The 144,179-nt window shown below is 38.5% G+C and overlaps 3 protein-coding genes and 1 pseudogene across 3 annotated transcripts; 1 reads left to right on the top strand and 3 right to left on the bottom strand.

The window, feature by feature from the left end:
* Nucleotides 1–5,485: 5,485 nt before the first annotated feature.
* On the bottom strand, nucleotides 5,486–56,599 carry mgat4d.S (alpha-1,3-mannosyl-glycoprotein 4-beta-N-acetylglucosaminyltransferase D S homeolog; the record flags this gene model as incomplete). Its single annotated transcript, NM_001095836.1, is given in 15 exon segments — nucleotides 5,486–5,803; nucleotides 11,989–12,101; nucleotides 14,284–14,341; nucleotides 15,369–15,447; nucleotides 17,540–17,733; nucleotides 18,898–19,005; nucleotides 19,224–19,354; nucleotides 25,014–25,128; nucleotides 28,604–28,679; nucleotides 30,593–30,706; nucleotides 31,766–31,812; nucleotides 34,309–34,442; nucleotides 38,208–38,351; nucleotides 44,651–44,812; nucleotides 56,350–56,599. Coding segments are annotated over 15 exon segments (1,587 nt in total). The 3' UTR covers nucleotides 5,486–5,782.
* A 6,882-nt stretch (nucleotides 56,600–63,481) lies between these two features.
* LOC108704374 lies at nucleotides 63,482–68,588 on the top strand (annotated as a pseudogene).
* A 3,076-nt stretch (nucleotides 68,589–71,664) lies between these two features.
* ucp1.S (uncoupling protein 1 S homeolog) lies at nucleotides 71,665–80,663 on the bottom strand. Its single transcript, NM_001095178.1, is given in 7 exon segments — nucleotides 71,665–72,497; nucleotides 72,779–72,959; nucleotides 74,512–74,613; nucleotides 74,928–75,125; nucleotides 75,968–76,175; nucleotides 78,499–78,640; nucleotides 80,615–80,663. Coding segments are annotated over 6 exon segments (930 nt in total). The 5' UTR covers nucleotides 78,625–78,640; nucleotides 80,615–80,663; the 3' UTR covers nucleotides 71,665–72,382.
* Nucleotides 80,664–94,998: 14,335 nt separating this feature from the next.
* Nucleotides 94,999–125,137, bottom strand: LOC108706674 (TBC1 domain family member 9). Its single transcript, XM_018243287.2, has 20 exons — nucleotides 124,509–125,137; nucleotides 116,998–117,108; nucleotides 116,659–116,777; nucleotides 115,084–115,312; nucleotides 114,209–114,470; nucleotides 112,760–112,967; nucleotides 111,129–111,335; nucleotides 108,813–108,983; nucleotides 106,943–107,093; nucleotides 106,594–106,808; nucleotides 105,211–105,328; nucleotides 104,167–104,452; nucleotides 103,468–103,597; nucleotides 103,243–103,341; nucleotides 101,696–101,764; nucleotides 100,889–101,129; nucleotides 100,183–100,248; nucleotides 99,159–99,245; nucleotides 97,509–97,612; nucleotides 94,999–95,988 (listed from the first exon to the last, which is right to left on the bottom strand). Exons 1-20 carry the CDS (start codon nucleotides 124,630–124,632, stop codon nucleotides 95,287–95,289), a joined length of 3,699 nt encoding a protein of 1,232 aa, XP_018098776.1. The 5' UTR covers nucleotides 124,633–125,137; the 3' UTR covers nucleotides 94,999–95,286.
* Nucleotides 125,138–144,179: the final 19,042 nt, after the last annotated feature.

The raw sequence follows: 144,179 nt of genomic DNA, 5'->3' as shown, positions 1-144,179 counted from the left end.
TCACAATATATTTAAATATATTAAAAAATAAAAAATGTATATAGTGAAAAAGGTAAGGGATGTGGTTTCTGAGGGCAAAATGTGCTTAATGATCATTTTTATCCTCACTAAATAAAGGGACTAGTGTCTAAAGATGCAGAAGATACTGAAGGCTTAGATTGTAAGTAAAGGCTTAGCTCAATCAGATTGTCACAGGCACCTAACACAGGTGGATGTCCCCTTTAAGCAGCAAAAATGTATTCCTTTGTGTAACAAGCAATACCACAGTCAGACTCAGGGTGGCAGCAGTAAACAACATTAATTCCAGAGACTGCAAAATATGTCTCGAAAGGCAAAGCACAGTCAAGCTGTGAATCCCAATCTACAGTTGTGCTTCCTTTTCTGAAGTTGCCTGAAGTTTCTTTGCTAGGCAACTTCGGAAAACAAAGCACCGTGAGTGCCATCCCGCTAGCGATTATTCATTAGAGCCGGCGGGAAGGCAGTTCAGGGAGATCGTAGCCACAGGTAACTTTAGACCTTCTTTGATCTTCCTGGAGCTGATCATTGGCTGAATCTTTGCAATTTTGGCTATTCCTCTATACATTCGAATGGTAGTTTTTATTCCAATCTAGAGATCATTTTATCTGAGCAGCCTATCATTTTCTGCACTTCTTTATATATTTCCCTGCCAACTAAACTTTTTAATCAAAGTACGCTGTTCTTCTGAACAATGTCTGGAACAACCCCTTTTACTTCAGAGAGAAATGCACTATAACCAGCATACACATTTGCTGCCTTATTTTCTTAAATAAGGGCCGTAATTGACACCTGTTTTTTCACAGAATGAATGACCTCACTAATGGAACTCCACACTGCTATTATTTGGAACAAGCCTCAAGGACTGTCGGGTCCGTTGGTTTTCTATTACTCTACTACACCTACTAGTAAATGATTTGCCATGTAGAAATTTATACCAAAAACAGTGATTGATCAGGTTAGTGATGTCAGACTGCAATTATTCTGAACACAACTGTATATGCACAGTCACAAAAAACCAACATGCCTTCCTAAATCAAATCTTAATTCCAAAACTACTCCAGCCCAAAGCATCAGGTGAAATGTTCACCATTTAGTATACATGGAAAATGCTTTGCCCCTAAAGAAAAACATTACATAAACAGGTTTATAGTGACCAGTCACAGATGTAGCAGCACCCAAAAAGACAGGATGGCATCTCCTACCAACATGAAAGCAAACAGGTTATTATTTCAATGTTCAACGTCACATCAACCAGTACGTAATGAAGATGTATACATGTATTTTTTCTTGTTCCAGTGATTTCTAGAGTTCACAGAAAGATCAGAAATGACCAGGCAGATGTAATAGTATTCCTTCCAAGGTTGCCCAGAAGGTCATGGTTTCATCAGCTGTGGTCAAAGTGGACCCTTAAATGAATAACTCAGTGTAATGGTTGAGAAGTCATCCTATTGCTATAAAATTTGGACTTTGTGCTGACTGGACTGGTGTTCTGAGTAAGGTTGTCAGTGTCAAAAGAGATCTTGGTTTAGCCTTAAGTGAAACATATCTGAAACAATGTAAAATCTTTCTACTAATTGTTCATAGGAGCAAAATCAAAGCAAATCAGCAGTCCACTGAAAAGCCTTCTATATAATGAGCTTCTTCTTATCTTAAAGCTGAACAGGCTGCAGCTGGGGAAGGAGTTTCTATAGAGGGTTTTTTTCAGTGGACTGATGATTTGTTGTGATTGTGTTCATACAGAAAGTAGAAACTTTTCTCTTAATTTTGCTTGTTTTATTGTAAAACCCATCCTAACTAAAACAAGCAAAAAGCATGCACTAAACCCTGCATCAATGAACCAACTGCACCAGAATGACCAGTGTTATGAAAGACCTAAAATTACAAATTACTGTGCTGACAAAATCTTACCTCTTTTGTTTTAATTAGGTGATTACAAAGACGAGGCAACACCTTATAGTTGCAAGTGTTTTATTTAAATATCTTCAAAAGAACTTAGAAATGTCTAAAAGAAACGCACAGATTTCTGAATAAAACATAATGTTGTTCAATCCAACTGCAGATGGACAGTTAAAAGGAGGAACAGAGTGTCGTTTTTATTTAATCATTCCCAGAATGCAAATGGCTGCCTTGGTAATCAGCAAACTTATAACAACATGAAGCACTGTAGCTTTTAGAACATTTAAGGCATTATTGTAGAAATTGGATGCAGCAATGAGCAAACAATTATAAAGTGCAATCAGTAGGTTTGGAAGAGACCATCATCTTAATCACTTCACACAACTGGAATAGTGTGGAATGTGTTTTTTTTTTCTCTGAGACAGAAGGAAATAAAAAGTGATGTCATAAATAGCATATTTTTTTTTATATTGGCAGTCTGATTTTGTTCAATCATTATATATTACAGTAAAAATGCCTAGCAACCCCAATAACAGTGTTACTTATATATATATCCAGTCATCCGCCTGGAGCAAGTGGAGGAGAAAGACCCACGGGGGATGAGTTTGGAGCGGCTAACTATTTGACTGTCTTGGGGTTTCTAGGGATGCACTGAATCCAGGATTCGCCCATTTTTAGCAGGCTTCAGCCGAATTCTTCTGCCATACCGAACTGAATCTGCATATGCAAATTAGGGGTGGGGAGGGAAAATGCGTGACGTGTCACAAAACAAGTAAAAAATGTTTCCCTTTCCCACCCCTAATTTGCATATGCGAATTAGGATTCAGATTCGGTATTTCGGCCGTATCTTTTGCAAAGTGTTCGAGGGTTTGGCCGAATCCAAAATAGTGGATTCAGTGCATCCTTAGGGGGTTCATTTATCAACAATGGGCATGACAACCAGTCAAATTGCTGCATTCACTGATCTTCTTGCAGCTGGCTTTAAAAAGTTAATCACTGATTGGTTACTACAGGTAACTGCCCATGGGCAAATTTGCCCAATGTTGATAAATGAGCCCCAATATACTGTGTCCTACTCCCCACTATTAGTACATTTGGCAGCACTGTGCAGGGCAACACAATTTCACTGCCTAAACTACAACATGGAAAGGTGTATATTTACAACCCACTTAAAAATCCTGTCCTTTCATCAATTTATATGCTAACTCAGTTCAGTGTCGGACTGGCCCACCAGGATACCAGGAAAAGTCCCGGTGGGCCCAGGTGTCAGTGGGCCCTCCTGCTTCAGATCATGTAACAATTTCTTGTTCATTCCTTAATCCTTCATGGAAACAAAGGGGCCAAATAGATGGAAAATAGAGTATATCATCTAAAGAAAAGTACTGAGAAAATAAAAATGTTGAGTGAGAAGTAGAAGAAAATTAGCTTGAAGAATGGGCCCATGGGCTAAGGTTTTCTGGTGGGCCCCTGGCATCCCAGTCCGACACGGAGTCGCAGTTGCAGAAGTGGTTTTGTGCTGGCAGATGGTTATTGGATACCCGGTGTTGACAAGCAGTATTTAAACTATAATCCTTGCTTATCTTGTGGATGTTGAGCCTCAAGTTGTTCCACTTTATCTCCTAGCCCTTCCCTGGAAGCTTTTGTTTGGGGATAATGTGAGATCAGATAGCATATAAGAGGGCAGAGTGAACCCCCAGATTTAGACTATATTGATAACATAAGGCACAATTCAAGTTATTCTAGACTAAATAAATAAAGCATTGGAACAGGGACATATAATCTATCTCAAAACATTGCCATAAAAGCAAAGATGCACTTTTTTGGCACGGTCAGCATACAAGCAGATCTCCACCTTAAGGTGGGCAATATTGGGCTGATCCGATTTTGGGCCCCAAGAGCCCAACAATTAGATCTCGGTGACAAGAAAATAGGAGTTTTTATACCTGTCTGATTGACAGCCGTCCAGATATCGATCAGGGAAGTCCATTAGGGGGCCCCATACACGGGCCAATAAGCTTTTATCAACCCAACTATGGCCACTTTAAAAAATTAAATGTCTCAATGCCAATACTGCTAATTTAATTAGTATAGAGCTCAAAAATGTCTCTTTTCCTCCAAAGAAAACTGCTTTAGGGCTCTTACACATGAGCGTTTTTACCTGCGCTCCCCTGCGTTCCGTTTTTCGGCGTTCAGCCGCAGGGGAGCGCAGGAATAGACGCATTTAATTATTTCAAATGGGGCTGTACTCACACAGGCGCATGTAGGCGCCGAATGCAGCATGTTGCGTCTCAACCTGCGTTCGGCGCCTACATGCGCCTGTGTGAGTACAGCCCCATTTGAAATAATTAAATGCGTCTATTCCTGCGCTCCCCTGCGGCTGAACGCCGAAAAATGGAACGCAGGGGAGCGCAGGTAAAAACGCTCATGTGTAAGAGCCCTTAGGAGGATACACTTGCTATCGCACAGGGGTAGCAATCAGGGGGTTAAAAAATAAACTGGTAAAAGGTCATCTGAAAAAAGAAAAATATGGTAACCTGAATATACAAGTATTACAAAATGTGTTGTGCCAGATACACAAGCCTTTAGCTTTAGAACGGACAGTTATACATGGCAGAAATATAATCTCTATGTGACAAACTAACTTAATATCGAATATACAAGATTCAGCACAGCTGAGAAAGACATTGGCGATATATATCCAGGGGCAGCATTCATGGGAACTAGCCTTGCAAGTGTTTCTAAGATATACAGCATTGTTTTCATAGTGCAGAGGACTGTGGACAGGAGACACTGAGCAATACTTCATCAAATAATATTGGGTTTAAATGGTATAATATAACAATGGCATTGTCATCTCACAAGACCAATGGGAGGAAACTCTACAAAACAGTTCTCAGCATTAACAAAAGGAAGGAATTTCTCACATTCCACTTATCAATCAGATCTGCATTCCCTCTAATGCTTCCTTGTCACAAGCTGAGCACTTACAAGAGACTGCAATGGTTACTCTCCTCCAATGGTTTGTCACTGTTTTTCCAAGTAACTGCACAAGCATAAATAAAAGTGCCCATATCCAACGTTGGTGCAAAATATACCTTGCAGGGCTCTGATCGCAGTTGAAGGGACTGCCCTTATCTACCCCTCATTTATATCCAGAGATTTCAGTGTGTGCTAAAAACTCAATTTTAGAAGAAAAGAAGTTGCATGAATGTTTATGTAGGATCCCCATTACCCTCAAGTTCCTACATTATGGTCATAACTGGCCACCTCCTGGTATAGGCAATTTTTATAAGGTATGTTATGGGCAGAGACTGAGAAACTGCCAAAAAGTGCCTCCACTCAAGATAAAACAAATCTGATTGGTGAAAGTTAATAATGTGAAGATCCCAGCCGTTTCACACATAAACACATCAGTAGAACAGAAATATTACTCCCGTGGCTTGTCAGCTGCTGTTGAAGCACAATTCCCAGTGAGCCACAAGATGGCAATCTTATTATATCCAGAAGTCTTAAAAAGAACCACTCCAAACAAGAATTAAAAAATAAAATACCCCACACAAAGCTGTGCTTCTCAATTAAAAAAAAAGTAAATTTTAAAATTCTGTCAGACTTGTCTGATCTTTGGTCCCATTGTACAGTCGGTTTTGAAAAATATTCCAACAAAAACTGTAAAAATGCCACCTTAAAGAAAAATTATCTTAATTTAATCATTTATAAATAAAGTATTTTAAGCATAAAAATAGAAACGTTGTATCCTTTCCTTCATTATTTTGGTGGTGAAAGAGTATATGGTCCATGAATTAGCTTTCACAGCCCCAGTGTGTAAAAACTTTTTTTCAAATCTTTTATGCAGTAGTAATAGCTTCCTTTAATCCATCTTGATGAAGATCTGCAAAAAGAAAAAACACATTTTTGTAATATGACCATACGGAGGTTCATCAAAACATGCAACATGTCACAGTAATACATTCAAAAGTTTATACACTACATGGCCGAAAGTAAGTGGCCACTATCCAACATCTAAATTCAAAACAAAGGGCATTAATATGAACTTGGTCCTCTTTATTGCTAAAACAGCCTTTGCTCGGCTACTCTTCTAGGAGGCCTTTCCACTAGATGTTGGGATTTGTTCCATCAATAAGCAACAGTCTCCTTCACTGCTCCCACTAAAAAAGGCACTGCTTCTGACAATACCCTGCAATAGAGTCGTGCAGCGGGCCGCAAAAACCTGTGGTACCCTGCGGGTTGAAGGTATAAGTTTCGGGAGCGGGTATAGACGCGGGTCGGCGGTTCTCCAAGTTTGCGGGTCGCAGGTCTTCTCAATAGCGAGTTTTACTCCTTTTTTTCTGATCACACCTACTTCTAATGATGTCACTTCTGGTATACGACAGCACTTCCTGTTTTACTCCTTTTTTTATGATCACGTCTACTTCTAATGATGCCACTTCTCGTTTACAATGACAGCACTTCCTGTTTTTTTGATGGTCAGCAGGTCGCGGATCGGATTGTGGATAAGGTACTTGCGGGTCGGGTAGCGGGTCCAATCGGGTAAGTATGCGGGTTAGGGTTTAAAAAATTGGTTCTGCGCAGGACTCTACCCTGCAACATTCAAAGTCCTCTATATTCCCTATTGCTTTGTCTAGTGGTTCAAGACTGCCTTTTATTATTCAGCTGCAAAGCTGCACTTTTTGTGTTCACTTTTGAATGACTTTGTGACCATTGTCAGATTGGGACATCAAGTGGTACCCCAATGTTTAAGAGATTGTTCAAATGTACTGGATTAATATAGCCTGAAAGGTACTTTGTTTTGCTCACTAGATACCCGTTAACATATGTTGGAAATATTTGGGCAATATTTCTTGGGATGGGAAACATTTTATTCAAACAGATATCACCGCAAATAGTATGGCTGTTAACGGATAGACAAATTTGGGACTATTTCTGTGTGGGAAACTGAGATCTCCAGAGTGTTCTGTTTGTTGCATTATTGCTAGTACAAGTTGTGTAAAGGTGGCCATATATGGTAAGATCCGCTCATTTGATGAGGTTGCAAAATGAACGGATGTTTCCCTGAAATGCCCAATATCGAGTTAATCTAAAATTCCGGCCCTAGGGCCGAACGATCAGATTACAAAAAAGGGAATGGATGCCGACGGGTCGTAGGACCATATCAACTAGTCGATGAGGTCCTTGATTGCATGATATCGATCAAAGGACCGATATCAGAAGATTTAATCTGCCCGTGTATGGCCACTTTAAGAGTACAGAGCAATGCAGTGGATACAGACCGATTTAAGAGGATACCACAGTCAGAGAGAGCGTGTACAAGAGGAACATCTCTATCCCCATGCTGTTAAAGCTCAGACTATGTGATTATTTGAAGAATTTACACAGTGTAAATGGGAGCACACAAGCTGAATACTCCCCCTTCACATAATTAAAGCTTTCTTGGATTCTCCTGCTTATCTGTGGCAATAAATTTGGCCTCAGTTATTTCCTTGACCCCCTTACAGGGTCCTAAACTAATGGTTTCCTACATTTCTCACTACTGGGAATAAATGAAACACAAGCAGAACCTGGAAAAGATAGAAAGGGGTTAATGTTCTGTCCTCTTGAATTGGCTAAGGGGCCAACTGAAAAAACCCTACCCTGGTTGGCCAGTCTGGCACTGTTTGCAACCCTAAGATGTATGAAATCTAACATAGTTAATAGTTCCCATATTATAAATTTAAACTGAACAACCGAAAAGCCTACTGACTAGATTAACCCTTTAACCCTCTACAAAAGTGGTGCTGTATGAAAGCACATAAAAAAATGCTGCCCTACAAAGGACATTTATTACAGACAACTCTGTTTATAGATCTTATCTGGTTTATTTTTTCTGGTCAGCTTTTATAAAATCCAAAAGTTCAGATGAATCATTGGCTGCACTTCAACCATGGGGCATATAATTATTAATACAATACAAATACTTGGCTTGGAAGGCAGGATTTGGCAACCTTACAGAATAATAGTTAAACACCAAAAAGACCCAAAGGCTTAGATGTTGATTAGAAGTTATCTTAGATACACAGTGCAGTAAGCAGACTGACTAAAGTGAGGCAGGATAATATTAATACTCCATGTTGCAGGGCTTACTTAAGTAAGCCCTGCAACATGGAATATTAATACAATGACACATGTACCACTTTTTTGCCCATGGTAATTGCCTCCCCTGCGGCCAACAATACACATAAGAATACTGAAGGTGGTCCCCCTTCCAGATTAAAAAGAGTTGAACATATGTTGATATGGCATAACTGCCGGAAAATCCCTTCTTCCATGTTTATGTCTAAATTTATGGTGTACAAGAGGGGATTCTTCTGTTTAACAGCAGAAAAATGAAAGTAAAGGAATGACAATATAATGTAGTATTGTGCTGCACTGGTAAAACTAGTGTATTCGATTTAGGGATGCACCGAATCCACTATTTTGGACCAAACCCACCGAATCCTTCTCAAAAGATTTTGCCCGAATACTGAACCTAATCCTAATTTGCATATGCAAATTAGGGGTGGGAAGAGGAAACATTTTCTACTTCCTTGTTTTGTGACAAAAAGTCATGCGATTTCCCTCCCTGCCCCTATTTGGATTCATTTTGGCCGGGCAGAAGGATTCGTCCGAATCCTGGATTCGGTGCATCCCTAATTTGATTCAGAAACACAACTATAATTTATACAAATAAGCTGCTGTGTAGCCATGGGATCATCAATTCAAAGCTGACAAAGGAGAAAAGGCACAGGAAACACAGCAGATAACAGATAAACTATTTAGAATACAATGGGATTATTCAGACATTATCTGTTATCTACTGTGTATCCTGTGTTTCAATGGCTGCCCCCATGGCTAATAGAACACATTGGCACTCAAGGCAAAGGAATGCTGGGTTACCCCTTGCTGTTTATTTAATATGAACATGCAACGTTTTGGGGCAAGCCCCTTTATCAAGAATCCTCCCACATTGTACACCAGGCTATCCTTCAGAGGGTGTGTTAAGTGTGTGTGCAGCTTCACCTGTCACAGTAGTGCCCCCATGGCTACTTATAGTTTATTTATATAGACCATAGTTGTGTTTCTGAAACAAACACACCCGATTTACCAGTGCAGGGCAACACTACATTATATTGTCATTTCTTTTTTGGTGTTACTGTTCCTTTAATCTAACATACAATCAACATTAGTAATCTGTATTTCTGATAAGCAAATGTGCATATGAGGCTCCTTATTAGAAAAAGATTAATGGGGGGGGTGGGCATTCTGGACATCTTAAGAGACACGGCTCTTTATTCCTACAGTATATGGCTGTCTACACATCTGGCCCATTCATCTGTTGGGTTTTAGTTTCATTTAAGGTTAGAAGCAATGCTTCCTCTAAGATGTGTACTTGTGCGCGCACACACACCAAATTTTCATGTGCACAAAGAATTTTGCGTGAAAACATAACATTTTGTATTAATTCTGAGCATACTGTTTTTAAAACACGTGTACACAACATATTTTATTTTTGCCCCCATAGCCAAAAGGAATTAAAAGGAACAGTGGGGAGATGCAGTATGAACATTTTTAATTCAGAAAGCATATATTTAATTCAAAAAGCATTTGTGAAAGAGAAAGAAAGAAACCACTTCTTTCACTATCCGTACCACTTTAGTTTTTTTCTGAAATGAAAACTAAGCGGAAACCTCCAAAGACGAGCATGTTGTTATTTATAAAAATGATGCAAGGCTCATGCAGGGTGCTTTTTAGCGAACCGATTTTCCATTAACATGAATGGGGAACAACTGAAATGATATTCAGAATTTTCTTCTGAGCTTCTTTTCACTTGTTATGGATGCTTTCAGTTCCCTGGATATCTAGCTGAACATCACCAAAAAACAGTGAATCATATCAGTGAATGATAAGGACGCGTGCAAGTACCATTACTGGTGCTTTTCAGCCTGAAAAACAGACTATTGAATGTTTTATAAATCTATAACTTTGTAATGAGCTAATGGGTGTCTAAAGAAATAAAGAGCTGCAATGGCTGCTTTTGCCAAGAGAAGATCTGTGCTGTAATAAGATATTAAACTACACTTTCACCTGTTCCATCTGAAATCTATAGCAAAAGATAAACATAAACTTATACAAGGAATGGTTATTTCTCTGTCACAATAGGGACAATAAAATGAGTTAGGAGTCATGACTTTCAGCATTGTTTGCTTCTGTTCTTAAATTACAGGAAAACTGTGAATTGCTAACATCACAGAATAAATCCTTGATTGTTCCACCGTATGACAACATTGTTAGCTCAGATTTCCTTTTGAATATGTTAAGCTAATGGCAAACACACAAAAACAGCACCACTCTCTTGCCAATAAGGGTAAGGGCACACACTAAGATTCGGGGAGATTTAGTGACAAATCGCCTTTTCTTCGAGCGATTCATTTCCCCGAAAAGCCTTCCTAAGGTGACTTTGGAAAACGAAGAGATCTGAGTGCCATCCCTCTGGCAATTTAGATTCTAGAGGTCCCTCTGGCAATTTAGATTCTAGAGGTGACTGAATCTTAGTGTGTGCCCTTACCCTAAATTTGCAAAATGTATAAAAAAAAAATTGACACTAAATACTGTATTGGTGCCACTAGGAATGTAAGAAACATGAGTTGTGGTATTCCATATATAGTGTTAAAATTCCTTCCTTGTATTTATTTTTATGCTCCCCCAGAACATGTTTAAGAACATTGTTTGTTGGAAGGAAGGTGATGCCCTACTGTGTAATGTGGATTTTTTTTTGGGCAAGGGCAGGTTACATTCATAATCTGTAAACTTCTATCTGTTCTTTTCAGGCCTGGATTTGTGGAGAGCCACAGAGGCCCCGGCCTAGGGCGGCAGGATTTTATATGGCAGCATGCTGCCCAACCATACCCACATTGGTTCAGAAACACTGGGGAGATACAACAGTTTTTAAAAGTACCTGTACGCCAATCCCCATTGCTCTAGTTCCGATTCTGAAAATTTGAGGGAGGGGACGGGCGATGAATGACAGCGGGCCTAGGGGCGCCTGCTATGTAAATCCGGCCCTGTTTCTTTCTCATACTTTCAGAGTAAATCTGGGCAGGGGCCAATTATGTTATTACTTTATACTATATCTATGAATGCAATGAATACTATGTTTTCATACCATACCATAGCATAGCTTATCCATAAAAGCATCCTCACTGCAATCATATTACAGAAATGGGATCCGTTATCTGGAAACCCATTATTCAGAAAGCTTTGAATTATGGAAAGTCTGTCTCCCATAGACTCCATTTTATCCAAATAATTAAAAATGATTTCCTTTTTCTCTGTAATAATAAAACAGTGCCTTGTACTTGATCAAAACTAAGATATAATAAATCCTTACTGGAAGCAAAGCCAGCCCATTGGGTTTATTTACTGTTAACATGATATCATAGTAGACTTAAGGTATGTAGATCTAAATTGCAAAAAGATGCATTATCCAGAAAACCCGAGGTCCCGGATATTCTGGATAACAGGTCAGTCAGTATATTCTGGTAGTTGAGGCAAATCAGCAGACACAAGCTATTGGTCTATGGCAAGATATGGTGTGAATTTCATGTTGTTTTAAAAAAATAATTTATCTTCAAAATAATTACTGCCCAGTCTTCTGATCCCAGGAATCATCATAAACCCATTTAGAATGTCTTGAGCAAAACATATAACTTTTAGTCATACAAGGTTCGATAATGAAAGTAGACCTGGTTCGGTTCTAGACCAAAGGATGCCTATATATCTGTGCTGAAGCAAAGTTGCGCTGTTTCTCCAGTTCTCAGATACAGTCTCATTGGTGAAGCGGTCTGCATATCCACTGAACTCCTTGGCAGCTGGCATAGCAATACTTCCTACTACTAGTGACATGCATGGTTAAATATTTTAGTAAAGGGTGCCAAAAAAAGGTCTCAGATATTTACTTTATTTTGGATTGGATTCTTTTAAATAAATTAAATCCAAGTTCTAACATCAGAACTGTGTATGAAATTACAAACAATGGCATACCTCACTGAGCAACGCCCACACTGGAGATTCTGAGAGAATCTTTAAACGAACGGCTTTGATTTTTCCTATTGATGGGCTTATAACTCCCTCAGCTACTCCACTGACAAACTTGCCTGAGAAGAATAAATTCAAATTATTACTTATTCATAGCATCAAGAAAATATATGGTGACAATTTACAATTATACAGTTAGGTCCATACATGTTTGGACAGACAACTTTTCTTTCTAATTTTGGTTCTGTACATTACCACAATGAATTTTAAATGAAACAACTCAGATGCAGTTGAACTGCAGACTTTCAGCTTTAATTCAGTGGGTTGAACAAAAAGAATTGCATAAAAATGTGATGTGTTTTTTTAAAACAATCACTTCATTTCAGGGGCTCTCAAGTAATTGGACAATTGACTCAAATTTCATGGGCAATTTTTTTGTTATGTCATTATCAATGAAGCAGATAAAAGTCCTGGAGTTGATTTGAGGGGGTGCTTGTATGTGGAAGATTTTACAGTGAACAACATGCGGTCAAAGGGGCTCTCCATGCAGGTGAAACAAGCCATCCTTAAGCTGCAATAACAGAAAAAAACATCCGAGAAATTGCTACAACATTATGAGTGGCAAAATCTACAGTGTGGTTCATCCCGAGAAAGAAAGAAAGCACTGGTGAACTCAGCAACGCAAAAAGACCTGGACGTCCACGGAAGACAACAGTGGTGGATAATCTCAGAATCATTTTCATGGTGAAGAGAACCCGCTTCACAAGAGCCAAACAAGTGAACAACACTCTCCAGCAGGTAGGTGTATCGCTATCCAAGTCTACCATAAAGAGAAGACTGCATGAAAGGAAACACAGAGGGTGCACTGCAAGGTGCAAGCCACTCATAAGCATCAACAATAGAAAGGCTAGATTGGACTACTAAAAAACATCTAAAAAAGCCAGCACAGTTCGGGAAAAAAGTTCTCTCTCTACCAGAATGATGGCAAGAAAAAAGTATGGAGAAGGCATGGAACAGCTCATGATCCAAAGCATACCACATCATCTGGCAGAGGCAGTGTGATGGCTTGGGCGTGCATGGCTGCCAGTGGCACTGGGACACTAGTGTTTATCCATGATGTGACACAGGACAGAAGCAGCCGAATGAATTCTGAGGTGTTCAGAGACACGGTCAGCTTAATGCAGTCAAATTAATTGGGAGGCGTTTCAAAATACATATGGACAATGACCCAAAACATATGGCCAAAGAAGTGGACTATTCTTGAATGGCCAAGTCAGTCACCTGATCTGAACCCAATGAGCATGTATTTCACTTGTTGAAGACTACACTTCCGAAAGAAAGGCCCACAAACAAACAGCAACTGAAAACCGCTGCAGTAAAGGCCTGGCAGAGCATTAAAAAGGAGGAAACCCAGAATCTGATGTCCATGAGTTCAAGACTTCAGGCTGTCATTTGCCAGAAAAGGAGTTTCAACCAAGTATTAGAAATTAATATTATATTTTCAGTTTTTAAATTTGTCCACTTTTGAGCCCCTGAAATGAAGTGATTGTGTTAAAAAAGGCTTTAGTTCCTCGCATTTTTATGCAATCTTTTTGTTCAACCCACTGAATTAAAGCTGAAAGTCTGCAGTTCAACTGCATCTGTGTTGTTTCATTTAAAATTCATTGTGGTAATGTACAGAACCAAAGTTAGAAAAAAAAGTTGTCTGTCCAAATATTTATGGACCTAATTGTATTTCATATATTATTATATTATCAATGTTTCATTAAATATGAGGTTTCTAAATATTAAAAGTATGTGTGTGTGTGTGTGTGTGTCATGAACATAATAGACATTTATCAAGATTCTTGATAAAGGTCTCTGGTGAGGACTGAAACATTGATCCAATAAATGTTCCCATTAAATTACATTCACTCTAAAAATGGTGTTCCATTTACATTAATTAATATTAATAATATTAACACATACCATATTAATAACATTAATTAAAATGGAATGTGTAAAACAGGTTAATATTAATAATATTAACACATACCATATTAATAACATTAATTAAAATGGAATGTGTAAAACAGGTCCTGTGTTAGAACACATGGGAAAGAGGGAGTGAATGTTAAAACATCAAGCAGTCTGACAATGAGTATAAACAGGAGAAAGTGGAGAAGTTATTTTCAGATATTAATTGTATCTGAACTGGTTGGTGCCATTTAAATTTACCAAAAAAACAAGCATAATGCCTGTATGAATTCATTCATGAGGCAGTTATTTTGATTTAAGAGAGTCTTGAAAAATAGATGTTACCTATCTGTAAATAGCCATCTTCACTTCTTGGAAACTCAGCTGTGTCTTTGCTAATGTTCTGTTAAACAAAACAGAATAATTGGTCAATATTTGAAACAAATTAGTTTGTACATCTATTAATATATAAAGTATTTCTTTAAAAAAAGGAGAGAGATTGAGATACATGCCTGAAAAACAAATGCCAAACGTAATTATACGGCAAATGCGCCAAGTAAATGCATTATGAATTTTGAAGTTCTGCCAAGTGGAAGCATCTTTAAAGGAAAACTATACCCCCAAAATGAATACTTAAGCAACAGATAGTTTATATCAAATTGAATGACATATTAAAGAATCTTACCAAACTGGAATATATATTTACATAAATATTGCCCTTTTACATCTCTTGCCTTGAACCACCATTTCGTGACTCTATCTGTGCTGCCTCAGAGATCACCTGACCAGAAATACTACAACACTAACTGTAACAGGAAGAAGTGAGGAAGCAAAAGGCAGAACTCTGTCTGTTAATTGGCTCATGTGACCTTACATGTGGTTTGTATGTGTACACAGTGAATCTTACGATCTCTGGGGGTGGCCCTTATTTTTTAAAATGGCAATTTTCTATTTATGATTACCCAATGGCACATACTACTAAAAAATTATATTATTAGGATAATGGTTCATTTACATGAAGCAGGGTTTTACACATGAGCTGTTTTACTCAGTATCTTTTAATAGAGACCTACATTGTTTGGGGGGTATAGTTTTCCTTTAACAAGTTTCTCCACAAGTCACAATGACAATATCCCATCACAAGTATATTTTATTATCAGATTTGTATGGACCCGGGTGATAGTCTTTGATGGCATCTGGTCAAGATTATCCTACTTGCTTCAGCACCTACACACATTGCTCAGAGGCAAATGCCATTAACTAGGTACTATTTCCACCAGAACATGTCCTGACTATCTTAGAACAAATACAATCGTTTGACATATTCACAGATCAAACAGTGCAAGTTTATTTTCTATAAGCACCCATAGCTGATGATAGTGTGCTCCTTTATGAGAATGACTAAGGTACAAAGACAAGGATTTACAAACCTTCGCCTGTAAAACTTCAACTGTGGTGTTGAAAAGTTTATCGCCAGGGTGTTCTATATTCCCACTTTTAAACAGGTACCTGACAAAAATATAAAATTTGAAAGTCTCAGCACTAAAGCACAGAGCATTATACAGTACAGGGTTATTCAACAGCATTACACAGCATAGCTTTCTGGGATCTCCAGTGCCCCAAGAAAAACAGGAAGAGGCTCTATTAAGACCGGGAAGCTTGTCGTAATCAAATGAACACAAGCAGAGCCAGTGGTTAGCACAGAGCAGCACTGTGCCCAGAACAACTGGTATGTGTCCCTGAAACTTTTCAGAAAGTGGTCTTAGCAGGGGCGAATAAGCTGCATTATGACTGGCCGTCCTGAGAAACTACCTTGGCCCCTGCCTCAATTCATTTGGTAAATGAAATGCATTTGTGCTCGTAATGATTTATTACAGCTACAGTGGGCACAGGCTTTGGATGCTAATTCTAGCAAGCAAAGCTTTCAAATTTGTATTTGGATAACAAACCTAAGAACTTTGCATCCCATTATATCTAATATAAGTAATTCTAAAACAACAGGACCAGTTTAAGTGACTGGTGTGGGAAGTCCTCGGCTCTAATCCAATTACAATGGCACATTGAGGTGATATCTGAAACTCACAGAGGTCAAATCTGTGGATTTACTGTGATAGGATTACCAAATTATCATGCAACTCCTAGAAACAGGCGTTACTTGTGAGAGTTGCATCCCATTATTGTGCTCCTTGTAGCAGATGTTTTGGACTCAACATAAAAAGATCGACATATGTATAATGTTACATTTCTAAAGAGCATTCAGGCAGGTCAACTGGCTCCTGATAAAACTTAACATATGAATATTATAGGGAATTTAATTTATGACTGTAAGCTCCACTAAATTTAGGGAGTGATGCAAATGATACCTACTCTCTGTATAATGCTGCAGAATCATAATCAAGAATTTTAATTGTATGGACCCATAAGGTTAATAGCCTCTTTGGCTTTCTATTCCTACTAGTTTATATCCCTAATTACTGTGTGGAATCCCATGTATCTTATTTCACTAATTTACACATCCAAATTATTGGCTCTTCATGCTATACTTCACTATAGTGACTAAAAAAAGGGTGTCTGGGGAGTCTGAGATCAACAAGGCCCAGCAAAGCTGTCCTGGCCTACAGGGAAAATCATTCTAGTAAAAGGCAGAAATAGGGACCTCTCAAATGAGGGTTATTTTGTCGGTTATAGGACTAGCTACTGTTATAGCATGTTCGAGGAAGGTAAATTAGTAAGGAAAAGCTAGAAACAACAGCCTGTGCTCCAACAATGATTGATAGTTTGATGTAGCTCTTCCTTATGATGGCCATAGATGTTGCAATTAAAATCGTTCCTGCAAGTTTGTTTTCAATACAGACATATTACAGCAGAATCTTCAGATATATATATAGGTAGAAACAACAGAATTATAGCTGTAAATGACAATTTAGCAGGAACAGTGGCCAATATTCGGGCACCCGATCAAAGAGTTGACCAATATCAGAGTCTGCTCGTCTCCACCATACACGCACTGACTATAGTACGAAATGACGTTTTGTATGATATTATCTGTGCATCTATGGCCACCTTAAGGCTCTGCTAGCCTAAAGTGAAGGTAAAGTAATGAAGAGGCATTCTTCTCCCTGATCCATTTCTGCTGTAGGGGATCCAGACCACATTGGCTAGAAACCCTAAAGGTGAAACTTACACCATCTCCATAAGGATTTCACAGAGCCCTTCTCTACCAATGACTATATTTGGATGGGTTCTGTTTTGCTTGCACAAACCTCTGATGTCCTCTATCTTTATTTTTACCAAACAGCAAGAGAGGTGTAGTTCTACCTTCACCTTCCTCTTCCACGTAATGTAGGCCCATCCTGGGTAAGATTCTAATGTGACGTGTTCAATCTCAACTAGCTGGAAAAGCCAGTTTTAGCCATAATTGTGTTACATAATATTGTTTTAAAATAATCTTCTCTGTATATAGGACATTACATCAGTACAAAGTATTTTGAAATCCCCACAGCATGCTGAAACACATATTGTGCATTAAAAAAATCCATTACTGAATGACATGGCTATTGAATTCCCATAGTACCCGGATTTTATGAAGAAATATACTCACCCTTTTACTGGTAAAGGTTCGGCAAATTCAAACAAAATAAAATCGCCAGCCACAGGAGAGAAGGCCCAGAAGCATTCCTGGCCCACATAGGCTTTCTCAAGGTCGTACTGCTGATAAATCTTAAGGCTTGTGCTCACTTTTGCTGGTGGGTTTGGATGAGCTTTGTAAAGCAATTTTTTTTCAAAATCTTTATCCTGTGAAGCAAGATGTATTTCCTTATGAACGCACAGGCCAATCCCACACAAATATTAACTTTCCTAATATTCTAGTACATCGTTTTGACTGCACCACTTAAAAGATCAGTTCAGCGTAAAAATTAAACTGGGTAAATAGATAGGCTGGGGAAAACAAAAATGTTTTCAATATAGTTAGTGAATGGACGTCTAACGAGGTTGTCAAACAAGTGGATTTTTCCCCAATATGTCCACCTAGAGGTGGGGTATATCGGGCTGACTCGATGGGCGTTAGGGGGATTTAGCGCCCAACAATCGGATCACAATGGGAATACAGGAGATCGGACTGAGGACCACATCAATGAACCAATTCGGTCCTTGATCCAAAAGGATTTTGAACCTGCCTGATCGGCATCTGGCCGTTTTTCAGTTAGATATCAATCAGGGAAGCATGTTGGAGGGCCCCATGCACTGCTGATTTAGTCTGTCCCTAGCTTATATCGGCCCATGTATTGCCATTTTAAGAAAATTAGTTTGCTCTTGTTTCGTAGCCCAAGGTCAACTTCAAAAGCTAACTAACTAAACAGATATGTGCCATGTGTCCACCCCTCACCAGTTGGTTTCTAATGCTGTTTAGAGTCCATAATTCTTTTTTAAAATTTTGGGAAATGTCTCCTGACAACAGAAGACCGTAATAAAACAAGGCACAGGTTCTAAACAATGTTTGGGTCATAGAGGTGACTCCACAACTCATAGAGGTAACTCCACTACTCATTTGGGTCCCTGGACAAAAAAAATTAAGAAACACTGGACTGCTATGGCCCACATAACCCAACATACCTGTGCTAACACCACTTTAGTGCTAAGATTCAGAGAGTGTAAAAATTAGTATGTACTTATGTTGCTTATCTTTGACCAGTCATAAGTCAGGCAGGCCTAAAGTTTGTCTTTTAGGTTAATAAGCTGCTGATGTGGTCTGACCAAGTTAGCAGCCAATGATGACTGTATTGCCAGCTTATGTCTCTCAAGAATGCTATAGTGAGCTGTGGCTCCACTTCACATCATTATCTGTTGCACTTGCTATGTTTTTGTAGGAATATATAAGTGTCTGTACAGCCATCTTCATTCCTAAAAATACCTCAATGATCCCATCACATTGTAATGTTACCTAGAACAGCATCTCACCTTTAGGTTCTGGATTTTTCCTGAGAGAGAGGAGTGAGTACCTATGTGCTGAAATAGGGATGGACGATATCGAATTCGTAGGTTTGACTTTTGGCGATCACAGTGTTTCTGCAGTATAATAATGATAAAAAATATTATGAATTGGAATGCAGGTGATACGACTAACTACTAAAATCAGAAAGTTGCTTTGGAAATTACACGATTAATAACACATCGGCTTTAGTACATTGCAGTAGATCAGACATGGATACCAATCTGCCACTACCCCATGTGCTTGTTAGTGTCTTCTTTTGTGCCATATAGTGGAAATAGTAGCATATACTTACAGCATCTTTTTCGGGATTGCATACTTTGACCCACAGATAATGATCAAGAAGCCAGTCTATAGGTTTATCTTTGTAAAACATTAGAAAGAACTCGGCTAGTAAGGGCAGATCTTTGGATCGGAACATCTTACCTAAAAGACAAACACACACAAAAACCCTTTGAAATGTAATCGTTTTTAAATGGATAAACAAACGCAATCTATTTTCTTGTCACAGTGTGAGAACACTGCCTAACTTACCTAAGAAATGATCTAAGAAATTTGCCAGTCTTTTGTGATATTACCAAAGACCAGAACAGATGTCAAACATATAAGCAATGACTGGAATGGCACTTGGCAGCTAACACTACAATCCTTACTGGCTGCAACTTCATTACTGACATAGCAGCTGCTTGTTCCTCATCTTCCTATGAGTAGCTACAAACTATAATATTTAGTATTCCCTGCATCACAGTGGGATAGTTGTAAAGAAAATGTAAAGTCAGTTGAATGGGAAGATGTAGGAAAAGAATAACACAATTCAGCTTTTTTAACAACTGATCTAAGATGTCATAAAACAGGCCAGAATCACATGTATATGTAACTTATAGAGTAACACATATCACCAATAAACTATTGGCAAATGCACAGTATAAGAAAGAATAAAAAACACTGTGTAAAAAAAAAATAATAAAAAAAATGTTTCTCACCTAATGTGATTCAAGGAGCTGCCAGTCAATAATAACTTCAACCACGGTTGGTATGAAATATTAACAAAATAATGTCAGCATGAACAAAAAGTAAAGCTGCCTAACTTTTACTAAGTCAATTGCCCAATATAGAACATGTTCAATAAAAACTTATACCATACAAAGCTGTGGATTTCTTAAGGAGTCTGGGAACCACAAAATCACCTAGCAGATCTCCATCTGTGTAATCCCACTAAAAACACCTGATGGATTACAAGTCTGACCACTCACCAATTATAAAATAGATATAAAGGGGTATATTTATGAAAAATTGAAGTTAGAGTTTACACAGTCCATTAGAGTGAAATACCACCTCTCTCCCATAGAAATGAATGGAGAGAAGCGGAATTTCACTCTAGCGGACTATTTAATCTCTAACTTAACTCTTTGATAAATATACCCCAAAGTCTAAACCATTTTGATCTATTGGAATTAATAATTGGCAAAGGCCTGCACATAAGCTTCAAATGTCACTTGCATTTGAAGCTTATGTGCAGCAAGCTGTAAATTAATTTACTGTTTTACATGTGCTGGGCTCATGGGTCGATACCCAGACTAAAAATTTAAAAAACAAACACACACACACGGGTAAAAATGGCAGCACTATACATGAAAGCATCATAGGTCAGTGTTTTTGTTAAAGAAGAGGCATGCCATTTTTCATTATGTAGCTGCGGTAATTTTGTTGATTTTATATTTTTGGTGAACTTCTCATAAAGCCCCCCAATAGTATAATAAACCAATCATGCGCATATGGCAAACACATCTGACACTAATTCTCTGCTTTCAATGCTGTCCACTTTTATAATCTATGTTCTTCTATCTATACTCTACCCTTTTGTCTCATTTATCCTATATCCCCCTTTCCATCTGCTCTCCCCACACCCCTTGCTGAAACTGTGAGTGGATAAAGCAGCTTCTACTATTTGAAGCTTAAAGAAACAGTAAAACCAAAAAAGTTTTTTAAATAAATTACAATATAATGTACTATTGCTCTGCACTGGTAAAAAACAGGTGTGTTTGCTTTAGACACACAACTATAGTTTATATAAACAAGCTGCTGTGTAGCCATGGGGCAGCCATTCAAGCACAGGATACACAGTAGTTAAAGATACGTTCTGAATAATCCCATTGTTTACTACAAAGCTTTTCTGTTATCTGCTGTGTATTCTGTGCCTTTTTTGAATGGCTGCCCCATGGCTACACAGCAGCTTGTTTATATAAACTATATTTGTGCTTCTGAAGCAAACACACAATTTTTACCAATGCAGCACAACTGTACATTATATTTTCACTTTACATTTTTGGGGTTACTGTCCTTTAAAGCACTATCTCCACACAAGCACAATGCAGCCCACCACTTCCTGGCTTATTCTCTAAAATTAGCTGGGGTTGGGTTGTATGTAGTTTTGCCACCTTTTCTGAAAAAAAAATACCGGCCTTCCTATATATTTATCTTTTTTCCCTATTAATAACATTGGGATCAACCATCATTTTTACTGGCCAGGTGGCAACCCTAGTTGTATGGCTGTGTGTAACTAAGAAAACATTGTCCCTTTACCACATAAAATGCAATTAAAATAAAAATTTAGGAATAATAAAAAAAAAAAAGGAAAAAAATAAATAACTGGGGCAAAAAATAAATGGAAGGTAGAGCGGCAGACATGGCAAACTGACTGAAAAATTAAGAGTCTTCTGCCCAATCTGAGAGTATTAGAATTAACGCTACTACTGTAATTGGGTTTTCTAATAAGCAAATGTACTTATACAGGCACACTGTTTACATTAAAGAAATTCTGTCATGATTTTATGGTGTCATTTTTATTTCTAAATTACACTGTTTACACTGCAAATAATTCAATCTGCCATGTAAAATGTAATTCTTAACCTAAACAGTGTATTTTTTTAGTTGTAATATTGGTGTGTAGGTAGCTATCTCAGGTCATCTTGCCTGGGCATGTGCTTTCAGAAAGAGCAAGCCAGGAAGGAACTGCTTTCAAGCAGGCTGTGGTTTTCCTACTCAATGTAACTGAAGGGGTCTCAGTGGGACATGGATTTTTACTATTGAGTGCTGTTCTTAAATCTAACCGAGAGCAGTTATCTGGTTACCTTCCCATTGTTCTGCTGCTGGGCTTCTGAGAGGAGAAGGGAGGAGGGTGATTTCACACCAACTTGCAGTACAGCAGTAAAGAGTGACTCAGAGCACAAGTCACATGACTGGGGGCACCTGGGAAACTGACAATATGTCTAGCCCCATGTCAGGTTTCAAAATTAAATATAAAATAATCTGTTTGCTGTTTTTAAAAAATGGATTTCAGCGAAGAAGTCTGCTGAAGCAGCACTATTTACTGATGCATTTTGAAAAAAAAACATGTTTTCCCGTGACAGTATCCCTTTAAGGTACAATGGCACAAAATGTGCAGAAACCATTTTACCTCTCCCTCCGATAAGAGTATTTATTCTCACACACTTGCCTGGTAAGAGTAATGTGGTTGTGGTAATGAAATCATTACATTGCTTTATGTACAATAGAACAAAGCGGATACAGCCAGGGGTGGCCTCACCTTGAAAGCTGCTGAATTACTTTCCTCATAAAACATAATGCAGGGCATGGTCCAACCCTGCTTGCATAGTTCTATGCCTTCTTACAGCTGGCTGACTTGGAGACAGAATGTCTGGAAAGCTCTGCAGGGGACCAGGATTAGAGCTGTGCATTTTATGCATCATCTCCCTATTTTATACACCTGTTTCTTAGAATGGTTTAACCCTTCCCTTTCCTTATTAATCTACTCTTGTTCGCCAACCAACTTCCACCTCTTTCTTTCTACCCACAATATTATGCTTTCCTCCAACCTCCATTCGTAACTTTTTGATCTGTCGACTCCTTGTGCGGGTATTCTTCTCCCGTATACTTGTATCTATTCACAATGCCTTCCCTTTCTTTGTCTGAGCACATTTCATTCTTTATTTTTATCTGTGTAATACATCTTCTACACTGCATTCTCTTGGCAAAGATCCTGAAATCTTTCTCTATATGTTTATGTACACTATAAAAATTACCACATATGTTTCAACTGTTCTCATAAAACAAGCTTCTGGATTAAAAGTACTATTAAACATTAAAAGGAAACTGATGTTTGGGTAATATACAGTCTAGAGCAGTGATCCACAACCAGTAGCTTGTGAGCAACATGTTGCTCCACAACCCCTTGAGTGTTGCTCCCAGTGGTTTTTAAAGCAGATGCTTATTTTTGAATTCCAGGCTTAAAAATAAAAACATAAAAACCAGGTGTACTGCCAAACAGAGCCTCCTGCAGGCCGCCAGTTCACATAGGGGCTACCAATAGCCAATCACAACCCTTATTTGGCACCACCCAGGAAAAATTTTCATGCTTGTGTTGCTCCCCAAGTTTTTTTACATCTGAATGTTGCTCATGGGTGAAAAAATATATTTGTAAAGTATTCTTGAACTAATGCCTCTGTAATGTATGCCTGAAATAATGCCTCCTCCATTATATTGTAAAACAATAAAACGAACATTGAAATTAAGCATAAATGCGAGCCAAAATCCTTTTTCTCTTTTTTGCTCTTATCGAAATATTGGTTAAAGAACAAGTAACACCAGTTTGTGAAAGTGCCCTCAATACTTTTACATAGTCTGCATATTTGAAATGCAGCACCATTTCTAAAAAGTGTTTCGAAATACCTATTGATATTCTGTAAGGGCACTTGAGGTCTTACACTTTATAGTACATTCCCAAAAATGTAACTGAAAATATAGGGCAAGTTCAGCTTTGTTTAACCATCAGATAAAGGTAAGACCAGGCTTCACCGTAAAAAAGATGCCCATAAACTCCAATGCGTGAAAAAAAAAATTGTTCCACGTCAAAAAAAATCACCCTGAAGAGTTCAACGCATTTGGCGTATTTTTTGCCATTTGGTGAATTTTCGGCAAAGCTGTCTGATACTGTTGATAAAAAAATAGCTGAACACAGGGAGCAGACAGCAGACACTCAACTCTTTAAAAAAAACAAAAAAAAAAAAACACATTGCTTCTACTATTTTTGCATATATGGAATAATAATTAATTAATAATTAATAATAATTAATAATTTCAGTGGTGTTACTGAATGAGAATTCTAGTGGCCAACCATTTTGGGAGGGAAATGCTACTAGATACAGTATTTCTACTTCACAATCACTTTACTTACATGGGGCAGCTATAGAAGGACAGACAGTTCAACCCTATGACAGTGTCATGTAAGACCCGTTCACTTTTTGCTGGGGTTTATATGGCTGTGAACTTTTTTTTAATGAACCTATGTCAACAATGAGTGTGGTTTACATAGAAAATTCCAATAATTACAAGGGGTATCTAGATACTTGCCAATGTAGTTTCTATGCTGACTTGGGATGATGAGAAATCTAAACAGAATTGCGATTAAGTGGCATTGAAAACATACTGTAGTTATACATATAAACCCTATTTCTGTATGCAGATTTTTTTTTAGTACACTAGGTGAGTTCCCAAGATAACATGCACCCCAATAAAAGTGGATAGGGATAAAGCTAACATAGTTTTACCTGCATCAAGGACAAATAATTACCGAATTATATAAAATTTACTCTCTCAACAATAATGTAGCCTTTTACGTGAAGAATAAGAAAATTGAAGCTTATATGCATAATCATAGCTTTGAAAACAGAATGTGAACTATAAGCGTGCACCACTGGAAACTGCACATTACATTTAAGGAGATGGCAAGGAAACAACTGCACAAGACAAAAAAAGTCAATACAAAAGCAAATATTTCTCTGGCCAGTATGAGGCTTGTGAAATTCGCAGTCTCTCTTTCCACAAACATTTGTGACGCTGATTCATCAGCATGCACACTGAAATTGCCATGTCATATATCTATGTAGGTGTAGGGCATGCATTTAGGGCAATAGTACAAAGGGGAAATGACAAAAAACGAGCAGCTATATAATAAAAATACATTGAAACAGCCTTGTAAATGTATGCCACATTATTTTTTTTTTAAACTGCATGTGTCAGCACCTACCAATAAAACCAAGCTGAGAGAATTCAAGTATCATCCAATCATTAGAAGTCTGCTGAGTGGCAAAGTTTTTGAGATACTGAAAAAACTGAGGTTTTGCGACGATATCATCTTCTAACTAAAAGAGAAAGACACACTTTAGCAAAATATATTAATGATAGATTACATGTTTTTTCTTTAAATATACAGTATTTAAACACCAGAACTCACGTTAGACTGTAAAGTACACCACGCCCTACAGAGAATATTGTCATGTAAAATCAGTCTGATTGATAGAGAGGGAGAACAGTGCTGAAATCAAGGCTTTCTTAACAGGGATAAAGAAGAGGAGACAATTCTGGCCCCAATGTTTTAGGTGCCCCTCAGCTTATGACAAGAAAACAAACTTAAGTTACACCCATGAGAATCTTTTATTTCTTGCTAAAGGGTAATATATAAATTATAAGGCAGAGAAAAAAAAATGAAAGGAACACATGATGTCAAGGTTATGTCAAAATACGCAGTGCTTTAAAGCATTCAGGAAAATTATTTCCAGAATTTTTTCTAAACATGCAACAAAGTCAGGATTTAATATTAAAAATATGAGTAATTTAAGAATTTTAATGAAAAAATTAATTATTGCGTACAGACTGATCACTAGTTTTAAAGCTAACCGGAAACTGAGCATTGGCCATCACAAACACAAGTTAAATGGCCAACCTGCAGCTCTTCAGTTGAAGCCCTATATTAGCAACTCTTGAAGGAAACAAATTGAACTAGTAGGTATACAGTTTACAAACTACTCTGGAAGAAGTTACTTTCAGGGTTCAGAAACTGTTGTTGTTGTCAGAACAATGTTCAGAGCAAACAAGATGGAAAATTTGTGTATGTTTGTATATTGTGTATTGCCCTGCTGGTTCCGGATACAGAATCATCTCACGGCATTTTAAAACCCCATAATGCATCTTTTCCTTATTGTTGAATTTATATTGTGTTTTTATATAAAGCAAGACACAGGAAACAAACCAGGTTTATGCTTATTATTTAGATTGGAAACTCATAACATTGGTTGAATACAGAGTAAGTGATACTTTTTAGTTTGGGTTCTCCTTGGAGGTCTAATTTTTGCTCAGGGCCCCCATAATGCATAACATGGCTACAGATAGAGAAAAATATGTACAGCTGTTTTAGAAATATAGAGTTATGAGACTACCAAGTCCATCAGATATACTTTCGTCCCAAATCTAATCATTATTTACCTTTAAGCTAGGTTTCAAGCTCATTCTGGTTCATACACAAGATTTTGGGGTGATACACAGTTTCCCTTAATAACCGTGTCCACAAAATGGAAGCTGCCTGCTTGCTGTGATTGTATAATTCCAAAACAGAAGGAAACAAAATTTAAATAATAAATACAGTCTAAGTAAAGTTTATTTTGCTTAACTAACATGATAGAAAAGAATTTGAAATTATTTCTTAGGGTGGCAGGTCCCCCTTTAAATCTGGCATTTGCATTCCTTAAGTAAAACACATCTTGATTAATTCACCATTTATTTACACCGCTTTTTCAGTGAATTTCATTTTACACATCATAAATAGGCCCCCTAAGTGGTGCTCATATTTGTCTAAATCAAAATTGTTAAGGTCACATATATCTTGCAAACTGCCTACTGTGTTTATCAAGGAACATAAAGTTGAATTCTAACACAACTATTCTATTTTAGGGCTTCGTGTTACCCAGACCTTTCTTATGCGTTAAAATGTCAATGGGTCCCATTTACCAACACTGGCAAATTTACCTCAATACAGTAACCCAGACCAGTTAATGATTTTTTTTACCTGCAGTAGAATCAGTGATGTCAGCATTTGGAGAGTGATTTGGTCACACCCGAACATTATTCAGATACCTGACTGATTCATCTTTTTTGTCACTCTTACTGTAGCTTTATCAACAGGGTTAGCTAAATGTCACTACCAGTGATTGTCAGTGTGCTGTCATAGAGTCATGGGTGGAAACAGACCATAAAGACCAATAAAGCCACCATCAGGAAGACACTTTGAAACATCAGAATTGCTAAGGCATCTTTAAATTACAAAAGGCTATAGCACTAAATCCTTAAAAATTAGGGCCAAATATATTAATGTACTGTGTACTCTCATGCAGATACAACTAAATGTTTTATGTGAATACTGAATTAAACAGACCACTAACACAACAAAAATGAATGGATATGTATTACATGCATTTACATTTAGTATATTGTTACTCTGAATTGGTAAAACTGGTGTGTTTGTTTAAAAAGAACTACTATATTTCATATACATAAGCTGCTGTGAAGGCTTGGCAGCAGCCATTAAAGTTAAATGTGGCAAAAAATGCACATTTACTCACATTACTCTTTCTCTAGCTCTATGGACGTATTGGCAAATAAAATCAACATATACATTGGATACATTTGCAGACTTTAGGGGGTCATGGTTTAAGATTTAATTAAAAATAGGTTGTACAGAAAAAAAAAAAAATAGGTGAGCGTGTTAAATTTATAACATAAAATATTTAACACATAACAATGCTTTATTACCACTGTGAATATTTTTCCCACTGATAATCAAGAATAAAGTGCTTCTCTTTCTACAATGCTTTAAAAGTATCTTTGGTTGTAGCCAGAACAGATAATGTCTAAATGTCTCTTGGGTAGAGGTTGCTAGATAGAGTTTCTAGCTTTTATGCTCATCTTTCAGCCTTAGTATTCTCCAAATGCTTGGCTATAGTCCTGAGAGACAACCTCAGTCCCCTGAGGACCTGGCTGATTGTGTGAGCAGAGAGTATGGAAAGCTGAGCAACTAGCTTTAATCTATTCAAAGGCTGTGTTGATTAAGCAAAAAGCATCCAAAGAAAATACAATTAAACAACAGACTAACTTACATTAACATTCCATTGTTAAGGGCAATTATGTCAAAAAAAGAAAGTGTGGAACTTGATGCCAAGGTATATGGTGCTGCATGATAATGTAGTATTCAGTGAGAGGCTGCATCTCATTCTAAAGAATTACTACAAGGTTAGTTAGGGAAGGATAGACAAATGTATTTATTCAGAAAATATTATGCAATTATATATTATATAACAATGGCAATTGAATAAGGTTTTCTGAACAGGGATAATCCTTGGCAACCATGTAGTAACTACTACACGTCACTAAGGGAGAGGCTGAAAAAATCCTGGATTTCATTCAACTTTACATCCTTAAATGATCATTGTGATCTACCAGACCAACAAATTAACACATATTATAGAACTTAAAGATACAGGTCACCTTAGAACTAACTTGATTATTATGATGCAGACAATAGAATTCTGAGATAGGCTTCAGTTTGTAAAGTTTTTTGTGGTTTTTTAAATATTTACATTTTTTGGTCTACGAGTCTCAGGCTTAGAACTTCAACTGTTATCTGGATGTAAGGCCTTAATTACCAGCTAGCAGTTTGCAAGTCAGAACAAAAGATCAACACAAAAGGGGCTAAAAAAAGAGAGCATTTAAGCATTTAAAACTAATAATAGTCATCAACCCTACAAATATCAGGTTAGCAACGTTTACCAAACAAACTCACAATACCTGTAAATAATAAGTTCCCTTTGGCTGAGCATATAGCATGAGGAAACTGTAGTCCAAGTTCTGCTTTGTTCTCCACCTGCACAAAAATAATAATTCTTATATTATGAAGAGTTAACCTTACACCCCGAGAAAGATAGCAAATATGCTAATATGTTTATCACTAGTTCTAGATTCTGCCCTGTCATTCACTCCTCATATCCAGTCACTTATTAAATCATGTCACTTCCGCCTAAGGAACATATCCAAAATACAATCATTTATCATCCAAGACGCTGCCAAAATTCTTATTCACTCTCTCATCATATCGCGTCTAGACTACTGTAACTCTCTGTTAATTGGCCTCCCCCTCCAGAGACTGTCACCTCTCCAGTCCATAATGAACACTGCTGCGAGGCTCATACACTTCAGCAACCGCTCCTCCTCTGCCTCGCCATTCTGTCAATCCCTGCACTGGCTTCTGCTACCTTTCAGAATCAATTAATCAAATTAATGACACTGACTTTCAAAGCACTTCATAACTCTGCCCCACCCTACATCTCTGAACTCATCTCTATATACTCACCCACTCGCTTGCTACGCTCCTCTACTGACCTGCTACTCAACTCTTCTCTCATTACATCCTCACATGCTCGCATTCAAGACTTTGCAAGGGCTGCACCCCTCCTCTGGAACGCTCTCCCACGGTCTGTCCGACTTTCTCCCAACCTTTCTGCTTTCAAAAAATCTCTGAAAACGCACTTCTTTCGAGAAGCCTACCCTCACTCTGCTTAACTACCAAACGCAACACCACATACAATACCACATTTCTCACCCACTTAATTCGATCTTGCCCACTCCCACACCTTGTGTATTACTCCCTTCCCTTTAGACTGTATGCCTATGCATAGGGTCTTCCTCACCTTTTTGTACCTGTATTGATTGTGATGTTTGTTACTCCATATGTTCTATGTATGTAATTCATGTGATTTAGTTGTATAATCACATTTACTTTACAGTGCTACGCAATATGTTGGCGCTATATAAATACATGTTAATAATAATAATAATAATAATAATAACTAGTCTTAAAGATTTTAGAATAAAATAATCTATTATTTCTCTATAGCACTACAGCCTATACTTAGACGTACACACATAACATATGTATAATGCCATTTTAGCCAGCTTTTTTTTTTTACTGGATACAAAAAAGTTAAATTACCACTTCTACCACTGCCTAGATCTGTGTATTAGACTTCAGACTGCAACTGATATTAAAGGAACAGTAACACCAAAGATTAAAAGCGTTTTAAAGTAAAGAAAATTAGTGATCAATTTGACCCATTTCACTTCGCCAAAATGCATTGAAGTGTATGGGCGTCAAATGTTTTTTTATTGTCGCACGATGCAGCGTGTCATATTTTTTGCACTCATTGGAGTCTATGGGCAAGACATCACTAATGGAAGTATAATGTACTGTTGTGCTGCACTTGGTAAAAACTGTGTATTTGTTTCAGAAACACTACTATATTTTATATAAACAAGCTGCTGCACTTCCATTTTACTTGGAGTTGTCCCACAACCCCCTCCCCTCCTTTTTGTGAATGCCCCAAAACTATGAATGATTTCAGTAATTCTTTAAGTCTGAACCCACAAAAACATTTAAATGCAACATATAAAGAACTATAATAAACCATGAGAACTTGTGGTGAAAAAAAAACACAATAATACTACAATAATAATGCCATACTACATAAAGCTGTGTGTCATTTATGAAATGTCACTGTCTTAAATGTCAGTAAAATTGATGCTTTTTGGTTTAGAGATGTTTTTGGCTGGTATAGTCGGTCGGTTTGATCAATATCACTAGAGCAGCATTCCACTTCAAGAATGAAATGGATGTTTTGCAAACTCTGGCACAATCGGTTCATTTCCTTCTACTGTATTAGTATTTCTAACAGAAAAAAACTTAGCTGAAGGTTACTTGCCCAGTTGGAAACAGTACAGTACCTTACTCTTTCTTTGGAGTCACCAAAGGTTTCCTTGATATTGGATAAATCAGGGTAATAGTTCACAGGAGGAGAGACAATCTCAAGGACGCCAGATTCTATCTCTTGAGGAAAACTATAAGCAGAAAATGAGTTATAAATGCTTCCCAATATGTAATGAAAGACGCAAAGTTTATCATGGTGCGGTTGATTGAATACTATAGGTTATTTGAACAGTAGCAAATTTTGCCTCTTATATTAAATAATCTCATTATTTTCTAAACATTTCTCTGCTTTGAATGTGTCTATTGCAGAGACTCTAAACTTATAGGTTGGATCCCAATGGCCCCCTCATACTGGTGAACATTTGAGTTTTTAAAAACACCACTATTAATTATTTACCTTACTACAAAGATGTTACAACACACACTCTAATTGGGCTTTGTAATGAAATTAATTTCATTTCTGCCTTCTTCCCTGAATGATTACCCTCTGCCGAACATGGCAGTGTTTTTCCACATACAACTTTCATTTGCACAATCAATTATAAATGGACTGGGTTTTGTGAATCACTGCTGATGTCTGATCTGGTTGCATCAGGTCACTAAATGTCACATGCTCACAGGATAATGGGTTAAAGACATGTCCAGGTTTCCTTTGCTATGCACTATTGACATTCGGACCATGGGGATATGCTTTATACCACAATTAACAAATGGCTGTATCAAGAGGGTCAGTGAAAACTGGGCTTCACAAACATGATGTACCATAAATTTGCATGTGTTCTGTGCTGACAGTTAGAATTCTAGGCTACAAGTTAATGAACATATAGCCATAGTTTAATATGTACACAGCAACACAACTCAATGCCCTATATCATTCTTACAGTTTTAAGTAGACTTTAAGCTGTTAGATAAATCTATTCGTACATATTTCAAAAACAGGTGTCCTTTCATAAACATAAAAACAGAATACTATAAACAGTGGTACATATACACCTGGACATATATATATATATATATATATATATATATATATATATATATATATATATATATATATATATATATATCTCAATATAACTCCCGATGAATATACAATTGTTTTTCTCGTTAAAAGACAACAACCTGGGCTATTTATTAAAGGGAATTATCCAAAGCAAAAGAAGAGAAGTTTAAAGGTAAAGAACACTTACTTATTTTTTATATCATTAGCCAAGACATTGACATAGTCGTGGTTCACCTGAAACAGAACACAAAACATTTTCATGTTATGGTTTAACACAAAATAGTTTGTCACCAGGAGTGAAACAAACGGGTAAATAAAGCAAAGAATCCTTTTATTGTGCGGTTTATGTAAACAAAGTAAATACTAAAGGATAAATTCTGCTTCGTAGAAGACACACCCTGCGTTCCAATACTGGACCAGTTTCCCTTTGATGAGTTCAAAGGAGAACTACAGTTTAACTAAAGAAGTAGGTTAGAAATGTTGTACATTATGTTTTGGGTTTTTGTACAAGCCCAAGGAAACCACATCCCTTTAGCAGGAAATATCTGTGTCTATAAATATGCCCCAGTATCTCCCCATCTTCTTTTCTGCTGATTCACTGCACATGCTCTGTGATGCGGTCACTTACTGAGCTTAGGGCCCCATTTACAATATACAGTACACATAGAAAATAAATGTCACAATAGGCTGATTAGTAATTAATACAGATAATTACTACATGGCAGAAACCAGTGCAACTAGCATCAGGATTTAATAATCAGCCTTATATCATCAATTTATATTACAGATCAACCTCATTTTCTGCTTGATAATTTGCTACAACCCCTAAGCTTAGCTTCTCAACAGCTGCTCAGAGCCCACTGAGCATGTGAGTGTCACAGTTACTATCCAAGATGGTGACCCCCTCTTAAAAGTTTGAAGTCCTGGATCATTGCTGCTATGGAGAAGCTGAAACTCGAGGTTGGTGCAATAAGTTCAGTATATAAAATATGCCATTTGGAGCCATATTCATTTTTAGGGTTTAGTTCTCGTTTAAAGGGGTTGTTCACTTTCCAACACTTTCTTTCTTTGTTGTTATAGATTTTTTGATTAGCTAAAAACTAGGAATAGTCAATGAAAAGTAAAAAGAGCCCAAAGACAAGACTTTCTTATGCATAACAGTGAACAAACTTTCTTGTCTGACTAGTAAACCTGCTTTGAATTAGAGATGCTGATTTCTCAAATACATGATACATGCAGAATGCATTATTTTATGGTGAGTGGATCAGGGCTGCACAGATACTTGTGCACTTCTGTAACCTGCTAATTCCAGCTGATTGCAATGTGAAATGCAGATGCCACTGCACTAAAATATGTTAGCCACATTTCACATTTTATAGAAGAGTAATCTGCACTCTCTTGTTAAACTCCCAGTAAATGTAATTGCAGATATAGGCAGTGACCTCCAAGCAAACCCAGCCATGCAGCCAGTGTACTAAATACAATAAGGGCATATTGTAAATATAATTTTTTTTGCCACAATGCACAGAAAGGGTCAGTAAGATGTTCTCTTTAAAACTCAAAGATATGTTAGGCACACAGATGGCAGGTGGGCTACATAGATACATTTCATGCTCCTTTACTGGGTGAAAAATGCAGGTACACAATACACTAAGGGAGTTATGTACAAAACTCTGAATACGTCATTTTTTTAATAAAATTCTGAATTTATTAAGCCCAGAGGATGGAAAAGTCAGAATCAGAAAATGCGGCATCTCAGACCTGTCGAGGTTACATATAAGTCAATGGGAGAAGTCCCAATGATTTTTTGATGTGTGCTGGGTTTTCAGACAAAAATGCATAAGAAATCTGGTTTTCAGGTGAAAAATCCGAAAAAAATCATGAAAACACAGATTTTTTCCCGCAAAGCAAATTTTCGGGAAAATGTAATAATAAATAAGTTAAAAAAACTGAGCAGATTTGATCGGAGTTTGTAGCAGTAAATGTTGAGATAAAATCGGACTTTGATAAATAACCCCCTACAAGTGCCATAGCCCTTAGCCCCATGCTACTCATATCTTTTAACAATCCATGCTTCTAAAGGGTAAGGTTGCATCCTTGTACTTTTCAATCTTCTTTCAATGAGACTGGACACATCCTTAGGCTAAATGGCTTATTTACAATAGAAATGTATCCAGTTTGGTGCACTAGTTCTCTGTGCAAGGTGTTTTTGTATTTAGTATTTGCTTGTAAAGCAGTTTCATGTCCAGAACGCAATTGCACTGAAATTCTGAAGGAATTCACACTTGCATAAAACATATGATAAACTGCAGTTTGGTGCAGCTGGTAACTCATAAGTTTAACAGTCAAAATACACAGCTTTCAAGGGTTCTGTGCCCAGGAGATTTGCATCTGATGTTATATGCAAACAGTGGGAACAAGTCGTATTGCATTTAAAACACAAGCTTACAAAAGGCATGTAACATATCTAATTTATGATGAGTCGTACAATCTCTTTTTGCGAATAATTCAGGCTCTTTAATGCTTGCGTATTATGTATAAGAAAATATGTTTAAATACCATATTTTGTTTTTCACACAATTTGCATTTGCATGGTTGCACCCACTTTTCCCAAAACACATACTTCACCTGATGTTTCAAGTAACATTCTTTCAGTGCATATAAACACATGAAACAAGCCTGCCTAGCAAGCATTTCAGCAATTGGGTCCCTTTGCCTACATTTTCTTACCTCCGCTATAAAAACAATCACAACGCAATCTCTCTTTTCATTTGCAGTCAGCTCTGAGAAAACTGAATTCAAAGTATCCATCAAGTAGCTCTGTTTGTCTCGCTTCACTGTGGGTATGCCAAACACAATGGAAACTGCCAGATAAAAGAAAAAATATTTATTTGTGATGTAACCCTAAATCGCTTCATGCTGCAACTGAATAGTATTAGTTAGTGGCTGAATCTTTCATTTTAAACAAATATCTAATGACAACGCCTATACAATAATAGTTAAATCCACTAGAGGTTTTATTCAGATTACAGGCTTGGGTCTGGTTTGGTCTGATGAGAACAGCTTGCCTCGATTAGGGCCATGTCACACATGAAGTTTTCTCCACCAATGTATTTACTGACATACTGTTTGCATGTAGATAAGGCCCATTTTACTAGGGTACCAATAAGGAAAAATCAGAAGAGGCTGACACAAGTCTGGACCCACAAAGTAGTAGAGCCGGAGTCAAATTGTAAAAAGTTTACATTTTATTCTCCATAATTAAGAACCTAGGCCTGACGCGTTTCGTGTCTACCAGGGAAGCTTAGTCAGAGGCTTATATTTGTATAGTTAGAGTACCAATAAGTTAGGCCACCCCCCAGTGAATGGAATCATCAATTTTTAAACTGGTACGGTGCTTCTTTTAGGAGATAAAATGAGTGGTCCACGCCAAAAAATAGTAATGTAGCATCACCATCAGAGATGTATTTCAGCCTGGTGCTGCCCTGGGCAACAGACCTCCATCTGAACCCCCTCCCTTTAATATTGGTGCATGGGCGCTTTAGCCTGCTCAATGCCAACTGAAGAAGAGACAGCATCACTGTAAGTGTTCTGCAGTGGGCTACGGTGGATTTTTTTTTGTTTGGTATAGACACCCAAGAGACCACCCAAAAGCTCTGCCCCCTGCAGGCATGGGCCCTGTAGTGCCCATATACAGTATACACATAGCCCTAGTCACCATGTTTATTACCTTTTCCAGGGGTCACCCGGCAAACTTTACTGTACTCTGCATGTAAGCGTCTAAGTCTGCACTACAGGCACATGGGAAAGGAAAGAAACATGGAGGTGCAGGGGATAATATAATATATTGCCACACAAAGTGAATATGGCTTTGACTTATGTCCACTTAAATTCTAACCCGCCTGCTGCTGCTCCTCTTTAATAGGTGCACGAAGAGATGACATTTTCAATCTGCGAAGATCAAATGTAACAGCATCACAGGATGATTTGTTAAATGTTTGTCAATGTAAAGCTGACTGGACCTTGTAGACCTCGGACCGATTTGGCCGCCTACGAGCTGGTCCTCATTCCAAGACCCTTTGGGTAAGAACCTCACCTTACAGGATATTCAAACCTGCCATGGGCTGTGTCACATTCCCAATACACAAAACACACAATAAGAACAGTGAGCTGATAATACATGAAAGATGTTTTCTTAACACATTCTTTCTTTATGCAATGGGGTGATGCATGGTGCCTATCAATGGGGGGGTTGTCTATGTCCTACTAGAGCCCTAAAATACACTTGCTGACCTGACCCATCATTCAACAAATGCAGAGCAAAACAGCAAAATACATGCTGCTCAAAAGTTGTTGTGTAAAAGAGTAGGCTATTGAAAATAATGTCCCCCTATATTAAGATAACAATTTATGTTTATTTGAATGGCCAATAATGGCACTGTTATCAACAGTATTAAAATATTCACAGAGTCATGAAGTTCAACGAGGGTCTGGATTTACTTGCTAGTCCAGTTTGCTCTGTGTGACACAATTTCAACTGCTTTAAATTTCCACATTCTTCAAACATGCATTGCACTGCAAGTAACTACATGTTATACCACACTATGCCCTGCACAAGGAGACGTCTTTGTTATTCTTTCAAGGGAAACAGAATAGCTCTTCTTGTAGGATAAATCTCTGAAGTTTAGATTTGCCACACCTAGAAAGTAAGAACAGTACACTTGCTTGTTTAGCCAGTTTCCCAGGACCATGCTAACTACAAGGACATTCACTCATGAATAAATATGAATACATCAAAGGAAGCAAAGGAGACATAGCTAATGTGTTTCACCATTTAACAAAACCCTTAATACATGCACGCATAACCCAATTAGCAAAATAATAATTTCAACCCCATCCCTCAAAATGCATACACACTTTTAACCCCTTCACTACCTTTTAGTTGTGAATTATGTTTGGTGTATTAAAAGTAGAAAAGTTGAATTAAAATTAAAGTGAATTAGTATTATATATGTGAAACATCGGCATACAGTTTTGATCTGACAAAATTCTGTCAATACATTTGCCTAAGAAATATATAAAGAAAAGTTAAAAACGGAAAGGTATAATCATTGGGAGGTGCCAAATATTAGGCAGCCCCAGTGATTATAATTGCTTATCTGAGACCCAAGGCCACTGCAGAAAGCTGTAGGATGGTCATGTGATCTTTTTACACTTCTTCGATCTTCTCTATGGACCTGGGCTGTGTGCACATGTGCAGTTGAGTGAAGAGCCAGCTTTTTGCTTCAGAGCAATGTGCACATGTGCACCAGCCAGAACATAGAGAAGATCCAGAAAGAGGAGGAATATTTAGCTTCCCTTCTCTTTGAATCTTTTTTATGTACAATCAATGGGAATAACCAATAAATATGTCATATAGGTACAGTTATCATCTTAAAATGCTTCTACCCTTTTCTTCCAGTAAAAACATTCATGCACACTACAGTCTTGGGCATAATCAACCATATTTGTGAATATAATTTTTTTTTTCTTTATACCATAAAGCTGGATAATATTTTCCATAGAAAACAGACTTGTGGGCTAACAGAGCACTTTTTTCAGAACTAGGGCCCCACTTAGTGCTGTGAACTCCACACCATGAGCACACTCTCAATGCAGGGGGCCAGTAAGAAGCACATGATTTTTTTTTTTATTTAAATAATGCTACTTATGCATGCAGGGGAGAGAGCCAGAATGCAGCCTGATTATGGATACCCAGCAAATACAAAATTTGCATCAAGAGGGAGTGGTGAAATGCAGATAAGTCAAGGCAGATTAGGATAGAAAAGTGACTTTTGGCAACCTGAAGATCATTTGTAACTCTGCACTAGGCAGCTTCAGAAGAGTGGGCAGGCCGGAAACCAGATTGCAGAAGTTCCAATAGATTATGGGTGTTAATTGTGTAATTCTGTAAATTGCTGATCCTGTCAGGCCTGGATTTGGGGACTCCAGGACTCAAAATTTTAGGGGGGTGGCATGCCACTCAACCACACCCGCATTGATTCGGTAGCACTAGGGATTTCCTGGAGATACAATAGTTCCTGTGCACCAATCCCCAGTACTCTGAACCCAATGCTGAAAATTAGTGCACGTTCACAAAGGTAGGGGAAGGAACAGGGGTGATGACAGCAGAGAGCCTAAGGATGTCTGCTATGTAAATCTGGCCCTGAATCCTGGCTACAATAAAAATGTAAGATTTGTGAAAGATTGTATAGTCCACTTTTTGCAGTGACAAGTGCTCGTAAAGTTAGCCTAGCCTGCCTGGGGCCAAAATTGAATGATGATATAAAAAGGTGAAAAATTAGCTCTTCATTAGCAACAAAAACATGCAACAAGGTAGCAGTAAAAAGTTCCATTCCAACCAAAACTCCATTTCGCTCAATGTCAGTGATCCGTCTTTACTGTTGGAAATGGTAGTCTTTGTTTGAGGTAAACTGATTATTGCAACTGTACATGTAGTCATGTAGTTCCCTGTAGTGCAGGGAACAAGACATAATAAGTTTGAACTTTCCTGCTGAACAGTCACAAATGTTGAAAAACAACAAATATGCTAATATATGTACATAATTAGTAAATGTTATGTTGCTTACCATTATTTCTATCTTTTCCATAGAGCACATTAGGGCGAATCTGGTCTTTATGCCCTTGTAGATGAGGCAGGAACATATAAATGTTTGAAAATTGCACAGAAAGTCTGCTGGACATGTTCAAAACCTTCCATCGTATCTCATCAACTAGAAATAAAATAAAAACATTTTACAATACTGTGCAGAAGAATTTAATATGGCTTAGTGAGAGGAAAGATAAACTACTGCTCAGTTTGGAATCCCTGGCTTAAATGACAACAAAAAAAAAAAATCAGTTTAAAAAAAAAGTCTTTATTTTGCACATACAGTAGAGGGCTTTCTGCTTGGACTTTTTTCTTTCTAAACCAAAAAGCTGAATTGTCAACCACTAGAAACATCTAAAGTCACCTAGCATAGAAAGCTGGTTATCTGTCCATGTAGTTTATCTGTTTAATTATAAACACAATAATTAACTGGCCTCACTCACAAAAAACATAACTTACTACATGTTACCTGGACCAATAATCATATCCTCCCACCATGTATATAGTCATCCCTCTGTCAGCCCCTTCAGACTGAGTAGGCAGCTTATCTGTCCATGCTTCGGGCCCCCTAATGGGTTGTCCATTGATAGGTAGGTGAAAACTGGGAGTTTGGAAGTCCTATAGACATTTTTAGCCTAGCAAACTCAAGTACTTCTACTGCTGAGGGCATATTATCACAAGTTAGGGATCTCCACAAAACTATACACAATGGATATTGTTAGCACTGTAGACATAGGGTTTCCAATTTAAAAATATTTTTTTATTAAATGTGCAAAAATATAACGTAGGTTTTTCAATGTTAGGAAAAAATGAATGAAATTTTTTTGGGTATTTCAAGTTTGTTAAAGAAGTGCTGTTTCATAAACTTTCAGTTTAGGATATACTGACCAAAAAAAATCCCCCAATATATATAGATTTCCTAGGCAAAGTAAAAAATTGGGTAGCAAAATATTACAATGTAAAAATTCCCACAAGGAAATGCTATTAAATAAATACTATTAGCTACAATGTAATCAAGATAAGTCCACCTGTCTAACATTTACTTCTGTATTGATATCCGGGGTAAGACTAATGATTTTGTGTGCTGAAAAATTAACAAACAATAGAAGCTGGCAGGTTGTATCTTTCTTGTAGAGCTCAAGTAGTGAATGTGGTAGGACTTGACTTTCTGGAAAGAGACAGTTTGCTAAAAATTAAGGATGCACCAAATTCACTTTTTTGGGATGTCTGAACATCGAACCAAATCCGAACACTAATTTACATATGCATGCACAGCGCTCGTTTAAAAAATTTGATTCTAAGCATTTAAATTCATCTGAATGTAAATCCTGCTAAAAAAAAAAAAAAGGCCAAAACCCGAACCAAATCCTGGATTTTGTGTATCCCTAAAAAAAAAAAAAAAAAAAAAAAGTACTGAATTTAGGAATAGGAAAAGATAAGAAGAGTGGAAAAGAGATTATTGTACCAACGCTCATGATTAATCGCCCGTGCCACAGCCTCTCTCCCAATTAGAGGCTGGTGCAAATGCAAAATCTTTAGAGTTGTGGACAAACAGGCTCAACAACTGCAGGTGCTGTGCTGCAAGTTGTATTTTAACACAACAAGGTTCGAGCTTAGTGGCTCACTTGAAAAAGAGCCACTAAGCTTGAAACATGTTGTGTTAAAATAAAACTTGCTGCACAGCACCTGCAGTTGTTGAACCTGTTTGTCCACAACTCCAAAGATAAGAAGAGTGTTTTGATAGTAGGCAGTTTGGATGACTAGGGTGAATACTCATCATTAATGGTAAAACAAGTTGCGACATAAGATAATAGGGGTAAGACAATAAAAGGGTCCATAGCAGATGTGTCAGCTGAAAGTTCTCTATCTCAGGGGGATAATAAGGAAAGAGAAAACAAAGAAGACACCCAGACTACATGCCGACCATCTGCACATAAAAAAACGAATATTGGCACTTTCAAAAGAGATTTAAAAGAGAATCAGTTCATGAATAATTATTAGCAGAAGCCAAGGGATCATCAGAGTTCAAACAACCATATGGAGATGCTGTAACTACAGAAATGTAGAAGGGCAGCAACGCCAGTTTTAGGTAGGGATGCACTGAATCCAGGATTCGGTTCGGGATTCTGCCTTTTTCAACAGGATTCAGACGAATCCTTCTGCCTGGCCGAACCGAATACTAATTTGCATATGCAAATTAGGACGGGGAGTGAAATCGCACGCCTTCTTGTCACAAAACAAGGAAGTAAAAACGGTTTTCCCCTTTCCACTCCTAATCTGCATATGCAAATTAGGATTTGGATTCAGTTCGTTATTCGGGTGAATTTTTTGCTAAGGATTCAGGGTTCGGCCGAATCCATAATAGTGGATTCAGTCCATCCCTAGTTTTAGGGGCATCATAACCTGCTGTTAGGCTGAACAACCCTGAAAAAGCAATACTCAAGCTCAGCCACAGGGTTCTGCAGCTAGTCTAAAACAGAAAAAAGAAGAAAATAGAGCCAGCAGCAGTCACAGCGCATTCAATTAGTGGGACTAGATAGAGCAGTTAAAATTTCATTTAATACATAAAAATAAAGAATGATCTGAAAAAGATGGTACAGAGTCGGTGAAACAAATGTAGCATTTTAAAGGAACAGTAACATCAAATAATGAAAATGTATTTAAGTAATACAAAAAATATTGCAGTGTTACCCTGCACTGGTAAAACTGCTGTGTTTGCAACACTACTATTGTTTATATAAATAAGCTGCTGTGTAGTCATGGGGGCAGATATTAAAAGGAGAAAAGGCTCAAGTTACACAACAGATAGCAGATAAGCTCTGTAGAACATAATGTTATCTGTTATCCACTATTTAACCTGTGCCATATACGATAGCCTTTTTTCAATTTCCACCATTGCTACACAGCAGCTTGTTTATATGAACTATAATAGTGTTTCTGAAGCAAACAGATACGTTTTATCAGTGCAGGGTAACACTACATTATATTTTCATTACTTTAAGACACTTTTTTGGTGTATTTGTAGCATTGCATTTTAAATACACATTACATGGTGTTTACATGAGTACACAGCAGCACAGAAATATGTATTTGTGCACTTTTTCAGTCCCCTCACCCCTGGCTCATCCCTGGTCATTGTCCCCTGGCACTTAGTTTGCAGCTGTTTGCTTCCCCTGCCACATCGGGACTGTGTGTGCTTGTTCTATTACATGAGCAGGGTGTGTGTAAGTGGAATGGGTGTGGTGTCCGGCCGTCTTGGCAGGGCGTCCGGCCAGCTAGGCCCGGCACTAGCAGTGAGGTTGTGGAAAGCCCTGCAGGGTTTTGTTGTGATGGCAGATACTATTAGGGCAGAGACACACGCGAAATTCGGGGAGATTAGTCGCCCGGTGACCAGGGTCGGACTGGCCTGCCGGGGTACCGGGAAAAGTCCCGGTGGGCCCTAGCCTCGGTGGGCCCCTGACTGTGCGGTCCTAGTGACACATATGTGGGCGGCGTGGGCTCCACTTAAATTAAATCACAAATGTTACCGGTAAGTACTTGCCATAGGGCCCACCGCCGCCCGCTTCAATCACTTCCGCCCTCAGCTGCCTGCATGCTGAGGACCCTGCTCTGCTAGGGACTGTCTGCGGTGTGCCTGGCTGCAGCCTGCACGTAAATTCTACGTTTCAGGCAGGAGGCAGCCAATCCAAGAGTCGGAGTCCCTCCCGCATAATTCTAGGTGCGGCTTTAGATTAACCGAGTGTAAGGGCTGCCCTGACAATCATTGGCCCGTCCTGTTCCCTCGCACAAGTCTCCAGCAAAAGCAGCTCCACAATCAGCACATACCCTCTATTGGAAGGAGTCACTCCGATCGCCATCTGCAGCACAGTCAAGTATTTCTGGTATTTCATTTTACCTCCCCCCTTGTTTCTCCCCTCCGATGCCCCCCTTAAAACACTGCATTTGACCATGAAATTGCAAGTACTGTGTTGCCCTGTGACCCCCTGTCGCCTCCCTCCTTCTTCCCGTCTGTCCTCCTCTCTCCCGTTGGCAGCGTGTCTGATCAGCACAGCACCATTTGTTAGCAGCAACTAGAGATAACATTGACAGCTAGAGATGGCAACTAAATCCTTCTTCCCTCTCTCTCTGTCTCTGCCTTCCTTCCTGTGTCACAGGAGCTCATGGTAGCTGAAGTTTTCATACAGATGTAGCGATTTTACAAAGAGAAAGTTATTGGATTTTTAGATTTGACAAGCTACTGTATCTGAAATTAGGTTTTAATGATTCATTAGAGTGGCATTTCTTCCTGCAGTATGGGTAAATAAACAGGGTTGAATGCAGGATAATCTATTCTATATTGGCAGGAATATTTGTCTATAAATAAATTAAAAGAAACTGCTGTCTCTTGATCACAGTACTTATGTTCATTTCACATTTACAATTCCCTACTCTCTATTTTCCCTTAAATATTTAGGATAAGACAAGTTTCACCATACATACTAGATTATGCATGTACTGGCAGCTACCTGACCTGCAAAATGACTAAACTTCCTTAAAGGGGCAAAACCTAAAATACAAGTTTCCACTCTGCGGGTTCACTCCATCTGTGGGTTTTCGCTTTGCTCAATGGAATCTTCTTTTGTTGTTGCTGGGAATGTGGTTGTGTTGTGTGACCAACCATGATGCGGATTGGGAAGGGAAAATGTAGAAAATCGGCGGTCAGCTGATGGTTACCATCTGGTCATGTGCTTTCAGAAAGAGCGAGTGCTGCACTATGAAACTGCTATTTTAATTTAATATTGTTATGGCCATTCCAGTTTTTTTAAAATAAAAATATTAATTTTGATATTAGTGGACACTATTTTGTACCAGGGGTGGGCCCTTGAGATGAGGTTTCCTGGTGGGCCTCAGGGACCCCAGTCCGACACTGCCGGTGACAAATCTCCTCTTCTACAGGGTGACTAATCTCCCCGAACTGTCCCCGCCTTCCCGCAGGCTAGAATGAAAATCCCTGGCAGGATGGCACTTGGATCGTTTTGTTTTCCATTGTCGCCCGAAATTGCCTCATGAGGAAACTTTGGGCGACCGGAAAATTAAGCGATGCGAATGCCATCCCTCCGATTTTCATTCTAGCCGGTGGGAAGGCTGGAAGGAATTTTTCCCCCTATGAGGCAAATTTGAGAAGCTTCAAATGGGTTTTTTTGCCTTCCTCTGGATCAACTAGCAGTTAAGCAGCTTATATATAGACCTAAAAAGTTGAACTTGATGGGCGTGTCTTTTTACAACCCTACTTACTTATGTAACTATTAAAAACCATTACCCCAGCCAGATTAGGTTCAGTGGAAAAACTGTGTTGCCTTGCCAAAAACTGTGGTTTCCAGGCCTTTTTAGATTATATTAAATTCATAATCAACATCAGATGCCTCTTACTCATATAATTACAGGCTTATTATTAAAAAAAACTCAAAATAGTTTACACTTCTATTGGAATAAAGCACTGAATCTCATGTGATCTATTTCATGCTTTCATGATTTAGTAATATCCTATATCCAATTTTCATAGTAAAGGCTTTAACCACAGTGCTGTTAAAAACCTCTTCCTGAAGCTAAACATACAGACAGACAACAACCACACTTAAATGTATTGTTGTTCCTATGATATCGTATATCAAGCTTGTGTGAGCTCTGGGATGGGTGCTCATTTAAGCCTACTACACATATATTCCTTGGGCGTATTTTATGTTACAGGTGAATTTTAATATATCAGAAAATATCTTTCCATGCTCATCAGTGTGAATTGCCTTAGTAAAACATTTTTATTGATCAACCACCTGAAACTGCAATTTTCATAGTTTATACAACTTATATTGTATCACAAGCAAATCATTCTTACACCAGTGCAAAGGTATTTTCTGACATTACCATTGCCCTTAAAGGGACTGATCAGTGTAAAAATTAAACCGGACAGTTAGATAGGCTGTGTAAAATAAAAAAAATATTTTCAGTATCATTCATAGTAGTAATATGGGCTATGTTATTGCTATAAAGGAACAGTTAAGTGTAAAAATCAAACTGGGTAAATATATACGGTATACTGTAAAGAATAATAATAAAAAAAAGTTTCTAATATAGCTAGTTAGCCAAAAATATAATCTACAAAGGCTGGAGTGACTGGGTGTCTAATATAATAGCCAGGATACAACTTTACATCTGTCTAACCTGTTACTAGTCAGTCACCAATCAGTGACTTTGGTAGTCACTTGGGGGGGGGGGGCTGCACTTTCAGGGAGATATGTTGCCCACAGTAGTAATTTTTTGAAAGTCTACAAATCTCTGTGTTATTTTCCTTTACCCAGAAAAGCAGAATGAAGATGTGTACACATATCTTAGCACAAGCATTGCATTTTGCTTAGAAGTGCTTCTCAGATAACAAGATAACCATACCTGTGTGATTCTCAAAAGCATTCCTCTTTTCTTCTACAGCTCGTTTAATTTCATCAAGGACCTTACCCAAGTCCCGAGACCTCTTCTGGTTCTCTTGCTCTGCCAGATACAGCCTTTGCTGGAGATCAAAAAATTGTTTTTCGTGCAATTCTCCTCCATTTTCTGCAAAACAAGGGGTCATATTAGTTTAAAAAAATCTTACACATATGGATTCTTTTCAGACTAGCCCACCAGGATACAAGAAAAGCTCCCATTGGTCCCTACTGCTCACCTAATTATTTCCCTTGTTTGCCTATACACAGGGCCATATTTATATAGGAGCACATGTGCCTGTGCCTAGCAGCTTTAAAGGGGGTGCCCTTGGGTACCTATACCAAAAAATATTTTTTTTTTAAATTAAAAAAAAAAAAATCTCTTGAGGAAGTGGCACTACATGTGATCTATGATGTAATTCCTGTTGCCAATGCACTCCTAGCCCCTCATCCCCCCAGTTTAGCAGCCAGATTTCCTCAGGAGTCTCTGGCAGCTAAGCTGAGGAGATGAGGGGCTAGTGCATTTTTTGTGCATTGGTAGTAGAAATTACATCATAGGTCACATGCAGTAATGCTACTTCCGCAACTGTGGTCCACCCTAGGCACCGGACCTAGATACAACACTGCCTATATACTAATCATTCCCTATCTCTATATGAGAAAAAAGAGAAGAACTAGAGGGAAGGATAGATGATAGTATGTAAGGAGAACCTAGTAAGAAAACAGAGTGAAGAGAGAAGGAAAAATAGCATGGAAAGCTGACTTGTGGTCTACACTTTTTTGGTGGGCCCCTGGCATTCTGACATAGAGTGCTACGGTTTGTATATGCAGTGCTGTACATTTAAAACAATACAGTATAGGGGACATAACAGATGAGGGACAATACAGTTCCAATTTGCCATGTCAGCAAGTCTTTAATATAAGTATTCTATAATAGTAGTCTGGAAAATGTCGGGAAAATGTATATGTTCCCTTCTCCAGAAAACTATAGATGCACTGAACACAGACCTCTGTTAGGTACTGAGCTGAAGTCAAGCACTTTTTTACTTAATTTGCACTTGAGTCATAGGCGTGCAATTGTGCAAAGTCATAGGTGTGCAATTTAACAGTGCTGGAAATGTGATTAAATTACCTAACACAAGTGCACCAGAGATTGAAATCACATAAACCTTCTGCCCACTTCCATAAGTTCAGTTATAGAAAACAAATTACATGTGAATCTAGTAAGCTGTTTGCCATCCAACAGGGGCAGATTCGGGGACAAACTTCCACTTCTTCAGGACGACTGATCTTCCCGAACTGCCTCCCCTGCCTTCCCACTGACTAAAATGCAAATTGCCGGCGGGATGGCACTCTGATCGATTTGTTTTCCGAAGCCCTTAAGTTGCCTCACGAGGAAACTTCGGGCGACATTTGGAAAACGAAATCGCTCTGAGTGGAACAAGGTGCGTTGAACTGATGAGACAAACATTTAGTTATTTGGTCATAACAAAAAGTGCTTTGCATGGCAGAAAAAGAACACCTCATTCCTGCTACCTACTGTCAAATTTGGTGGAGGTTCCATTATGCGGTGGGGCTATGGGGCCAGTTCAGGGACTGGGTCCCTTGTTAAAGTCGAGGGTCGGATGAATTCAACCCAAGGCATTTAGGCAGAGGGAGAAGTACAATATTCTGGGATGGCCTTCACAGTCCCCCAACTTGAATATCATTAAGAGGTGTTCCCAAACTTTTTCATATGACTGTATATTGTCTACTATAAAAATTCAAGGTTAATGGCACACTGGGCATGTTTTCTAAGCAGCTGAAAAGCTACCTTAATTGCTCCATCACCCTATTGACATAAAAGGGAAACACTTGTCAACACCAACCAGTACTTGTTTGTTTGTGAGGCTTTGGGTGCTTTTCAGCCACCTTATGGAGCCATTAGACGTTTCCACATTTGATGAAACAGGGTCTCGCTGCATAAAAAAGGTCTTTGTTTGCTGTACTGCTTTGATGCAGGCTACTTACACCCTAAAATATCTAAATACATCTAAAAAAAAAAAAAACATCTTATGTTAATGAATGTGCAACATTTCTCTATTTAAACCAGTATTTATATGTTCCAAAGGCTTAAAAAAAAATATTCTGCTTTCCTGAAATTTACTTGCTATATAGCCTAGTCAAGAGAAAATAAAAACATTTGTTATAACTGTATTTTGATCTGGGCCCTTATTTAAAAGGTTAAAAACACATCACCCATAGAATGGGAGGAGATGTCACAAATTTCTTTGTTGCCGACAAATAATATGTAATAGTTTGTGGTTTCAGTCGAAGACTTATCCTACTGCCCTTTTGTAACCCAATCCTTATGAATAAGAAGCCACAAGGTAAATATATGTTCAGGTATGTGTCTCATGTGTACATTTATTCAACATCTAAACCTCTTTAATCCATTTGATGACAATAAGCCCGGAAGAACGCAATTTCCCTGTGTGTGCCATATCAAATGTCTTCCAAAAAAGTTATACAGATACTAATACATTATAAATATTGTTACACCCAGTAATGTAATTTAAAACAATTTGCAGTTATTTTTTCTATAGTCCTCTAGTCTGGAATTTAAACCATTAAAATGATTTTAGGGCGCCGCTTACACTAGAAAACAGACCATAGTTAGAAAATGAATGAGAGAGGGTCTAAAGAAAAAGTTAAGTAGCAAAAATCTAGTCTCAGAATAAAATATTCTTGTTGCAAGGCATGGATGACCCTGGCAACCAAACAGCATTTCCAACTGAGGTTTTAAAGTGGAAAGACATCCCAAAAAAAAAAAAAAAAAAAAAAAAAAAAAGGACATAGTTCCAGATTCACTCCAAATATAAGTGTATACATCAAACCACAAAAGTTACTTCTAACACGAACTCTTTTGAAAATTTGAAAATACAGGATACAAAATTCTTATCCATACATTAAGGCTTCCTCCTATCTATTTTAATTTTTAAAAAATTATTCATTTTTCTCTGTAATAATAAAGCAGTAGCTTGTACTTGATGGTACCAAAGCTGCATGAATTTATATTGGTGGGATTTATTAAAGCCAGATGCTGCAAAAAGTTTGAATCCGAAAATTCACCATCTTAGACCTGCCAAGGTTGTATATAAGTCAATGGGAGAGAGGTCTCTATCCTATTTGGAATTTTCTGTGGTCTGCGCTGGAATTAACCATTACCTACTATTTTGGGTAGAAATCTGAAAATTGTAAAAAAAAAAAAAAAAAAAAAAAAAAAAATCCAGTGATTCAGGAAAAAAAGGTTTTTGGTTTATCGAGTTTTTCCCCGATCCAATTAAATCGAGAATTTTAATAATAGATAAGGTTAAATCATTGATTGTAGTTCGGTCTGACTTTTTTAAAATACCTGGACGAAAAAAAGCCTGGAGCATGGACTAGTTATCTACAGTGTTTTGCACCAACAACGTGTTAGTGTTTTTCATTAAGATAGACATCTTCTGATACATGACTCAACTCAAAAGAACTCTGCAATGGCCTCACTAAATGAGTCGTGCTTCTTATGTGAAAGCCGGACACAACAGTGACCAAGGCAATTACAAAGAATCAAATCAGCAAAGAGTCAAGAGCGCAATTTGAGTTGCTAAAGCAACAGTGGACAATAATTACACCACACCTTGTCGTGTTTTATGTTATATGTGACATTTGTGACATTACCCCAAGGGTGAAGACACAAAGAGCTACTTGTCAAGGCTAAACAATAGACAATAGTGATAATTGGCTTTGCTAAGATGCTACCTTTGTCACCCTTCCTTCCCATCTGTACTTGCTACCCCAGCCCCCCCACTCATTCACCAACATACAAACTCCTGTTTCCCCTTTCAAGAACTTAGAGTAAGTCAGGGTGGCTGGAGGAGAAATTTGTTCTTTATTTTGGGAGGCAATAGCCCCCATAGGCAGCAGTCTCTCCTGTCTACCCCTGGTTCACCAAAATATGGCTGGAGAAATGGCTCTATCACTGGGCTGGAGGCAGCATTATCCTTCAACAGGCTGGTGTACGGTTTATATTTCTAGTCTGATCTATAGAAAGATTGTACTGCTCCCAGCCCAGTGTCTCTATCTCGTGACAACTGTGACTGTACTCAGCTTGGGGGAAAATTTGTAGAAAAACTGAACGTTGAGGCCCCACATTCCAAGTAATACAAACAAACTCCTATTGGTTTTCATAGGAAAGTGCCAGTGTCACTTTGACGACATCACTGTAGGAAAAAGTCAATCTTGAAATGACAATCCTGTAGCTAATGCATAATTTATTAACTGAAGAATCTGTAGCTGACAAAGGGTTCCAGTTGGTGTACGATCTCTTACAAAGGATTGTCCTATTGTATAAAGTTACTTCGTTTTACACAAGATGTCATTTAAACCAAAAAGGCAGAATTCTATAGGGAAAAAAACTCTAATGTACAATGCTTTGTGAAAGCTTTATACTGGATCCTTTAACTTATCGCTTGTAAAGAAGAACGTCCCAGGAGTACATTTCCATTTTTTGTACTTTCCACCTAGGACACACCCCATTCACAGAGCTGGTGTACACTGCTTATTTTTTGAATTCCTGGATTGGAGGCAAATTTTGGTTGCAAAAAAAAACAGGTGTGCAACAAACAGAGCCTCCTGTAGGCTGCCAGTCCACATAGGGGCTACCAACAGCCAATCACAGCCCTTATTTTGCACCCCCTAATGCTTGTGTTGCTCCCCAACTCCTTTTGCATTTGAGTGTGGCTCACAGGTAAAATAGGTTGGAGTTCCTTGAACTATATAATACAGGAGTGTCCATACTTTACTAATGCAGGGTCTACCTCTAGTGATGCTGTCCCATTATCATCTACATCCATAAAGCATTGTTAGTATTCGGTTTCATGGAAAATATTACTTCAATATTGTATTGATTTCTGAGACAATGTATATTGCTATATTTGACAAACAACTATTTCTTATGTAACCTTAACATAATAAATATCTGAATGAAACAGCAGGGAAACTTAGTCAAACTGTTTGTTGGTAGATCCCAATCTACTTTTTGGGCACTCCTGATATAATACTTGGGGTTATGTAATAAAAGGCACTAAGTTTGCCCTGGTGCAGTAACCCATAGCAACCAATCAGCAGGTAGCATTTACTGGTCACCTGTTTAAAAGCAGACATCTTATTGGTGGCTATGGGTTATTGCTCCTGGGCAAACATTATGCCATTTATTACATTTGGGGGTTAGTATGGTTTCTCAAAAATAAGACCAACAGGTTGCTGTAATCTCATTTTGCAGTGACACAAAAGCAAAATATTGTTTTTTTTAATTCTCACTGTAGTATACTGGTAAGCCAAACTAGCCAGATGCGTTTGCGTACATAAATATTCAAAAGTATAGTGCTATTTATAAAATTTGAGGAATACTACTGGATTTGCATAGAGCTTGTAAAAGAACTGAAATATAATGTTTGCAGTTAACTTGTCACAGATCATAGAATCTGGTAGACTGACACTTTTGTTTTTGATCTACAGTGGAATCCTGTTTTTCAGGGGACCAGGGAAAAACATGTAAAATCCGGGAAAATTTAAAATAAGAGAAATGTATTAAAGCCACTTATATGTAAAGTATTCCAAATTCTAAAACAAAAATCTGTACCCTTTAAGCAGAATCCGCACCTTATACATAGGTTTTAATGGAGTAGTTACAAATTCCCCTGTGCTTGCGCAACTCTCGCAATATTTTGTAAGCTCCAGGACAGGCGTACATGCGCAGTGTGAAATATGAGGTGATAATGGTGCAAAAGATCTAATATGGCATCTGCAATCGCAAGATACATTGTAACTTTTAACTCCTAATGTTAGCCATTTTTTGAGCTTAAAATTAAGCAATAAAAACTACACAAAATGTGGGAAATGGAAACGTAAAACACAGGAATAGAGCCCATAGCAAAGCATTAAAATTGGCGGGACTGCAAAACAACAGCTTAAAAGGCGGGAAAACGTAAAAACCGGGGACAAAAATTCAGGGTTATACTGTAATTTCTTAAAAAGAGGATCTATACCAAACAGACAAATACTGCCTTGAAAAAAAAATATATATAAGGCTTAACATATTTCTTAATGTTAAACCTTTATTGTGCCACTGAATGTAGAATCTATAATGCCTGCTTAAGAAGGCCATAGCACCAGAGCCACATTTTCTACATTTCATTCAGTGATTTTATCTATCCTATAAATTTGTTTGCATGGCAGCATCTTGTATAAATCAACTGTATGTTTATCTTGCAAAAGGTTAATCCTACATTTTATATGATTTTCAAATGACAGGCGCAGGATTACTGCTGATACAAAGTAACAGTAGTCAGCCAGTTCAGCAAAGTAGTCAGACAGATCAGAAGGAGAGCAGATCATGAAAATATGCATATTTGTATTTGATGTATATTGCAAAGTTGCTTGAAATTATGTTTACTTTTCAAAAAGCTTAAGTTATGTTTGTGTGGCGTTCCCCTTTAATTATTTCATTGAAAGTCAAACAACACTGCTATATCTGTTGAAAGAGTAACAAACATATTCAGCTGTTAGATAAAGCCTTAGGCTAGTAGCCCACAGGCTTTCCTAAGCCTGAGTTTTCTATGCAGCCAGTGAAAAAGCCAATGCGCTCCCATCTGCTCCTTACAAGCAGATGAACATACACAACCTCAGCCGGTGTGCAGACACACAGAATGGACCTTCCTGCAAAAATATGCATTTTCGCACCAAAATCTGCTGTATGTGTCTGTAAATTTACTTAAAAAATAAAAAAAGGAGTGGATGAGAGTACTTCACTTCAAAAAATACATGATATGCATAACAATTGTTTTTGGCTGGGGTGGTACAAGAGAGACTAAAACTGTTATGTAATTAAAGGCACTAAGTTTGCCCAGGAGCAGTAACCTATAGCAACCAATCGCAGGTAGAATTTCCTGGTTACATGTTTAAAAGCAAAGACCTTATTAGTTGCTATGGCTTACTGCTCCTGGGCAAACTTTGTGCCTTTAATTACATATGAGGGTAAGTGCCTTGGACTCTACCCAAGTGCCTTCCTGTTACATCAGCAAAAAAAGTTGCAGGGACTTCCCTCTCCTTCCGTACATCACTGGGGAAGATTCACACACCTTGCATCTCTCTAATGAAAAAAAATATAGCAAGAACAACCTGGGGAATGTAGTACTCTTAGGGGCTTATTATCTTACTGTGTAAAACACTTAACACCAGAAAAAAGGTGTAAAAAGCGGTGTAAAATAAAATGCACACCTTGAAAGATTTGCCATTTATTTTACGCCGCCCCAAACTCCGAATTTGATGTTATATTACACCACTTTAGACCTTGTATAATTCATTGGCGAAAAATTCAGCAGTAAGTAAGTACAGCTGGTAAAAAAAAACCATGATGGATGAACACCATATCTTCACATAGCAATTTTAAATGGCTGATGGTTTACACTAGATTTTTACACAGAGGTATGCTATTGCTGATTCAAATCACAACTAAGTTTAGATCTAATTTATATCAAGAGTGAGATCTAACATAACATCCTAAACTGTTGCTTGCATTTCAAAAAGAAATAGAAAGAATTTGGTTTTGTTCTTTAAGGGCAGAGACACACGAGGAGATACGGGAGAATAGTCGCCCGATGACAAATCACCTCTTCCTTGGGCGACTAATCTCCCAGAACTGTCTTCCCGTCGGCTAGAATATAAATCCCTGGCGGCATGGCACTCAGAGCGCTTTTCCGAAGTCGCCTCACGAGGAGAGTTAAAGTTGCCTCAGTTCAGGGAGATTAGTCGCCCAAAGAAGAGGCGATTTGTCAAAATCTCCCCGTGTGTCTCTGCCCTAAACATTATAAATATTTCACCTTTGACTGTACAAGTTCTAAAATCGTTTAAATTGAGCAACAGCAGCACAGTGTCCTCTTTGATAAATTACAGGCATTAACAGGACAACCATATTTTAATAAAGGGGGGCTCAAATTCAGAGACAGCAGTTTATTCTACTGCCACTCCATTCGGCCATCCTGCTCAGAAAACAGGGAGGAGAAACACCTAATGACTTGACAGTCTGCTGCTGAACTACAATGCACTGCAAAACCTGTACAATAGAAAGAATTGCAATTTCAGCCTAAAGATAGAATGTAGCCAGTCCTTCAGACAATGAGGCTCTGCTCTTTGTATCCACTGTAAACAGTTTTTAATATTTGCTACTTGACCCTTGACCATAATAGTATAAATCACAACCTTCACCTAAGCACTAAAATGTTCCATTTGTGTGCTTGCCGTTTCTTCCATTGGTTTTATGGCTACAAATGCCATTGTGAAATCCAATAATCCAAAAATTGCTAGTGCTAAACAAATAGAATTTCGACTTAAAACCCAAAATACACAGGTCACATAGGTCTTTCAATAAAACTGTTCTTTGTCTGTCTGGCACATGCAACATGTTAGCTTTGACCTACTCAAATTAAACCAGAAAAAGAAGCACTGAAACAAACTTTGCCTTTATTATCATAGTCACAATGTATCTTCAGATCAATAGACACCTCTACTAATTTGACATAGTCTGGCTGTACACACTAAAGAGTTCCCACAACTATAAAGTTTCCTCTGTATAATCAGGATGCTCTTGCGGTATAAGAGCGCAGCTATTGATTAACAAAAACACATTTCCTGTTCCTATTAACCACAGGATGATGCAGATTTGTATGAATATGAACTAAAACCCTAGAGTTTAAAGGTCTGGAATAGATATAGGTATATGTGCCCATAAAAAAAGGCAAACATGTCACACAGTAAAGGAACAGGCCATGCACAGAAGCCCTACCCAAAATGATAAGAGGAAACAGAGTAGAATACACAAGACTACATCCAAAATTAGCATTCATTATGAGAGCAGCAATTTGTATGTTAGTGGTGCCATACTCCTCTCCTTGCTTCCTAATTTTAATTCACAGACTAATAAGCCCTTGGCCATGTTATCATTACAACTTCTATTACCAAGCAAATTGCACTACTGGTTAATAAACAAGTACAAAAAAAACAAAAAAAAACAATACACATACAAGGCAATGTACTAACATAAGAGTTAAACGGCTGATCTTTGCTTTCATATTTTAGGTTGTACAATACAGCCGTGTAATCTTCAGCAATAACATTGGCAGTAGAGTAGTTTGTACTGAAGAGGTGAAAGGCTTTCAAAGGAGCATCATCACCGAGCTTAAAGGGGTGTTCACCTTTAAAGTAACTTTTATTATGTCATAGAACAACCAATTCGAATCAACTTTTCAATTGCTTTTCATTATTTTTTTTTTATATAGTTTTATAGTTATTTGTCTTTTTCTTCTGATTCTTTGCAGCTTTCAAATGGGCATCACTGTCCCCTTCTAAAAAAAAAACAAATGCTCTGTAAGGCTACAAATGTATTGTTATTGTTACTTTTTTTTTTTATTACTGATCCGTCTATTCAGACTCTCTCCTATTCATATTCCAGTCTCTTATTCAAATCAATGCATGGTTGCTAGGGTCATTCGGGCCATAGTTACCAGATTGCTTAAAATACAAATTGAAGAGCTGCTGAATAAAACGTTAAATAGCTCAAAAAACACATAAAAAATGAAAACCAATTGCAAATTGTCTCAGAATATCACTCTCTACATCAGTGATCCCCAACCAGTAGCTCGCGAGCAACATGTTGCTCACCAACCCCTTGGATGTTGCTCCCAGTGGCCTCAAAGGAGGTGATTATCTTTTAATTCCAGGCTTGGAGGCAAGTTTTGGTTGCATAAAAATCATGTGTACTGCCAAAAAGAGTCTCCTGTAGGCTGACAATCCTCATAGGGGCTATCAAGACACTTCTTTGGCTATCCCAAGAAGTGTTTGCATACCTGTGTTGCTCCCCAACTCTTTTTATTTTTGAATGTGGCTCATGGGTAAAAAAGGTTGGGGAACCCTGCTCTACATCATACTAAAAGTTATCTCAAAGGTGAACAACCCCTTTAAATACAAAAGCGATTGCAAAACTGCATAGGCAGGGAGCTTACCCATTGTTCTAGTGTGTAACCACATGATCAGAAATTAGGGGGAGACAAGCCATGCCTATGTCAGGATCATTCTCTATTTTGTATTTAACTTATTGTTGATGGGATGCTGCCATATGTCCCAAACACCACTATTTAATTTTGGGAAATAAAATTGTGAGAATGCATATGACCTGGGATTACACATCTGCATATTGAGCAAGCCATGACATTTGATAAATATACACATACGTATTATATATATATATATATATATATATATATATATATATATATATATATATATATATATATATATATATATATATATATATATATATATATACACACACACACACACACATATATACATACATAATATATATGTGTGTATGTATGTATGTGTGTGTGTGTGTGTGTGTGTGTGTGTGTGTGTGTGTGTGTGTGTACACACACACACACACACACACACACTGGTTGCTGTACACAAGGAGTTAACATTAATATAAAAGACTAAATTGCTAGTTATTTGAGACCCTAAAGCATCAGTGGACCTTGCAGTTTTACCGACAGTGTCCATTTAAAGCCTCAATTGCTATCAGTTAATTGAGAACTAAATGCTGCCTAACAGGAAGATAAATTCCAGATATTGATCAGCCTGGGCTTTTCCTGTTTTACGGGAGCCCTGAGACCTCACATTACATTTAGCTGTTTAACAGTACTGAAAATGCCTGATTTGAAATGCAAGTGGTCAAATAGCTTCCATATCATGTAAAACACATTTTTATCGGCTAATCAGTTGCCATTAAATTTGGGCTCTTATAAAAGACATAGCTGACAAAAGAATATCCATTAAAGGTCAGTCCTTTAAATAATTGATATGAATACCCATTAAAGTTCCCCCTAGATTGTAAACTCTCACAGACAGGGCTTTGTATATTGTCACACAGGAAAAGAGGTGAAAAAAATACCAAGTCTCGCCCCTTATTAATTTCAATTACAATTTCCTCGACTCAGAGTCAAGTGAGTGGACACTAATGACATAATTGATGCTTAGATTAAGCTATTTGAACACAGATGGGGAAGAAATATGCTGCATCAGAAGGAAATGACACTAGAACGAGCCCTTGTGTTTACATGGCTTTATACTCCCTTCTATTCCAGCAGGCCAGCTGTGCCCAGCCAAGAGGTGACTGTGGTGTATTACTGAGCTTTCTTACAAACTTGCAGCCTACATATGTTATTCTGCACCCCCCCACTTACAATGCACTCTTCCTTGCTTTGAACCCCCCCTTGATAGCTCTGTTTATAAACAACCCCTTAGTCATGGCCTGACCCACGTTTCACACGGTGGGTACCCTGCGTATCTAGCCTCCTACTGGCTCCCCAACACTGGAACAGCCCACTCCGGGGGAGGATGGGGGAGTAATGACAGCTGCTAACACTTGCACTGGAGACCCTCTGGGCTCCTGTAACTTCCAACAAGGACAGGCTTCCTGGGACCCAATAACTGTAGCAGAGCTGTAACTCCCATTATCCCCTCCACAGAGTTAAATGTACAGTATGAGGTGGGAGTCAAAAGCTCGTCACTATAGTCCCAGCCACTTACCTCTATCTCCGTACCACGCCGCGTACCAGGACAGAGAGAGGAAAGCAGCTAAGCAGAAGAAAGTCAGCAGACTGCCATTCCTGAGCCTCATCGCACATAGCTCCCGGCCAGCTCCCATACACCGAGCCCGGCACTTGTCTGCGCTGAGCAGCCGAACTCTCTCCCCTTGTTGCTGGGGCGTCACTTGAGACAGTCGTCCCTGTCAGACTTTGCACTTTTGTCTCTTGTTTCCCCTTGAGCCCGTTTCAAGTGAATAGAGTAGTAAGGGGCGGGCTCAGCAGTCGTCCTCTTTTCACTCGCCTGCATTGCTTGCCTCAGGTGGCTAATGACTGTACCTTGGGCAGGTCTCGCTGTAGTCAGTAGCACTCCCCCTGCCGCCTCCTGTCTGCACTCCTGTCTGCCGCTGGATTCCCGCCCCTCCCTCACTCACTTCCTCTGCTCCTTGTTCAGCTCTCGGCATTTGGGCGACTGAGAAAAGAACAACAAGGACAAATAGCGGAACTCTCCAACGTTTATCAGGGTGGGGGGGAATTGAGAGGATGTTGTCAAGCGTCCTTATGTCCCACACAGGCAGCCCTTGGGTTTAACTCTGCACAAGAGCTTGCCTTCTTTTTTATTGATAACATTTACCAAAATCATTGTTGTCAAGTAACACACGTCCTTAAAGAAGGGATACTGTCATGGGAAAAATGTTTTGTTCAAAACACATCAGTTAATAGTGCTGCTCCAGCAGAATCCTGCACTGAAATCCATTTCCCAAAAGAGCCAACAGATTTTTTTATATTTCATTTTGACATGGGGCAGGGCCGTTCCTGCCATGAGGAAAGATGAGCACCTTGCCTCAGGCACCAGTGAACGGCCAGTTACAAGGGGCGGCAAAAAGCCGCCTCCTGTAACTTTAAGAGCTGAATTTCCAGTTTTTAAACTGGAAATTCGGCTCTGCTAGTGCTGAAAGCACAGTACGTGCTCGTTGCGCCAGCGATGCCACCCCTTTTGACCCTCTCAGACGCTAAACTTTTAAGCGCGGAGCGGGAGAGGACAGATCGCCCCTGGGGCTAGACGTATTGTCAGTTTCCCAGCTGCCCCAGTCATGTGACTTGTGCTCTGATAAACTTCAGTCACTCTTTACTGCTGTACTGCAAGTTGGAGTGATATCACCCCTCCCCCCCAGCAGCCTAACAACAGAACAATGGGACGCTCCCTAAAGCTGGCCATAGATGTACAGATCCTATCGTACAAATTGAGGATTCATACGATTTTCAGATCGTGTGCGGAGAGTGCCGACATCTTTCGTCCAGCAGAGATCGGTCGTTTGGTTGATCAGACAGGTTTGATTTTGACCCAACCGATCCCGCCGGAGCCCATTGCGCATTGTAATCGGATCGTTCGGCCATACGGCCGAACGTTGAGATTACCCCTGATATAGCCATGCTCGTTAATGGCATATCGGGGAAAGATCTGCTCATTTGGCGATATCGCCAAACGAGCGGATCTTTGCATCTATTTGCAAGATAACAGCTCCCTGGTAGATCTAAGAACAGCACTCAATAGTGACACTTTCATTTACATTGAGTAGGAGAAACAACAGCCTGGCGGAAGGCAGTTCCATCCTAAAGTGCTGGCTCTTTCTGAAAGCACATGACCAGGCAAAATGACCTGAGATGGCTGCCTACACACCAATATTACAACTAAAAAAAAATACACTTGCTGGTTCAGGAATGAAATTTTGTATTGTAGAGTGAATTATTTGCAGTGTAAACAGTGTCATTTAGAAATAAAAACATCATAAAAATCATGACAGAATCCCTTTAAGGTAAATAAAATAGCATATGGAAATTAAGATTTAGTTAGGTATTCGGCCGAATCTTTCGCGAAGGATTCGGGGGTTTGGCCGAATCCAAAATAGTGAATTTGGTGCATCACTAATGGTAACAAGGTGTTATTTTATTTACCTTAAAGGGATTCTAATTTGCATATGCAAATTAGGGGTCGAAAGGGGGACATATTTTTAACTTCCAAAAAAAGTCACGCGATTTCCCTCCCCACCCCTAATTTGCATGCGGATTCTGTTCGGCCAGGCAGAAGGATTTGGCTGAATCCTGGCCGAATCCCGAATCCTGAATTTAAGTGCATCCCTAGTTACCATTGAGGGCGATGGCACATAAGGCTAGTTTTGGATTGGGATTCAAAATAGGCACTGGCATTTCAAGCTCACAAAAACCCAAACTGCCATTTTACAGCAGCCCTTCTGCCATTTGTAGGTGAGAATTTTTTATTTTTAGGTTTGCTATAAATGAGGTTGTGCAGCTTGAGCTAGATATTTTTGTCTTAGCAGCTGAATGGGAATATGTGTGAGTGTGCTAGGGGTGCAGGTAGGGTTGCCACCAGGCCGGTATTTTATCAGCCTGGCCAGAAAAAATGATGGTTGATCCCAATGTTATATATATACATATATATATATATATATATATATATATATATATATATATATATATATATATATATATATATATATATATATATATATATATATATATATATATATATATATATATATATATATAGAAAAAAAGATAAATATATAAATATATATTTTTTTAGAGAAAAGGTGGCAACCCTTGGTTCAGGTGGGGAGATGGGGGTTTGTTTGTGCTGCATAAATTTGGATATGACTGTTTTAAAGGTTGGGACCTGTTTGGAAAAGTTTTCTCCACAGAACAAATCTTAAGTGGATAAACCTGACTTATCTTTTTCACCATGCTATGATGTATCAAGCTGGATTTGATATTTATATCAGGATTGCAAATTGTTTGTTAGAATTGAAAGCTAAATAAAATGCATTTAATGAAATGTGAATTTAGTTTTTCATAGAAAATGTGGCTAAAACATCCGTATAAATGCCTTAAATGAAGTACAATAAAATAACCCTTAAAAGTGATGTATTCCTGAATGTTATTGTGGAGCTAGGCAGGCCTGGACTGGCAATCTGTCCATTCTGGCAAATATTGGAGGTGCTTCTCTGTTTTCAATAGGCTGTTTCCATCATAGGAAGCTGCTGGCTCTAAGATGTAGCTAAAGGACAGCTACCAAGGCCATATTCACTTCAGTCACTGCACTGTCTCTCCTCCAGCTTTCCCAATTACAAGATGTTGGGATGTAATGGAACACTAAGTATGAATTTGGGCTTTGGATATCCTAAAGCACCTACATAAATCTGCTTGGATGTGCAGTGGCAATGCAGAACTGCATGTGAAGGCCAGAGCCTGCTATGTTTTTTACTTGAGGAACAAACAGATACTATCTCAAGGATTAAATGCCTTTTCATATAGGGCGGGTTCTTTTTTTTGGGGGGGGGGGGGCTTGTTCAGGATGTTTGTTGGGCAGGTAAAGTACCATGTATCCTGATATCTGTAAGTTGTACATTTACTTTAGTTACAGATGTCATATGATTTAGATGTAAGGGGACAAAAATATGCTCTTACCTCTGCCATTGACTTGTTACGGTCTCGATTTCACAGTTGGTTGCAGTAGCAGTTTAATGATATGTGAAGCCCCTAGGCTACAATTCCACAGGGCCTCCTTTATAGGCTACTCCCAATCCCATGCACACAGATATGTGCAGATCCAGGAACGCATGCTTTCTGTGCTGTACTGACTTATGCAACTAGGTGCACGCATCCAGGCACACACAAGTGTCTTGCTTGCCTGGGCCTAACACAAATATAAATAAATATTAAAGATTTTGGAAGAAAAAAAATCTAGATGGGCCCAAGATGACACTGGACCACTTCAGCAGAAACATGTGTGGGTACTTCCTCTTTGGCCTATGAAGATCTGGAGGCAGGACTGTGAGAAAGTCCAGACAAGGCAGTAGTGATTGTGATTAGTACTCCGGGTGATTGTGTAAAAGAGTGAGACAGAGCATTGAGGTATAGGTTAGTAGGGGACCAACAATCTGTTGTGAAACGGCTGTGAGAAGATATGCACACTTTGTGGATGAATTGATCCTAGGCTTGCCACCTTATCCCAAATGTTGGGCGGGAACAAAAAGGGGCGGTTAGTGACTTTAAAACGGGTGGGCCCGTGACGCAAAAGGGGCATGGCTACGGCCCGGAGATTTGACAAAGTCAGCAAAGCTAAGTTTACTGGGGATTGGGGACAGGCCGAGGGGTCTTTTTGAAGGGTATTACAAATTTACCGGCCGCTACATTGCCGGTAAATTTGTAATACCGGCCCCGGCCTTGGCAGGTGTTTTACCGGCTAGGCCGGTAAACTACCGGCCGGGTGGCAACCCTAATTGATTCTGGGTTGTTCTGTGGGTTTCACTTCAGTGTAAGGCACCGCCAGGCCGTCCAAATTTTCTCAAATAGTAGATAGCACTCAGGAGAACCAGTTTCCTTAGTTAAAAGTTACTTTATTTAGAAAATGCACAACATGTTTCAGATCAGGGTGATCCTTCCTCAGGTGCTCATATACACAGTGTACATAACCCAAGTCCCTTTTAAAAGAAACAAAATACAAACAAGTGTGTCCATTCCCCCATTTGGCTAGACAAATTGGCATACATTGTTACAAAATTCCTTACGGACTACTAGGCCATCTACTGGCTTACTCCAGTAATGCACCAACAAAACTGAATATATCATACAATAAAATCTCAGCAGATAGTAGTCTCCTACCTGCGGTGCAATATCAATGTAATTTGTTCAAAGTGTTCAAATAGTCCTTAGATGCTGTGAAATAAAAGTTTTAATCAGTTTTACAAGAAACATTTATAGCTCTGTGCATCATTAAGTCCAAGTGACTCAAGAGTATTTAAAGTATCTATCCACTTAGCTTCTTGCTGGAGCAGCAACTTTTTTCTATCACCCCCTCTACTTGGTAATAGGACTTCCTCTATAGCACTTGCCAGCTCAAGCTGGCACTGTTATGTTTGTTTTCAAAAAAGTGTTGGCCCACCAGTGTGTGTCTTTGTATCATTCGGATTATAGTTGGTTATTGACCTTTTATGCTTATTAATCCTTATTCTGACTTTCCTGGATGTTTGGCCCACATACATTTTGCCATATGGGCATTTGATGCCATACACTACATAATCAGTGTTACACGTGGCATACTGTTTTATCTGTATTTTATTACCTCTTAATGGATGGGTAACATGTTCACCTTTTATAATCGAATTACAGCATCCGCAATTGAGGCAAGGGAAAGTATCAACCTTAGGTGTGCCAAAAAATCTTGTGTTTTTCTGCTTATGTGATCTGACCTTACCAATCTATCGGCTATATTTCTACCTTTTTTGTAGGAGAAGAAGGGGAATTCCTTACAGTATTTACCCAAAGTGGGGTCCTTCTGTATTATGGGTCAATGGTGGCAGATAAACTTTTGTATTGCTTTACTGTTAGGGCCATAGATGGATACAAAGCCAAAAGCCAAAAAATCTTGTGTTTTTCTGCTCATGTGTTAGATCTGACCTTACCAAGCTATCGGCTATATTTCTACCTTTTTTGTAGGAGAAGATGGGGAATTCCTTACAGTATTTACCCAAAGTGGGGTCCTTCTGTATTATGGGCCAATGGTGGCAGATTAACTTTTGTATTGCTTTACTGTTAGGGCCATAGATGGGGAGCTGTTCTTTTTTCTTTTTAGATGTTGTGTTGCGTAATAGGGATTCTCTTTTAATTTGTAACACTTCATCCCGTGCTTTAACCAAATTAGCTTTACACACAATTAAATTCACTGCTGAATATGATGTTAAAATGGCCCACTACCTTGATGTTAATGTCATAAAGGATGGCAATACCCTCACCACAGATTTATACAGCAAACCTGCCGAACGTAATAATATGCTACATAGAGACAGTTATCATACACCCAGTACTTTAAAGGGCAAGGAAAGGCAAAAAAATAAAATCCCATTTTTACTTTCTTTAATGAAAAAGAAACCTATCTCCAATATACTTTAATGAAAAAATGTGTACCGTTTTTATAAGAAACCTGACTGTATGCAGTGAAATTCTCCCTTCATTTACTGCTGTGGATAGGAATTGTCAGATGGTCCCTAACTGCTGAGCAGGGAAACAATCATACTTATGAACAGCAGGGGGAGCCCCCGCCTTACTTCCCAGCCATGCAGAATTCAAGCAGCTTTGTTTATGACGATAAATAATTTGTTTGATTAGGCTCTGTGGTGCAGTAAGTTCATGCTTATGTTTAGTATACACAATACAGCATTTCTAGCCTTATTCTATTTTAGACTTTCCTTGTCCTTTAAAGGGTATACCCAAGGGTATACCCAAGGGACAATTCCTGAGAATACGAAGGATTGCCTCAGATGACACGAAATATATGAACAGTGCTAATGGACTAATTGAGAAATTTGCAGCCAGGGGTTATGATTAAGCTAATTTGGTTAAAACAAGAAGTATAACAAATTCAAAGAAAATCCCTATTACGCAAGACAACATCTAAAAAGAAAAAAGAACAGCTCCCCTTTGTATACATCTATGGCAGCCAGCGGCCGAAGTACTTAAAAAGGAAATTTTGGTATTTAGGATTTTCCAGTGGCAAATACAACTAGAACTAGTATGAATATGGTTTATTTAGATGAAACAGTGTTTTACTTGTGGACTGTTTTATGGACTGCAGTGTTCAGGGGTATAATTACCCATTAAAGCATTTAGCATTTTTAATGACTGTACTACTTTACATTTTCTTTTAGGCAAAAAACATTTTTTAGGATGAAGGACTCATTTTATTGGGGCTTTTAGGAAAATTTGAAATTGCCCACCTTTTGTTTTCAATCATGAATACTAACATGACAAAGTTGGAGATGTTATAATACACAGAATTCCATATTTGTATCCTGTCAAGAGTTCCAAGCATACTTAGAGTTGTAGATCAGCAGAGTCGAAATAGCTGTACTGTATATTGAATCACTATTATAAAAGGTTTGCTTTTCAAGTTTGCTTTTCACCATCTTTAAAAATTAGTTCTGGCATTCTAACCCTGATTAATGGTTTCCCCACTTAATTTCTATGCATAAAGGATGATTTCCTACATATGGCACTACTTCTACAGCAACTATTTCGGTTTTAAGCCTAAGCAACATAGATGGAAGCTGAAAGAGACAATGTTGGCTCTTCCCCTGGTTCGTTCCCAAATTGAAAAGGCCATCCAACAATATTTCACACTGAATCAGGGTACAGTTTTCTCCCCTATAACATTATGGGAAGCACATAAATCCATGATTAGAGGAGAATTAATAAGTATGATGATGGCTCTTAAAAAACATAAGATAGTGAAAATACAGGAATTGCAAACTAAAATTACAGGCAGCTATTTCTGATACCAAGAGAGAGATAGACCTATATTATACCCTAGATGTGGAACAATTCACAAATGGAGAACATATAGATATTATTATAGATAACGATCAAGGTAATGATCCATAGGTAACCCACCTGACACACCTTTGGTTTGCACAAGAAAAAGCAGACAAACTATTATTTGCATGGTCTAAATTGCAAATCTTGTGGTTTGGAAAAAATAAAAAATGGTTTTGCTACCCAAAATGTTATGTTTTTGAGTGCTTCCAATAGAAGTTGCACAGCAAGCATTGGCCGTCGTGCAGAGGAAAAGTAATAAAATTGATATGGGCTAACGAGAGCATGGCACAGAAAACTCTTGTTGCTTCTAAAAATAGGAGAGGGTTAAATGTTCCAAACATTGTATTATTATTATTAGTAGTAGTAGTAGTAGTAGTAGTAGTACAGCTCAAATCATGCCCATTATTCAGTTTTATCGTCTTAACCTTCTACTGTGGATATAGATTGAAGTGGAACAGATTAGACAATTAGTCCCAACAGTATTGCTTTGGCTCTCCAAGAGAGACCGATTTTCACTTTCCCCAAAAGTTAAAACGACATTAATCATATGGGATCAAGTCTGTAAAAAAAACAGTATTAGTGTATCCCCATTACCCAGGTATGCTTAGATGTGGAAATCCTAATTTCATTCCAGGACTGCAGATACAGGATTTTTTTTGGTGGCATAGGCATAATATAAAACATGTTGATCATTTTATAGGACTGCAGAGAATTAAGAAATGGGAATCCATAACTACACTATATGACCCTCCATAAATGGAGTATTTTCGTTATTTAAAAGTGCACCATTATCGAAACACATTATTGCGAAGATGTAATAATATACAGTCAATGACTGTATGGGAATTCTTGTCCCTTAAATTTCCATTTCGTTTACGTGTAATTTCATTACTTTATAAAGATATATTAAATTCAGCAACCCCCTCTCTACCAACTTATACTTAGCAGTGGGAAAAGGAATTGTAAACAACAATAGACGAAGCGATGTGGACACAAATCTGGGAAAGTACAGCTAAGAACTCCATTAACTTTTTAAAGGAAAACTATACCCCCAAAATGAATACTTAAGCAACAGATAGTTTATATCAAATTGAATGACATATTAAAGAATCTTACCAAACTGGAATATATATTTACATAAATATTGCCCTTTTACATCTCTTGCCTTGAACCACCATTTCATGACTCTATCTGTGCTGCCTCAGAGATCACCTGACCAGAAATACTACAACACTAACTGTAACAGGAAGAAGACAGGAAGCAAAAGGCAGAACTCTGTCTATTAATTGGCTCATGTGACCTAACATGTGGTTTGTATGTGTGCACAGTGAATCGTACGATCTCAGGGGGCGGCCCTTATTTTTTAAAATGGCAATTTTCTATTTATGATTACCCAATGGCACATACCACTAAAAAAGTATATTATTATGATAATGGATCATTTACATGAAGCAGGGTTTTACACACGAGCTGTTTTACTCAGTATCTTTTAATAGAGACCTACATTGTTTGGGGGGTATAGTTTTCCTTTAACACAAGAAACATTATATTTGGTAATCTACAATTGCATTAAGTATTGCCTCAATCATAGCCCACTTTGTTTCAGAAACTGTGGAGAGAGAGGGTTGTTGCTGCATATCTGGTGGCAATGAGAGAAGCTACAAAGTTTTGGTAATAAAAACCCATACCCTCGATAGTCCCCTCTCCCTACTCCCCCCTGCATAGGTGTTAACACAAGTAAATGCCCCACAGCTGGTAATTACCCCTCATTGCAGAGTCAGCGCAGTGGAGCTCACAGGGGCCATCTTCAGCGCTTGGGGAAACTCCAGAAAGTAAGCGCCATATCGGCACTTGCACATTTGTAGCAATATTCCGATCCCGAACAACTGCTCATGTGCCGAAAGCCACAGAAATTGCTGAAGGGAGCCGAAAATTCCTGAAGCACCGCATGATGGCACCCGTGAGCTCCGCTGTGCTGACATTGATTGATGGGTAATTACCAGCTTAGAGGCATTTACTTGTGTGAACACCTGTGCTGGGGGGAACATGGAGGGGAGACTATGGAGGGTAGGGGGTTTAGTTCTCCTTTAATAAAAAACTTAATAGAAACAATCGTGGGGGTCAAACTCTGAAAAGTCACTGAAAAGTTACTGAACAAACCAAAGTTATAGCAGCAAAACAAACATGGAAAAAATGTTGCTTCTTCTTATCACATGCCTTACAAGAATGGACTATGGGAAATGAACAGTTGTTACGTATGACCACAGATACCTACAATACTTATGCTAAAATTTGGACTCCTTTGCTTAGCCTATACCAGTCCACAATCAAATTAATATAACCTTTATTTTGAAATCAAACTGAAGGTAAATGGACTCCCTATAAAATATAGGCTTGCTGTGGAACTCTTAAGCTGGATAAACAGATTTTATGGGTTTATTCCGAAAACAAGCTAAATATGGAACCCGATTATGATCATTTTTTAAGGAGAAGTATTTCTTACAATAGATTTTACTACTTTATTAGAAATTTTCATGGAAGGATAATTCTCTGCAGAAAGGTTCTAAATGCCTGTGAAATCTATCCATAGAAGCTACTCTGGTGAAATACTGCCTCATTCAAGATACATCTGTGATTATGTTGTAATAAGAACTAATGTACAGGTATGGGACCTGTTATACAGAATGCTTGGGGCCTGTGATTTACCAGATAACTGATCTTTTCGTAATTTGGATCTTCACACCTTAAGTCTACTAGAAAATCATGTAAACATTAAATAAACCCAAAAAGATGGTTTGCTTCCAATAAGGATTAATTATATCTTCATTGGAATCAAGTACAAGGTCCTGTTTTATTATTACAGGGAAAAAGGAAATCAGTTTTTTAAAATTTGTATTATTTGGTTAAAATGAAGTCTGTCGGAGAAGGGCTTTCTGGATAACAGGTTTCCGGATAATCGATCATATACCTGTACTACCTGTTCCAGTAACCAATTATTAATTTGCTTTTATATTACTGTTCACAGACCAGTAAAATTAATTTTCTCGGGTTCTCTGGGTTGCAGTAAGCTTTAGTTCATGTTACAGCCTCTTTAATTTTAGCCTTGCCTTTATGTGTGTTAGTTACCTCCCCCCCCTTTGAGTATGCGCTATTGCCAAAAAATGTTAAAAGTTGCACAAAAACCTCTAATGTATTTTGGTGTCTGTTTAATAGGTACTGTGACAGGCCATAAATGTTCCAGAGGAGGAGGTGGACCGGTATGTAGCTGATATAGTAAAAGAAAAGAAGATCAGTCTAGAAAAGGATAAAAGGTTTGTAGAAAACCTTATAATGCTATCTAAGTTGCATTGTGTAAAAGTGCTGTTGTCTGTTTTCGAACTTTTAAAAAACTGTAAAATCAAAAACTGTTCTCCCAAGTAAGTGTGTTTAATCAAGTTTCAGTGAATTTATATTTATCTGTCTTGTGTATTGTTTGAATTGTATCTAGTAATAAAGGTATACACTGGTAAGCTCACTTTACTTACATTTTTCTTGAGATAAATCTGAGGATTTGTTTGCTACAGATTTCTGGCTACAAGAAACTATATATAGATGTGGAAGAATTAAGAAAGAAGTCTTATGACTCTAATAAAAATTATCATGAGCAGCAACTGCTAGAGGTGAGTGTGTATCAGAGTAATAAACACTTTTACATTATGTGAGATTCTGAATGGTTGTTAAAAGAAAGAGGTCTTCCACAGTGAGTCCATATTCTTAAAAAAGGAGAATGTGAAGGAGGGTTTTTTTTTTTGCTAGCTGGATGGCAGATATAATCTCATACATGTTTCTGCCATGGAAATATTATAGAAGAAAATGCAAGAAAATTAAACTCATTTTTTGTTTCAGCTTTGGGACTTACTTATGCCTCATGAAAAGCTAAACAACAGAGTCACTAAGCAGTGGGGAGACATTGGCTTTCAAGGTAATGATCCAAAAACAGATTTCCGTGGAATGGGAATGCTAGGGATTGGCAAATTTACTGTAAGTTTACACCCCTTTCAACAGTATGTTAAGTAGTTGTATCTGTTGAGTAGAAGGATTTAATTCATCAAGGACTAAACACAGCCTTTGGGAAGCCACTTCATTTCTGCACAGTTTTATTCACTGCTCCATTTGGAGCTTAACATCATATATATATTTTATATTTCTCGAAAACACCAGGACATTGCAGATATGAGCATAGTGACTACACTTTTAAAATAGGAATTACATTTACATGTATTATTTATTTTAGATATTTCAGTAAACATTATACAGAAGAAGCACGCCTCATCCTGTCCCACTCCAACCATCCAAGACTTCGGTAAGGGAATATGACATGATACACCTCATAGGAGTCAATCCGGTGCATTTTGGTAGTCCAGTCGTCATTTCATAATTTCACAGAGATAGGTAGACATGCATTTGCAAAGACTTATTTTTTCAGTGATGGATATTATATTTGTTAGGATATTCTTAGGAGAAAGCTCAGATTCTGACATAAGTTGATAAGTTTTCTTCAGGCACGTTTGTTGCAAGGTTATATGTTGATGCTTTAATCATTTCCCTACTGCATGACACTCTTCCTAGACTACTCCCTACAATGAGACAAAGTTGTTTTTTTTTTTTGTTTTTGTAATTACATAAAGCCAATTCATTTTTTTTTCATTTTACAGATATTCCTACGCTATAGTTGGTATCAATCTGACAGAGATGGCTTATAGCTTACTAAAGAGTGGGGCTCTGAAATCTCACTTCTATAACACTGTTCCTGAATTTCCTCAGATGAAGAATTTCCATCAGTTGTATTGTGAGTATACTGCATTTACATAGTAACATAGTAAGTTATTTTGAAAAAAGACACACATCCATCAAGTTCAACATTTTTACTTTTTTTGACATGCCTATCTGCCAGTTGATCCAGAGGAAGGCAAAAAACCCCATCTGAAGCCTCTCCAATTTGCCTCAGAGGGGGAAAAAATTCCTTCCTGACTCCAAAATGGCAATCAGACTAGTCCCTGGATCAACATGTACAATGAGCTATCTTCCATAATCCTGTATTCCTTCACTTGCTTAAAAGCCATCCAACCTCTTCCTAAAGCTATCTAATGTACTGTATCAGCCTGTACAACTGATTCAGGGAGAGAATTCCACATCTTCACAGCTCTCACTGTAAAAAACCCCTTCCGAATATTAAGGCAGAACCCCTTTTCTCGGAAATGGGTGACCTTGTGTCATTTGTATTTACTGTATAGTTAACTTCATAATCTAGGACTTATAACATCACCTATAAATCTTAATTATACGTTCATTTTATTAAATGCACAAGTGCTTTGATCTGTCTGTACATTGGTCATATTGTTTTTATCCCAGGCAGCTGGGACCCCCCTGTGACAAGTTTGAAGTCTTGGATCATTGCTGCTATTGACAAGCTGAAACTTAAGGCTGGTGCAATAAGTTCAGTATATAAAATATGGTATGTTTTTAGTCCTATTAATGTTTAGCGTTTAGTTCTCCTTTGATAAAACATTTTACACTATGTAACCCACAATGAATGGACAATATATGGATATCTGCAGCAAGTGACACATGAATGCAGCGTTAATGCTACTCTTTCCTTTGCTAATCTTTGGACATAAGGTCAGTAGAGAGCAGCAGTACTCTGTAAGCTGAACCTGCCAGTTCTACATTGTGACTGTGTATCTATACCCACAACTGCTGTAAGCCTTTTATTTGTTTTTGACGTTGCTCATATGTATGCTTTTATGTTACTGCTATTATCTTTTTGAACAATAATTGCTACTGGGGCCTTAACAGGCCAGTGACAAGACAATTTTGTTTGTGAGATAAAGTCATTTTAACAAATATTTTGTTGTTCTTGACATTAAGGGACAGATTTATCAAAAGTTGAATTTCGAGTTTTAACTCTAATAAATTTGAATTTACTCACAATTCAAATGGGAAGCTATTTATGAAATTCAACGTCTAATATTCGGTCGAATAAGAACAACCTGAAAATTTGAATTGAATCGAATTCAAATTGAGTTTTCCTCCGAAAAAAAACACGAATGTCAGGAAGGCAATTAACATATTCAAATGGCTCCACGGACCTCTGTCGTTGATTGTAAATTAACTCGGCAGGTTGTAGGATGGCGAATATTCGTGTTTCCATGGTCGAGTTGTGATACATCTCACATTCAAGTTTGAGTTGGTGATTTAAAATATAATTTGTGAATGTTGAAAATCCTAATTCGAATTTACCATTCAAACCTTAATAAATCTGCCCCAAAGTATACACATTTCCTGTCCTGTTATGACTTTACTCAAAGCTGCTTTCAGTGTATTGATCTTTTTCGTTGGCCTAACTTATCCTTTTCATAGATATTAAAAAATGTTTGGAACTACATAATTCTTTTGTACCAAATATACCTTTTTAAATCGTCAGAATATTGATTTTTTTTAAAGAAAGCTTACATGTTATTGTTATTTCTAGTATGTTTCTGAAAATTGTTTGCTTAATTCAGTGGTTACAGCTCAACATTTTGCAATATGTATACGATTATACATTGATGGTGCTGAAATTTGTTGCAAAATAAAGTGTCAAGGAGCATTACCTTTTATTCACTGCAGCACTTGTGTCCATAATGCTAAAGAAATAAATCTGCTACACATAGTGCACCTAATGATTTTGCAGCCTGTCTCTCTCTCTCTCTCTCTCTCTCTCTCTCTCTCTCTCTCTCTCTCTCTCTCTCTCTTTCTCTCTCGCTCTCTTTTTTTTTTTGTTTGCAATAATAAATTGTTTGATATTAAAGGACATAGAATGTCCAAAAAGAGAGGGGTGCTAATCTGTATAGCAACCCCAGGGAATCACCACTAATTGCTAGCAATTCTTAGTTGCTGTTTTTGCGGGTTCTGGTAGTTTTCTTTAGAGGTAAGACAAGGCCATCCAACTTGTTACATGTGCAGAGAGTAGTACAGGTATGGGACCTGTTATCCAGAATCCTCGGGACCTTTGGGCTTTTTGGATAAGGGGTCTTTCCATAGATCTCAGTACCTTAAATCTACTAAAAACATTTATACATTAAATAAAGACAGTAGGATTGTTCTGTCTCCAATAAGGATTAATTATATCTTAGCTGAGTTCAAGTACAGGTTTTACTATTACAGGGAAAAAGGAAATCATTTTTAAAAATTTGAATTATTTGGTGAAAATGAAGTCAGGAGTTGGCTTTCACGTTATACGGTTTCCAAATAATGGAGCCCTCCCATACCTGTATTTTGAAAGCAATTGATTTGGCTCATTCAGTTGATGAAAAATTGGCTGCCTATGTCAGGTATCGATGATGATAATTAGCAATTTCTGAAAATGTCCCTTTTAAATGAATAGCTATAAGCTGCAGTCTGGTGAGGGATCTGATGATTCAGAAATAGTCAAGATGGTTTCCATTTAAAGATTTAGCAGAGAAACACGTAGGATTGGGCATAGGTTGACTGCATTAGCCCCATGCAATCTCAGTATAGACAGGCAGACGGGCCACTGAGGTGGTTGTAATTTAAAACCCTGGCAGAAGAATTTACACCATCCATCCCCTAGTAGAGTAATCTACTAAAGGAATACCACAGAATTTGAGGATTTTAGGGACACTGCTACTTTCCCAATGCTGTTTGCTATTGTTTTTAAGTCATGTTAACTTTAAATAATCATTTTAAAATATTAACTTTTAAACTTTCTAGTCTCCTAGAATAAAGAAAATTGGGCCACAGTTCTTTTATCCCACAAGAGCTGCTCAAAGCCTGAAGAGTCCACAAAAGTATTTCAATTAATCCTAAGGTAAAATTGCTTTGTATTACTCAGGATTCATTTGGTCATTATGGGTAGGAGTATAAAAACAAGTCAAACAGCTTGTATAAACAACTGATGTTTTATTTTTATGATCAGTTACTGTATTTAATTTATATAACAAAAATGTTTTAAAAAAATAAACGTTTTTAAAGAGCGAGTCCACATTCCTCATCGTAAAGGTTAAATAATGTAAAAAATCTGTTTGTGTCTGGGATTCATTTTCAGGGCTTCTATTTTCGACTTATATGGACTGCAGTATTTAAATAATAGGGCATGTGTCTTGGGATTAAGTTACCAAACATAAAGTGCTTTGTAGCTACTGCAATCGTTGTTTGCTAACGTTATGTAGAAGAAATTGGCTTTAACTTAATGCAAATAAAATGTCAGAAATTCTAAAATAATACATTTTGCCAGCATCCAGTTACTGTTGAAACCAATAAAATCATCTAGCTTCTTGGGTAATTGCAAATTACCTAATACTGAATGTCCACAGGTTGGGGATTGCTGGAATTCAAGATCTTGCATATAATATTCTTATGTCTCCTGCCTCCTAGAGATTTAATATGTACTGCAAGTACAGCTAACATACTGATATCCTACTAAAGACAAGCACAAGCTTATTCTGGCCATGACATAGCATTAATGATGAACACTCACTAACTCAGGAACAGTTAAGGAGAGTTTTCGGACTGGCTACAGCAATATGGAGTCAGTCAGGCCAGTGAACTATAAGAAGTAGATCCTGGAGTCCAGTCTTTTCATGGTCTTCTTTTCATTCTTATGATCACACTGCATATTCCATTCTCTGCTTTGACATCATCATTGCTCTTTTCAGCTGCTCATAAGACACAAACATTACCACATTCCAGGATCCCAGCCGTAGAAAAGAAGGTACAAAACTGCAAATAATAGGAGACATCGTCGTTATATCAATGCCATATTATTTCTCACGTACTTTTCTGTTTTTCATTAATATGTCATTTTATATGTCATAATATGTCATTCATTAATATTAGTATAGATTTTGTTTAATATTATAAATTCAGATAACAGAGTAAAGCAAGTACTGCATGAGCTAGCATTAGAATGTTGTGTGATTTTCTATGGATTGACCATATAATATGTATTTTGTATTAGGCATGCAAGATGTCGGCTTATTCACTCCTCTACATGTACTTACCCCTTATAAAAAGCCGTAGGTCCCTCCTTGGTGATCATAGTCCAGGCACAGTTTAAAGCTGATTTGTACTGGCCTGGAGGGGAATTCATATATCTGGTCTTTACAACATCTACTGGAGAGGCAATAACTGTAGTACAGAACCCAGCCCCAAAAGCTGACACAAAATGGCATGGAAGATTATCTGAAAACACATTGGAAAGCAAGATTTACTACAGGTAAAATATAATAGAAGCATTCTATCTACATAGTGACATTTTAGTAATTATTGACCTCATTGATCCTAAATGTAGTTTTGAATGCACAATTACATGGCATTACATGTCATAAATCGTATCTGTTACAGTCTATGATAAAGTAACTTATCTACTGTATGTCATAGCTGTATACAAGTAGAGAACGTGGAAAATCTGCCATGCTTTCAAAATTTGCCTACAACATTAAAAGCTCTAGGTATACTGCCAAAAGAATTGAAGGAGAACTTTTAAAGGAGAACTAAAGCTTAACAGAGAGGTTTGGTAGATATACTGTATACATTATATAGAATATAATATCACAATCAAAGACTGATGAGGGGGCACCAATATGCTAGACATCAACCTTCATAACCTTTCATATACAGTAGGTATGTATGGTTAGACTTCGGATTTTGCTATAGTTCTTGAGTAAACAGTCCTGAACACTGCCATGGATCCCAAGATGGCAGCACTCAAAAGAGTATTACCCTGAGCCTGTGTATTTTTTCGGCTAGGAGGAACACAGACCCAGGGTACTTTTCCTTTGAACATCAGGCTATGGACACACAAGCTGTTGGCTCTGGCTGTTGTCAGCCTGTGTATTTTGGCAGGCTGAGAGAAGCGGTTTTGCTCAGTGTCTCTGCTCCATTGATTTGAATCAGATCAGCCAGTGTGCGGTCACACACAGCAGAGCTTAAAGGGATATTGTCATGGAAAAACATGTTTTTTTCAAAACGCTGAAATCCGACTCTTAAAAGAGCAAACTGATTTTCTATTCAATTTTGAAATCTAACATGGGGCTAGACATATAGTCAGTTTGCCAGCAGACTATAAAAAACATGTTTTCCCATCACCGTATCCCTTTAAGCTGAGGTCAGTATTTGGGCTGACTTCAGCCTGTGTGCTGATGGGATTCAATTCAATGGAGCCGGGGCACTGAACCAATCTGCTTCTCTCAGCCTGCAATAATACATAGGCTGACAACAGCCTGTCTGCCCATAGCCTCATACTGCTAGTTCAGGATTTTTACAGGGATCTCCTACAGTGGGGGTCCCCAACCTTTTTTTACCAATGAGCCACATTCAACTCAGAAAAGAGTTGGGGAGCAATGCAAGAATTAACATTTTTCTAGGTAGCACATAAGGGCTCTGATTGGCCATTTGGCATGTGGATTGTGTGTGTATTTATGCAACCAAAACATTCCTCCAAGCCTGGAATTCAAAAATAAGCACCTGCTTTAAAGCCACAGGGAGCAACATCCAAGGGGTTGGGGAGCAACATGTTATTCACAAGCCACTGTCCTAGAGTGTCCATAGCAGTGTGTGTCATAAAGTGTCTTCTAAGGGCCAAATTATATTAAAATGGTTACAGTATTTGTTTCCTTTCTCTTGGCACATTGAACAATACACAGGGCAATTGCAGATCTTCCTTTACTTATATTTTGTTTGCACACAAAAAAAAAAAAAATAGACAAATAAAGGTTATAAAAAGATTTCTTACCTGTCATTAGTTTGTGGTGAAGCAGATTTTCTTTTATCAAATCATAAGTCACCAGTTCAGTACAATTGACTATGGCATTCCTTGTCACGTTTGGAAAAGTTCCTGTTTGAAAACAAATTTAGTTTTAGAATTTAGTTCTAAATGATGATGTCATGAACCAGAATATTTTTTTAAATGAATATCTTAGTAATGGTTTATTCGCTTGTGAAAGGATGCTTACATGTCAGGCATCTTTTCAAATTTAACGTTGTCCCCTTATAGAATATTTATACTGATTTATTTACCTTCACAAGCATCAAAACAGTAACGTAATGCTGATATATTCCCGTGCTAGAGGATGTGTTACTTATTCCCTTATATATGTTATAGGGTTTACTTTTCATTTTGGAAAATGTTAATGCAATGCCTATTGGTACCTTTCCAAAGGCCTTTTATTCCTTCTTTTTTGGCTATGGTTTTATAGGCGTCCATGGTGCCATTGTATCTCTTTTTGACTCCATGAAGATTGGCTTGGGCTTGAAATCTGACTTTTACCACATCTGTGGGTTGAGCTACGGTTACAGCAAGTGCCCCTGTTGTGCATCCAGCTAGTATCCTGCTTCCAATTCCAGCTTCTGTTCAGAAAGAAAATTCATGCTGTGAACAAGCAATGTAAGCACTTATTTCTTCTTACTTTTTCAGTTTGGAACCCTTTAATGCTCTAATTGTCTCCTGGTCAGCCCATACTGTGAATACGTTTCTGATTTGCTACAGTTTACTCCATGCCATGTTAGTTATAGGCCTCTCCTTGACTATGTTTGTTCTAGCCCTGCTCAATTTAAGGTTTATTATATATATAAAGGCACATCAAATAAAAAAGGCTCTAAAAACCAAGGGAAATTTACATTTTATCTTTTAAGGGGTGGTTCACCTTTAAGGTAACTTTTAGTATGTTATAAAATGGCAAATTCAAAGCAACTTTTCAATTGGTTTTCATTATTTATTTTTTGTAGTTTTATGATTATTTGCCTTTTTCTTCTGACTCTTTGCAGCTTTTAAATGGGCATCGCTGACCCTCTTCTAAAAAGCGAATGCTCTATAAGGCAACAATTGTATTGTTATTGCTAATTGTTATTACTCATCTTTCATTTCAGGCCCTCTCCTATTCATATTCCAGTCTCTTATTCAAATCAATGCATGGTTGCTAGGGTAATTTGGACCCAAGATACCAGATTGCTTAAAATGCACATTTAAGAGCTGCTGAATAAAAAGCTAAATAACGCAAAAACCTTAAATAATAAAAAATGAAAACCAATTGCAAACTGTATTAGAACATCCCTTTCTACATCATACTAAAAGTGATCTGAAAGGTGAACAACCCCTTTAAGAATATACAGGGTATACATTTTATTCACGTATATAGTAAATGGAGAGCCTGGCAAGAATAAAAGCATATCCTACTTCTTTATTGACTTACTTTCTTTGCCATTGGTGTAGAAGAGCTTGACTGTGTCATAAAGACCTATGCGAATGGAAGCAAAGCTCATCTGTCTCTGGAGCCCAGCTACTAATCCATTGTACAGGCTTTTGGGTCCTTCAGTCTTCACTATTGTGCTTAAAGTTCCAAAGACTCCCTTGTACCGGATTCCATTGACAGCTGCAGACCCAGTTGTCTCTCCTTGAATCTAAATTCCAGGAACAAATAGAATAAATAGAAATTGTAAGGATGGGTCCATAAAAAAACTAATTAAGGATATTGAGCCTGTTACCCAGGATGCTCGAGACCTGGGGTTTTCTGTATCTTCATACCCTAAGTCAGGGATCCCCAACCAGTAGCTCGTGAGCAACATGTTGCTCTCCAACCCCTTGGATGTTGCTCCCAGTGGCCTCAAAGCAGGTGCTTAGTTTTGAATTCCAGGCTTGGAGACAAGTTTTGGCTCCATAAAAACCAGGTGCACTGCCAAACAGAGCCTCAATGTAGGCTGCCAATCCACATAGGGGCTACTAAATAGCCAATCACAGCCCTTATATACTAGAAAATCCTTTGTTTTCTTTTTCTAACCTCAGCCTGAACAAAACTACTTGCCGATTCGCTGCTATGGGTAATTAACACTAGTCCAGTTCAACACATATGATATTACATTAGCCCTGCAGTATTACAGTACATTATACAATAAGATAGTTAATGTGCAATTAAAACTTGCAAAATATGTACAGGTATGGGACCTGTTATCCAGAATGCTTTGGACCTGGTGTTTTCTGGATAATGGATCTTTCTGTTTTTTGGTTAGCCATACCATAGTCTACTAGTAAATCCTAAACCCAATAGGTTGGGTTTGCTTCCAATAAGGATTAATTATATCTTAGTTCATATCAAGTACAAGGTACTGTTTTATTATTACAAACAAAAGGAAATCATTTTTAAAATGTTGTCTTATTTGGATAAAATGAAGTCTATGGATGACAGCATTTCCGTAATCCGGATCTTTATGGATAATGGCTTTCCGGATAACAGTTCCCATACCTGTATTCTATTGTATCTATATAAGAAGTGGCTTTTGTGAATACAATTTGTTCATTAATAAAGATACAAAGCGATGATCTTTTAAATATATATTTTAGCATAAAATGAAGTTTTCTTTGAAGAAGCTTAAACAGCCAGAAACCCAAACATGCCCATGAGAATTCACCGATGGAAGAAAATGGGGACAAACCTCTCATACTTACAAATACACTGCCCAAATACACATTGATTTTACTTTCTTTGCCATTTTATCAGGTTGCTCAGTACTGACACTCCCAGTGCTCTCCTAGGCAACCCAGCCGGCCACAGCGTTCCCTTTCGTGCTCGCTCGCGCGGACGTGCACACTTCTAAACACATTGGGGCAAATTCACTAAGATTTCGTAGTTGCGTCAGGCATAACTTCGCCGCACTTCGCCGCACTTCGCCGCACTTCACCGCACTTCGCCACACTTCGCCAGGCGTAGTTTTGCAAATTCACTAAAATCCGAAGTTGCGCTCAGGGGTAGCATAAGGTTGCAAAGTTGCGCTAGCGTTGATTCTCTAAGCAAAGCGAAGTTACGCTAGCGAAGGCTAATTTGCATACGGCGCGAAATTCTAATTTCAATGGAGGAATACGTATCAGCACTACAAATGGCTAGAAAACCTTCAAATCATCAAATAAAATTTTTATTTTGCCCTACACATGTGCCCACTGTCTAGGTAAGTTGCCATGAGTCAGGAAATGTAGGGGGGAAGGAGGGGAGCCCCAAAAAAAATTTCGATCTTTTTCAGCCTATCACCCATAATGAAGAAAACACGCCAGCGTTTTTTGGGACTTAGAAAAATTTTTGACTTTTTTTGAAACAATCCCTATCTACTCTATTGCGCTTCGCCAGGTCTGAGGTGGCGAAGGAAGTCTAGCGTAAACGGTAGCGTTCAGTACACTGCGCGCGTTAGTGAATTTGCGTAGTTACGCCGCTAGCGAAACTTCGCCAGGCGTAAGGGTGCGAAGTAACACTAGCAAAACTACGCCAGCGTTCGTTAGTGAATTTGCGCAGTAACGAAAATGACAAACGCTAGCGAAGTAACGCTAGCGTTCGGCGCTTAGTGAATTTGCCCCATTGTGCGCAAACATAGAACGCTGGAGGAGAGAGAGTTTGAAGAGCGCCGGAGCCGGAGGGGATGGAGGCAGGGGTAAGCGACTGAGGGGAGGGAGGCGGGGAGAGCAGCGAACATGGACATGGGGTAGGTAAAAGTCAGGTACCTGCCCAGCGCCCCCCTTTCGTTGCGCCCTAGGCAGGTGCCTCTTCTGCCTACCCCTAGTTCTGGCCATGCTTTATCCTCCCATTATTAAGCCCCTTAAAGAAATAGGGAATGACCATGAAATAGGCCAAATGGTTAGAAGCAAGAGGGGCTGATGAGAGTTTTCCTGGTATCCTAGTGGGCCAGTCCAACACTGGACACTCCCAAAATCGCAGAAGGAATTATATAGTGACCACTTTACCTGAAGCCTGACTTTGGCTGTGTCCAGTGGAAAGGTGAAGAGATCCGCTATGCAGGCGGCTGTGCCAGCACCAATGAATTTAACAGCTGGGGTAGGAGGGATGTCAGAAGGCTTTAGACCCACCATCTTTTTGAATGCTATGCTAGGGACCAAATAGAAATAGATATATCATTTAATAGTACATTTAAGACAAGCAGCAATAAATAGATTGAATATGCAAGTTCTGCACAAGATCCGGATATAAAAATATAACAGTATGAACAAAACAAACGCTTAACAAAGTGCGATCACTTAATATAATTTTTACACTTAAATATTGATAAATAACTTTTAGAGTTTTAGAGAAATTTTTAAAAATTAAAAATACAGTTCATGAAGAAAATAGAATGTTAGTAAATCGACCCCATAAATTGTTGGACGATGCTGGGTATCCCAGCTGCAGATGGTTTGTCTCCCATTAACAAATTAAATTTCCTTAAAAGTGCAGTATATTAAGGTCCCTCCACAGTGAACAAACACCATTAAGTCTATGGGGCAAATTTAGTAAAGGGCGAAGTGAGTAACGATGGCGAAAATTCACCAGTGTGACGTCGTTTCAGAACTTCACCGATTTACTAACGGGCGCTGGCGTAACTCCGCTAGCGAAGGAGATAGACACTAGCGGTACTTCGCACCCTATCGCCAGGCAACGTTACGCTCTGGTGAACTAACGTAACTAGGCTACTTTACTAAGATTGAAATTTGACTTAATGTTACCTCTTGTGCCAGACTTGCCTTCGCCAGCTCAGACCAGGAGAAGTGCAATAGAGTAGATAGGACTTGGTCAAAAAATCTTTGAAAAGATTTTTAAGCCTCAAAAAACGCTGGCGTCTTTTACTTTTTTACAGGGTGATAGGCTGCAAAAGATCGTAATTTTTTTGGGGGGGTACCCGGCTTTCCCCCCACCATTTACTTACATATGGCACATAAACTATACAGTGGCACATGTTTAGGGCAATATAACAACTCTAGTTTATTTTATTAAGGTTCCCTGGGCTTGTGTAGTGTAATGTATTTTGCTGCAACATATACGTCCATTCAACTTTAACTTCCCACCGTATGCAAATTAGGCAACGCTAGCGCAACTTGCAACTTTGCCAGCATTCGGCGCCCTGGACGCAACTTCGGATTTTAGTGAATTAGCGTTGTCCTGGCGAATCTACGCCTGGCAAAGTGTTGCGATGTTAGCGAAGCTGGCGCTATTTCGGAGGTAAGTAAATTTGCCCCTATGTATACGCAGTGGCAAAACTAACAGGCGAGAAGTAGTGTTGGGAGGCTAATAGTCCTGCAAGTCCAAAAGCACTGCACTTCAGCACAAGAAAACTTTCTTTTAACTGCATTGTGCTGCAGAATAGAATACATTGTGAACATAAACACCTTTTCCAAGTTAAAAATATTTATCTTTGTATATTTTACTTTAAATGTTCCTCTAATGAATAGAAATATACAGTATAAAAAGTAGCCTTTGCTGTATCACTGTTTCTAGCATTTGGTCTCAGCAGATGGTGGGAGTCACCATGCAGCAATAGTCAAAGCACTTTGCTGCAAAGTGCAAAGCTTTCTAAATTTTAAACTGTAAGCCACTATCAGTGCATTCAGTTATATGCTTTGGTATTAGTATAACTGAGTTGCTATGGCTGATTTTTACCATATCAGTTTTATTAAAAATTCAGCAACTTAAATATACTTATTTGGCCAGCGTGGGAAATTGCAAAGAGAATTATTGCAATTTTGCATCCTATTACACTAGAAAAAACATTTAAAAAGAGGACACCCAACTAAAAACTATAGGCAGTTTTCTTCTATATCTGAAATCCTCTGGATTCTACTACATTGTTTCATTGGTGAGAACCAGGAGTGCAGAGAATACTACTAAGACTTTCAATATCAACAGAATAAATAAATTTATATAACTGAAAAGTAATATACATGGGAAAATTACTTAGAATAACTTTTTCCATCAGTATGGAAGATACAGTTTTTCGGTAGACTCTTTATCTTTTCTGTGAAATACAGTGTATATACTGAAAACAGGGTTCATTAAAAATGGAAAAGAAGATATTATGTCAATACTTACAGTTCAGACTGGAGAATTGCCTTCTTGGTTCTGGGTTGTGTTTCTGGGCAAGAACCTCTCCAGTGCATTTATCACATTAGCTGTATGACTTATATAGAGCTTGTCTGCTGTGATGTCACTGCTGGGAGCTTCAGAAGGAGGATGTACCTTTGCCAGGTTCTGCCCACACACCCTCTCTGTCCTACAGTGTAGAAATCAGCAAAAGAAATGTGCATCATGTATGGTAGCTCCTACAGAGTCAACTTAACATTCTAACTTAAAGAAGTCACTTCAGAATAGTGTTAAAGGTCATATATTATCTAATTAAACTCCCAGCTAGCTGCACAACTCTAGCCAAGAGAAGCCCATACTGATCCAACGTTAATATATCTTAAGCAATATCACAATGGTTAATCAACCTGATATAAATATTGTTGTGTTAAGCAATAGGTGGCAAGTCATCATCTTAAAATATAATTATATATATATTTAAAGTAATAACCTTCACAGCTGAAAGCATACATTTTACTCATGTAAAGTTTCACACATTGAAGTTTGTTATAATTCCAGCTATATACATATACTGCTATAATTATAATAGCCAGATCTGATTTAAATAAACAGAATACTGATTATTAGAATTGCTTGTAATTGTGTAAGCTCTATTATTTTTTAGATTGTAAGCTCTATTGAGCAGAGCCCTCATTAACACGTGAAATTTGCAATAGTTATATTTTTGAAAGTGAAGGTTAAGTCGTATGACTGTATAAGAATCAGAAAAAGGAGGACATGCAGACAACTGTTACTTTGTTCTCTAAAGTCAGCTCACAGGAACTTATAAAAGTCAATTATAAAGCCACAACCGTCTATACATTCAGAGATGATGATCCTAACTTTAAGTTTAGGTGATAAATCTTAGACAGGACATTTATCTTAGACAGAACATTCCTCTTTGTAAGCTGTAGCCTCAGCCAACTGGAAATCCTCAATGCTACAGTACAGCTCATCCAAGCATCCATTTCGGACATTCACCAGTATACTACATAGACACAAAAGGAGTGAAGTCACAAAACTGTAATTGTGTAATTGTAATTGTGTGCTGGACTAACAACCAATCATCATGTGGCCATGTAACGTGGCTCTATACGATAACGTTAGCATGGTCCTCTCCCTAGGGGCTTCCAATTATTGGCCCCCTGGGTGGTGGACCCAGCCAATAAGTAAAATGGAGCCTTAGTGATGTTACATGTATCATATGCCTATACACTTGTGCTCCATTATGTATGCCCTGAAATCTGACCTCACTGATGGGTGCACAAGAAAAAGTGCAAGAAATCATTTTGCATGAATTAGTTGGTACCAGGTTCCACAGGAAAGCCACTTGACATTGGTTACAGAATGAAAGAAGCATCACTCCACCTAACTAGCAATTCCACACAGAGTTAGAGTGCTCACCTGAACGTAATTACCCTCTCGGGTGCCGGGTGCTAGACAGTCCACAGGACCTCCTGCTCAAGGTCCAAACATCTCGAACATCCAAAGAAAACTGTAGCACACCGATCAAACTTGTCTTGTGAAAAAAAGTGTTTTTATTGGCTCACGGCAGACATAAAGTTTGGCAACGTTTCGGGCCACGCAGGGCCCTTTATCAAGCCTTGATAAAGGGCCCTGCGTGGCCCGAAACGTTGCCAAACTTTATGTCTGCCGTGAGCCAATAAAAACACTTTTTTTCACAAGACAAGTTTGATCGGTGTGCTACAGTTTTCTTTGGATGTTCCACCTAACTAGCAGGCAGTGGTGTAACTATAGAGGAAGCAGACCCAGCAGTCGTTGGGGAGCCCAGGGAACAGGGGGTCCTGGACTGTGGGGTCAGCTTCCTCTATAGTATTAGTCAGGGCAGCAATCAGGGAGGGACAGGGGGGAGAGTTGTAGGGGGCCCCGAGGGTAAGGGGGGCCCGGCCACGCCACACTTACTTGATTAGCTGGGCTCCCCATCTTTCTGAGAGCTGCTGACTTGGGGAAGGCATGGACATTTAAGGGGCCCTGGCCACCAATTTTCTTATAATGTGTGTGTGGGGGGGCCCTGGCCACCAATTTTGGCCACCCATTTTTTTTTCTCATGTGAGGTCCTAGCCACCAATATTTTTCATGGGGGGCCCTGGCCACAAATGTTTTTTTATAGGGGGTCCTGACCATCAATATCTTTTAATTTTTTATTAACATGTGGGAACCCTAGCCACCAATATTTTTTTTGTTTTTTTACTGTGTGGTGGGGAAGGTGGACCTGTAGGTGGGGCTTGCGGTGGGCCCAGGAAATTTTGTCGTATGGGGCCCTGCTATTTCTGATGGCGGTCCTGATTAAAGTATCCCCTAGTCAAATCACATCAGTAAGGTGCCACACTTACACAGAATCACCTTTTGCAGCGTCGGGTGCACAGCTGTGTTCCTCTCTGCCCGAGGAAAAATTCAAATGAAAAGCAATAACTCCAGCAGCACTCCGATATGCGAATCAAAGGTTATTTATTCATGCCATTGGCAGAGCGACGTTTTGGGCTATTCCAGCCCTTTATCAAGCCTTTATTGTTTTTCTTTTGATTAAAGTATCCCCTGGCACTCTTCTCCTTTAAATTGATGCACGCATGCTTTGTCAAGAGTGTGGCGGGGAGATAATGCGCACTGGGCCCCTCTAAATTTTTTTTTGCAGGGGGGGGTCGGGCGGTCTTGTTTAGCAGGTGCCAGTAGGCAGTGGTTAAAGTTCCCTTTAAGCTACATTTGGGGCTCATAGCATTCCTAGCTCATAACAAGGTTACAATATACAGAAGAATATTATCGTACCAACAATTTAGTCATAGTTCCAAAAATATCTAGGGTAGCAAATGTATTTTCATCCTAAATTTTCATTGGAACTAGACGTCTATGATCCCAGGGGAAAAATTTGCCACCAGGCCCCCCCCCCCATCAATACTTTCCCCCTGGAACTACCCACTGTTCCCTACCAATAGCCACCAGTTTACTGCCACCTTCACAGCCACTGCTGCCCTCGTGGCCCATTGCCCTTTCCCCCTGATAGTAGGGCCACTGCTTTCAGGTATATCCAGGAGAGCAAATTGCACTTCCCAATATCACCCTAAAATACCTTCATGCTGAGTTTCCATGTCATTGTTCTAAGCACTCCCAGGAGACCCCAACCTACAGTTTGGAATACAATAAGGGACTATTTCTGCAATTTATAGGAAGAAGCTGGACATAAATTAATTTTAATCATGCTAGTAAAATAAAACTGAATTTCACATAATATGTGCAAGCTTCTTTCGGGGAAGAAAGAAAGGAAATGTCATTATTTGGTAAATGTAGGAAATAGTTCACCGGAGCCAGTGTTACATCTTAGTGACTCAGCTTCTGTCCTTGGAGGCTCGCTTTGTGCAGCCAATAAGAGAGGGGGCTCATGTTTCTGCTCCAATAACAAATCGGCTGCTTAATCGTTGATACCTTCCTAGTAGAGGTAGGGTAGGGTTGTGTGTGATGGCCACAAAGGACAAGAAAACAATATCTTAATAAGTAACCTGACCAGTACAGAGATCGCTAACGAGATTTTAAAATATCAGTGTCTTACAGAAAACAACATTTGTGAGAAAACATGTTTTTGTAAGCTTTACTTAGCACCCTGCACATGCTACATGCAAAGATCCCTTTGGAATATATTATTTATAGTGATTGCTGTCATTCTTGTAGTTTACTTTGCAAGGACAATTATGCTGTGGGATGGTATACATTGTAGTGATATGTAATGTGTACTTTTTATTATAGATATTTTGTTCCATGGTCCAAGTTCTGGGTCTCATGGAAGCAATTATAATTACTGGGGGTGGGAAGGGGCCTCATTAGAAATATATTTAATTAAAAATGATCCATATATTATCCCAAGGGGCTGTGGACCCCGGGTTCGATGCCCCACTCCCCTGTAGAGAAGGGCCCAAAGATGTGACAGTGTTACATATTATAGTCAGGTATGCAGTGTCCACAGTTAATTGTGTGCAAATATTTATTTTCACCATGTAAATTTTATATCTAACTAACTTTATTTTATCAAAAATTTATTTTTAGTTTTAACATTTTGGTGGGTCCACACCATACATTTTACGGAATGGTAGATTCATTTCTCAGGACTATGTAAGTGCTTGTAGACACATGAATAGTCCTTTTACTAATTTTTAGTGAAGCAAAACAGGTCAAATTCTCCCATCACTACAGACAGGATATATGAGCCATTGCAACTTGCCTTTTTTGCAGAAATGTTTATTAACTAAACACATCCTTTATGTCAATTTGCTGTATACATTTCTGAGCCAAGATCTGACCCATGTGCACACTTACAGGTGGATGCTATGCATGTCAGAGCATAATAGACACAAAGGCAACAGATCTACATTTTCTAAACTGGCATATTTCTATGTGTCACTAGCCTGTAGGTCTGCAGGAAAAAAAACAAAGAGATTACTGCTTGCAAACAATGCTTACTAGTGATGTTTGGGCCGGCCCAAAACCCGCAGGACCCCCGGGTTTACTAGTGGGTTGGGTGGGTTCAGGCTCGGCTCCTGTACAAAATCTTTGGGTCGTAGGCATGTCTGGGTTGCTAGCTTCTGGTGCCTATATTTATATATATATTTATGCCCACCCCTACCCTGCCCCTTTTGTGATGTCACTGCGGAGCTGGGTGGGCACTGGTCGGGGAATGGCGTGCCAGGTAAGGTGCAGGTTGGGAGAGGGCGGGTTAGGGTTGGGTTGAGAATTTCTCAATCCTCACACTACTACTCTTATGCTAGTCTTTTGGGTCAGTATGTGTAAGATGACTTGGCCACTTTTGAGCTGGTCAGCATCTTACAGTCTCTCTGCATTGCCATATGTATATTGGGCTGAGAAAAAAAAAAACCCTTTAGCTTGAATTACATTGGTAAATGGATATGGCCATATTTGTATAGGTCCCTAATGTGATTCCACACTTGGCCTGGGGGCTAAACAATTGGATCACCCCAAATTGGCCCACCACCTGGATAGCCAAATATGGTAGAGATCTGCTTGTTTGGTGACATCAAGAAACAAGCAGATTGCTAGCTTTAAAGCAATTGTTCTGATAGATGGTGATTTCTACCACATTTCCATATAGATGGTCATATGTAACCTTCTGTATTGAACGCCATGATTATGCTAAATGGAGTTTCATAAATTGAAAAATTAAACTTCTCTGCATCCCTACATGAGTTGTGCTTTTGTGAGAATGCTGAAAGCTGTGGTTCTACAACAACTGGAGTCCCAACTCCCGAGTAGCTGTACCCTCTTTCTAGTACACATTGCTAGGATCAAAAAATTGTGCTAAATCCACTAGAGTTTCCTGACCCCCCAGCACACACCCCATCAGAACCTAATGATAAGATTGGTACTAGAATAAATATGTTCTTTTCACAATCATTGCCTCCTAGATTCTGGCTTCATGTAAGCATTTGCACAAAGGTTATATAATGAAACCACCATAAATCAATCTCTGTCCAAAGAGCATAAGTTTCTAAGTTCAGAAAAACATTCTTGCAATGCCAGTTGTAATTTTCTTATGTTTTAGGTGGAAACACCTAGACAATAATATGATACTGTGTATGGTGTTATTACATTTATTGTACTGTGGAAAAACATGAAAAGCCTATTTATTAGCAAATCAATTAGTAGAATCCAAGGTTTTAATGCTTTTCTTTTGTTCAGCTGCATGATAATGGTAAGGGATAACCCAAGTACTGATTTAAGTGAAATTCATATTTTTGGGAGTATAGAGGGATGGAGGGAGAGCAATTCAATTCTAAACTCAGACATATGAGCTGTGTTGGAAATGTACAGCTTAAGTACAGATAACAACTTTTTGAAGGGACTGAATCCATAAGGTATTTGGCCAATATCTGGGTGAAAAGTACAAGAATAATAAACTCTCATTTTATGTAAAAATCCTGTGTTTCCAGACCAGGGAAAGATTCACATCTATCATCTATTTATTTATGCCTCATCTTTCTATCCATCATCTATCTTTCTATTTGTCTGTCAGTCTGTCTATCATCCATCATTTATAGATACATAATATCTCTCTATCCATCGTCTACCATCTATTTCTCATTACCTATCTATCTTTGTATCTTTCCATCTATCTATATCTATGTATATCTATCTATCATCATCATCTATCCTATATATATATATATATATATATATATATATATATATATACATATATCCATTATCTATCTATCTATCATATATAATTTATAGCAAATATATCTATCTATAGCATATATCTCTTTTTATCTATCTATCTACCATCTATCTATCTATCCATCTATATATCGATGCATAAACAAGGAAACATAATTTGTGGAGATATAGGACAGATATAATTTAGAAATTTGGGGCATTTGGGGAGATTTGGGGCAAGTGGCTGGATTTCACCTGTTACGCAACACCAATGAATGTTATAAAAAGTGAGGAAATGTTTTATGTTAATATGCCTATCACTTACTGATTTTTGAAAATTATACCCACTTTCAGTAAATTCATCCCATTGGGTGCGTGGCTACCTGGCTAGTGAAAAGGATGATGATGATATTATCAAGGAAGAAAGATAATGCAGTAAAACCCAATTTATGTTCTAGAAAAGGTGGCAACACTACTCATTCTAGTGATCAAATGAGAAACAGGTATGAGACCTGTTATCCAGAATGCTCGGGACCTGGGGCTTTCCGGATAATGGATCTTTCCGTAATTTGAACCGTAAGTCTACTAGAAAATTATGTAAACATTAATTAAATTCAATAGGCTGGTTTTGCTTCCAATAAGGATTCATTATATCTTAGATTGGATCATGTACAAAGTACTGTTTTATCATTACAGAGAAAAAGGAAATTCTTTTTAGAAATTCAGATTATTTGGATAAAATGGAGTCTATGGGAGACTGCCTTTCCTTAATTCGGAGCGTTCTGGATAACGGGTTTCCGGATAACCGATTCCATACCTGTACTAGTGACGACCATTTGTTCAAGGCCTGTTGATAATTTGTACAGTGTCCAGATTAGTTTGGAAGAGCTCTGGCCCTTAAAAGTACTCTCAAATGGAGAGCCTAGCTCTATACTGTTTTGAGAATATAATACCTTTTAAAGCATGTCTGAATTGCAGGTACAGTATATGAAGCATTTTTCTGTAACCAATGTAAATTCCTTAAATGGTTTTCTGTAAGCAATGTAAATTCCTTAAATGGTTATTGCAACTGAAAGTGAGGCAGTTGGGAGGTAGAAAATATCCTGTACTAGTACCTTTAGTAGCCACCATTACTTAATTTGTCAACCTAGAAAAATGTATTTGCCTTAAGGTGGCCATACACGTAGAGATCCGCTCGTTTTGCGATTTCGCCTAATGATCGGATATCTCCCTGATATGCCCACATTGAGGTGGGCGGCGATATTGGGCTGATCCGATCGTGGGCCCTAGGGCCCAATGATCAGATCATAATGTCAGCAATACAGGTGGGCGGATAGCGTGACCGAATCAAAGAAGAGATGCGGCTGCGATCCGATGGGATTTTTAACCCTGCCCGATCTGCCAGATATTAATTGGTGAAGCCCGTCGGAGGACTCCACACACGGGCCAATAAGTTGTTGACTCGGTCTGTTGGCAGCATAAAGTCTGTCCAGGAACAAATCCTGGAATCTCTCATATCAGTAATAATGATCAATCCTGTGCAACAGACCAGATACAGATTGAGAAAGATTTGTCCGAGACTGTCTGTAATGTCATCACTAAGACTCAGCTTTGACCTGATCTCCAGATACTGCTTCATTTTTGCTCATACACACCGTGTGCTGAGTCTGCCGTGTTGTCCTGGGAGATCTGTCCCGCTCTTGTACTTTCACCCTTCGCTATCACTAATTTTTATGGTGCAAACCTCTAGCTAGAATCCTTGATTGCCTGTGGGTGTGTGAGAGGCAGGTCCAGTACGTAACCCTATCTGAGCACTATTTCCCTGCCTAGAGGACATGCAATAAACCAGGCACTGATAACCTACAGCTCAAGAGAATTTGTTATTTCCAGCGGTTACTGTGTAGCCTTTCATGAAAGTGTTATACATGTTATACCATTGGAAGCTGATTGATCAGCCTGTAATCTTTTAAAGAAGCAGAAAGTTACCCTGCTCAACTCTTAGGCAGGTTCTAGACTTCTGGCTTCTGCGGTTCTGCAACTGGTAATCTTTTATTGCACATTCTAAAGAATTGTCCTTACATGAACATGAACAATGAATATTGTGACACTAAAGGACTCGTTTACTACTACAGCTGCAGTGTGCAAACTGCAATTTTAAAGACAATTTGCCATAATTGCAGAGTAATTGCACACAGAGATTTGAGCTCAGTGCAATTACTTTGCATGGGTTAAAATATAGACAATTACAACAACACATAATTGAGAATCAGCTGCACTGACAAACTTCAGGTGGGGTGGCATCATTTCAGGTACTGGGTGGTAAAATAACATACTGTATGTGTTCTTCGTCTATTGACACAGCCCGCAAATCGAACCCTATGAGATATGTATGTGGGTACTGAACTCATATCAATATATTAGGAAAATGAATACCCTGTGATGCTAAGTGGTTTGGAATATTACCCATAGGTCTATGTGTTAATTTCCCCTAAAATAAAACAAATCTACTTATACTCTTGGTAGTTTTATGTTGCTCAGTGCTATACAGAATATTCAGGGTGCAGAATAACACTTTGTAGGAGAAATTAATTGTGCTGCAGGATTGCTGGTAGGCCCGGGCCTGTGTTACTGACTACTCCTACATGAAATAACTGCTGCCTCTAATTTTATTCTTATATTGCTCTGAATTATGCACTGGAGGTACAGATTAAGGGGATTTATAAAGCTGTGCCTTACTAAAGCTGCCATCTTGGCTAAATTACATTCAACTGTAATGAAGGATCAGACTTTATAAAATCACCTTTGGAAGGGTTTAAAGGAAGGCATTCTGCACTTGGTACAACCCCGGGCCGGTGCAGTTTTCTGCTGATAGGAGCACCGTCTGGGGTTTTAGGTAAGTCAATACAATCACTTGAGGGTGTGCCTAACATTTGGCACCCCCAAGTGCAGGATGCCTTTCCTTCTCCTTTAAAAAAATTAATTGGGGCTCATTTATTAAGGAACTGCAGCACCTAATCTGGCGCAACCAAGTGTATGTGCCATCATTTGCATTACATCTTTCTTGGGGGTGTGGCTATAGGCGTGGCTACAGTGCGAAAGTATTAAAGGGGTTAGGCAATTTGCGTTGACATATGTACAAATGTGCGCCTACACAGAGGCAGTGATATTTTGACGACTGGTAATCTGTGGCGTACTTCTAACGCAATTTTGATCAGTAGCACTAGTTTGTACGCATCATTTATCACGAGTCTTTCGACAGAAAATGTGCAGTTTCCTACGACACAAATGTCATCCTCCAAAGTAGCACATTAATTGCACTCTAACGGAGAAATAAACCCTCAATAAGAAAAGCCCCTACCTATTACCCTAGGTAGTCACCCCACCCTGCTTACCCCTGCGTAGTTAGTTACCCCTAAAATTGACCCATAGCGCTTGTTCACTTATATGTGCAGAGTAAGTGCAGTGAAGCTCATGGGTGCCATCTTCCGGATCTCCAGTCTTCTTCTGGTCCTCTTCCCTCCGTTTCGGCAATTTCTGGCACTTTTGGTGCATGCGCAGTTGCTACGAACCGGTAGATTGCTCCAACTTTGCATGCACCCATATGGTGCATGCAGTACAGATGAAGAGCAGAGATCCGGAAGGTAGCACCCATGAGCTCCGCTGGGCTTACTCTTCACTGATATGTGAGCAAAGTGTTAGGGGCAATTTCGAGGGTAACTAACTATGCGGGGGGGGGGGAGGGAGGGAACTACCTAGGTGTAAGGTAGGGGCTTTTCTTATTGGGTTAGTTCTCCCTTAAAACATTTGTGCACTACATTATTAAATATACGCATGTGCTGGCCAAAAGTTTAACGTGTGCAACCTTTTCAGCACTGTGTTATATGAGCCCCATTGTGTTTTGTATTCTTTTCAGCAGCATCAACTCCTTTGCAGAAAACAGACAAAGAGAGAGAAAGAACGGACAAAGTCTAAGAAATCTGGCTTCAACCAGCTCTCAGGCTGGATAAAACAAACCTCATCATCAGATTCTCAGAGAAAAAAACACACCTGCCAGGAAATCCCTAAAATGTCACATATAATATTCCAGCTGCTAAAGGCCTGTGTAGTACACGTGTCACAACCAATATTTTATTCTCAGTTTAATCTAGCATTAAGGGGTGGTTCATCTTTAAGTTAACTTTTAAAATGTTATAGAACAGCTATTTCTAAGCAACTTTTTAATTGGCCTTTATGGGGCCACCAACCCCATCCAAAAAACAAATACACTGTAAGGCTACACATGTATTGTTAATGCTACTTTTTATTACTAATTTTTCTATTCAAGCCGTTCCTATTCATATTCCAGACTTTTATTCAAAGCAACGCATTGTTGTTAGGGTAATTTAGACCCTAGCTGATTACCGAAACTGCAAACTGGAGCGCTGCTGAATAAAAAGCTAAATAACTCAAACACCACAAATAATAATAAAAGAAAACAAACTGCAAATTGTCTCAGAATATCCCTCTCTACATCATACTAAAAGTTCATTTAAAGTGAACAACCCCTTTAATAAACTGCGTATATAGATTCCCTGTGCAATTGTATTAAGCGTTAAAGCTCTGCATTAAATATTATTGCTAATGAAATGGAATATATACTATATGTGCCCATCAGCAGGAGTTTTGCCTGGGGTAGTCACAAGAATATAACTATAGGGATCCATTATCCAGAAACCTCCAAATTATTGTCTCCCATAAACTCCATTATAATAAAATAATCCAAATTCTTAAAAAAAATTTCCCTTTAATCTGTAATTATAAAACTGTATCTTGAACTTGATCCCAACTAAGATATCATGAATCCTTAGTGGAAGCAAAACTAGCTTATTGGTTTTGTTTACTTTTACATGATTTTATAGTAGACTTAAGTTATCAAGATCCAAATTACAAAAAGATCCATTATCCGGAAAACCCCAGGTCCCACGCATTCTGTATACAAGGTCCCATACCTGTAGGGTACAGATTTTAGCCTCTATACACATAAGATAAGTCCTGGAAAATATCAGGTAAACCCTATAAACTTTCTATACCTCATTATAAAAGTAGCAATTTCAGTTAGAAAAAAATTCTGCACTCTCAATTAATAACAAATCCAAAAGTCAGAGACACTTTGTTAAAAGCGTCATCAGTTAAGCACCATTAAACCCACTCGTTCATTATTCAAATGTTTTTTTCCTTAATAAATGATTCTCTCAAAAAACTAATGAATATTATGCTATACTTTTTAACACTTGGCAAACTGTGTATTGGTTGAAAAAAGAAGAGATATACTATAGTATAGTATCCCTTTATATATCAATTGAAAAGAAATGTGTTATCAGAAGGAATTCACTTAGGGGCCCATTTACTAAGGGTCAAAGTGAATTCGAAGTGAATTTTCGAATTCAAAAACTTCGAATTTCAAAGTAATTTTTGGGTACTTCGACCATTAAATAGGCCAAAATCCAATTTGAATTGAAAAAACTTTGAATATTTGACCATTCAAAAATCGAAGTACTGTCTCTTTACTCTTTAAAAAACTTCAAATTCGACACTTCACCACCTTAAACCTGCCGAATTGCTATGTTTGCCTATGGTGACCTTCTAGAACCTATAGGCAATATTTTGCTAAGTTTTTAGAAGTCAAAGTTTTTTTTTTTTGAAAATCGTGCGATCGATCGATTCAATCGTTCAAATCGTTGATTCGATCGATTTCTACGATCGATCGAACAATTTTAATTCGATCGAAAACAGCTAAATTCACACACAAAAAAAAACTTAGACTATTGAATTTTTTCGATTCGATGGTCGAATTTCTAAGTTTTACCACATCGAAATTCGACCCTTAGTAGATGTGCCCTTCAAAGTTAACTTTTAGTATGTCATAGAACTGCCAATTCTAAGCAACTGCCAACTGGTCTTTATTATTTATTTTATATAGTTTTTTTAATTATTTGCCTTCGGACTCTTTCCAGTTTTTAAAAGGGGGTAACTGACCCCATCTAAAAACAAATGCTCTGTAAGTCTATACAATTAGGGGCAGATTTATCAAGGGTCGAAGTTTTGCTCCATCAAATGTATGGAGGCCCCAAGTAAACCCGTAAGGAGAAAACTGCACCTATGGCCAATGCAATCCAGCCTTCATGAATGATAGGTGTCTAAGCTTCAATCAGACATCAGTCAGGGAGGCCATTGTTTTAGACCCATACATTGACAGATAAGCTACAGAATTGGTCAGAATTGGCAGCCAATAATATGCTGTTGTTTGACCAGTTAAGGAATTGGTCAGTGTAAAAATAAAAACTAGGTAAATAGATAGGCTGTGCACAATAAATGTTTTCAATATACTGTAGTTAGTCAAAAATGTAATGTATAAAGGCTGGAGTGACTGGATGTGTAGCCAGAACCCTACTTCCTGTTTGCAGCTCTCTTGGTTTCCACTGATTGGTTACCAGGCAGTAACCAATCAGTGACTTGAGGGGGGGGGCACATGGGTCATATCTGTTGCTTTTGAATCTGAACTGAATGCTGAGGATCAATTGCAAACTCACTGAACAGTCATGCCCCATGTGGCCCCCCTTCAAGTCGCTGACTAACTCAGAGTTAGAGCTGAAAAGCAGTAATATTCTGTTCTGTTAGACATCCAGTCACTCCAGTCTTTATACATTACATTTTTGGCTAACTAACTATATTAGAAACATTTTTTATTTTGCACAGCCTATCTATTTACCCAGTTTTTATACTGAACTGTTTCTTTAAGCAAAGCTATGCTAAATACCTTACTGTGATCTAGTGATGGAAATAAAAATGTTTGATATGGTCAAAAATGACATAGTAAAGCAGGTAACTGTATAGGTAACTGTTTCTTAAACATTGGACCCTAGAACTGATGTACTTCAAGGTACAGCATCCATCCACAATTCAAACGGAATGCTGGAAGATGTTATGCAGAACTATAGGGATTATAACTTTACTAAAGGAATGTCTTTATTGTCTAAAAAGAACATTTGGTAAATATCAGAAAAGCTACATTGATCTCAAACAAATGCTCCATTCTAGGAAAACTTCATAAGGGTGCAGCATATCAAACTAGGTGTGCCTATTAGTACTGTTGACAAGGAATTTGAAACCAGACTCAGTATAACCCACAAATACATGGTTTCTAAGGCATTAACTACCTCATTCATTATTATAAAGTGATTGGTGAACGGCAAATCCCAGGAAAATGTAGAAATGTGCCAAGGAATTGAGACAGTACGTTTAAGAGTGCTTTAATTTACTGATATGAACCCTATTATCTAGTTCTTTTGGGCAGGAAAATGTAACAGCAGCATCAGTTATAGGTTCAGTAACAGTTATGGGGATATACATTATATATATACAAATTAAAAATCAGCTTTACATAAAAACGAAAAAACAAAATACAGGTATGTACAAAAAAAATTATGTGTATATGGAATAGTTAAATATACAACAAGAATGTCTGCAACAACTTAAAACAAAAAGATTCAAAGTGCACGTGCTCCATTCTTCAACAGCAAATAAGAGCTCAGAGGAGGATGGGGATGTAAATAAATGGACGTGTCTACGTATTCTTTTTAAAACCAATAGGATTTAGCGTTATTGTTCTATTTATCCGCACTTTCACATTAAAATACATTTAAAGGCATATACTCCTTATGGACTCATTTTAAAGGCTAATTACTACATATTTGCTTATAAGTGATTTATGTTCTTAATATATATTAGGATACAATCTAAAACTTTTCATTTATTTTAGCCACATTGAGAAAGACCTGCATATTTGGAAGCTTCTTTGTTTCCACTGGATGTAGTATTTCTCCCATCAATTTTTATAACCTTTATGGTCAGTTCCTGTACCCCGTCCTTGGTACTAGCAATCAATTGAAAGTATAGTTGGTGGAACAGACCAGGTAGACGCAGAACTTTGCTGCAAAATATCCTTTTATTGACACTACATGTTTAAAGCAGAAATGGCTTGACAAAGGGCATTTCTGCTCGAAACATGTAGTGTCAATAAAAGGATTTTTTGCAGCAAAGTTCTGCGTCTACCTGGTCTGTTCCACCAACTATACTTTCAAAAGACCTGCATATTGTAAACCACTGACCATTCTGGAACTAAAATAATGAGAATTGCTTTCATTTCCTTAAAAACTGTAGGCGCAGAATTAAAATCACCTGAATATTTAGGAGTAATGGTGATATATTATCTGATGCAATTCGGTCAAAACGCTTCCATAATAAAACAGTCACAAGTGTTTTCCATTGCTGGATGGTTCCATACATGAACATGGTTTTTTTTTTAGTTAATCCTTTGTTCTGAGAAGTTCTTTATGTTTTAGGGACACTTGTGCTGTAAATAAATATAAAAGTACCCATTGTGCCCACCCCTTCTACTCCTGCTCAGAAATATATCACATAATCTCTCATCCAGAGATAGAAATGTCATAGTCGCTTGAGGATGGCATGGCTTTTCCCATCATCTGGACGTTCTTTGCATTGGTGATTTTAGCCATCATTGATACTGGCTTGTCAAAGTATCTTACAAGCGCTGGTTCCATTAAGAGGGAAGCAAGAAACTGCTCAAATGTAATAGCCCAATCCATGTCCAAACTGGTACTAATGGGCAAAGAGGACTTCTGCTGGGTGCGCACTAAAACAGTGTCCTCACCAATATCCTCGCATTGCAATTTGTCATCTTCATGGGATCCAGCACTCAGCACAGAATATGAAGACATAGAGCTGTCATCTTTAGTGTCATCGTCTGATATAAACATGGAGGAGCCAGCCCCATTGTCTCTGGGAGAGGAATCATCCAGTTTCACTTCCTCCAACTGATCCGAGTTGAGCTCGCCAACACTGCCACTGGAAACAGGTCTGTCGCAGAAGAGCCCTTCATGCTCATAATGGTATGCCTGGGAACCCTTTGTCTCTTGGCTTCTGCTTTCACTTTCCTTGCAGCTCTGATTAGGGCTGTCCTCTATTGTGTGGCTGGAGATTAGCTTTCCCACTTCACCAATCTCCAGCAATAAGCTTGTGACCGCAGCCGTGGCATGGTACAGTTCTTGCTCACATGGGTCCTCGCTAAACATGTTATACAGTGTCTTGCACAGCTCAATGAACTGGCCCTAGAAATACAAGAAATATGCATGAAGGTATGCTGGAGACAACTAGGCATAATGCCCACGTGCAAATGGAACTATCGTGAATATAGAAATGTAATATAAGCTTCATCGTACTGAAATAACACACTTTCTAAATCAATTAAATATTCTGCATCGTTTCTGAAATAATCAAGTTTATATTCACTATCCCTCTCTCAGCATTGGTTTCTCTTCATTCTGTCTTCATGCAGCAGTTGGGTGTCAGATAATCATTGACAGTTAGATCCAATATATCTTATAAGGGTCTTCCTTTCCTAGCAGATGTATTAGAGCTCACTCAAATAACTGATTCCAGTACAAACAAAATCTAACAAAATAACTGCCTTTTGCATAAATTCTGCATGTAGAGAGACAGGATTTCTGGTGATTTTAATAGAGTGAGCTCTAATACATCTTCTAGGCAAAAGAAGCCCCCCCATTAGATATATTAGATCTAACTGTCAATAGTTCCCCTTTAATGGCAATAACACAAAATGCCAGAAAATACCTTGCCACGAGGGATACGGAGAATCCCTTAAAACACTCAAATTGAATATGAAGGTGATTATGCAATTTGATTGTTCAGCAGATGCGATTCTCAGTATCCCCTTTGGCAAGGTGTTTTCTGGAGTTTGTAGCTGTGACAAAATGCACCGTATGTCATTTGTTCTTAATCTTATATTTAGGAGAAATAAAAAATGCTACGTTGGTTCACCAGTAAATAGAGTCAAATCTATAAAAAAGAAAAAATACTATCATAAATGACAACCAATGATGTCATTGAAACTATAATTGAAAGTGCTCTCATGGCTTTAAACATTATTATATATCATATTTATAAAGTACTAACAGATTATACAACACAGTACAATTAAACGTACAGATTGCACACAGATGAACCCTAAAAACCACAACTGTAGCATATACAGTACATGGAACATTTTCTTTACTAAATCACAGAAATGTCCATTTGGAATAACCATTACTGAAACCTATGTGAGTGATCTACTGGAGAATGATGTAACCTGCGCACATGGTGTGGCCTTCATTTCTGCGTCAGGGCAAGGCTAGAAATACCAGGACAGGAGTTATTACTGGGCATAATTTCTATTGAAATATTCTGCAATTTAAAACATGGCATTATCAAATGCTGGTCTCTACAATCTATAATTAATAATGTAACCCTATTGTACAATATATAGGACATTATAAGTCATTAAAGAGTTCCATGACCATATAAAAGCACAAAGCTGAATGGTGAATGCTTTTATATGGTTCATGGACCTCCGTGGTGACTTCTAATATGCACATATTTTACAACAGGGGTACGTTTTATTACAATACAATGAGTCATGTGAAATTATATCACTAAGCACTGATTATAACTGATGGCATCACTAAGCACTGTTTAGAAGAATATCATTTACAGGCTATTTAGGCCTCTTGTGTATTATACATATATATTGCAATGACAAAGACATTCTTGGGAACATAACCAATGTTACCTGGTTTAGTCTAGGAAGAGCCTTGTCAACTTTTTGTTTCCTTCTGTTTTCTTGTGCCCACATGCGAAGGTAGAGACGACTGTCCTGGCTGGTCATCTTCTTAACTTAAAAGAAGGAGCAATATGTTCAGATTCTATATATTAATTGGATACCAGACTGTAGACAGTAATGCCTTCTCCTGCTCTTTATCTGGCAAAAAAACAGGAACATAATCTATAACTCTCGCTATTTGATGTTCCCTTTTGCACTGAGGATTTCAAGACAGGGGGATTCCTGCATAATTTCACAGATGAATAGCCAAGTTGCACTAACCTGTGTGGTTCAGACCACGAGTCAAATAAAAAAAAAAGAAAATTACCTGCTTAGGGCCCAGTTTTCTGCTATTCTTGCAGGTACATTTTGATTTGACATTAGCACACTCTATGGGGCTTTGGCAGTAATGCATCCCAGAGAAGTTATTTCTAAGCTGGCCACATACAAAGGTGCATTTTATGCAACATACCCATGCAATCAGATGGTCCAATTGCATTGCTCCAAGCAGTAAACTGTGGGCTGATAGAAACACTAAGCAGAAGTGAATTCCCATCTGTTTCTTTGGTTGGTTAGTAACAGCTTGCACTCGTGGACATCAGAGACCAAAATAATTTTTGGCACCAAGGGTTATAATGGAAATCTTGGGTGGTTGTGTACAAAGGGCTACAGTTGTATGAAAGTCATCTGACCATATATTTACTTGTTGCAAGATCTTTTTTGTCAATGGAGAAAAAAATGGGCAGATGGCCATATGCGGTAAAACTGCACAATGTTGTCTTTTGTAGGGTGGATTTGGATCCACTCTTATCTGTTAATAGAAAATATTTGGGTCCCCAAAAATAATGTTGCTGTGGGTCCCAGTGCCACTGGTTCCATTTGTTATTTTGATCACAGAACTCAAACTTCAATTTAAAAGCAAACTAGAAATCTATCATTCTTTAAAGGAAAACTGTACCCCCAAAATGAATACTTAAGCAACATATAGTTTATATCAAATTAAGTGGCATATTCAAGAATCTTATCAAATTATAAGTAAATATTGCCCTTTAACATCTCTTGCGATGAACCACCATTTCGTGATGGTCTGTGTGCTGTCTCAGAGATCACCGGACCAGAAATACTACAACTCTAACTGTAACAGGAAGAAGTGTGGTAGCCAGAACACTGGGGCTTATTTATCAACACTGGGCATATTTGCCTATGGGCAGTTACCTATAGCAGCCAATCAGTGATCAGCTTTTTAAAGCCAGCAGCAAGTAGAACAATGAATGCAGCAATTTGATTGGTTGCCATGGGTTACTGCTCATAGGCAAATTTGTCCAGTGTTGATAAATTACCCCCAGTGGGGTAACTGTCTGTTAATTGGCTCATATGACCTAACATGTTTCATTTGTATGTGTGCACAGTGAATCGTTGGATCCCAGTTCACGGCCCTTATTTTCTAAAATGGCAATTTTTCTATTTATGATTACCCAATGGCACATACTACTAAAAAGTATATTATTATGAAAATTGTCTATTTACATGAAGCAGGGTTTTACATATGAACTGTTTTACGCAATATATTTTTATAGAGACCTACATTGTTTGAGGGGTATAGTTTTCATTTAAGCCTACCTTGGCTGCACTCTGGAGTAATATCTTCAAAAAAGTATTGAGTGGCCTCAAACGCAGAGTCAGGTTCTTCCTGATCAGGGGACAGATCTGTGTACACACAAGAGAGAATGGAATAAATGGGTGTTGCAATGGTGAGAATTATTATACATTTTAAAGAAACTTGCACAAAAAGATCTGAAACATGGCCTATCCTATTGAAGTCACAGCCTTTCGAATAAAGTCAAGTGCTGTTTTGTGAAGACTGAAACATGATTAAAGGGCCGGTCATCCTAACAAATACTTCCAAATTATTTTCTATCATGTTAGTTGAGCAAAATAAAGTTTACTATATTTATTATTTAAATTTTGTTCAATCATAGTAAATAGGTAGGTGCCATTTTGTGACAAGGCAAGCTGTTTATTACCCCAAAATCGTGCGAATGCGCCAGAAGAGGGGGAGCTAATGCCCATGCATGGTGCCCTAAACAATTACAGAGTGTGAGGAGGGAGGGGGAATGTAAGGAGTGCAGTGACATATAGGAAGTACTGAATGGAAAGTGAAAAGAAGTGACTGCCTCGCCTCTATGCCTCGGGTAGCTGAAACTTTCAAATGAGTTTTTAAAAGGTATGTATGTTTTAAAGAAAAAAATTATTTGGGTTTCATGTTTAATTTGCAAAGGACTTTTGTTATACAGCTTTTTATATGTGGGTGACAGGTCCGCTTTAAGGCCAGCAAACAACACAGCACAGTAAATTCTAAAGGGACAACATATAGCAGGGACATTTCTTAAGGAACTTCCTTTAACAAGAAGTTTTATATCAAAATAATCAAACAAGTACCTCCTCTGCTTTATCAATCTGCCTGTATTTCATTATCCCAATATTTAAAAAGAGATTTAAAGACTTCATTATGTCCCAAGTGACTGAAATGGAAACAGAGGCCCCAGTGAAATTAACTGCATATTCAGGGATGGATGTGGTATATGGAACACTTATATGTACAATATAATATACAGCAGTTTTCCACAGAGCTGCATGCACGTACCAGGCAAAGTATGCATCCTGTACAGAAGCTTCAATTTCTCTGGGAGATCACCATGACATGCAGCACCTAAGCAGTAAACAGAATAAGAACAAAATTATGCAACCACGCAATTGTACCTTTTGTACACAATTATAGACCACTTTGTTTCAGTTTCTTAAAAGTAAGTAATAAGCTTGCTACATTAATGTGGTAAATAATATTTCAACTTGCCTGAATGAAACTGAACTAGCCTAGATCTGATAATGAAAGGGGAGGGCATTTTTTTGGGGGGCAACAAATTGCTGGCTTGCTCAAGAGTGGTTGATTCCACAGCCAAACTCTGCCTGTGTCAGCTTTCAGCTACAGTATAATAAAACTGCTAGCCAAGTCACTAACACCTCGCTGGGCTCTAGGGGAGACAAAACAAAAAGAAAATAATTACAAAGCTCTTAATGTTAAGGCAGAAAGGGGGGAAAAAGATGCTATAGTGAACCCTTTCTAATCTCTTACTGCATTGTTATTAGGGATCCCCCAAATCCAGAAATTGGTAGAGATTCTGCCATGGCACATGAACAGGGAATTAGCAGGTTCTTTCTAACCCTTACCCTAGTTTGCATAGGCATTTTAGGGTTTGGTTTACATTATAAACAGGAATCGCGGTAGAAGGTCTGCCCTAGTTATTCATTCATCATGGTTCTAGAATAGGTTCCGTAAACCATTTACTCACTCAGGCCAGAGACAAATTCTCGGAAGTTAATTAAGCAATCTCCATTTTCATCCAGCAGGCGAAAGAGCCGGAAGGCCATCACATCGGTGTGAGCTCCACTTGCCCATGGAAAGAGCAAGGAGAACATGCCCTTGTATTGCTGAAAGTCTATTCGATTTTGTTCCAAGTATGGTAGGCTGGGATCATGGCGCTCCACTGCACTGCTATTGCCTCCCCAGTAACAATTAGTCAGGTGCTCTGCCTGCAACATCCATGGAAATCAGCATTAGGTTTTAAACTGAACTGGAATTTAATGTATCCATATCTTTAGAAAGCAGAGGGACTTCAAGTTCTAGAATCCATTACTTCACAATGGGAAAAGATGAGAGAGGGGTTGAATGACTATGAACCAAAATGGGGATGGGAAATCATTCCAATCAGTCAGTCTAATATGGTTCGATTTATGGAATTATATATGTCTGTGTCAGATAGTGGCACATTTTTACCATAAACCCAACTGAAGGAGCTCATATAAAAAGGGGGTTAAATCTTTCCTTTAAAAGTACATGCCATCAGTGGCAGCACATGATATTTTTCCTGTGTAAATCTACTTTCTGCTTCTCTAGGAGCACTGTGTTTTATTTGGTGGGCAACTGAACCAACACAACAAGAGGCAGCCAGAATACTATTTTATGGCCAGTCTCCCACCTCTCTACATACACTTTACAATAGAAAACATGAGAGCAACGGTAGTAATTTCTGCAGGCCTGGTTGCTCTCCCTGTTGACTCTTCATCACCCCATACTAAAGGAAGTGGCTCACACATACCTTAAAGAGAGCATACAGTTCCTCCAGTTCATTAACAGTAAATGCAGTGTCAGTCACAATCGTTCGGACCTAATGAAGTAATAAATAAATATTATTCCAATTTTTTTCCTGCCCCATTATATTAGCTGCAATATTAGACATAGAAAATCAGACAATCCATTAATGGACTAGGGATGCACCGAATCCAGGATTCGGTTTGGGATTCGGCCTTTTTCAGCAGGATTCGGATTTGGCCGAATCCTTCTGCCAGGCAAACCGAATCCTAATTTTCATTTGCAAATTGAATCCTTATTTGCAAATGGGAAGGGAAATCGCATGACTTTTTCTCACAAAACAAGGAAGTAAAAAGTTTTTCCCCTTCCCACCCCTAATATGCATATGCAAATTAGGATTCGGTTCGGTATTCGGCTGAATCTTTCGCAAAGGATTCGGGGGTTCGACCAAATCCAAAACAGTGGATTTGGTGCATCCCTATAATGGACTGATCTATAGTTGATAATGCAATAAATCATCAGGCAGTATTTACTGGCCACACTGTCTGAATGTAAAAATCTGGCTGTATGGGTTACTAGATCTGATGCAAATTTTACCAGTTTTAAATTGGATCCAAACAGTATTGCCCAACCTAACTTTATTTAAATATTCAAAATTTCCAGCATGCTTCAACAATTTGAAAAGTCTTGAAGCATGCTGGGAGCTGTAGTCCAACAACATCAGGTATTCTTGAAGCAACGTCACTCAAAAAAGACTTTTCTCCAGCTCTGCAGGATCAGGGACCCAATAAATGCAGGATAAACCGACTTGCACCACACTAGACTGCGTGTGCAGTAGAATAAAATCGGAAAATTTCACTAAACCGCCAATACTGAAGTCTAGATAGCGGTAAGGGATCCCTGGGTAAAGCAGGTGACATGTCCTCCTTCCTCATGTTTAATTACAAAATAATAAGCGGAAATGAAAATTTGCACATTAATCTCTGTAAAGTTAGATAACAGCAGTAATGACTGATGTAGCGGTGGTAAGCCATCTTATTATAAGTGACAATTCTTGCATTAGTAATTCTAAGTTTATTTCATTTTGTGCCCCCGTTGAAGACCGTTTCACGGTCGAAACGCATAGGGCAAATGATCTGACTATGTAACTTTTTTTTGGCTAATAAAACGTTTTTCTTATACAGAGTGCGTTATCCAAGTTTTTCTTTTTTGAGTACACCCAAAATGGAGAATTGAATGGGATTAGCATCTCACATTGAAAGGAAGTGTGTGCGCCTTCTACCTCTTTTTGTAAATCGCATCAGTAATTCGGTCTGGACCATTAAAGAGCTAGGGGCTCTGCTTTTTATTCGAGTTACTTTAGTATCTCTTTAAAAGCTCTGTATCCATTTCATAGCGTAGTATGCAGAGAATGCCATATGCTCACTACAATAAAGGACAAATACAAGGCAGACAATCCAATCACAGAAACTGGGTGTATTATATTATTATTTGTATGTCTCTGCGAAGACAAGGCAGAATACTTGAAAAAGCAGCAAAAGAAAAAAGACTCACCACATTTCTTTTTGTAGTGTCCTCAAGAGTCTGTATCACTTTAAGCCTCTGTTTGAATCTCATCTGCTCTATCAAGTCGGCTCTTATTGTTCCAAATTTCTGCAAACCATTGGTTTATATTAAACAACTTGTGTTAGACTGAAGTCATGTTTATAAATGCAATTTTTATACCAATACATGGATTTTTTCTTGCAAAGCAGTGTAAGTGCATTATGGGGAGTATACCTGATAGGAAGTGCTGATCAGTTTAAAGATGTCCACCTTCGGATAGGGCTCAGAATCGTCTGTGATGAGTGAGTGGAGGTGTGGGATTGGCGGCAAGGTGCTGTCTTTATTAGTCATGCTGTCTAAATACCTAAAGTAAACATAATTCCCATCCAGTATAGTGTCAGCATTAAAATTAATTCATTTCTCTGTACAATAATATAAAGCAGGTTCCTCACCGCAGCTATGCTGTAAAGTATTCTAAAGGCCTGTAGTATTCGGAGACAGGCAACAAGGCAACAAGGCAACAAACAATTTGGGTTATATAAAATGACACTAAGTTTTCCCAGGTGGAGTAACCAATACCAGGTAACATTTACTGGTCACATGTTTAAAAGAAAACATCTCATTGCTTGCTTTGGGTCATGGCACCTGGACAAAGCTACTGCCTGTTATAACATATGGGGGAATAAAGGTAATAAAGCAACAAAGCCTTTACCAGCCCGCTCTTTGAAAATTATCTTTGGTTACTCTTGTTTCTAGACTTTGTTATGATGTTACAGGGAAGTTTGGATAATTGTGAGAAGTTGATGAAAATAATGCTGGGAATTGCCAAGAGTCTGCATGGCTTCTGATTATCCATTGCTGCTATGCAAAAACAACATTTTTGGGTCTGACTAATATTTCTTTTAGAGTTATAGACATAAACTCAGCATATACCTGCCCAGAACAGTCATTGCTTCTCCATCATCTTTACAGTTCAGAAGCTTGTCCACATTTGCCTCTAGAACAGCAAGGGCTAGCTGGAATATCACCTTGATGCCTTCATAGAAGAAACAATCTACAACCACAACTGCACTTTCAAAGGGCATTACACTGAGGAACAGGGTGAGGAACCATGAGAGTGAGATGGTGGAGATCACACCCAGGTCCTGCATGCAGTCATACAACTGTGGCACATAATCCCCGGCCAACTCCTCAAAGACTCCTTGGTCTACAAGAGCACCTGCAGGGAAATAAAGGAGTCAATTGTTAACTGCCAGTATCCTTCCTTCTTACTGCTTCTTGTATTATCAAAATAATTTAGAGTTTAGCTATCCTTATGAAACTACAAGTTTTACCATCTCTTGTATACCATAATTCCCCATGTTTTGAAAATCAAGTGAGCAGAATATTCCACCGGAACTAAAATTAAAGACAAACAGAGCTGCCTCTAGGTCCAAAGACAGAGTGGTCAATCATTTATCTGCAGTATTTTTATCATCCTTACTGCATTTGTCAAAACTGCAGCAATATTCTTACTAGAATACAAACTCCTCTTCAACAAAACTTACTATTCAGGTGCATTAGCACTGTATTTTAATTGTATATAAAAAAAAAAACACTCTGTCTGCCATAAGCCTTAGGGGTGGTCCAAAAGGGGTTTTCACAAAGAATCAGATGAGGAAGAATCCCATTAACGTAAAACAAATTGACTTCCAGGCTATGTAGGGAGCACAGTAGCCTCCGCAGTAGCTAATGGGAGTGGGATTCAACCTCTGGGAAGAGATTGTGGGCTAGCATGTACAGTATAGCACGGCAATATCCATGTGGACCAGTTGGAAATATAAACTCAAAGGCCATCGGGGTGTTATGAGTAGTACAAAAGACAAATATCCATAAGTTAGGTCTGACAAGAACACAGATTGCTAATGAGTCCTCTGGAATACAGTGGCTTATGTATATATCATTATACATTGTAAATCCCTTTCCCCAGATACATACCAACCACCCTGGTGTTATAGTAATCAGGAAGCATCCGTTCACACAGAGCGACAAGTAACCAAAAGGCTTCCTCTTCTTTGGCATACAGAAGGAGGACCGATGTCACTATATTCATAGCCTGCAATATAAGAAATGGCACATCTTTGTACCGAGTATGGTGTTTGAAAATAATAATAATAAATACAATGTTTAGGGTTTTCTGCTGACTGAAACAAGGAAACTACGACATCTAAAATATTAATTGGCCAAAAATGACAGTTTGGTAAAGCCCAAGAAGCACAATTCTTCAGTACAGTTCCTGCCATTGGAGGGCACTGACTGATTTGATCTTTTAGATTACATTTAATGAATGTGTATCTTGGATTTATAACCCTGCATAAAATCTAACATTTAACTTCAACGGGCCCATTATGCTGAAAGCCCAGAGCAAATGCCCTCTGTGCCCAACTCTAAAATCAGTCCTGCTTGTACAGCTTATTTTAGACAACAGCAGAAATGCTAACTGCCATGTGCACCTAGCATTACAGGGCCATTTAGAGGAGGAACCAAAGATAAAAGCTCTCTATATAAATTTGCCTGTAATATTATACATCAACATTATAAAATGCTCTATTGTATTCTGTAAACTAGGACAGGTCGTATTTTTTTTTAGCATAATATGCTACTGTCAACAAATATAAAGGAAATCAAGCCTACATGAAAAAAAGACATTTCCGCCTGAACTGTTGATTGTGCTGACTATGAAAGACTCAAGCAGATACAGCAGTATTGACAATCCCAATGTTTTGTGTCAATAAAATGACATGCTGTTTAAACCATTATTCTTACTGGCCACTGTATAAACCATTACCCTTACTGACCTACTTACACATACTATTAAGCAAAAAGACCAATGTCTGATGTGTCCCTATTCTAGAGATTTACCACTCTTTGAAAAGGAAAGAATACTGGCTTCTATCTGGGAACAGAACTGGGGAGCCATTAGAGATGCATCTTCAGTTTGTAGAAGAACATTTCCTAACAATGTGATATCTGTGTATGAAAACACCCACTTTCGGTTTATTCTCCCTCAAAAGAGAAGAAAATATAAGAATGTAACATCCTGTATGGATAGAATTTCCTATCACACTATATTTGCAGTGCTACTGCCACTTTCTGCACTGACATTCTTCTAGATTTTAATTGGCAGTTCTTCTATTACTTCAGCTGAGGCCAGACTTTATCTTGAATCAAATTATAAACAGAACTGTCTGGTTAAGCAAATAAAACAGTCATATACGGTAGCTCCATTCCTGTAAACTGGTTAAATCAATGTATTGGTTCTGCCCACCCCAAGAAGACAATGGGGGAAATAGCTAAATAAAACCTTTAAGTTGAACTTACTTGGCAGTAACCAATGTTTGGGTTTCTGAAGGCATAAGCAGTGAGCACTCGCCGAAGGGCAGAAATCCCTATTTCATTTTGAAATGCAGGATGCTCTGGGAGAGAACGGTGCAAGTCGCGTTCGATTTCCTCTGTAGCAAGATTATATTTGCCCATGGACTTCTCAACCAACTCTTCATAATACCCAGGGTGTGTGGCCATCTCATTTATTGCTCCTATAGAATGGCGACATGCGATCCTCATTACCAGAATGTATCAAGGAAAACAGTTTCATAACTCAAGATAACTCTATCAAGTCTAAACTCCCTGCAGACAAGCACATTCTAGCTTAGAACACATTAGCACTGACCTGAAAACAGCAGCCACAGCTCCCCTCGCATGACCTCTGGGATGCCCTTCAGAACAAGGTCCCTTGTTTTCTCTGTGCGATACATGCACACACCTTGCCCATATTCTGTAAAGTGTGTTTTCCAGGCTTGCTCCTTCAGAAACTCCTTGGCCTTGGAAGCAAAGATATTTATACTGAGATTTCTACAATAAATATCTTAATATTTGTATTAGATATTAGATATCTGTATTAGGCCCAGCATGTAGGTGGCCAAATTGGGCAGAGATCCGCCGACCTAATAAAGCAAGCACTTCTTGTGTATCTATGTCCAGCTGAAAGGAACAGTAACACCAAAAAAGGAAGGGGTTTTAAAGTAATTAAAATAGAGGTATGGGACCTGTTATCCAGAATGCTCGGGACCTGGGGCTTTCTGGATAACGGATCTTTCCATAATTTGGATCTTCATACATTGTCTACTAGAAAATCATGTAAACATTGAATAAACCCACAAAGGCTGGTTATGCGTCCAATAAGGATTACTGAGATCTTAGTTTGGGTCATGTACAAAGTACTGTTTTATTACACAGAAAAAGTTTTTAAAAAATTGGATTATTTGGATAAAATGGAGTCAATAACCTGTATAATGTACTGTTTCTATGCGCTGGTACAACTGGTGTGTTTGCTTTAGAAACACTACTATAGATTATATAAACAAGCTGCTGTGTAGCCATGGGGGCAGCCATTCAAACTACAGGTTACATAACAGATGCACTCTGTAGAGCCCACTGTATTCTATTACAGATCATATCTGTTATCTGCCAAGTACCCTGTGCCTTTTCTCCTTTTTTATCTTGAATGGCTGCCCCCATGGCTACACAGCAGCTTATTTACATAAACTATAAAAGTCAAACATAAAAAACAAAAAAAAACAATCCCTTTAGTCATACTGCAAATAAGAACAGTCTATTTTTGGGGTAAAAACACAGACCTTTTTTATGGAAGCAGCTTAAAGAAATAACACACACAGGAATATTACTAGACTTGTGTCTGGTTAATGGACCAGCTGGGTTAATGTCTTTGCAATGTTTGGAGTGGTTCTATTAAGATTTACTGTGGGACCCAGTTACTTATATTTATACTCCTATTCTGTGGCACCACACTTGTCCCAAATCTGGCTCATCTCCCTTTTAAACGAGAACTAAACCCTAAAATGAATGTGGCTAAAAATGCCATATTTTATATAGTGAACTTATTACACCAGCCTAAAGTTTCAGCTTCTCAATAGCAGCAATGATCCAGGACTTGTCACAGGGGGTCACCATTTTGGAAAGTGTCTGTGACACTCACATGCTCAGTGGGCTCTGAGCAGCTGTTGAGAAGCTAAGCTTAGGGGTTGTCACAAAAAGCAGAAAACGAGGTTGGCCTGTAATATAAGCTGATGCTACAAGACTGATTATTAAATTCCGATGCTAGTTGCACTGGTTTCTGTGCTGCCATGTAATTATCTGTATTAATTACTAATCAGCCTTATACTGTGATGTTTATATTCTATGTGTACTGTATATTGTGAGTGGGTCCCTAAGCTCAGTAAGTGACATCAGCACAGAGCATGTGCAGTGAATCAGCAGAAAAGAAGATGGGGAGATACTGGGGCATCTTTGGAGGCACAGATCATCTCTGCTACACGGCTTGGGCTGATACAGAAGCACAAAGCATAATATATAACATTTTTAACCTACTTCTTAATTAGGCTTTAGTTCTCCTTTAAATGATTAGCAGCTATGGGAAAACACTGTTACACCCATTCTCTCTGGCCAGGGGGAAACCAACTGCCCACCCTGGCCAGAGATAAGAGTCTACAATAAAGATTTTCAAATAACAAAGTTATTACCAGTTTAGGGTTGAACTCTTCTGGCGACTTCCTGCGATACATGGTCATTAGTGTTTGTGTGGCAGTCGGAGCACTATTGCAGTTCAGGTTGAATTGTCGCTCGCCATCTGTTTCATTGCCAACTTTTTGCTTATGGCTGCAGGAAACAAATACGCTGGTCCTTGAGTAAACCTGTTGACACACACACATACATTTCATACACAAAAAACAAAAACCATTAATAATCCAGAACCTTCTTGTAATTTAAGTATCATGCCTAAATGATGTCTAGACATTATACTTTTAAAATATGCTGTCTAAAAGTGAGCACCATGCAAGGGTCCAATAGCACACAGCAAAAATCCAACAACATCAGCAATGTGACTCACTTCAGAAATTTATTAATGCAAAATTCCCACAGCAAAAAATATCAAAAGATGTGTATATCAATATAAAGGTATTACATTACAACATACCACAAGGCAGTTTATTCCCTCTGTCTGCATACCTCACGTCAACCACTCCCTCCTGATGCGTTTTGCGCCATTGGGTGCTTCAGCCCTTATATACCAGAATATTTGCTCCATACATATTCCAGGGATTACTATTGATATATTTATATATTAACCATATCCCTAGGCAACTCAAACTACTCAAATTGTTTGTTGCAGAACCATGGATAAAGTATTTACCTATATCCTATCATAGGGACACAGGTATAATTAAATACATATAACACAGTTCACTATTATTTACAGTACAACCATTACATACTGTCCAAAAAAACAACTTAATGCCCTACTGTGCAACAGTTGATGTCATAGTACTTTATTTTCAACAATTCCATAAAGGAGATGTTTTTTCTGACTTGTAGTCAAGTTCATGGTATAAAAAGGGATGCTCACCTACCAATTTCTGCTCCAAAATCTTGCACTACTTACACTTAATTATAACCAATCATAATTCCACACCATAAATACAATACTACAAATACATAGAATTGTTTATGTGCTTCAAACTCAATGCATAATTTAAATATTCTCTAAATAAAGTGCATATAACACAAAATGCCAAAGTGCACTAAAATGTACCAAGATTTCAAAATACTACTTATAACAAAGTGCATAAAGTTACCAAAATACATACATAGAAATAGAACACCAACATTCTATATATTAAAAAGCAGATCAGACCCTTACAAATAACAATACACATAAAAACAATAATACTAAAGCCATACTGATGTAAGAAAATATTTTAATTGAAAATGACTGTTCATTCCCTCAGGTATTACCATCCTCACCCTAGAAATCCAATTAGATTCTTATCTCACGTATTTGGTAAATGATGTGCCTACCAACTACATATGCAGCCGAAGTCTACACCAAAACTAGCTGCATAGCTGCTGAACAAGCACAACATTCAAGAACAAGTGAAAATAGGAAGGGTTTGTAATGCAAAAGGACTAAAACCCATGTCAGCTAGCCTCTTTTTACAGTATATTTCAGTTATGAGTAGTGAAACTTGAAGTGTTCTTATCTGTATATATAAGCCAATCAACCAAGTAAGTGGTTCATACTGCAACAAGCAGTTCTCCCGTCTTGTGCTTTAATACAACATTCATTGCTACTTGCCAAACAAACATTCATTGTTACTTGCCAAACAATGTCATCAGCAGGTTAACAAGCAACGAGTTTCAAAATCCACACATTTAAATTTTAATCCCCCTATTCGAATGTAAATTTGAATGTGAGATTTATCATAACTCGACCATAAAAACAGTCCTAATTCTAATATTCGCCACCTAAAACCTGCAGAGTTCATGTACAAGTCAATGGAAGAGGTCCGTTGAGCCATTTGGAGATGTTATTAGCCTTCCTGACATTCAAGGTTTATTTTTCAGGAGAAAAACTCCATTCGATCGAATCAAAGACGAATCAAATACAACCATTCGATCAAATATTAGACATTTAAATGTAATCTCCCAGTCGAATTGTGAGTATATTCGAATTTAAAAAATTCATGTAAATTCGAAATTTGATCTTTGATAAGTGGGCCTCCCACAGTGGCCATAAACGTAACAATTACAATCTTTCCAAGAAAGATCGTTCACTTCAATACACACATGTAGAGCTGAATCGTAAGATATTCCAGGAGAAACAATAGAATTCTACCAGTATTTGACAATTCAGCACTAACAGTGGCTGATGTTCGGGTGCCTTCAAAGGCAACAAATCAAAATTTTCTGCCTGGTCCAATCAACGAGCCCTCCATACAAGCAACGAATATCGCACTAAAAAATTTTTTGTACGATAATATTGGTGCATGTATACTCACCTCTTCATCTAGGCTGTTGTCACTTCCGGAAATGTCTTTATCAAAATACATTTTCAAAGTAGTCTGCTGCAGGAAATCCGATATCCTCTGCACAAGAAAGTCTCTGTCCTTTAGGTTGGCGAACAGGAAAGTCATTCTGTTTCTAGTGCTAATAGAAAGTGGGCTTGGCAACACGCTGGAGCTGTCAGCCTTCTCTACTATTGTCACCTAAAAACAAGGGGATTTTTTTGTATCATATGTACAAGCAAATATGAATGATATCTTGTTATTAACCAGAACAAATGCTTTTTAAAATGTAATATTACATGAAAGTGTGGAGGCCAATTTCCTTGGGGAACATCACTGGTGTCAAGGTCACTAGTCGTAAGACTGTTGGAAACTACTGCGAAATGTAGAGTCAGTGACACTTTTTATTGGCTAATTAAGTGGATCGTCGTTTTAGCTAATCAACACTGGTGTGATCTTATAACATGTTATCTTATGAAACAGCCATGTAAGGGGAAGAAGCACAACAATTCACACAGGCTTAAGCCTTCATCTTGTTTATTGCAGACATTGTGGCACAAGCTTTCGGGGACCAATCCTTTCCTGAACGCACCCTACACGCAAGTAAGTGGTGTGCAGCAGTGAATTTTCATTTCTTGCTGGAATCTGATGAAACAGATCATTTTAAGGGGCTACATATGCATACAAACTGGCCATAATGTAAATATATTTAGTTATAAGGATTACAAGGGTCACTTTTACTATACTCCGGACCAGAAGTGCGCACTTTTAAAGACTGTACGTGCAACCCTACATAAGATGAAAAATCACATCACTGCCCGACAATCTTGGAGCTCTGAAAAGGAGTGCAGAGGCCTGCATCTAGTTATGCAATGCAGGACACAGTGTGCAAAGGGCAAATAAAATGGGCAACTGCAGGATTTTTTTGCCCGATTCATCCAGCATTCTAAATAACTTATTATATATTCTCATCCAGCATTTGCATATTAAATATTTTTTGGCAGGATCAGTCTTATTTTATATGAGAGAACTTTCATTGCAGAGAGATATGACTGACACTTTACTGCAATTCATTTTATTGCCACTTAACCTTAGTATTCTAAGCATCGTCTGCTGTGCAAATATAAGCAGTAGAGCCCTGCTGAAGTTTAAATATCAGCTCCTATGGTTACAGGGTAGATAATTTATATAAAGTATATATCTTAAAGCAATTTTATTGGTGTGACATAAGAGTGCAAATACATAACCCTTTCATCTGTTTTGGTTTTACTGGGTCTTTCAATGGAATAAACAAGCATATAAAGTATTATAAACTATCTCTGGAGCCTAATTCAGTTATACCTTTACTACATCATTTAATTTTACAAGGCAAGTTAGAAAGATGTAGTTTTATAGAATATTCCTTTTTTTCCTCCATTTTATTAGCCATTTAATAGAATGAACAAACATATATAAAGATTATTTCAATTGCTCCAGCCAGATTCAGTAACGCCTTCTTGTTTAACAAGGCATGATGGAAAGATTTTATTTTATGGATTATTCTCTCCAGGTTCTTATTTTAATATAAAAATAACATGTGCCCTACCATTTGTTAGAAGCTGTGCAACATGTAGGCAGTTTCTCACCTCTCTCAATGGAATGATCAGGCTGCACAAGTTCTCCTCTTTGCTAGTGAAGCAAATATAGTTTGTGGAAACAAACATCTGCCCCAGAATGTGCCTCTTACTAAATGGTGTCCAGAGTGTACAGTCAGTATGTCCGTCCAGCTTCTCATCTTTTGGTAGGCGGAACAGTGCCCGGTATCTCTCACTCTTTGCTCTGGCATCCAAATCACTGCAGAACAATACATAAAAATGATTTAAAAAAAGGAATATATTGCTCTTTTTTAATCTCTGTATAAAATGAAGAGAAGGATAATATACAGTATTGGTTGTCCTTTCAGTGTTTAGCTCAAAGACCATTAGGTGCTTGCAGATTCCTCTTTATTTAGAAATTACATATTAGCTGGCCAAGTGACAGTTACTGAGCAACGTGTTAATAAACTATATAACAATGTTTCTTTAACTGTTTCTATTACATGCAGTATACATAATTCTTTTACACAAGATCCATAATTATCCTGTTAATGATACCCTTATAAAAGGTGCTTAGTGATGTCATCAGTTATAATCACTGTGTAGTGATGACAAACTTGTGTATTATAAAAAATAATAATGCACTCAATTATAAAATCGGGATATTAGAAGTCACCTAGGAGTTCCATGACCTATAGAAAAGCACTGGATCTTCGGCCTCAAGCTTTTACCTCCTCAATGACTTATAGGGGCTGATTTATTCGACTGGATATTCCTCGATATTCGACTGGGAATTAAAATCCTTCGACTTCGAAGTCGAAGGATTTTAGCGCAAATAGTTCGATCAAATGATCGAAGGAATAATCTTTCGATCGAACGATTAAATCCTTCGAATCGAACGATTCGAAAGATTTTAATCCAACGATCGAAGAATTATCCTTCGACCAAAAAAACTTAGGAAAGCCTATGGGGACCTTCCCCATAGGCTAACATTGACTTCGGTAGCTTTTAGATGGCAAACTAGGGGGTCGAAGTTTTTTCTTAAAGAGACAGTACTTCGACTATCAAATGGTCGAACGATTTTTAGTTCGAATCCTTCGATTCAAAGTCGAAGTCGTAGTTAAAGGTCGAAGTAGCCCATTCGATGGTCGAAGTAGCCCAAAAAACACTTCGAAATTCGAAGTTTTTTTACTTTGAATCCTTCACTCGAAGTTAGTGAATCGGCCCCATAATATTCATATATATTACAATTGGGTGTACATTATTCCTTATATAAACAGTTAGTTAGTTATGTCAGTTATAATTGGTAACTATAAAGTAAGTTGCCCCTGTGACTGTTGGGCTTATTATGTATAAAGGCTCAGTGTAACACTAAAAGGGGGCCCTAAGGTGATTTTGCTGTGAGGTAAGCAGAAATCTTATTCAGCAGTGAAATAGAAATGAACAGTATATTCCAATAAGAGGTGGCAATCCTGGAAAGTCTCTCCGTCACAAACTTACCGTTTTAAGGCAGACACTTTTTTTGGCGACTTCTTCTTACGTTTTGGGAGAGATCTGTCCTGCTCAAAACCTTCATTATCAAGGAGCTGTCTCATGGCTATATTGGCCAGTTGCTCCATAAGTTTGAATGTCTCGCCAATATTTAGAAACACAGAGAAGAAATGTTCACTGGAGCGTGTGTTCACTTTAATCATGTCAGGGAGCAGAAGAGTGGCAGTCTTTTCCAACTGTGTTATGTCAACCCATCGGATCACCAGTTTTGCTATAAAATATTACAGGAAAAGTGAATTACTGAGTGGAACAATACAGTAAATCCCAGCTTTTAGTCAAGTCCCAGCTGTATAGATTTTCGACAAATCATCAAGGAGAAAAAATGAAACCATCACAATCAGGACTCGTTTTTCAAAGCCGGACAAATACACTCCTAGGCAGTAACCTACTCACCCAGTGCAAACGTATTACAGAAGAAGAGATCGAACATCACTTGTTCTCTTGCTTTACTTTTCTGAGGTGTAACAAACCCATTATACATAAGGAATCACCTCCCTTTTGTGCATCACAGGCAACTTGGCTCTGCAAAGTCTACATTTTGCAGACATCCCCTCACAATTGTTGAAGGTCTGGCTTTAGATACGACTGTGATCATTTTTGTGGAAAGTTGCAGCCAATTAACAGGTAGCACTTGCTTATTTTACTTCTCCCTAGTTTTGGCACCTAGGTAGTTGGCAAATTATAATGGTAGATGCCATCATCAGTTAACTACAATGTCAATCATGAGTAACCAATCATATTCCAATTACTTAATGATTCATTCATCTCTATTATGCAATGCTAATAAAGCTGTTTGATTATAGAGCAGCAGCACTTTGCATTACCTTCTTTCCCTAGCAGAAAGGAGTAGAAACAAAGGTGGTTGATGCTGAGATACATCCATCCTTGCCGAGGAACTCTGCCTTTCCAGTAACTGCATGAGTAATAATTCACTAACTTCTCCTCTTCCGGCATTCCAAACAGCTTGTGGAACTTGACAATCGCCTCCTTAAACTTGTCTGTGTCGTCATCTTCTTTTACACCATTTATTTTATTATACTCTGCAATGATACCCTAGGAAGAACATATAGCTTTATTTATTACACAAGCACACAAATATAAGCAACAATATTCCTACTACAGTCATATCTACTGTATACATTCCATCCAATCATAATAGGTCAGTATAGATATTATCAGTGACATCACATGGACTTATCTATTACTTGTCTATTTGTGCTCACTTGGTCTTACAGAATACTCATATCTTGTCATATCTTATTTACTATAGTTATTACTAAGTGAAGATATGACCCGATTCTAATGCCTATGGCAAACAGCGTTTTAGCTTCTAGAGCAGTGATCCCCAACCAGTGGCTCTTGAGCAACCCTTTTTACATCTGTATGTAGCTCACGGATAAAAAAAGGTTGGGGACCACTGTTGTAGAGTAAAAAACACTCGCAAAAAACAGACAGATTCTGCCTCTATCTGCTCATAAAGTACAGTGGTATGTGTTCTCACTAACAAAATGGGAATCCACCTGTCCAGAAGGAAATAGAGCAGCCTGCAACCAAAAACGGAAAATAGAAAGTTCTGCATGTATAATAAGCCACTGAAACTGGGAGATAACATATTAAATACTATGCATAGTAAATGCATAAAATGAACCATTTTCTTTTTAGCAGAATGAAACAATGCTTGTAACAACGTGACCGCATCACATCTTACACACACAGCAGAGATTAAAGGGATACTGTCATGGGAAAAAAAAAATTTTCCAAAATGAATCAGTTAATAGTGCTGCTCCAGCAGAATTCTGCACTGAAATCCATTTCTCAAAAGAGCAAACAGATTTTTTTATATTCAATTTTGAAATCTGACATGGGGCTAGACATTTTGTCAATTTCCCAGCTGCCCCATGTCATGTGACTTGTGCTCTGATAAACTTCAATCACTCTTTACTGCTGTACTGCAAGTTGGAGTAATATCACCCCCTCCCTTTCCCCCCCCCCAGCAGCCAAACAAAAGAACAATGGGAAGGTAACCAGATAACAGCTCACTAACACAAGATAACAGCTGCCTGGTAGATCTAAGAACAACACTCAATAGTAAAAACCCATGTCCCACTGGGACACATTCAGTTACATTGAGAAGGAAAAACAGCAGCCTGCCAGAAAGCATTTCTCTCCTGAAGTGCAGGCACAAGTCACATGACATCGGGCAGCTGGGAAATGGACAAAATGTCTAGCCCCATGTCAGATTTCAAAATTGAATATAAAAAAATCTGTTTGCTCTTTTGAGAAATGGATTTCAATGCAGAATTCTGCTGGAGCAGCACTATTAACTGATTCATTTTGAAAAAAAATTTTTTTCCCATGACAGTATCCCTTTAAACACCAAAATAAAGAAAGAGAAGCACCTGAATTTTTCCTTTCACAAATGTTGTGATATCATTTTCATTTTCAAATATAGAGAGGGTCTGCAGCAGGTTAACCTCCAGCCACTCCCAATACTCTGTTACCTCCCTCCGACAGCCTCCTAAATACAGAGAAAACAATGACAAATGCAATATGGATTATGCCACATGAAAAACAGAAATAAATTATTGGACCATTAGAAAACATTACATCTTAATTTAATTCCACACACATCTCACATACAACAGAAGCCTTTAGATGTCTGCTTGGATAACACCAATCACTGGCTTTTCTGCAGTGACGTTTTCATGAAAAATAATCTGGGGAGCAGTTTTCCTTACCACACGCAATGGTCCAGTATACTAGAGAGTCGGGTGTCTGATAAAGGATGCGATAAGGTGCAACTCTTGCACTGGAATCCAAGACAACATCCAGCGTTCCCACAAGCAGCCCTAAAAATATGAAGCACAAAACTGTAACACGCAAATTGTTAATAGTTTTGTTTAAAAATTTGCCCGATAAAAGAAAACATAACGCCAAGCAACGTTCCAATATACATTTATTAAAACATTCCAGTGCTTTTAAAGGGTTGTTAACCTGCCAACACTTTTTTCAGTGATAGTTCACCAGAAATAAATAATTTTTTCCAATCATTTTCTATTTGAGACCATTTTTCTAATATTGAAGTCTAAAGTTTAATTTTTCACCTTATGTCTTTCTGAAGCAGCTCTGGGCAGGGGGCTCCTGACTCTCTAAACTGTTCTAAATTGATACCTTTATTTGATACATTTCTTATCTTTTTTTCTGCACTGCTTTATATATTTTCCCCTCTCCAATCAACGGGAACGACCAATTTTACTTGGATTTTCAGAGAGAAATGCACTATAACCAGCATGCACAACATTTGCTGCCTTCCTTCCTTAAATAAAGGCCGTTATTGACACCCGTTTTTTCACAAAATGAATGACCTCACTAATTGAACTCCGCACTGCTATTATTTGGAACAAGCTATTATTATTTTGAACACTGCGTTTATCTAGAACAAGCCTCAATTAATGATTCAATCACAGAATCAGCAGCATGCATGTCACGACTGTTGGGTCTGTTGATTTTCTATATTAGTCTACTAGTAAATTATTTGTCACGTGGAAATATAATTTCAACCAAAAACAGTGATTGATCAGGTTAGTGATTCCATTGCAATCAGTGTGGGAATTCTACAACTAGTTTCAGAACTATGGTTTTATTTAGATGCAGGAATCAACTTGCCTTATATGCCACAGCCTGAAAGCTAGGGATGTAGCGAACGGCAGAAAAAATGTTCGCGAACTTGCGTCCAAAAATGCGAACGGTTCGCGAACGTTGCGAACCCCATAGACTTCAATGGGAAGGCGAATTTTAAAAGCTAGAAAAGACATTTCTGGCTAGAAAAATGATTTTAAAGTTGTTTAAAGGGTGCAACGACCTGGACAGTGGCATGCCAGAGGGGGATCAAGGGCAAAAATGTATCTGAAAAATACATTGTTGACACAGCGCTGCGTTTTGTGCTGTAAAGGGCAGAAATCACACTACGTCACTCAGGTGATGTTTCTGGACACGGAATGTGAAAAAGCTCACACAGCTAGGTGGCACTTGGTTAAAGACTGGGCAAACAATGCCTGCAAGGGCAACGTATACAGTAGTGGATACGGAATATATTATTGCTGCTGTAAAAACATCACTCAGGTGATGTTTACGGACACGGAATTATTATTGTTATTTAGACAGAATGTGAAAAAGCTCACACAGCTAGGTGGCACTTGCATACCACTTGTCCCTCTTTTGACCACTCAACCCCCTGTCCCTCTTTTGTACTGGAAAGTCCCTCTTTTCTCTGCACTGAACAGCCAGAAAAAAAACAGTTTCTAACTTAATTGGCTTTTGGCAGAGAGCTCAGAACAGCTAACAGGTGCAAATAATATACTTTGTTACAATTTTGACTCTGGTTGGTGCTGGTAGTGGTGAACTACTAGGAGGAGCAGCACACCAGTCCCACTCCCCAACACAGCTAGACTAATAGCACTGGGCTCTTATAGAAGCAAAGTAAAAAAAGAAAAAAGAAAATAAAAGCAGTCCCCTTACAAGGACTATTGGGTTATTACAGCAGTCAGCAGATGAGATCAGAAGCAGTGCCCACAGCAGCTACATACAGAGCACTGCAGTAGAAGGTAGATTACTAGTCAGCAAAGCTACCTAACCTAAAATGTCCCTCAAATCCCTGCAGAGTTCTGTCCCTACAATACAGAGCAGTATCAAGTAGATTACTAGCCAGCAAAGTTACTATCAACTGTCCCTCAAATCACTAAACAGCTCTCTCCCTACACTAGCTCTTCCAAGCACACACAGGCAGAATGAAAAAACGCTGCAGGGCTTCAGTTTATATATGGAAGGGGAGTGGTCCAGGGGGTGTGGGGGTGGTCCAGGAGGGAGAGCTTCCTGATTGGCTGCCATGTATCTGCTGGTCTGGGGTGAGAGGGCAAAAATAAGCGCCAGCTAAGGCGAACCCAAATTGGCGAACGTCGCGCGACGTTCGCGAACATTCGGCGGACGCGAACGGCCGATGTTCGCGCGAATTAGTTCGCTGGCGAACAGTCCGCGACATCCCTACTGAAAGCTCCATGAAAGGCAGAAGGCATCAAACATATCAACCAAACACAGTGTTCTATGTATATTTAAACATAAATAGATACATGCTCACACACGTATATACAAAGGCAGACTATATAGATATATTTTTACAGTACTATTTCATCATAAAAACTGCACTCATAAGTCTTATGGAAATTCATTTTTATTGATCGGATGTTTCTTTCTTAAGGTTGGATCTTAGGTTTAGAAGCAGACCTAAATACCCCCACCACAAATTAGTGCCAAAACACCTGCATCTGTGCATCAGTCCAATATCCCCTTGCTTAGCAACCTTGCCAAACAAACGGATCTGGAAGAGTATGGCCACCTTAAGTGGCCTTATTACTTGCTTTTCGAAAGAGAACCTGGGAATGCAGCTAATTGTGTTGATTAGCCAGCAGATAATCTTGTCAAATATCTACATTGGGAAAAGTAGAATGAACTTAAAGATAATGGCCTCCAAGGTCACACGAGAAAGGAGATGCACCACAGCAAGAGGTGCCTTATTAATTTACAGATAAAATCAAGCTCATTCAGATCAATAATGGCATTCTGCATTCAGTCTTTTCTCTTTTAGCATCATTAGCTCATCATTCTAGCAAAGCCGCTTCAATGTGGTTTTTAGGTTATCAACAGTAAGAGTTGTAATAATGAAGATTGAAAACAACCTTCCAGCATCCTTAAGCAGTCCTACCTCACCCATACCATCACTTGCTACATAGAGATATCTCCCTGACTATCCTCTGTGTAAACCAAGGCTACAAATAGTAATGGGACCCATACAAGTCTCATAATTACCTGCATAGCTCAGGGGTATTCAACTAACCTGCCCACTCCAGCAGCCAGCAACCAGATTCCAAAACCAAAAGTCACCCTGCTGTTCTAATTACCAGCATATGACAGACCTGCTAGAGTCAACCCTTTGAACCCATTTAAGGCCCAAGTTAATACCAAACATACCTGGCATAACAATGTTGTGCATAACAAAAGTGTAAACAAAATCATTCATAAACAACTTCTGTTTTTACAACTGTGACATATTATTTGGCATCTCGCATGGTGCAGTCGTGCCATCATTTCTATGTGACTAACTTGTAGCACTGGTGGCAAACCAAACAAAATGGAAACTGGTGAAGCAGCTGTATCGAGGCCAAGCAAGAGGGCGTTTCCCAGGGCTTTCATAGCTGCAGGTGCTAAACATACATACATTACAGAATGCTTTATAATGTTTGATGTTTACCAAGTTTTTCACTGGATTTTCTTTATGATTTTGTGGGTAATTCTACTTCTCTCTACTTTCTTTTATTACTGGCAATTCTGAAGCTAATTTTCTGTTCCACACTTGACTTTCAAAGCATACGTTAGTATATCACTAATTGTGTGCCTTTACATAAGAGCGTTATTTAGTAAAATCCTAATTTTTCTGATTATTTAAATGAAAAAAAGTCCGGCCAAACTAGAATCCAGGATTGGACCTTATTTATTATTTAAAAAAGCACAATTTAATCGGATGGGGGGGGGGAATACGATTCGAGCAAAAACCTGAATTGTACAATTTTTTTTTGTTTTTTCCAAAACCATACAATTTTCTCAGGCTTTTTCCAGAAAAGACCAAAATTTTAGAATTTCCTGGCTAATTCCAGAGCAGACCACAGAAACCTCCGAACAGGATAGTCCCCTACAGACTTATATATACAACCCCAGCAGATCGGATATGGCGGATTTTTGGATTTACACTTTTTGCACCATCGGACTTCAATAAATCCCTAAAAATTCAGGTTTAAAAAAAAGAAAGAAAAGCGAAAAATGTTATTTTGTCACCAAAAAGCCGACCGGACTTTAGCAAATAACCTCTTTAGAGAGAAAAAGGAAATCATTTTTAAAAATTTGGATTATTTGGATAAAATGGAGTCTATGAGAGACAGCCATTCTGTAATTCTGAGCTTTCTGGATATCGGGTTTCCAAATAAGGGATCCTATACCTGTAGTTACGCATACGATCCTCCAATGATGAAGCCGCACTCACAGGTCTTATCCAAAAGGTATAAAGAATTTATTAAGAAACTAACGTTTTGGCTGCATCTCAGCCAAAGAGGCACGAGGGTGAGTGCTGAAAATGTTTGGTTAAATAGAATATGTTTTAGATTGTGAGCTGTTGTTTTTTGAATGTAATTTGTATGTTAACTATATACACCCATTTACTGTAAATATGTTAACAGCTATTTTTATTACTATGTTAAGATGTGAACAGCATTTCCAGCGTCACCCTTTCTCCATAATATCCTAACTCTGGTTGTCCATTATTTTTAAGTAATATAGAGAATACAAGGGCTTGCTCTTCCCTTGATCATTACAAAGAGACTCATGAAAGCAAGAGTCTGATTGCTATTAGTTGTACTTGTTGCAGACATTTAAATTATTAATTGTGTTTGTGTGAAATATAATTTTGGCTCAGTAAAAAGGAGCCTCAGAGAACACTGCCCTATGTGCAGCCTTGAATGATACACTACTGGTTTTAATACTGTAAAACGTATTAACGTTCAGGGAGAAAATTCTATATTATGTGAATGGTTTACTATGAACCACGTATAGGAATGAAAAGGGTTTATGATGTATTATCTTGTGAGATAACACTGATATGTGGTTGCACAGCACAAGTTACATACAACAGATTCTGCAGGAATTGAAGAATTCTGTTGGAGGAGGGTAGCATCAGTAACTCATTTGTCATAGCAGAGGGGGATTGGGAATAGACTGTGATTCTGACCAATAGAAATGATATGATTACAGTCAAAAATCAGTCACTAGAATTGATTTGCTTAGGTTGCATTTTAATTGCCAACAGTGATAAATTCATTCTATAGTAATGTATCCCATTCACAAGGTTACACAACTGCTGCCTATAAAAATAACTACACCTTGCACTTCCATGGAATGTATAAAAGCAATTACTTTTGCTTAGCAAAGTCATATAAATGCCCGGACAACACAGGCGCTTTAATATACAAAGTTCCATGTTGTTCTTGTAATATAGGACAAGGGTCCTGTAGTGGGTGGCACAAATTCGTTTTTTGTTTTTGTAACTCAATGGAGTACTCACAAGACCAATGTGCCAGACATGAGCTTTTACCCTGTGACATTGCTCTGCCTGCACCTTGCACGGGATCAAACATCTGGTGCAAGGTCACTGGTATCCTTCACACTATGTGCCAACTCTGCTTCCTAACTTGCGCATCTGAAATGCAAATGATGGAGCGGGATGGGAGATTTCCACATGTCTTCCCCAGTTCACCCCTCATGAGTCCAGCACTGTCATATGCAGGTTGTGCTGTATTTGTGGCAAAATCACAGGTTCTTGCATTTCATTCTGGAGTGCAACAATCTGTTCCAACAGGTGCTTACAGAGGGGCAGGTGCAAAGCGTAGAAAATATGGTGGCTTGCTCCTTATTATGCTTTTTGCACCCCGCCAATAAAAAAATAACTCATTAGAACTGGATATTCAATTATACAGGTATGGGACCTGTTATCCAGAATGCTTGGGACCTGGGGTTTTCTGGATAATGGATCTTTCGGTATTTTGGATCTTCATACCTTAAAGGGATACTGTCATGGGAAAAAAAATTTTTTTCAAAATGAATCAGTTAATAGTGCTGCTCCAGCAGAATTCTGCACTGAAATCCATTTATCAAAAGAGCAAACAGATTTTTTTATATTCAATTTTGAAATCTGACATGGGGCTAGACATATTGTCAATTTCCCAGCTGCCCCAAGTCATGTGACATGTGCTCTGATAAACTTCAATCACTCTTTACTGCTGTACTGCAATTTAGAGTGATATCACTCCCCTCCATTTCTCCCCCAGCAGCCAAACAAAAGAACAATGGGAAGGTAACCAGATAACAGCTCCCTAACACAAGATAACAGCTGCCTGGTAGATCTAAGAACAACACTCAATAGTAAAAACCCATGTCTCACTGAGACACATTCAGTTACATTGAGAAGGAAAAACAGCAGCCTGCCAGAAAGCATTTCTCTCCTAAAGTGCAGGCACGTCACATGACCAGGGGCAGCTGGGAAATTGACAAAATGTCTAGCCCCATGTCAGATTTCAAAATTGAATATAAAAAAACCTATTTGCTCTTTTGAGAAATGGATTTCAGTGCAGAATTCTTCTGGAGTAGCACTATTAACTGGCGCATTTTGAAAAAAACATGTTTTCTGATGACAGGATCCCTTTAAGTCTACTTGAATCTACTAGAATATCATTTAAACAGTAAACAAACTAGGGATGCACCGAATCCACTTTTTTGGATTCGGCCGAACCTCCAAACCCTTTGCAAAAGATTCGGCCGAATACCGAACCAAATCCAAACCCTAATTTGCATATGCAAATAAGAATTCGGATTCGGCCGAATCAGAATCCTGCTGAAAAAGGCCGTATCCCAAACCGAATCCTGGATTCGGTGCATCCCTAAAATAAACCCAATAGGCTGGTTTTGCTTCCAGTTAGGATTAATTATATCTGGTACTGTTTTATTATTAGGGATGCACCTAATCCAGGATTCGGTTCGGGATTCTGCCTTTTTCAGCAGGATTCGGCCGAATCCTTCTGCCTGGCCGAAACGGATCCTAATTTGCATTTGCAAATTAGGGGCGGAAGGGAAATTGCGTGACTTTTTGACACACACAAAAATTCCCCTTACCACCCCTAATTTGCATATGCAAATTAGGATTCAGATTTGGTTCAGTATTCGGCTGAATCTTTCACAAAGGATTCTGGGGTTTGGCTGAATCCAAAATAGTGGATTCGGTGCATCCCTATAATTATTACAAAGTAAAAGGAAATTGTCTTTAAAATTTGGATAAAATGGAGTCTATGGGAGATGGCCTTTCTGTAATGCGGAGCTTTTCTGGATAACGGGCTTCCGGATAAGGGATCCCATAGCTGTACTAACATTAATCAGAACCTGAAAATGGGTCCCCACGTTATAACGAGTGGATCTCCATGAGGCCCTTCAATACGGTGAAATTGCTTCTGACAATAACCAGTAGAAATTACAGAACTTTTTGAATCCTTCTTGGATGAATTATACAAAATAAGAAACAGTGGGGTGGAGATTCCCTTTATTAGGCCCCTGGCCTTGACAAAACTTCCTGAGAAATAAAGCAGGACACAGTCCTTACCTGCCAGTCCCCCGCTTCCTCTAGTGCCATGTCCCTTCCTCCTCTGCAGGATGAAATAGGGATTGGCCCTCTCTGTGACCCATAGGGCGTTTGCCAGTAAAACCTCCTCTGGATTCACCCACATGGTGTGTTTGGTCAGTTCTCAGTATGAAGCCACGGACAGGACAAGCTGGGGGACAGCAGGCAGTGAGTGCAGCATCCTCTGTGTGGACATAACAATAGGCAACATGATGCGGGGTGATGATGATGATGATGGCAGCAGTCGATGCAGGACATTCACCCTCGTCTCCCTCCCGACAGTGGAAACAGATGACAGGCTGACAGGTATCACATTGGCCATTGAGGGAGACTCATCTCTCCGTTACATCGCTGATTCCCCATTCATGTTATTCGCTGACAGTCTGTGCAATGAGATCACCGGCTCCCAGCATTGGCTGCAATGATAAAGTCGCACAAGCAGGGCGATCCGTTTGCAGTAGACAAAGCGCTCACCTGCAGGACTAGCAGACGCAGCGATTTCTTCTAGTCTCCATATACCAGAACGTAAGCAAAGAGACTAATTACGTCTCCCAGTTAATCGCCCCGTGTGAGTGATTGCTCGGGCTGCAGCAGCTTTTCCCTGTCCTACTCTCTCCGCCCACCTCCCTCCTTCCAGCTCCCAACTCCCTCCCCCAGCAGTCTGTGGCCACTCCCTCTGCTCTGTGTGGCCCCGCCCTCTGCTATGTGTGGCCCCGCCCTCCTTCCTGCTCTTCCTGTCACTCCTGTTTGCTGCAGCCTTCTACCTGCTGCTGCCCCATTCCTCTGTTCTGTCACATCCTCCCATGCAACGTCAGCCCCATAAGCTTTGTATTTCAGCATACACAGTCATACTCTATTATCTCTTTTATTTTCACTTCACCTAATTAAACAGTAAGCACTGTTATTTATCTGTTTATTAAAACAATCCTTAGGGTTAGGGCACACCTGGAGATTTGGGGAGATTTAGTTGCCCGGCGACTAATCGGCCCTTCTTTGGGGCGACTAATCTTCCCCCGAACTGCTTCCCCATGTCTTCCGTCTGCTTCAATAAAAAACCGCCTGCGCCAATGCACTCGCGGCGCTTCGATTTCCGAAGTCGTTTCCTCATGAGTAAACTAAGGGCGACTTCGGAAATCGAAGCGCCACGAGTGCATTGGTGTAGGGATTTTTTAATTGAAGCAGACGGAAGACACGGGGAAGCAGTTCGGTGGGGGGGTTAGTCGCGGGGCGACTAAATCTCCCCAAATCCCCAGGTGTGTCCTTACCCATAAAGGGGAACTACACACAAACGTAATTTAAGCTTTTTGAAAAGTAAACATAATTTCAAGCAACTTTGCAATATGCATCAATTAAAAAATATGCAGACTTTTCATGATTTTTAATGGTTTCTAACAGTTCCCTAAGCCTAGGCCCCTGCTCTCCTTCTTATCTGTCTGACTACTTTGCTGAGCTGGCTGACTACTGTTACTTTGTATCAACAGCCATCTGTCCTTAGCCTGCATGCTCCAAGCCCCACAATTCCCTGCACATGGGGAATGGATCTTTTTGTTTTTAATAGGGTTATAGGTACTTTTTAATGTAAGTGCATAAAACAAAGTATAGTAGAAAGGTAACAGTGTCCTTATTATTAGTATGTGTATATACACCTCGCTCCACTGACATCACTGAAACGTTCTGCACAGGCAAATACTGGATTTTCACTGCAAACTGTGGGAAATTGCCAGAAATCAGGGGAATGTGAAAGAGTGATGGGAGACAAAATGGGGGGGGGGGGTTTGTTGACAGCTCTGCTTAGAGCAATGAAACAGTAAGATTTGTCACCAGCAGTTAAATCTGCACTACTGTTGACAAGAAATTTCCCGAAAATACCACTCTCCCTTCACTAACATTTGAATTCCACAAGTAAACTATATTTCTCATGGTGATTCAGCCAGCGTGGACTGGGGTGTCTTGGGCCCACCACGACTACCACTTCAGGGCCCACCATGACTGCCACTTCAGGGCCCACCACGACTACCACTTCAGGGCCCACCATGACTGCCACTTCAGGGCCCACCACGACTACCACTTCAGGGCCCACCATGACTGCCACTTCAGGGCCCACCATGACTGCCACTTCAGGGCCCACCACGACTACCACTTCAGGGCCCACCATGACTGCCACTTCAGGGCCCACCACGACTACCACTTCAGGGCCCACCATGACTGCCACTTCAGGGCAGGTTGAGAGTAGGACGCACGTCATTTTACACACACATTTACTAAATGAACACAGTAACAGCAACCTACCCTCAATTACCTTCTTGTGCCAGGCTCTGTGACTGATGTTCTGAAGGATATCAGGAATTTCTTCATCAGGCAAATACAGCAGAACCCTACTTTTAAATACTCATTACATTGAAGTGCAGACCATCCTCTGGCAACATTTACAGAACCACAATGGTTCATTTACTAACACTCACCAAATTTGCCACATGGAAATAAGGCACAGCAGTCAGATTTGTTTTTTTATTCTACTTTAGAATGATAAATGTAGCAGACTATAAAGAGGGCACAGGGGTTGCCATGTAGAACACAGCCCTGTGTGGGATGGATGCCTGGGAATACAGTTCATTAGGGTTACAGTATCCTGTTAAACCAACATTTCTAAACCTATGAGTCAGGACACCCCCCCCTCCACATGAACTGCAGGGACCATGTTTGCTTTGCACTAATATCCCAGTGAGGTGCCATGTCCTGCTGGGTGTCTGGGAAAACCACACATGTGGCAACCATGCACCATATCATGACATTTTTCAGTGTCAGATTTTCTTTGTTAATGTAATTATTCTCAGCTTGCAAAGCTTGTTCTTTATTAGTCAAATCTTTACACATTCTAGTGCAATATTATGCTTTTATAGAACCAAACAACTGCCACAGATACACAATAGTGTACTCATGGTAGAGTCCTGTAGCTGGTCGGGTACCCGCGGGTTACCCGCAAAAACCTGAGGTACCCTGTGGGTTGCGGGTAGATGTTCCGGGTGCGGGTATAGACGCGGGTCTGCGGTTCCGCGGGTCACGGGTCGGGCCGCCGGTCTTCTCAATAGCATTTTTTACTCTTTTTCTGATCACGTCTACGTCCAATGATGTCACTTCCGGTTTACAATGAAAGCACTTCCTTTTTTACTCCTTTTTTTCTGATCACACCTACTTCCGATGATGTCGCTTCTGGTTTACAATGACAGTACTTCCTGATTCTTGATGGTCAGCAGGTCCGGGTTGCGGATAAGGTACTTGCGGGTCAGGTAGCGGGTAAGAATGTGGATTGCGGGTCCGGGTTGCGGATTGCAGGTTGCAGATACGGGCTAGGTACGGGTTCCAAAAAATGGACCCGCGCAGGACTCTAACTCATGGTAATTTATGCTGTCCACATTAGTACCTAACCCACCATCAGGAGGCATGGGGGTGGAGCAGCCCATATTCCCGAATTTTTATTAAATAGTCCGGAGTTTCTGAATGCCAGAAAAAGATACAGATTTTCTGAAACTTTAATAAGAGGCTTTTCGGCAGAGAATACTCAGCAGCCGCACTTTGATACATTTGTAACTAATAAGATAAGCAAGTCTCTTGGGAGAACTGTGACTCATGACTTATAGGGCAATTTCACCTTTGTTAGCAAAACTGAAATAACTCATAAAGCATTGCCCTAAAGCTCCGAAAAATGTGATAAAACTTTCATAACCTGCCAAATTTTGTAAAATGGAAATGGAAATTAGGGGTGTGGCCATAAGATGGGCGTGGTTAAAACCCAGTGATTTTACTGTTTTAGCGTTGATGTCTGTGTGGCTTTTTACTGTTGGGGCTGGGCTACTCCTCTGTGATCTGCTTAGTGAATAACTGATAGAATGTTGAGCTGGCAGGCACACAAATTGGCTAATAAATCACCCAGCCTGTATAATGGATTCAAGGCTTTATTGCCACATGGCTGTGGGAGGCTACCCAAACTAGTTGATTCTAGTTGCAGTTTAAACAAACTGCTTCAGTTTATCAGATTTATTCTGCGTCAGCAGACTAGCAGGGATCAGAGAGTTAATAAAATTTTCACATAACAATTTAAGACAATGCTAAGAATCAGTTATCTTGAAACTATAATTTAACTAAATACAGAGCTGGCGTTGAGGGAGTTCAAGTAGGGACACCTGCTCTGAGCCCACGCACATTAAGACCATCTTTTGGAGAAGGAATCTCTCTTTTGGAGAAGGAAGCTCTTAACCTCTTGTATTGGTTATTGCTTGTTTTTGGTATGTTTAATATATGCACATATTTGTTGTCGGCAAACACAAATTTTGAGGCCAGCCCACACAACAAATTGTGGTGTGCACAAAGAATTTTACACCCAAAATTTTGCATTTATTGGGATCTGAGCACAAAGCTTTTAAAAAAAATGTGCACAAAATATTTATTTTATTTGCGCACATAGCCAAGAAGGAAATAGAGGGAATGCTGGTTGTGAGCCAGTCTGACCTGATACAGGGTTAACAGAGTACTTGTGTGCCAAGTTTAATTTCCAGATGGCAATGCAGTCAGATCTCTTGCTCTTGGTGTAATCAGTGCAACTGCTTATTAAAATGCTCACATTTCTCAGTTTATTTCAGGAGGCAGCTTCACTTCCCTTTGGAGATGGGCCAGTGTGGTCTTTATAAGTGACATGTTTGCTGGATGGTGCCTGAATATTTTATGGGGTGTTGATATATTCCATGGTACAGCTGGAATTAGATATACCAAAATATCACAGGACACACTACTTCTAAGTTAAAAGGAGTCCATTATTTGCTTATTAAAAACAGGAGCCTTACACTGTGGCCCAAAAGCCAAAATGCTTTTGTCACTGCATCCACACATATTTTTTAATGATAACAAAATACTTTTAGCTTAGGAGAAGGCATACGGCCTCAGTGTCAGACTGGGACACCAGGGGCCCACCCAAAAACCTTAGACCAGGTGCCCACTCTCAGTACTATTATTCTTCCTCTCCTCACTCAATCTCTACTCTCATGGTCTATTTTCTTTACATACTATAATCTATTATTACATCTATTTAGACTCTTTGTTTTCCTGCCAGTCTACGCTCTACGGCCTGTTTCCCTTTTCTATTTTTTTTAATAGTGGTGGAGCTCTGCGTTCAATTGATAAGCACACTTCTATCCTGTTTCTCTCCCCAACACACCCAGTGACACAGGGGGTATATATGTTTCCATTAATGTGTTTTCTATGGTATCTTGCCATTGTATAGCTGCAGTAACAAAACTGGACATACTGGTAGGGATGGGTGAATTTGACCAATTTCGTTTCGCCAGAAATGTCGCCGACACCCATTAAAGCCTATGGGCATCAAAAAAATTTTGTCGCACGCAGAAATTTTATTGACGCGTGTCTTTTTTTTTTTGTCACACAACGCCATACGTTGGCATAATTTCTATGGGCATCATTTCTGCGGCAAAACAAAGCGAAAAAATTCGCCCATCCCTACATACTTGGTGAAGCTAAATATCCCCCTGACAAACCAGCTCCAAGTCACACTGGCCAGTAACTTGTCTAACTACTTTCTTCTCTTCCAAGTGAATGACCCATAGACATAACTAGAATTAGTGGGCCCAAAAGCAAAATCATTTATGAAGAAAACTAGATAATGAGACTAGGGATGCACCGAATCCAGGATTCGGCCAGGATTTAAACTTTTTCAGCAGGATTCGGATTCGGACGAATCCTGCTGCCTGTCTGAACCGAATCCGAATCCTAATTTGCATATGTAAATTAGGGGCGGGGAGGGAAATCATGTGACTTTTTGTCACAAAACAAGGAGGTAGAAAATGTTTTCCCCTCCCCACACCTAATTTGCATATGCCGGCGTCCATTTTTTTTTTTTTGCCTCCAGCGAATTTTAGCGTCCGTTTCGCGAATTTATTGGCCGGCGGCGAATCGTGCAAATTTGCGCCTGCCGAATAAATTCGCCCATCACTAAACATTACATTCACTTCTTTGACCAAACGAGGGCAGTGTGAGCGATATCTGTCACTACACACGAGAGCTGGCCATACATGTGTTTTCTTTTGAATGAACATCCAAATCATCAAAGTAACAAAGGTAATTTGCATTGAAAAAAATACAACTGTCCATGAAACTAAAGCGTCAGAGTTAAATTTTCTTATAACTTATTAGGCCCTTTCCTTTTATCAGTTTTTATCTCTTCCCAGATAAAACTAAAGCTCCCCATAGACGCGACGATTCTTCTTGCCGAACGACCGATTTTAGGGAAGCCCGACCAATTATCGTGTGGTTAGTGGTATTCGAACGATCATACATCTTACGATTTTTCGGCCGACATCTGTCGGGAAATTGATCGGCCAGGTCAAAAAATCTTTGTCGGTCCCAGTGCAATCTCTCTATGTTTGCAGGGCCAAGCAGGCAGCTCCCCTTTGTTTTCCTGGTAAATTGGTCTTTTTAGTTGATGGTAAATTCGTACGATCGTACGATCGTTCTGAGAAGATCGTGGTCTCACGATCAGGATCTGATCTTTTAAAAATCTCAACATCTATGGCCAGCTTAAAGTTAACTTTTAGTATGTCATAGAATGGCCAATTCTAAGCAACTTTTCAGTTGGTCTTCATTATTTATTTTTATGTTTTTTTTTAATTATTTGCTTTCTTCTTCTGATTCTCTCCAGCTTTGAAAAAACAAATGCTCTGTAAGGCTACAAATTTAAAGTTATTGTTAATTTTTACTTCTCAACTTTCAAACCAATGCATGGTTGCTAGGGTAATTGTGAACTCAGCAACCAAATTGTTGAAATTTCAAAACAGAGAGCTGCTGAATAAAAAGTTCAATAACTCGAAGACCACAAATTTTCGCGGAATATCACTCTCTGCATCATACTAAAAGTTAACTTGAAGATGAACAACCCCTTCAATATCAAAAAGGACTGAGGCACTGCATACTCAAGGTGAGGCCTATGAAGAGGCAAACTGATGTTCACCCCCATGAGCCATTTCACATTTTATACAAAAGAGTCATTTATTCACTTTAGCAGACAATAAACAAAATTGCTTAGATTTGTGTGCCTGTTATCCACAGAAACCCTCAATACCTTTCTCAAACATCAGTCGCAAACAAATGAAAGTGTTATTATAAAAAAAACTGAGGGGTTGCAGTAATCATATATTTATTTAAAGCCTTAAAATCCTTTATAAAATATGTAAATAAGATTTTTTTTAATTTTGCCCAAGAGTAAAAAGGTGTCTAAACACAGTGTGGACATTGAAAACTTCAAAGAAGATGACTATGCCTGCTTACCTTTCCATGAGGGTATGTACAAATGAGCTCATGTGTGTTCAAATACAGAGTGAGTACAACCTGAAACGGGCACAAAAATATTGTACCTGCACTCACATGCACACTGTAACCCAGGAGTCCCCATACTTTACTAATGCAGAGTCTACTTTTAGTGATGTTGTCCTAATATGATCTGCATCCTTAAAGGGATACTGTCATGGGGAAAAACATTTTTTTCAAAATCCATTTCTCAAAAGAGCAAACAGATTTTTTTTTGTATATAATTTTGAAATCTGACATGGGGCTAGATATATTGTCAATTTCCCAGCTGCCCCTGGTCATGTGACTTGTGCCTGCACTTTAGGAGAGAAATGCTTTCTGGCAGGCTGCTGTTTTTCCCTCTCGATGGGTTTGAGACATGGGTTTTTACTATTGAGTGTTGTTCTTAGATCTACCAGGCAGCTGTTATCTTGTGTTAGGGAGCTGTTATCTGGTTACCTTCCCATTGTTCTTTTGGTTGGCTGCTGGGGGGGAAAGGGAGGGGGTTATATCACTGCAACTTGCAGTACAGCAGTAAAGAGTGATTGAAGTTTATCAGAGCACAAGTCACATGACTTGGGGCAGCTGGTAAATTGCCAATATGTCTAGCCCCATGTCAAATTTCAAAATTGAATATAAAAAAATCTGTTTGCTCTTTTGAGAAATGGATTTCAGTGCAGAATTCTGCTGGAGCAGCACTATTAACTGATTCATTTTGAAAAAAAATGTTTTTCCCATGACAGTATCCCTTTAATATCACTTCTGTTCCATGGAAAATATTACTTAACATATTATTATTATAACATAATATTACTTAATATTATATTGATAAGAGACATTATATTACTATATTTAAACAACTATTTCTTAATCTTGTAATCTTAGAATAAATATCTGAATGAAAAGAATAAAACAGAAGCGTAATTTAGTCAAACTGTTTGTTGACAGTGTCTTGAGATCTACTGATCACCAACTAAAGGTCTACTGGTACATACCTTTTGGACACCCCTGCTGTGTTATTTCCTCAGGTACCAATACAGTAGTTTTAGATCAATTGCAATACACCTACCTCCACCCTCATATAAAGCATAGGCCTTATGTTTGGCATATCAAGCATTATGGGGGAAGAAGATATTGGCACACGAGGCATTCAAGTTGCAGGGAGTACCCTGCTTGTTTTATTGTGCGGAAATGCAACGTTTCGGGGACACGTCCTTTTGTTAAGCAAAGATGCTTGACAAAGGGGTGTGTCCCTGAAACGTTGCATTTCTGCACAATAAAACAAGCAGGGTACTCCCTGCAACTTGAATGCCTCGTGTGCCAATATCTTCTTCTCTTATTGATTCTAAGTTTGCCGAATCCTCTAGTATTGTGCACCAGGCTGATCTGATCAAGGGTGTGCGACTGTTCATTTCCTTGTGTGATATCTAGCATTATTTCATTTTTTTTATCGTATACATTTTGACTCTTTTTAAAGATTCTTGGCTAACAGTAACATTTTATAGTATAGTATATTTTATGGTCAAGTTATTTAAAGCTTTATCAATAAAGCACATCTTGGCAGCTGTACAAACTGCTTTCCACCGCAATGCACAGAGAACCTGTAGGGAATTGTTTGCACTGATGCAACTTCAGGGCTACTTAGTTCTTGTGTCCACTGACTCTCCATATCAGATGTGACTGAATGATGTTCAAGCTGGAGGATATGACTAGGGGTGCCTATTTTTTACCATCATCTGCACAAATTCATGTAGCACTAGTGAGAGCTGCCAGTGTTCATACTGAAAACTTAACCCAACTCTTCATACTGTATTTTGTGACTGCAAATAGTTGTGCATGTGAGCACAATCTGGGAAACTCATATGCTGCTTTCAGCCTGTTTTATTTTGCACATTGGAACTTGCAAAGGTAAATAATGATGAATATGCAGTACAAGTACTGAGTGCTACATACTGTAGATCTCATTACTAATGGATGATATGAGCTGAAGGTTTGTAGGCTGATCTCAGCTCAAGCAAGGTCGTGTTGTGAGAGATATTCCCCCTACATGAATAAGCAGTTTGTTTAGACATACCTACGGGCATTTAATATTTTTATCTAATAGTAGCTGAGTATTTTGGGAAGGGTAATGGCCCCATGGTTGTAAAACATGATACATCACATTCCTCATTGCTCCCCAAACACAGACTTATTATATAGTCGTCAAAATAAGCCGTGTGATCAGGGCAACGGAGCTATAACCAGACATTGTGCACATTACAGAATATTCCATTGCATAACTTCTCTTGGAAAAAAACATATATTGTGTTCTATTTTGGAGCACATCCGAAACAAATCCTGGAATTCAACACAGGTTTGTTGAATAACTTGGATTGAAAGGTTTAGAAATTTTTACTAGGAATGAGCCATATTTATAATTCAGTTTTTGATTTAAAATTCCAGCACGTCGATTGGCATTTGAATTCTGATCAATGCTTAGCGTTCAGCTCGGTCAAAACGAAAACCTTAAAATAGAAGTGAAAGGTAATAAATAATTACTTTTAGCAATTAATAATAATTAGTAATTAATTATAATTACTTATAGTCTACCAACTGCAAAACATTTTGCAAAACATTCGCTATTGTGGACTTCTTGATTTGCTTCTGCTTCCCTTTGCAACGCTGAAGCAGAAATATCTGAGTAAATATAACACATGCGCAAGTCTTGGGGGCAAATTCACTAAACGCTGAAGCGCCTAACGCTAGCGTGAATTCGCCAGCGTTGGGCATTTTCGTTAATTCACAGATTCACTAATGAACGCTAGTGTTACTTCACACCCTTACGCCTGGCGAATTTGCGCAATGGACGTAATTACGCAAATTCACTAACGCGCAAATGATTGTGAACGCTACCTTTTACGCCAGACTTCCTTCGCCACCTCAGACCAGGTGAAGCGCAATAGAGTAGATAGGGATTGCTTCAAAAAAAGTTAAAAAAATTTCTAAGTCCCAAAAAACGCTTTTCGTTTTTTCATTTTTTATGGGTGATAGGCTGAAAAAGATCGAAATTTTTTTTGGGGCTACCCTCCTTCCCACCTACATTTCCTAACTCATGGCAACTTAACTATACAGTGGGCACATGTGTAGGGCAAAATAAAAATTTTATTTGAAATTTTATTTTATTTTGTTTTGAAGGTTTCCCAGGCTTGTGTAGATTTAATTTGGCGTTGTATGCAAATTAACTATCACTAGCGTAGTAGGCGAATTAACGCTGGCGCAACTTCGCAACCTTCGTATACCCCTGAGCGCAACTTCAGATTTTAGTGAATTTGCGGAGCGCTGGCGAAAATACGCCTGGCGAAGTGAGGCGAAGCGCGGCGAAGCGAACGCCATCGCAACTACGATTCTTAAGTGAATGTCCCACCTGTGCTTTGCATAATGGGAAAATGCTTGACCAGTGTAGGTGACAGTCAGGAGGTGGAAGTTTTGTGATATAAAGCAGCTAAATACTAGAGTTCATTTTAGTGATAAATGCTAAAGGTTTGAAGGTTTCCTGTTACAGAGGCTTTAATTTTATGTTTTTTTTTTGTTTCTCTTCACTTCTACACCTACAGTGTAAAACACAAGATATGGAATGGAATCTGACTGATTTGGTCTCAGTTCAGCAGAACCCCCACCCGTCCGTCAGTGTGTTCTAGATCTTAGTACTCAAACAGTATCCATGTGTTTGGTCTGCAGGACAATAAGGTAAGGCCTTTGCTCTTACCCACCACTTCAAATGCTTCTGTACAATCACTTTATTAGTAAACTTATTCTTGACACTTCAATGACATCATTTAAACTGGCAATATACTATAGGATCAGCTCATTTGGCAACCTCACCTCGCTCCTATATGCCTACCTAGATTGAGTAATATTGGGAATACGAGCCATCATTAAATCTGTTGTACCTTGAGAAATATCTCACTAGATAAAGGATATAAATACATTTAAGGAGCTGGCATGTTTAGAACATTTACTAGATTTATTCATTGAGGGAACCACTCAATCTGTTCTTGATCAAAACAAAAGATGCTGTTAATATAATGAAAGGAGGAAGCCTACTTCTTCCTTCTATCCTGTAAATTCACATTGTCTATCTATGGCCATTTTCCAAGAATTGGTGGAGGGTGACTTATTAAAGAGATACTGACACCTAAAATTTTACCTTTTTTTACATCTACCATAAAATTGACTTTGCATGCTTCTTATAATTTTGCCATAAAGTATTTGCCCAATGCTTTTACATTACCTTTCTTACCCCCTTTTATCCCTATGAGGGGGCTGCCATATTTGTGCAGCAGGAGTCCGTTAGCATTAGAAACTCTAAGGGGCAGATTTACTAAGGGTCAAATTTCAAAGTACAAAAAAACTTCGAAATTCGTCCATCGAATTAAAAAACGTTGAATTCGAATCTCGAATTCAAAGTTTTTTCAACAAATTTGGCAATCCTGCGATCGAATAAAAATCGAAGGATTTCAGCGATCGATCAAACGATTTTTATTTGATGTGTAAAGACTTAGAAAATGGTTGTAGAAGGTCCCCATAGGCTAACATAGCACTTCGGCGAAGTATTGAAGTCGAAGTTTTTTTAAAGAGGCAGTACTTCTATTATCGAATGGTCGAATATTCGAACGATTTTTACTTCGAATCGCAGTCGAAGTAATTTCGAAGTCGTATCCTATTCGATGGTCAAAGTATCCAAAAAATTACTTTGAATTTCGAATTTTTTTACTTTGAAAATTCCCTCAAATTCACTTCGACCCTTAGTAAATCTGGCCCTTGCTGACAGGCTGATGGGACAGTCAGGTTGGCAAAACAGTCAGGTTTAGGAACTTCAACTAACAATTACTTACAAAAACAAACCTCTCAACAAACAGCATGAATTATAGGTAACTTTTTATGTACATTAATATTTAAAAAAGTTGTTTTTTAATGTCAGTATCACTTTAAGATTAGGAGCTGCCAGTCTTATTCTATTCTTATTATACTTTGAGAAAAAAAATGAACACACTGCCCTATTTGATTTAAAAAATAATAAGGCGCTAACCATTTGGTTAGCTGATAAAGGTGGCATCAGTGTTGTGATGAATACTAGTGATAAGATTTAGGAGGCTTCTTGACAATTAAATAATTTAGCAAGTCGTTTAGTTAGCACACTCCATGCATTCAGCTTTAGCTTCAATTTGGTGCAAGTCATACAATGTCGAATTCACACTGTTTTGTTAAATCAATATACTCACAGACAGCACCAGCCACAGGATTCTTTGCTTTGAAACACCTTTATTGGAACATGGGCTCTGACCTAGATATTCAGTAATGCTTGATAAAAGACCCATGGTAGTCTGAAATGTTGCTGAATATCTGGGTCAAAGCCCATGTTCAAATAAAGGTGTTTCAAAGCAAAGAATCCTGTGGCTGGTGCTGTCTGTAAGTATACTGACTAAATAATTTAGAAACAAATTAGAAATTTTCACCAGATTCCCCCAAATCTTTAACTCTGTAGTTGTCACTGTAAACACATTTTGATTAACTTTTGGAGTGGTGGACTCAGGGGATTGGACATACTTTACAGAAGAGAAGTCCAGACGGTAATTTTCCACTACTTCCCGAAGATTCAAAAAACACCCATTTTCCCTAAAGGCCACCTAATTTTAGTTAGTATAGGGTTCCTTAATAAGGACTTATCATTTAGGTTGATTCCTGTTTGCAGCCCTCATTTAATTGAGTTTATAAATTATAGACACAGGCCAGCGTTTACACAAATTGGATAGTATACCTTGGAGTGATGAGTATGTTTGGGTGGCAATGGACTTCAAGTACTTGTACTCATCCATACTCCTCTCAAAAAGTATCCGGGCATGTATGGACCTAGTAATAGGTTCTAATGCTTTTCTGAAAATTGTGCTGCATTTATTATTTTGGTTTTAAAATATCCATAATAACCATAATTATTTTTATTTTAATGGGGAGTTTAAATCACTTTAAATCTTGTACTAATAAAGGAAGCAAGGATCTGAGTATAAAAAGTAATAAAGTAAGCATCCCATTAAGGAAAGGCGACACTACAAGAGAAGCATTCTGGATTACGAAGGGATTAAATACCAGATATGATATACTACATCTAGTTTAAACATTATAGATACTATACGTATATGCCTTGCCCTTGGTTGTCTAGCATTTGTAATACACAATTGTTTCTGTTTTGTCATGCTTTGCAATGATTTTGTGTATTGAAAACTTTTTTCTTTACTAAGCCTATTTAACCCAACATGACTTTATGCTCGCAAGCCTATAATTAAGAGAGGAATTGCACAAAATGCATCAGGCCCTAGTGTTGCTGTTTGGAGTTGTATGCTTTTAACATAGAGTGAATAAAGCTATTGTTCTCAATTAATCCAAAAGTGTTGCGTAATCTTCTCTTCTTGACGTTATGGAGACTGAAGCTTCCCTATACGATTGAGCACACGGCTATAATGAGCAGAGTAACATAGTAACATAGTAAATTAGGTTGAAAAAAGACACGTCCATCAAGTTCAACCTTTGAACTTTTTTTTTTAACCAGGGGCAAAAAACCCCATCTGAAGCCTCTCCAGTTTGCCTCAGATGGATAAAAAAATTCCTTCCTGACTCCAAAATGGCAATCGGACCAGTCCCAGGATCAACTTGTACTATGAGACTTGAGACATGGACACGTTTTACTCCTGCAGCACTGGCTACAGCAATTTGCCTTTTCTTATAACACAATAAATGGAATGGAACCTGACCCATTTGGTCGCAGTTTAGCAGAACCTCCAATCAGTGTGTGCTAAGATATTACAACTCATACTGTATCCATGTGTTTGGTGTGCAAGATAAAAACTCCGATTCCTAAATCTATTGACCAGATTTACAGAGAAGAGATAATTTTCTAAAGAATATTTAAAAAACAATTATTGAATATGGTTTTGTTTATTTTACAAAAAAGTTCCTTTATACTCATTGTACAACCAAGATGTAATTTTTGCAAACATAGATACTTACCAGAAAATGAATGGTTTATATTCTTAGATTACAGCTTTTCTTTTCCTATCTTCTCTGCAGCCGCCTCCCAGGCATCCTCTCTGCAGTGCTGTAGCCATGGAGACAGAGCAATGTGGCAGCTTCTTATTATAAGGAGCATCATGATCTTATATTTTTGGCATGTGGCCAGGCTCAGCAGGCAAGCTGGGGTTTTGTCTCTTGTTTTGCAGAATCCATAGTCATTGGGAAGTGAATAAAAATGGTAATTCTAAGTTGTTTTCCAACTATTTTTAGTTATTAAAGGGGACATAACTGATATAAGTTTAAAGCAAAGGTGCAATAGGCATCATAATAACTATGGTAATTAAATACAGAAGATGCACAGAATTGTGATTGAATATTATTGGGGTGACAGCTATAACACTTGATTGTAAGCCTACATATCGTTTTCTTATGGATGGCATTGGGAAACAACTGTTTAAAGCAAGCGAAACAGAATAGGTGGGAGGGACCCTATTACACCCAGCCTACCCCTCCCATCACATTCAGCTTTGCCTCTATCATAGGGAAATTCAGGAGGCTTTACAGGATGTTAATGTCAGCGTTGAAATGAATTATGATGTAAAACCGAGTGACTCTTGAAAACTGTTGGAAGCAAGTATATAGGGATGAAACCAAACTGCTAGCTTATATTTCAAGATAAAACATACTTAAGTTATACACTTCCAGGAGTATTAGGGGCAGGGCCACCATCAGAAATCACAGGGCCCTGTGTGACAAAATTTGTGGGCCCTGTCCACCACTACAGGCCCTGCCCGGGACCCCACACCATGTAAAAAAAGCCACATAAATATGAGTGCTAAAAATCCATTGGTGGCAACCCTACAAGGGTCTACATTAAAAATGAAAAAGCATTGGTGGCCAGGGCCCCATAGAAGGTTAAAAAAATACATATAATATTTAAAAAAAAAATTGGTGGCCAGGGGTTTCATTTAAAAAAAACAAACAAACATTGATGTTAAGTGGAACTTACCTTTAAAGGTTGATGTGCAATCTTCTTCCTTCTCCTTTGTGATGGTGGCTTCAGCAGCTTCATATTCCTTTGGCTTTGGCTCCTTTCGGCGGCTTTGGCAATTTGTCAGCTTCAACTCATCGGCTTTTCGGCAACTTCAACTATTCGGCTTTTTGACAACATCCTGCATTAAATCCAAGGGGGTCCATCTGGGAAATGCAGCACAGCTGTCCCCCACTTTTACACTTTAAATTGTACTGTTCACCCTGTGCCGCCCTGTTGGTGGCCCTGATTAGTCTAACTTACTCCTAACTAATATGTGCATTTTGTGCTCTTTTACATCCTATTCCTATTCAAGTGTATTGTCACGGGCTTTCTCTTTAGAATTTCTAATTCATGTGAGTTTCTTTTAACTCTATTAAATTCAAATATACATGAAATTCGATTGGGGGGGTTATTTAATAAAAAAAATGTAATATCTAAAACTAATTGTACCAACTCAAAACGAATTTGACTAAACTCCGGAAAAACCTCGAATGTCAGGAAGGCTAGTAACATGTCCAAATTTGTCCCTGGACATCTCCAATTGACTTATACATGAACTCAGCAGATTTTAGGTGGCGAATAGTTGAATTAAAATTTTTAAAGGGCCAGAGTTTGGATAATTCACAATTCGAATTTGACATTTTTGACCATAAAAAATATTAGAAAATTTGAATTTTGACGCTCGTCAAAATAATTTTGGCGTGCGATAAAAAAATTTTGACGCCCATAGACTTTAATGGGCGTTGGCGACATTTCGCCAGTGGTGAATTTTTGGTGATTCTAAACGGGTCAAATTCGCCCATCCCTACTTCTAAATAGCCATCTCTTCTTTATAAAATATCCCTGTTTATCATGTGGATACTTACTTCCTATAGGGAATGTTTTCTCTGCAATACAGTTGCTATTTAATAGGTGAACACCCAAGTGCAAGTCCAACTACCTTAATGATAAAGAAGGGCAAAGTTGCTGATATATAATGGCTAGAATGACTGAATTCTAGAGGTGTCAGTGTCATTTAGCATTATCCCTTGCAAGACAGCACTACAGCATTGTGATGATATTTACTGAAACAGAATTTCTGGATAATCAGGGTGCAGTGGAATTGGCTCCTGGAGATCAAAGATAGCAGCATATTCACACATCTCCCAACATTTGAAAAGGGACAAAAACATCAGGCGTACATAGCAAGTCAAAAATTTTGACCATGCACATTTTATGGCCACACCCCCTAATTACCATGTCCATTTTACAAAATTAGGCAGGTTATGAAATTTTGAACACATTTAGAGAGTTTTAGGGCAATATTTTATGTGTTATAAGTTAACAGTTTTGCTAAGGAAGCTGATATTGTCCTTTTAAGCTGTGAGTTACAGTTTCCCCAAGAGACCTGCTTATCTTAAATAGTTACAATTGTTTCTTTACTTATCTTAAATTGTTACAAATGTATCAAAGTGAAGCTGCTCAGTGTTTTGGGCTCTCTGCCAGAAAGCCTATTATTTGAATTAAGTTTCAGAAACCTTTTTCTGGTGTCAGTACAGGAGATCAAAAAGAAACCCAGGACTGTGGGATGAGCTATCAAAATCGGGTCTGTCGCGCTGTAACTGGACAGTTGGAAGGTATATATTCAGAATCAGGCCAAAGGCCAGTGGTAGATGGCATACAGGAGTATCTAAAACAGGCACATGTCAGGGTAGACTTTGAGTAAGAGAAGTCAAGTAATAGGTAAAGATGGCAAACAAGATGAGGATAGGTGTAATTAAATAGAGTAGCGCCCATGAACCCAGAATAAACAGATATCTACAAACACAAGTGTAGAAAAACACAACCATACTGGCCCCCAAACCACATTCGCCATCTTGTAATAATGTCACCGCATTATAACTATTGTGTACTAGTGCACAAGCATGAAGAATTGGAGAGAGTCTGGTTGGACCATGACGCTGATATGATGTTGCTGGTCAGTTACTGGCCTTGTGCAAAAACTGCCATCACTACAATAATGCCTCCCTGAAGAACATCACAAAGAACAAGGATCCATCTGGGGTAAAGATGGCTGTACTCAAAATGGTGTGTATGCAAATTAATATATTGGAATAATAAAGCATTCCATAATACAAGTCTGACTCTAATGGGCAGTGTGAATTTAGAACTCACCACAATAAAACTCACACTTTCTATTCATTCCTATGGGATTTTTAAAAGCATATTTATCAAATAGAGAACTCCGTTGATAATTATGATTCTAAAAATCCCATAGGAATAAATAGAACAAGGTTGAGTGTTTCTTTTGATAAATCTGCCCCTTTAAGTCTAGTCTATAGTAAGCACCAAGACAGGTCTCCGAAGAAGATGCCTTACTGGACCCACAATGCATTGTGATACTGAAAGGTGATTTCTGTTGCAGTTCAATGTTAGCCTTAAACAGGGTTGGACTGGGCCAGCGGGAAACCGGGAAAAAACCTGATAGGCCTCAGCTCTCATGGGCCCGCCAGACCAGACCTGCACCAGCCTCCTGAACTTTTGCACTCCCCAACCTCTCAGATACGCTCCGATATGTGCAGGTACGTGCTAGCAGAGGGGAATGCGATTGCAGGGCCCAGGTCCGGACTGAGAATTAAAATAGGCCCTGGCATTTCAGGTACACAGAGGCCCAATCAGCCCACATAGTGGCCCAAACAGCTCCCACCAGCCCACTAAATAAAGTCCGGCACAGGAATCTTGTAGTTCCTGTGGCTCTCTGTCCCCTCCAGTCCAACATTGGCCTTAAATGTTATTTGCTATAGAGCAAAGATAATTGGGGGTCATTTATCAACACTGGGCAAATTTGCCCACGGGCATTTACCCATGGCAACCAATCAAATGGCTGCATTCATTGTTCTACTTGAAGCTGGCTTTAAAAAGCTAACCACTGATTGGTTGATATAGGTAACTGCCCATGGGCAAATTTGCCCAGTGTTAATAAATGACCCCCATAATAATGTTCCTTGAGTAAATTGTAAGTTTATTATTCATTTATCATTACCCTACTGTAGGTGGAAAATAAAAGAAAAAACAAGATCTGTGATATTTATATTGAACGTATAACCAAAAAAAGGCTGAATGCTTTTCATAAATATAGCCGTGTAAGCACCTACACATAACCTAAACGGAAAGCAGAAAATGTATCTCTAAATCTATTTGACATTCTACTCACAGTGAAGAAAAAAACACTGGAACTTTCCCTTGTGCTGACATTCATTTTCTGTATGACTAAGAAAAAAAACATATTTTTGGTTTCTAAGGTAAAGGAAAGGCAAACTCTGTACTTTTTTTTGTTATTGTGGTAAGAAGCCACTAGAGCATATGCATCTAAACATCAGCAAGTAAACACAGGCTGCTTTGGTTTAACTTTTAACCAGTGGGTTGATTAGGTAAGATCTGTTTGTTTACCAATCACTGTGTATACTGGTTATAGTTTTACATAAACTGGAAATGGAATATAAATGTATTTATAAGCAGATACCATTTTTTTGTTGTTCACTTAATTTAATGTACCGGTAAATGCCATTAAAGGTACATACACGTGTCACTCTTCGGTTTTCAGCTTAAATGCTTTAAACAGGGCAAAATATAAAACTCAAAAGTCACATTCTCCTTCTTAGGGGCAAAATCACTAACCTCCGTAAATTCGGCAGCGACGTCTTCGCTCAGATCGCAGCACTTCGCCAGGCATAGATTCTCCAAGACAATGCTAATTCACTAAAATCCGGAGTTGCGTAAAGGGCGCCAAACTCTGACGAGGTTGCGCTAGTGTTACTGCAGCAAGCGAAGCAAAGTTGCGCTAGCGTTGGCTAATTTGCATATGGCAGGAAGTTAAAGTTGAATGGACGTATATGTTGTAGCAAATACATTACACTACACAAGCCTGGGAAACCTTAATAAAATAAAATAGAGTTGTTATATTGCCCTACACATGAGCCCAGTGTATAGTTTAACGTTCAGTAAAATGCGCATCTTAGTGAATTTGCAAAGTAATGCTCTTTCGCCAGAGCGAAACTTCACCTGGCGTAAGAGTGCAGAGTAATGCTAGAGCCTATCTCCTTCCCTAGTGAAGTTACGCCAGCGAAGTACCGAAATGGTGTCACGTTGGCGAATTTTTGCTAACATTAGTCACTTCGCCCTTTAGTAAATTTGCCCCTTAGTTGGCACAGGCTGCCTGCCTCCCCTTCAGAAGCAAAACAGAGAAG

Source organism: Xenopus laevis, chromosome 1S, assembly GCF_017654675.1.
Source record: "Xenopus laevis strain J_2021 chromosome 1S, Xenopus_laevis_v10.1, whole genome shotgun sequence".
NCBI lineage: Eukaryota > Metazoa > Chordata > Amphibia > Anura > Pipidae > Xenopus > Xenopus laevis.
This window is presented reverse-complemented; position numbering and strand designations above follow the sequence as displayed.

Excerpts from the sequence above, each read along its gene's own strand:
- LOC108706674 (XM_018243287.2), bottom strand. The coding sequence starts at position 124,632 with ATGTGGGTGAATCCAGAGGAGGTTTTACTGGCAAACGCCCTATGGGTC. Across the intron at positions 114,471-115,083 it reads CTTTCTGCTAGGGAAAGAAG|CAAAACTGGTGATCCGATGG; the intron begins GTAATGCAAAGT and ends AATATTTTATAG. Across the intron at positions 103,342-103,467 it reads TGATCAGCACTTCCTATCAG|AAATTTGGAACAATAAGAGC; the intron begins GTATACTCCCCA and ends AATGGTTTGCAG.